Source organism: Galeopterus variegatus, unplaced genomic scaffold, assembly GCF_000696425.1.
Source record: "Galeopterus variegatus unplaced genomic scaffold, G_variegatus-3.0.2 Scaffold3836, whole genome shotgun sequence".
Taxonomy (NCBI): Eukaryota; Metazoa; Chordata; class Mammalia; order Dermoptera; family Cynocephalidae; genus Galeopterus; species Galeopterus variegatus.
This window is the reverse complement of record NW_007729947.1, coordinates 111,898-214,984: the sequence shown is the minus strand read 5'-3', so window position 1 is coordinate 214,984 and position 103,087 is coordinate 111,898. Positions and strand designations below refer to the sequence as shown.

Here is a 103,087-nt window from a genome sequence, read left to right as displayed (position 1 = left end):
CTCTTTGTCTTTGAGTTTTACCAATTTGACTATAACTTGTCTTGGAGAAGACATTGTTAGGTTGAATACGTTTGGGGATCTTTGAGGTCCTGAATCTGAAGATCTGTGTCTTTTCCAATAACTGAGAAGTTTTCTGTCACCATTTTGTTGAATATGTTTTCAATGCAATCTCCTTTTTCCTCCCTTTCTGGAATACGCATGACTCGGATATTTGAGTGCTTAAGGTTGTCTGATATCTCTCTTAGATTTTCTTCAATGCTTTTAATTCTTTTATTCTTTTTTTTTCTTTTCTTTTCTTTTTTGTCTGCCTCTGTTATTTCAAACAGCCCATCTTCAAGGTCAGAAATTCTCTCTTTTACTTCTGCAAGCCTGCTGGTTAAACTCTCTGTTGTGTTTTTTATTTCACTGAATGAATTCTTCAGCTCAGTAAGCTCTGCTACATTCTTTTTCAGGGCATTGATTTCCTTGTACATTTCTTCTTTCAGGTACTGTATACTTTTCCTCATTTCATCATGTTGTCTAGCTGAGTTTTCTTGTATCTCATTCAGTTTCCTTAGAATTATCACTTGAAATTCCTTTTCATACCTTTCAAGAGCTTCTTGTTCTATAGGATCTAGAGCTTGAGAGTTATTACCCTTTGGTGGTGTACTTTCTTGATTTTTCATATTTCTGGTATCTTTCCTTTGATGTTTAGTCATTGTGGCAGGGGGTGTCACAGTCTACTGGTTTGACACAATTGTCTGGCTAGGTTGTTGCAGGGGTTGCCAATTTGGTATGGCTACCTCAGTGTCTGCACGGTTGGCCACTAGTGCCTTATGTGCATGGTTGCCTTGGGTCTTGGGCCTCTCCAGGGAGCTGCCTTTCTGGTTAGCATGCACTCAGCTGGGCTGCTGGGACGCATGCCAGCACCACAGCGTGTGTGGTCTCTGCGGAGCTTCTGCCTCCCCTGCTGGTCATCTCCCTGCTCTGTGCACACTTGGCTGGGCCAGGGGTGGAGTTGAGTGGTGGATGTGAGGCCTACCTACTGGGTCACAGGCGGCAACACAGGGTGTGTGGTCTCTGTGGACCTTCTGCCTCCCCACTTGCTTTCCTGATACCAGTCACTTCAGACTTTCAATTTGATCATCTTAAGTTTGTTCACATTCATACATATTTTTGATAAGAACAGAGAATTTTATGGCATTTTAACATATACCAGTCTCATTCCCACTGTTCAACTAAGCAGTAGCTTTGAAAATCAGAGTCTGCATTCACAGAACCTAAGGGGAGAGAAAAGAGCTCATTCTTAGAAAATTGTAATCAGTAACTGAGTCATTAAGGTTTTTAAGGTGATAAGATTTAGTTTCTTTCTCTTTCTCATTTGCATTATTGTTCTACCAGTGGTTTTTGTTCCTTCTTGTGTATACATGGTAGTGATTATTGTTTTTAGGATTCCAGGTGCAGGACTTCCTTGAGGATTTCTTGTAGAGCTGGCTGTGTGGTGGTGAACTCCCGCAGTTTTTGTTTGTCTGGAGAATACACTATTTTCCACTCATTCTGAAAGTGAGCCTCTCTGGGTATAGTATTCTGGGATGGCAGTTTTTCTTTTAGTATTTTGAATATATCCTCCCATTTTCTTCTGGCCTGTAGAGTTTCCATTGAGAAGTCTGCTGTTAGTCTGGCAGGGGCTCCTTATAGGTGTCTTGATGCTTTGTTCTCTTAAGATTCTTTCTTTGTCTTTGAGCTTTGCCAGTTTGACCAAAATGTGTCTTGGAGAGGATCTTTTTGGGTTTAATCCATTTAGGGATCTTTGATACTCCCGGATCTGAAGGTCTATGTCTCTCCCTATATTTGGGAAGTTTTCCATTATTATTTCACTGAATAGGTTTTCCATGCCTTCTCCTTTCTCCTCTCCTTCTGGAACATCCATGATTCAAATGCTTTCACACTTGAGCTTGTGTGCTAGCTTTGTTAGATTTTCTTCATTTTTTAAAATTCTTTTTTCCTTTTTTTTTGTCTGCCTGGGTTATCTCAAAGGCTATCTTCAAGATCAGAAATTCTTTCATCTGCTTGTTCTGGCCTGCTGCTTAAGCTATTGGTTGTGTTTTTTATCTCACTGAGTGAATCTTTCAGTTCCATTCTTTTTTAAGGTATTAATCTCTGTGTAAATTTCTCCTTCATATTCTGGATTTTTTTCTCATTTCATTATGTTGTCTAACCTATCTCAGTGAGTTTTCTTAAGATTGTTGTTTGGAATTCCTTTTCAGTCATTTCAAGGGTTTTCTGCTCTATAGGATCTGGTGTTTGAGAATTACTGTATTCTTTTGGTGGTGTCATATTTTCTCAGGTTTTTGTATTTCTAGTACCTCTGTGTTGATGTCTAGTCATCTGGTAGAGCTGTTGCTTCTTCTATTCCTCTGTAGTGAGCGTAGAGGAGAGAAGCATTCTCTTCATTTTCTGGTCTCTGCTGGTGACTCTCACTGTGTTGATGCAGGAAAGTATCTGGCAGGCCACCTGCACAGTGGCTGTGGCTACTTCTGTGGCATTGAGCTGCTTTTTTGGCAGCCATCACTGTGGCAGTTCCTGTGGTGGGCCACCTGTCCAGAAGTAGTGTTTTCAGTGTGCTGGGACTACAGGGGATGCCCTCAGCTCATGCCTAGGACCCTGGGCATTGCTTACTTGTCTTCTTCTGGGCAGAGGAGGCTGCCCTCGGCTTCTGCCTAAGACCCTGGGTTTTGCTCTCTTGCCTGTAGAAGTTTTTAATTTTAATGAAGTCTAGCTTATCAATTTTATTTTCATGGATTGTGCCTTTGGTGCTGCATCTGAAAAGTCATCACCAAACTAATGGTCATCTAAATTTTCTCCAATTTTATCTTCTAGGAGTGTTACAGTTTTGTGTTTTACATTTAGGTCCGTGATTCACTTTGGGTTGATTTTTTTGAAGAGTATAAAGGCTGTGTCTAGATTCATTTTCTTTTCTTTGCATGTGCATGCCCAATTGTTCCAGTACCATTTCTTTCTCCCTTGTATTGCATGTGCTCTTTTGTCAAAGACTAAGGACAAAGTCAAACACTTCATGTTTATTTATGTGGGTCAGTTTCTGGGCTCTCTATTCTGTTCCTGTGATCTATTTGTTTATTCTTTTTCCAGTACCACACTGTCTTGATTATTTTGGCTTTATATCAAGTGCCGTGTTCGGGTATTGTAAATATTGCAACTTTGTTCTTCTCCTTTAATATATGTTGGCTATTCTGGGTCTTTTGTCTCTCCATATAAACTCTAAGTCAGTTTGTTGATATCTGCAAAATTATTTGCTGTGATTTTAATTGGATTAATTGACTCTATACATCAATTTGGGAAAAACCAACATCTTGATAATACTGAGTTTTCTATACATGAACATGAAATAGCTCTCCATTTAGTTCTTCTTTGATTTCTTTCACCGGAGTTTTATAGTTTTTTCGTATATATCTTATACATATTTTTGTTAGATTTCTACTTAAATACTTTATTGGGGGGCAGTGTTAATTTAAATGGTACTGTGACAATCTCGGTATTCTAATTGGTGCCTTTGGATCATTGACATTCAAAGTGGTGACAGATGTAATTGGATTAGTATCTACCATATTTGTTACTGTTTTCTATTTGTTGCTTTTCTTTCGGTCTCTCTTTTTGCCTTTTATTCTTTTTCTGCTCTTTGCGGTTTTAACTGAGCATTTTATGATTCTATATTCTCTCCTTTTCTGGTATATTCATTACATTTCTTCCCTTACTTTTATAGTGGTTGCCCTAGTGTTTGCAATATGTTTACAACTAATTCAAGTCCACTTTCAAATAACAGCATACCACGTCACAGATAGGGTGAGTCCCTTATAATAACAAAACATTCCTAAATCCTCTTTCTTATTCCTTGTATCATTGTTGTCATTTATTTCACTTATGTATAAACATACTTAAACACATAAGATATATACATGAGCATAATCAAGTACATTTTTTCTGATATTATTTTGAACAAACTGTTATTTCTTAAATCAATTAATAGGAAAAATAGTAGTTTTTATTTTACCTTCACTTACTCTTTCTTCAATACACTTCCTCTCTTTGGGTAGATCTAACTTTCTGACCTATATTATTTTCCCTCTCCCTAAATAACTTCTTTTAACATCTTGCAAGACAGGTCTACTAGCAACAAATTTTCTTAATTTTTGTTTGTCTGAGAAAGTCTTTATTTGTCCTTCACTCTAGACAAATAATTTCACAGGGTGCAGAATTCTAGGGTTTTGTTTTTTTTTTTCTGTCAATTCTTTACATATTTCATTCCACTCTCTTCTTGCTTGCACAGTTCCTGAGGAGTCAGATGTCATTCTTATTGTGTTTCTCATTAGGTAACGTATTTTTTTCCTCTGGATTCTTTTGAGATTTATTTCCCTTTGTCTTTGATTTTCTATTGTTTGAAAATGATAAGCCTAAGTGCAGGTTTTTGTTAGTTTGTTTTCAGTTTGGGGTTGTTCTTTGTTTGTTTGTTTTCGGCATTCCTCCTGGCTGGTATTCTCTAAGCTTTCAGGATCTGTGGTTTGCTGTCTGGCATTAATATGGGAAAATTCTCAGGCATTGTTGTTCCAAATATTTCTTCTGTTTCTTTCTCTCTCTCTTTTCCTTCTAATGTTCCCATCTGTGTATTTATATATTTACACTTTTTGTAATTGTCCAACAGTCCTTGGATAATCAGTTTTGATTTTTCAGCCTCTGTTCCTTTTGCTTTTTAGTTTTGTAGATTTCTATTGATATATCCTGAAACTCAGAGATTCTTTTCTCAGTCATGTGCAGTATGCTAATAATCACATCAAAGGCATTCTTCATTTCTGTTCCAGTGTTTTGATCTCTAGTATTTATTTTTGCTTCTTTCTTGGAATTTTCACCTCTTTGTTTAAAGTGCTCATCTGTTTTTGCATGCTGTCTATTTTACATTAGGGTCCTTAGCATACTGATCACAGATGTTTTAAATTTCCAACATTCCTGCCATATCTGAGTCTGGTCCTGATTCTTGCTCTGTTCTTTCAACTTGTGTTTATGCCTTTTAGGTGCCTTGTAACCTTTTCTTGATAGTTAGACATGATGTATTGGGTAAAAGAAACTGTTGTAGAAAGGTCTTTAATAATGCAGTGGTAAGTTGTGCGGGGAGAGGAAGCGTTCTATAGTTCTATGATTAGGTCTCAGTGTTTTAGAGGCTTTGCCCCTGGACTGTGAGCTCCACAAGTGTCTCTCACTTTTTTTCTCTCCCCTTAGGTGGGACAGATGGCTACAGTGAATTGGAGCTGGGTATTTTCCCTCAGGTCAGTTAGGCTCTGATTAACTAGTTTCTCCTGAGGGCAAGCCCTCTGAAGAACACAGTGCTCTGTCCTGTTTCAAAATGTTTTCTCCCCTTCACTTTGCTAGAAGCATGAGAGGATTTTTTCCAATATTTACTATGAGAACTTGGTCAAGCTCCTGAAGGGGAAATTTACAAAAGGATGGGGTTCTTGACTGGGTCCTCCTGCACTTTTTAATTCTGATTTGTGTACACTGAGCCTTCAACAATGCATCAGTTACAGTTGATGTTTTCTTGCTCAGGCATTGGTTCTGGTGTGGTTTGTGTTCATGAGTGTCTGCTCCAGTAAGCTGTGACTCCCTGTATGCACCTGTCTATCTAATTTGCCTTTTTGTCTGTACCTCTTATACAGATGAAAGAGGAGTTGTTGATTTTTCAGTTTGTTAAGCTTTTTTCTTGTTGTTAGGAAAAAATGAAAACTTCCAAGTTCCTTACATGCAGAATTGGGAATCAAAAGTCTTATTAGTTCTAGACTTTTACTTCCCAGTCTCCAGAACTGTAAGAAGTAAGTTTCTGGTGTTTATAAACTACTCAGTGTTGTTATGTAATATATTTTACTATATTTTATCATGTCAGCCCAAAAAGACCAAAATACATGTTTTCATGTTCTTTGATATGCCTCCTCACCTCTATACCACCTGATACTACTATCTGCATTTTAAATCTAAAATTTTAAATTGTCGATACTATGACTATTTTCTTTCCTTTCCTATATTTTTTTAGTTCATTAGTTAATTTTTTATCATTCTGGACTATTTTATTTAAATATTTCTTTCTTTATTTATGGAAACATAATTGATTGTACATATCTGTGCAGTACAACATTGAATGTCAATACCTGTATGCATTATGTGATGTTTAAATCAGGATAATGAAGATGCTCAACATTACACAATGTAATCATTTTTTGTGGCTGTTTACCAATTTCTTGCTAATCTACTCCTCCTCCCTTTTCCCCTTTCCCACCTCTGGTAGCCTCAGTTCTTTTCACTCCTTTTGAAAGTTCAATGAATTATTATGATTATTGTATCTTTCTTTCTTTCTTTTTTAATTTATTTGTTTATTCTTTAACTCCACTTATGAGTGAGGACACAGTGTTTCTCTTTCTGTGCCCAGCTCATTTCACTTAAAATAATTTTCTGTTAGTTTATCCATGCTGCTGCAAATGGCAAAATTGCATTCTTTTTTATGGCAGAACAGTATTCTATTGTGTATGTATACCACAGTTTCCATATCCAGTCATCCATCAATGGACATTTAGGTTCCAACTCTTGGCTATCGTAAATAGAGCTGCATTAAAAATGAGAGTGCAGATGTCCCTTGACACAATGATTTCAATTTATTTGGATATATATCTAGCAGTGGGATTGTTGGATCTTATGGCAGTTCTATCTGTAGTTGTTTGAGGCATCTACATACCATTTTCCATAATGGCTGCACCATTTTAAAGTCCCATCAACAGTGTAGGAGTATTTCCCTTTCTCCACATTTGTAGTTCTGTCTTTATGATAAGACAGAGAACTGTCTTGTCTAACTGGGATGAGATGATATTTCAATGTAGTTTTGATTTGCATTTTCCTGATGCTGAGTGATGGTCAGCATTTTTCATGTGTCTCTTGGCCATTTGCATATCTTCCTTTGAGAAATACCTATTCAGCTCCTTTGCCCATTTATTAATCAGGTTACGTGGTTGTTTTTACTGTTAATCATTTGATTTCCTTGTATATTCTGGATATTAATCCTCTGGCAGATGTGTAGTTTGCAAATATTTTCTTCCATTCTGTAGGTTGTCTTTTAGCTCTGTTAATTGTTTCTTCTGCTGTGCAGAAGCTTTTTAGTTTGATATAATCCCATTTATTTATTTTTTCTTTTGTTGCCTGTATTTTTGGGTCTTATTCATAAAGTCTTTGTCCAGTCCAGCTTCCTGAATTGTTTTCCCTATGTTTTCTTTTAGAAGTGTTATAGTTTCAGGTCTTATGTTTAGGTCTTTAATCCACTTTGAGTTAATTTTGGAATATGACAAGAGGTACGGGTCTAGTTTCATTCTTCTGCATATGGATGTCCACTTATCCCAGCACCATTATTAAAGAGGCAGTCTTTTCTCCAGTGTATGTTCTTGTTGCCTTTTTCAAAGGTCAGTTAGCTGTGAGTATGTGGGTTGATTTCTGGGTTCTCTATTCTCTTCCATTGGTCTGAATGTCTATTTTTAATGCCAGTACAATGCTGTTTTGGTTACTTTAGCTATGTAGTATAATTTGAAATCAGGTAGTGTTATACCTCCAGCTTTATTATATATATATATATATATATATCCCCCCCCCTCAGGATTGCTTTGTGTATTAGGGGTCTTTTGTTGTTCCCTATGAATGAAAATTTACTAAGTATTTTATCCACCTTGTTTTACAAATGTCATGCTACATCATTAGGATTTGATCCTACTTTATTTAAGTAATTATTCCAGAACTGTTTTCAATGTGACTCTTTATATGCCAAGTTTTTTGAGGCCCTATATGCTTGAAAATATATATCATTATAGTTGAATGAATATTTGGCTAAATATAAAATTCTAGGTTCAATGTTCTCTTGCTTCAATACTTAAAAAAATATTATTCTTTGTGTTTATACATCCAGTCTTTGTGTAAAATAGTTATATGCTCTAGCTCCTGGAAGACTTCGAAATGTTTTCTTTGTTTTTGATATTCTTAAATTCACTATACTGTTTCTCATTTTTTCATATATATATGGGCATGTGGATTTTTTTTTTTCTCTCTCTTGTTGAGTAGTTAATGGGCCCTTTCAACCTGAGGTTTTTTAATCTTTTTTGAATGTCAGGAAATTTTCATTTATTTTCTTTAAATATTTCTCCTCTTCAATTTATTTTTTCTTCTCTTAAGGCATCTAGTATTCAGTTACTTTTATTTTTTTTTTTCCTTTTTTTGTCTTTTTTCATGTCCGGCAACGGATCGCAACCCTTAGTGTCGCGCCCGTACCAGACCGGGACTGGCAACGGGATCGCAACCCTCGGTGCCACGCCCGCACCTCGCTCAGCCAGTGAGCGGGAACCGGTCTGTATGTGGGATCCAAACCCTCGGCGGGAGCCCCGCCGCACTCCCAAGCGGCGCACTGTAGCAGTGCGCCACCGGGCCAGCCCCTAGTATTCAGTTATTTTTAATTTTAATTAAAATCTTTGTATATCTTAACCTTTCATATATATTTATATACATACACATACAGTATGTGTATGTCCAATTTTTTTCTTGGTGAAATTTTCAGTTTGATTTTCCAACTCAACCTTTCTTGCTTTTATCCCATATATTATTTTAATATTACACATTTTATAATCCATATTTTCCACTTATTCTCTTTTTGTTATTTTATTTTGCCTTTATTTCATTTCACAGATATTTTTCCTTGCACATTTTGTGTATTTGTTATACTTACTTTAAACTCCTGATGTGTGTCTTTTAAAACATACACAGTTGGCCCTTTAACAATGTGAGGGTTAGCGTGCTGACACCTCCCACCCTTATGCCACCTCCCATTGTAGAAAATTCTAGTATCACTTTCTCCTGGATTGCAGGTGGGGAGTGAGTCTGTTACTCAGGTAACAGCCTCCTAATAGCCTACTGTTAGGCAGGCTGCTTAACTGTTTAGTTAGGTATGTCATGCCTGCCCCAAAATTTTTTTAAATATAATGATTGAAAAAAATCTGTATGTAAGTGGTCCTGGGCAGTTTAAACCTATGCTGTTCTAGGGTTTGTTGCACTTCTTCTGGAGTCTATATATCAATTTCATTTTCACACTCATTCTTTTGAAGGGATTTCTCTTCCTCAAGTATCTTGCTATTTTGTCCCGTGCGTTCACATTTCTCTGGTTTTGATGGTTACTTTTTCTGGTACTGGGCACATGGGAAGGACTAAAGAACAGATTCTTCTGAGCGTGAGCCCCAAGCGCTCAGGAAGAGAGAAGGGAGATGAGCCTGACATTGAAGAACACCAGTCACCAACAATCCACGTGTCACTCTGCACTTTCCCAAACATTCTTTTAGCTAGGTCTCCCTCAATCCCCTGATGAAAAAATTGCTTTGGGGAGATTGTAATCTAGTATTGCAGGGATATTGAGTGACTACCTGTGGAAAATAATTTCCAAAGCTGGTTAGTCCCACCTCCTTCCCTCAGCTACCCTGTTGGGCAGGACTTCTGAGCTACAATGATTTAACTCTGGAGGACACTTGCTACCAGTGTCTGAGCAGTCATCACCAATCCTTGCATTGAACTAAAAGACACTGACTGCCAGGGGCTATCCTGAACCATGCAACTGTATCAAAGGAAACCAAAAATAATATAACAACTGTGTGTTTTAATAGGGTGAGTAATATAATAGCTGAAGAGGGAAGCAAAGATCAGTACCACAAGTATTGGTCCAACGGCCAAAGAAAAAGTTAAAGGCAGATTTGTCAAGATTTCAGGGCAGGGACCTTTGAGTGCTATGAGCTTCCCCCATCCTTTAAAACACAGTACTGGTGAATGATTAAAAAATGTCCATCTGCTATTTTGAAACTCTATTACACTTTAAAACGATATGTTAAGATGTTTATATTAAGGAAACAATTTATAACAGAAGAAGTTCATCTTTTAAGTAAAACACTTTAAAATGTGTAAGCAACTAAAGCTAATGACATAGGCAACGGCTAGGGTATCACAAAAAGATAGGAATTACGACAGTGAATACCTAAAATTTCGCTGAAATGAATCAAATAAGAAAACGGAGAAATGCACAGAAGATAAAAATGGCAAACACCATAAAAATGTAAAAGGAATTAACCATAATAAGTTTATTTGGTCAAAGTGACTGTTGATAGGGATAGAATTGCCTGTAGTTAGTTTTTTTGTTTTTTGTTTTAAACAACAGAAATTTATTCCTCACAGCCTGGAGTCTGGGAGTCTGAATCACGGTGCCAGCCGGTTCGTGTTCTTGGTGAGGGCCTTTTCCTGCCGTGGTCAGGCTGCCTTCTCCTTTATCCTTGCAGGGTATTGAGAGAAAGAATGCTGTCATCTTCCAGCCTCTTCTTTATTTAAAAAAAAATTTTTTTTTAATTGACAAATAAAAACTGTATATATTTATGGTGTCAGCCTGTAATCAGTTAATAACAGAAAGAGAGAACTGACATCAAAAAATTAAAAAGTGGTTGTCTTAATGTATTAAAATGATATAAAGCAAAATTAAATATAATCTATGTAGATTTACAAAGACAAGAACTTTTTTTTAAAAAAGCATAAGATTGATATTTAATACACATTTAAATTGTTGGGCAGGGGGTACACCACCTAATCTATGCATCGGCTTTATAATCTTTTACTCTGTAATACACATTTCTAACTCAGCTGTAACATACCTTACAGAGGTAGTGGGAAGGGCCTTGGCACTCAACCCTTTTCCTTTTCTTCCCCTGGCACTGAAAACAGTTTGTGTAAATGAAGAGTCTGAATGGAGCAAAATTTCAGAAATAAGATTTATATTAATAAAAAGAGGGAAAAAACAATAAATCAATAGTGGCCTTCCAAATTCCGTACATATTCAAAGCATTGAAAAACATTCACAATCATGTGCATGAACTCAGAAACATAATTTCCTTTGAACCTGACCATGACCCTATCAAGTAAATAAGTTAAATATTCTATGTTATGCTCTTACAAATGAAGAAACTGCGGTTCGTGAATTGTGTAACATTTGTTAGGTTATTAAGCAAAAAAACAAAACAAAACAAAAAAACCCAACAGCAACTGGATCCAGACCTGCTGATTTCAAAGAACATTCTCTTTTCTTGCATCACATATGCACTTAGTCCATGAGTGGTTTTATAGTTTTGCCAAAAAGAAAATAGTGCAATGGGTAAGAGCATAAGGAAAAAGAAGGGGAAAATAAGAGATATAGAACCCATATATGAAATAAAAGCAGGTAAAAAGAAAAATAATGTATCTAGTACCTAGTTTTTCTGAAATGCACCAGTAAAGTGCATTCCAATCTTGTTTGTTTGGAAATAGTTTTAAACCTGTAAGAAGTTTTAAATCTGTAATACCTACATTTAATTCAAAATTAAAACTATGGAAGTTGAGGGCTAATAATAAGGACACACACTAATCGTTCTAACCAGAAATTCTAAACAACTATGCATTTGAAGAAGAGAAGAAAAATAATTTATTTTAGCAAAGCACGATAGAGTAATTTTAGATTACAAATATTCTGGAATTAAGATTAATTAAAAGACTGTATAATTTGTCCATGAAGAGCAGGGAAAATGTTAACAGTAATTTTCAAGAAGTATTTGAAAGAAAATTAAGGTCAAACAATTTGTATTCTTCAACCAAAATAGTTTCACATTTCAGTAAAACAAGAAAAAAAAAGGACCTATATCATCAAATTGATGTAAAAAAAAATGAGCAAATTTTAAAAGCTAAGACCTCCAAACATGATAATATGGAAACAATGAAGTATTGTTTAAATTCCAACAAACATTTAACAAGTGCATATACTCATGCTATGTGCCAGTTTTACTTGACTTCTTATCATTGTAAAGCACACTAGCTGAAGTGATAGCCAATGATGTGCTGATATCATTAGCAGAAAAATAACTTTGCAAACAATTAAGTGCTGAAAGTTTACATCAGTGTTATTAGATGTTACAAATAGAAAATCAATTAATTCAATAACAATTTGAGTTATTTTAAAAACTCAATTCATAGAATCTAAGTAAGGCTTTTGGAAGTTTATCCCTCAAAGATAAAATTCCTTTTTTTTTTTTGTCCTTTTTGAGACCGGCCGCACAGCGCTCAGCCAGTGAGCGCACTGGTCATCCCTACATAGGATCCGAACCCGCAGCGGAAGTGCGTCCTTTTTGAGACCGACCGCACGGCGCTCAGCCAGTGAGCGCACTGGTCATCCCTACATAGGATCCGAACCCGCAGCGGAAGTGCTGCTGTGCTCCCAGCGCTGCACTCTCCCGAGTGTGCCACGGGCTCCGCCCTCAAAGATAAAATTCCTAATATTATTGTAAACACTATTGTATATTTAACTTAAAAATTCAACATTGGTAATAAAATATGTTTTTTGTGGTGCTCATCAAATACAAATTTTACTGGATCGTGGGTGCTGTAGCAAAAAACAATTTGCTAAAACAAACAAGAAACCAATCAATTGTGCATCTTAAATATATAATTTGTCAATCACATCTCAATAAGCCTAAGGTAAAAATATATCCATGGCTTTAAAAACAAAAACCAAACAAACAAACAATAAAAAATCAATAGAGCAAAAATATCCTTAGAACTGGTTATAATGCACATATAATTGATAATTGTGCCTAATCTGTGATATTTTACCAACTAAATTGAAGCAGTAGTTGTCAACATTTACATGTGTATGAATAACTGAACTGTACACATTTTGAAGAGAAGTCATCTTGATCACAAAAAGAAACGTCCCTCAATGGTATTGAACATATTTGTAAATTATTTTTATAAATTTTCATTGTATTTTCCTCACAACAAATGAGAGTTCTTTAATTAAAGTATTTAATGGTTAGAGAGCCAAAAACTTCCATTTTTGAACATCTTAGCATGTTATTCTTATTGAAGACAAAACTTGCAAACAGAATGAAAGGAAAAAGCCAAACAAATTAATTGATTAGAGATCAAATAGCATACAAAATATAAGTTTAAAATTCTAAAATTGTATTTTAGGATATCTTGAAATACGGAAAAATTATTTTTATACAGGTCCTATTTGAATTAGATAAAGACATTCTGTATCTGATTAAAAAGTAATTGAAAATACCTATGACTTTGCAGCAATAAAAAATAGCAAATGTTAAAAAAACCCCTCGGTTTATTTGAACTTTTCTTACATAAATATTTTTAATGAAAAGTAATCTGAACAAAGCCAAAAAGGATTGTACTCTTGGTATCTAAAATAAAAAAGGTACATAGGTCAATATGAAAAAAAAGGAACCGAGAGTGTCTTCATTTAGCACAATTTGCTGTGAGCTTACCAAGAGAATATTTTCTTCTTTAAAGATATGATTTACAGAAAATAGTCAATCAAAAATATCAGCAACTTCAAATTTGATATTCATAAAATGCAACTTCGAAGGTTTCTTACGATTTTATAAATAAACTAAAAATTTTTTTTTTTCCTTTTTTTTGTCTTTTTTCGTGACTGGTAACGGGATCGCAACCCTCAGTGTCACGCCCATACCACGACCAGCAACAGGATCGCAACCCTCAGTGTTGCGCCCGCACCGCGCTCAACCAGTGAGCGGACCGGTCTCTATATGGGATCCGAACCCTCGGAGGGAGCGCCGCCGCACTCCCAAGCGCCGCACTCTACTGAGTGCGCCACCAGGCTGGCCCTAAACTAAAATGTTTAAGAGCAATTTGAAAAAGTCCTTCAGAAAAATAAAAGGAACATGAGAATGCAGATGCTCTTAGGAAATGAAGGAAGTATATGGATATACATGTATGCACGTTAATATGCATGAAAATATGCTGATGTATCTACCAAGAACACATACTCTATTCTTTTTAATATTAAAATAAGAAATACAAAGAAAAAATTTTCTAATATTTCCTTCAATTTATTCAGCTACATGTTTTTTATTTTGAAAACATTTATTTTTGAAAATATATTGTACTTTTAACTAGAACAATAACAAAAACCAATTCATTGAGGAACAAGTATGTTAGGAAATTTCTTAACTTAATTATTTTTTACCACTCATTTTGCCCTGAAAAGTGTTCCACTCTATACAATAAATTATGTGTTGACACTGGGTACAAGAGAGATACAAATCAAATTCCTACTAGTGGAATTCACTAAAGAGGTAGCATTGAGTCAGGCTTAAAAATTTATGCAGGATTCCCATTTCTGCAAATGGAGGAAAGCAGGCAGACGACCACAAATAAACCAAGTGCGAGGTAAGAGGGTCTGACTTAGGATAACAAGGAGATGAAGAAAAGGTGAGCTATTAACTTAAATCCAAGAACCATTTTGCTTTTTCATGGATAAAACACCTGTGTTCAAATTCCAGTTCTGCTTTATTTTTAGCTTTACTCCCCTAGTTAAATAACTTTTCACCTCTAAACTTCATTATTTGTATTTGCATTATGAAGAGAGTAATGCAGCCATTCAAGGATTTTATGAGCATTAGAAGTAATTTTCACAGAATACTTGGAACAGTTCCTAGAAAACAGTAGGATCCACATAACAACATGATTTATGCGACATATGAATTTAGCAGGAACACAAACATTTAGACCATAACAGATTGTAATAAAAACAACAGCAATGGTTGACGTTGTCCAGCAAGATCATGTTATAAAGAAATATGGTATAAAGAAAATATGGTCTAAAACAAAGCCCTGGGGAAAAATGGAGTAGCCAGAATAACATAAGCCTCTTAAGGATACTTGGGAGGAATCGTGCAAAAAAATGGGACTTGAGACATGCCAACATAGTCAACTCTTTCAGTTTTTACTGGAAAGGATAGAAGAGAGAGAAAGAGTTACAGGAAAGAGAGGCTCCAGTGGGGTAGGGGAATTTTTTTCTTTTTAATGAAATTACCTTGAATATAGATTAATTGTACAGCTCTTCCCTAGAAAGTCTGAAAACTACCTCCAGGCAAATCTATCTCCTAAGCACCAGACCTGCCTTAGTTGTGTCTAGTGGATACACGTTTATTTTAAGGCATTTCCCATTTGACTTGTGAAAAGATGATTTCATTGTCTTCAATGGCAAGACTTCTCCTTTTCCTATATTTCTCACCCCCCAAAACAGTATTACTACATACAGTTGTCCAAACTAGAAACTTAAAAAACAAACAGAATCTTCATTTTCTATTGTCCCCACATCCTGTTCGTTCTCCTCTTAAACTTCTCCCACGTGGGTCTGCAACCTTTTCTCCTCTGTCCGCCTCTACTCATCTTTTTCTTCCNCAAGAGAGATACAAATCAAATTCCTACTAGTGGAATTCACTAAAGAGGTAGCATTGAGTCAGGCTTAAAAATTTATGCAGGATTCCCATTTCTGCAAATGGAGGAAAGCAGGCAGACGACCACAAATAAACCAAGTGCGAGGTAAGAGGGTCTGACTTAGGATAACAAGGAGATGAAGAAAAGGTGAGCTATTAACTTAAATCCAAGAACCATTTTGCTTTTTCATGGATAAAACACCTGTGTTCAAATTCCAGTTCTGCTTTATTTTTAGCTTTACTCCCCTAGTTAAATAACTTTTCACCTCTAAACTTCATTATTTGTATTTGCATTATGAAGAGAGTAATGCAGCCATTCAAGGATTTTATGAGCATTAGAAGTAATTTTCACAGAATACTTGGAACAGTTCCTAGAAAACAGTAGGATCCACATAACAACATGATTTATGCTCACGCCCTTCCTATATTAACTGAAAAGAAAAACATAGAGGAAGGAGGTGTTAAGCTGTTTTCTGTGGAATGTCTGATACAATCCTTCTTTATCTATGCTCTCAAACATTTTTCAAAAGATATATTTTCCATTAATGCTTTCTGTGAGTTAATTTGTCAGGAACATTTGGAGAACTACTAAGATATACATCACAGAAAGGCATAGATTACAGAGAAAGTACACACACAATATCTGTTCAGAAGATGTGGTATAAGCTAAAATTTTGGTTATACAAATTTATTTCAGATATTGCAATTTTTTTCCATTTTATGGTTTCTTTTTATAGCTTTGTTTTTGGTGACGTTTCCTACCTTTTCATTCATTATGAGATTATTTTTCTTTATATCAAAAAGAATTGTTAGAATAGTTGTTTTAAAATTCTTGTCCAGTAATTCCAACATATGCATCATCTAAGAGTTGGTCTTGGTTGACTGTCATATCTCATAAGACTATGTCACATTTCCCTGGATCTTCATATGTGGATATTTTGAACACTGTTATTCTTCCAAAGAGTGTTCTTTTTTTGTTTGCTCCACTCTCATGACCTAATTTCCTCCCAAATGCCCCACCTCCCAATACCATCACATTTGGGATTGGGATTTCGACATATGAATTTAGCAGGAACACAAACATTTAGACCATAACAGATTGTAATAAAAACAACAGCAATGGTTGACGTTGTCCAGCAAGATCATGTTATAAAGAAATATGGTATAAAGAAAATATGGTCTAAAACAAAGCCCTGGGGAAAAATGGAGTAGCCAGAATAACATAAGCCTCTTAAGGATACTTGGGAGGAATCGTGCAAAAAAATGGGACTTGAGACATGCCAACATAGTCAACTCTTTCAGTTTTTACTGGAAAGGATAGAAGAGAGAGAAAGAGTTACAGGAAAGAGAGGCTCCAGTGGGGTAGGGGAATTTTTTTCTTTTTAATGAAATTACCTTGAATATAGATTAATTGTACAGCTCTTCCCTAGAAAGTCTGAAAACTACCTCCAGGCAAATCTATCTCCTAAGCACCAGACCTGCCTTAGTTGTGTCTAGTGGATACACGTTTATTTTAAGGCATTTCCCATTTGACTTGTGAAAAGATGATTTCATTGTCTTCAATGGCAAGACTTCTCCTTTTCCTATATTTCTCACCCCCCAAAACAGTATTACTACATACAGTTGTCCAAACTAGAAACTTAAAAAACAAACAGAATCTTCATTTTCTATTGTCCCCACATCCTGTTCGTTCTCCTCTTAAACTTCTCCCACGTGGGTCTGCAACCTTTTCTCCTCTGTCCGCCTCTACTCATCTTTTTCTTCCCTGAACTCAGCTTTCTAACAGATTTCTTTGGCAAAAGTTCATTTTCCTCCATGGCTGCCAGATAACTCCTTAAAAGTTCATCTCTTTATGTCATATTTAAAAATGCAGACTGACCTCCAAATGTTTGCCATATGCTCCACGTACGCAGATATTTTTTCTGTTTTTTAAATGATCTCTGTTCTTTCACTGCACAGGGGCTTTTATTTTGTGCATCTTATTTTGTTTTAAATGTTTTATTTCTTCTTCAATTTATAAACTTCTATTGTCCTCTAAAGACTTAGCTCAAATGTCATCACATCTATAAAAACTTTAACTTGTACAGACAGAATCAATCACTTTTTCCTGAGTACTCATAACATTATAAACTTATGGCAATTACAGTACTCAACACATATTATACTGTCATTATTTGTTTATTGCTTGTGGCCCTCAGGTTTTTTTAGTTTTTTTAGGAAATTTATTTCATCTTATTTCTTTTTACTGCCCTTGTTTTTCTGTACCTGTTTCAACTCCAAGGCTTAGTAGAATAACTTCCATATTGCAGTTGCTCAACAAATATTTGTTGAGTAAACCAGTTGAGGTTCAGATGAGGTAACTGAGTTAAACAAAGCTGTTCATGTGACAAAGTAGAAACATTGAACTGTCTTTGACTTTAATTCCAGAACTCTTGCCATAATAAATAAATGACCCTCCTGTCCTGATTGCAGGTAAATACAGATTTTACCTCTTTTCTCAATTCCAGTTGTCTTTGTCTGCAAGTGACACTTTAAAAGCTATCTGGTGATTGTGAACCATTTATTTTCATTTTTTTTATTTAGTAGGTGGCTGGCATGGGGATCTGAACTCATGACCTTGGGGTGATAAGGCTATAATCTAACCAACCAAGCTAACTGGCAAGCCCTGATTGTGAACCATTGTATCTCTGTTATGAAACCTGTCAGTCTTAAATTCTTCATTTTCATGGCATTGGTCTTCTAGCATTTTCCATAGGAGATTTAGCTTTCTTATTCCTTTGCCTTTTTTTAAGGTCTGACAACATCATCCCATCATGCTTTCTCGGAACTTCAGTCCTGCAATAGGTACAGGGTTAATAATGCCCATCTTACAGTGTTGTAGTGAAAATAAAAGAGCAGATCATCATCTGTCTATATTAATTCATTTCATATCTTCCTAAAATCCTAGCTCATTGGAGAGATCCTATTGTGGCTCTCAAGTTTACATCTATCTACCCCTTTCTACAGTTCAGGATGATACTGTAAGAATTTTGACATTTTCAGTCTCTCTTTTGTCTTGAGCCAGTCTTTCTTTTCAGATTGAAGACGTGAACTATTATAAAACTTTTCTCTGAACTTTTTGGAAGCTTCTCATATAAGACAGAATTTATATTTGGTATGCTTGCATCTACTTTAATTAGATGTCCTATTAATTTCTGAAATTCCTTTGTCTTTGATTTCACCGATCAGTGATTTTATGGTCAATATTTAGCTAAGAGTTCTCTCTGTTTCTTCAACAAGCAATGAATAATATTGTCAATATGCTCATCACTAATTCTGTAGGCACCTATCATAGTGCCTGGCATATGTTTTTATCCAAATGAACTTCAGCAGTAACTGAATGATGGTACCTCACAATGATGATAAAAATAGACATTTATTAAGCTAACTATGTAGGCAGCACTGTACCAAGAACTTTATGCATACTTTTTTACTTAATCCTCTTAACAACTCTGCTATAATTATCTCCACCTGAAAGCTGAGGAAACTGAGAAAACAGAGGTTAGCTTTGATATAGAGGTGTTAGAGTTGGTTGAAATACTACAAAATCACTATATCTTGACTGTGTACCAGATTTATAATCAGATTTATTAAGGGAATACCAATTTATACAACAGCCGAAAAACATTTATTAGGTTTAGACTCATTATTATTATTAGACTCATTATGTCTTAGGCATCTGAGATTTGATAGAGAGCATGATGGCATTTTCCAGAACCACCAATTATCACATTCCTCGAATGTATTCAATAGAGAAAGAAAGACAAAACTTGAAGCCATCCAGCTCAATACAACAGACTAAGTATAAGAAGGCAGAAGGCACCTCCTTCCCTCCAATTTTAATAAATAATTTAAAAGGTATTAAAAGCTTTGCTAGAACACTGCTTTCTAACTCCGCTGGAAAACAAGAGCAGATTCATTCTGCACATCAGAAACTACGAACATTTTATGAAAGGTAAGAAGTAAAAGAAATCAGGCTGAAGAAAGAAACCATTGTCCGAGACAAGTGCAGGGAAAGAAAACTGTTTTGCATCAAAGTAAAAACCACTGATAATGAGATCAGAAGGGGTCCCAGGAACAACTGACAAGTGATTAGTTAGGGAATCCTACTCAATAAGAGAAGACGTGCATCTTCCTTTGTTTAATATCTCTCCCCTGCCCATCAACATACCCCACGTAGTCTAGGCAGCAAACTACAGAGGCATCTACCTGGACAGGAGCAGTGGGTGCATGTCTGCCTGGGCATGTGGAGCAGGACCGTGCCTCAGACAACTGGCAACATTCAGGAAGAAGTGGAGCCCCTACATACAGATTAACCATTGGCTCATCCTGCTGATAGTGATCACTGCCTCTTATCCTCTAATAGGCTTTATAAACAGGCTGAATATTCAGAGACAAGGAAATAAGCACTTGCATATGTGAAACAGAGCAGCCAGTCAAGAAAAAACAGGTATTTAAAATTCACCAGCCAGAGAAGCAACAAACTCAGTAAATTAAAGAATTCACCTATGGCCTAATATAATATAAAAAAGAATAGGATTTTAAAATTACTGTAATTATTATCCTCAGCAAGATGCAGACGAAATTTACAAATAGTTGAGACATCAAAAAACTTAACTGTTGACAAAGAAAATCCATTTGCTAGGCAGACAAGCATAATGAAAAATTTGAGAAGTAAATCAATAAGCTGAAAATTCAAGCTGTGGTTTTCTTTCAGAAAATGCCACAAAGAATTAAGAGGTGGAACAAGTACAAATCTGTATGAGTAACAAGGCTACTTCAAAAATTTCATGGATAAATAGAATTACAAGATAATATGAAATTTTTCATGAACTTTTTGAAGACCACTCATATATACTTGATTAGGATTATATAAATATTGAGAAGAATGTGGAGAGAGTACTATGTTGTTAAACAAAGTAACGTGGGGCCATGGTAGTCAAGGAGAAATAGAGATAGTAAGAGGGAAGGAAGAAAAAGCAAAAAAGCAAAAACAAAAGTGGAAATTGTACTTCAAATTTATGGACTAGTGTAAAGGTATTTAAATCTGATGATATGCAAATAAAGATTTATTGAAAAAAAATGTTCTTCATTAATAGAATAAGAGTCCACTAAGCCTTTGGTAGGAGATATTTATTTTGTTATAAAATTTCAGCCAAACACATTTTAGAACACCAAAAATTAAGAGACAAACTAACAATTTTAAGGTGAAAAATAAACATCAAATAAACAAATTAACTCTATATTATCCACAAAGAAATAGAAGTCAGATGCACATCTGACTTCTCTTTTGTGCCTGGAGGCAAGAAGACAATACAGCTGTCTTCCAGAGAAAAGGACTTTCAGCCTAAATTTATGAACTCAACCAAATTCTGTTGCAAGTAGGACATCTCCAGATATGAAAGGATTATAAAATGTTATCACTGAGAGACCTTCTGTAAAAGAATTGTTAATTGATGTTCTCCATTAAGAACAGCAAATGATCCCAGAGGAGGAGGAAGCATACAAGAAACAATAGTAACCAAAATCCCAATTAAATTATTACTATCCCTAAAAGTTTGTGTCTTATAAAAAAAATGAGCTGGGATTAAAATCACAAATAATATTAGTATATGAGAGGTTGAGAAAGAAAAGGAACGAAGTACAAGGATTCTAAGTGATTTAATTAAAAGGTAATTTAGAATAGTGATTCTAGAGTAAAACTGCCAGAATTCAACTTTGGCTCTGCTGCTTACTAGCTATTAGGCCCTTGGCAACTTACAGCATTTCTGAGCTTTAATTTGCACCTTGATCAAAATGAGTGCAATGCAATTCACCTCATTGGGTTGCGAGGATTAAGTAAGTTTGCATATGAAAAGTACATGGCACAAAATACTGTGTAAGTATTGGATATCATCAGCATCATCATTATTACTCTGAATGAATAAAGACCTGGGAATGGAAAAGAGAAATAATAACACATAATAAATAAGAACTCATGAAATTGGAGAAATAATTCTGATCTTTCGGTCAGCACATAAATATGAATTTATTACATTTACTAATTAAAAGAAAAAGGAAAAAATAAAGACTCTCAAATTAAGAAAAAAAAAACATGCTAACTTAAAGGGGTACACTTAAAATGACACAGGAAGTTAAAAATTTTTAAAAAGAAAGAATTTGACATACAGTGTACCAGGTAAATATTAATACAAATAAAACAAGTGTAATAATACTAGTACAATATCATCCACATAGAATTCAAGATCAAAATTACTAATGGAGCAACATTATTTATTGAAGAGACTGTTCTTTCCCCATTGTGTAGTCTTGACCCCCTTGTTGAAAATCATTTGGCCGTATATGCAAGGATTTATTTCTGGGCTCTCTGTTCTGTTTCATTGGTCTACGTGTCTATCTATGTCAGTGCAACACTTTATTACTAGTTTGTCTTAATTACTATCGTCTTGTTATATATTCTGAAATCAGGAAACGTGGACAGTCAACTGTATTCTTTTTCTCCAAGATTGTTTTGGCTATTCAGGATGGCTTTGGATTCCATAAGAATTTTAGAGTTTTTGTTTTTTTTTTCATTTCTGTAAAAAAAAAATTCCAGTGGGATTTTGATAAGGGTTGCATTGAATCTATAGATGGCTTTGGATAGTATAGGCACTTTAACAAAATTAAGTCTTCTAATCCACAAGCATGGATGTTTTCCCATTTATGTGTGTCTTCTTTATTTCATTAATATTTTATAGTTTTTAGTATACAAATATTTTACATATTTGGTTAAGTTTATCTCTCAATATTTTATCCTTTTGATGCTGTAGTAAATAGGATTGTTTTTTTATTTTCCTTTTTGGATTGATCATTGTTAGTGTGTGGAAACACAACTGATTTTTAATAAAAAGAAAGTACTTGAAAGCAAAAAAGTTTTTTAAAAAGAAAAAGAAAAAAGAATCACAACTGATTTTTAAATGTTGATTTTTGTATTCTGCAACTTAGCTGAATTTGTTTATTAGTTCCAACAGTCTTTTGTGAAGTGTTTGCATATAAAATTATTTCATCTGTGAACAGAGATAATTTTACTTCTTCTCTAATTTGGATGGCTTTCATTTCTTTTTCTTGTCTAATTGCTCTGTTTAGAACTCCCAGCCCTGTGTTGAATATTAGTGGTGAGGGTGGGCATTCTTGCGTTGTTCCTGATCTTAGAAGAAAAGCCTTCAGTCTTTCTCCACTGAGTATAATGTTAGTTGTGAGCTTTCCATATGTATTAATCCATTTCTGTTGCTTATAACAAAAATACTCAGAACTAGGTAATTTATAAGAAAATGAAATCCATTGCCTACAGTTTCAGAGGCTAGGTAGTCCAAAGTCCAGGGAACACAACTGGTGACGGTCTTCTCTGGTTGTGGCTTTACAGCAATGCAGAGGTCTCACATGCCAAAAAATGGAGGAGCAGAGAGAGAGAGAGAGAGAGAGAGAGAGACTCTCCCTTCTTCTCCTTTTAAAGCCCTTAGAACCACACCCTTGACCACCATTATTAATCCATGCACTACAATATGTTCCTGCAACTTAATCATCTTTTCAGGGCCCCACCCTTTAGTTACCATAATAGGATTTCCCATCCTCGTAACACTGTCACAGAGGAGGTCAATTTTTTGGAGAATACTCAATCCACGGCACCATATATGGTTTTTACTATGTTGAGGTAACTACTTTAGTACTAGTTTGTTCAGTGTGTTTATCATGAAAGTGTGTTGGATTTTGTCAAATGCTTGTTCTGCATTAATTAACATGATAATGTAGGTTTTGTCCTTTATTTTGTTAATGTGATGTATTATGCTGATTGATTTTTCATATGTTGAACCATCTTTCCTTTCCAGGTATATATCCCACTTGGTCATGGTGTAGTAACAACTTACTCCCTTCTAGCCTACAAAGTTCCTGTTTAGAAATCTGCTCATAATCTAATAGGATCTCCCTTTTGCTTGATGAGTAGCTTTTCTATTGCTGCTTTTTAGATCCTCTCTTTGTCGGTGAATTTTGACATTTTGGTTATGATGTGTCTTGGTGCAGATCTCTTTAGATTTATCCTAGTTGGAGTTTTTTGAGCTTCTTGAATTTTTATGTCCATTTCTGTCCTCATATTTGGGAAATTTGGGGACACTATTTCTTCAAATATGTTCTCCTCCTCTTTCCCTTTTCTTCTTCTCTGGTACTCTCATAATGCATATACCATCCTGCTTGATAGTGATCCATAATTCCCTTCAGCTCTTCTTTATATTTTTTCTTTTTCTCCTCTGTTTCAGTAATTTTGAAAGATATGTCTTTGAGTTCACTGATTTTTTTTCTTCTGCCTGGTCAATTTTGCTGCTGGCTTTCTCTAGTGATTTTTCAATTTAGTTAATTATATCCTTTAGTTCCAGAATTTCAGTTTAGTTCTTTATACTTTTTATAGCTTTGTTGATATTCTCATTCTGTTTATACATCAGGTTTCTAATTTCATTTAGTTGTCTATCTGTGCTCTCTTTTAATTCATTGAGCATATTTAACAGTAATTTTTAATTTTTTGTCAGGCAATTCCTATATCTTTGCTTCATTTGGGTCACTTTCTTGAGATTTAATTTGTTCCTTTAAATGCATCACAGTACCCTGTTCCTTTATCTGTGTCTTGTTTTTTGTTTTTGTTGGGATTCAGCATTAGAAAAAAATTAGTTAACGCTTCCAGACTTTGTGACCTGTCTAGAGATTATGGAGCCCTCCCAAGCTTTTTCTGGGTATTCATTTCTTTCTGTTCTCTCTGGGCTTGTGTGTGTAATCTCCTATTTGAAGTGATTTGCTGGTTTCTATTGAGGATCATCCCCTGTTGTCTATCTGCACTATTATAGCATCGCTGATGCTGTAGTAAATTGTGGTACTGGAGATCCACCTAGTGTCTTTATGTGGTACTGCCAACTCTGGTGCACATCTGATTGTCTTTGTTCTGAGAGAACCCCAACCTGATGCCCCATTCCTGTCAGTACTCGGATACAGTCCTTGAGAAGCCCCCCCAAAAGTCAAAACATTGGGTATTGGAGATTTGGATGTTTCCTCTCAACTGTGCCACACAATGTGGGTTGAAAGGGGCTCTGGAAAGAGAGTAGAGAGAATCATGAATTTTCCTTCCAGGTTTCCATGTGGTTGTCTTCATGCTAGCCTAGGGTGCAGGAACATTTACATTGGTTTCTAGAGTTCTCACAGAGGCATTTGGGCTGTTTGTTGTTAAATCTGTGTGTTGTGGGGAAACAAGGGTCTACAGCTTCCTGGCTGATGTCTTTCTCTCCCACATTTGTTCATTTCTGGTGCCAATAACATAATGTTTTGAAATTTCTGGGACCTGAACAATTTTCATTACTGTTCAGTGACATAAAGATTGCAAAGATGCTTTTCAAAAACAATGAGGTTATATCTCAATAAACCCACTGTAAATTGAAAATATTAAGTTGAAAATTAATTTAATACACCTAACCTACTGAACATCATAGCTTAGCCTAGCATAACTTAAATGTGCTCAGAATACTTACATTAGCCTACAGTTGGGCAAATCATCTAATACAAAGCCTATTTTATAATAAAATGTTAAATATCTCATGAATATGTACAGAAAGTGAAAAACAGAATGGCTTGCTGACACTGCCCAACATCACAAGAGAGTGTTGTATTGCACATCACTAGCACAGTAAAAGATCAAAATTCAAAGTAAAGTTTCTACTGAGTGTGCTTTGCTTTTGCACCATCGTAAACTCAAAAATTTATAAGTTGAACCATCTTAAGTCAAGGACCATATCTATGTGCTTCTATAACATGTCATAATTGACTCTCCTTAAAGAAAATTTTCATAATTTTTGTCTAACTTCATTGCAAAAATTTAAAATATTTTCCCTATGAGACTTTTCTTCCGAGCACCAACTTAGCAAAACTAGTTTTGATACTCTTCCATCTTTTGTGTTTTATTCTTAGATGACTTCCTATATCTTATCTAAGAATTTTTAGTTGTCTCTAATAAATTATATTTGACAGTTCTTCTCAATTCCTCTCACCTTCATTGATAGGATATATTATATGGCCATTTCATATGCAAGAAAGAACATACACACATCTTGCCATTGGGCCTTTTATCTCTATCCCCCAAACATGACCTAGTGTAAGAACATAGAGTAGGTTCTGGTAGACAAAAGTTTAATGAGTATTTCTTGACTATCTCTGTGTCATGCACTGTTTTAAGCACTGGGAATGAATAAAACAGACCAAAACCCCAGCTCTGATAAAACTTACATTCAAGTGATGGCAATATACAATAAATATATAAAGAAATAAAATATGAGTGAAAAGTTGGAGGGATGCTGGTCATAACTCACTCCATCGTTGTGGTCTTCAGAGCTCTTCCTTCAGTAGATACGATTTTTCCCCTGCACTGGTAACTTAGCAACTGAAACAGGGAAAGGAATGAAATACTATGTTTGTGCATGATGGGGGAGGGGCTGAGGGTGACGCCAGCAATGCCTAGGATAAAACATAGGTGGTTGCAAGTTGCCTAGGAATCTTCCACTTCCATAGACTTTCTCTCTTTGGCATAGCTCCCCCTTTGTCTTTAAGTTTCCCATATGTTTCAACTCCTCCTCCTCCTTTCACACCCCCCTCCAGTTGTGGAGATAGCAGCTGTGCAGTGCCTGGATGGATACTCTACCCAATCCTTTCCTCTGTATGTAAGTCACTCAAATAAACTCCTTGTAAACCATAAGGATTTACTTGCTTTGTTCTTTGGTTTTAAGATACCTTCTCAGTTTGGTGGACATTATACTTTTAGCTTGCACTCAGACAAAAGTGGTGCAATTTTAAATAAAGTCTTCAAGGAAAGCCTCATTATGAAAGTCACATTGAGCAAAAATCCTCAATGATGTGAGGGGGCGGGTGACAAAAATTTGACTACAGGAAAGTGCATTCCCTGCAAAGAGAAAAGCAGGAAGGAAGAACCTAGAATAACTAGAATGCTCAAGGTACAGCAAGAAGATGAATGTACCTGGAGAGGAATGAGCAAAGTCAAAGTAACAGAAGATGAGATTAAAAAGGTAAAAAGGAGTATCAATAGGGGAGGAGATTCAGAGAAGAGGACAGATCATTCAGGGTCTTGTAGGTCATTGAAAAGACTAGATATTACTATGAGATGGAAACACACCAAGTGGCTACGTAACCTAATTTTCATTTTGAAAGAATTTCTCAAGCTACTGTGTTGAGAAGAGACTGTTAGAGGAACTAGAGCAGAAGCATAAAGATGGATCTGGAGGCTATTGCAATCATTGAGGCTAGAATGATGTTGGAGAGCTGGTACTGTAGGAGGTTATGAGAAGGGGTCTGTCTTAGTCAGTATGGGTTGATAGAATATCATAGACAGGGTGACTTAAACAACAGAAATTTATATCTCATTATATCTTCATGGGAAGTCTAAGATCAGTGTGCCAGTATGATTGGATTCTGGTGAGGAAACTCTTCCCGGTTTGTAGATGACCATCTTTTTGCTGTGTGCTCACGTGGCAGAGAGAAAGAGAGAAGCAAGCTCTCTTGTTTTTCTTCTTATAAGTGCAATAATTCCATCATGAGGTCTCTACCTCTCAAAGTCTCCATCTCCAAATACCATCATGTTGGGGATTAGGGTTTCAGCCTATGAATTTGGGGGGAACACAAACATGCAGTCCATAACAGGGTCAGATTTTAATGGTAGAGCCAAAAGGAATTTGCTTATGAATGTGGATATGAGCTGTGAGAGACAGGATGAATTAATAAATTATATGAAAATTTAAAAAACAAAAGAAATTGAAACTTAAAATATCTCCATAACCACTGCATCTTAGGTTGAATGTCAGTACTTTATGTTGGCCTTAGAATTTCCCTTTGCCTCCAGAAAGTTCCATTTTTCAGCTGGCTTCCTGAAAAGGCTACCTTTGAGAATGTCCTGCCACTCCCCTCACAGTTAACCTATGCTATTCACTTGGAAAATTCAAAATAGCTTAACAACTCGGCCATCTGAGAACGTTGTCTAGCTTCTTATAAGTCAGTTTAATGACATTAATTAAAAATAACAATCTTAACTGTACTTCTGTAATAAATCTGATGTCGTAACCAAGTTAGAAAATGACGCTTTATTCATACAGTGATAATTTTAAAAGGTAAGAAGTAACAATTGGTATAGAATAAACATGGGTAGGATTTTCATGATAAAAATACATTTTTAAGTAAAGAAGAAAAGTGATTTTGATTCAGTGCATGTATAAACATTACATAGTTCTTTGATTAACCATTTTTCCCTTTTCTTCTGCTTCTTCTTAGATGTTCTTGGCAGCCCTGTCATTCAGCTTCATTACTAAGGCACTAGGTGGAGTCATTATGAAAAGTTCCATCACTCAAATAGAAAGGAGATTTGACATATCCTCTTCTACTGCTGGTATAATTGATGGAGGCTTTGAAATTGGTAACTTTTATTTCTATTTTAATAACCAGACTTGTAGAGGTAAAAACAAACAAACAAACAAACAAAACAAAAATCTTGCTTATACATGCTCTATACCTCTGCTTCACAACCAGGGTAAATTTGTCTCTCAGGGGCAATTTTGCAATATCTGGAGACATTTTTGTTTGTCATTACAGCAGTGAAGGGGATGGATGCTTCTGGTACCTAGGGTAGAGAGGCCAGGATGCTGCTAAACATTCTACAGTTCACAGGACAGCGCACAGCAACAAAGAATTATACAACCCAAAATGCCAGTACTGAGGATGTTGAAAAACTCATTGCTTGTAAACCAACACCTCGTGGGGCTTTACTGTCTCAAGATGCCCCAATGTTTTAAAGAAAGGTTGAGAGAGGACCATGATTCTGATAATTTGAGGAGGTCAAAACAGCTTTGGAGCAATCTATATTAGATTTCTACTGTTTAACTGGGTGTAGAATTTGAGGTTAGAAGTCTTTTTTTTTAAACATTGAAGATTTTTTTTTTTGCCTATTTTAATTTGGATTTCTCCAATAATAGAAAGGGTTTATATAATTATTGAGTTATTTTTTCTTATTTTATGGGTTGGTAGCTCATTTCCTCTGGTCTTTTCTTTTTCTTTTCACTTTTTAATTATTTGGAGGGACCCCAAAATTATGTCTTTTGTATCAATCGCAAATATTTTCTACAAGTTTGCTGTTTATTTTTAATTTACAGTATGCTTAGCTAGTGTTTTTAAAGTAATAGTATAAAGGAAGACCTATCTTATGAACTCTGGATTTTGTGATTTACATCCTACATATTTTTTCACCCTTTCACCTCCCACGCTTAATAAAACCATCTAGAATTTTAGAATTAGAATATTATTAGCTTTAAAATTTAATTCACTATGTATGTCTTTTTATTGAGGAATTAATTTTAAATATTTTAGTTAAACTTTGCTGCTGTTTAACAGTAATTATATGAACAATGTTATTCGTAAGTTGGACTGGTTTCTTTTCTTACCTTTCTTTCTTAAATCCTGTGACTTCAAGTCTCATCTTTAGTTATTCTAGAGTATATCTTCAAGTGGTTATTTTTTTCCAGAAAGAATTGAACACATGGCATATTTTCTGAGCCCTTGCATGTTTATTTTTAAGATGTTTATTTTACTATCAAATTCTAGTGATACTTAGTCTGCATGTGGAATTAAAAATTAAATTTTTTTTCAGAACATTTAAAACATTTATCTACTGTTTTATAACACTCACTGTTGTATATGAGAAATCACTATCCTGAATCTCAGAATTTTTACCAGCATATCAGCATATATATGCCTGTCTCTTAGCTGAATATATATATGTATATATATGTATGTGTGTGTGTGTGTGTGTGTGTGTGTATATATATATATATATACATACATATATATATATATATATTTTTTTTTAGTTTGGCAGCTGGCCAGTATAGGGATCAAACCCTGAACCTTGGCGTTGTGGGCACCATGCTCTAACCAACCTGCCAGCCCAAAGACTGTCTCTTTTTACATTATTTCTGCTATAGAAATGTGGAGATTTTCATCTGAAGGCTTGAGTCTTCCTTTAGCTCAGGGAATTTATTTTCTGGTTACTTATTTGTTTCTTTCTCTTTATTTTCTTAATTCTTTCAATTCTAAAACATATGTACGATGAATATTACATTTTTTGGAAAATTTTTCCCTTAAAGTTTTTCTTTCTGAATTTCTGCCTTTTTTTTCTTTATGGTCCATCAATCTTCTCTGATGCTGTCTTCCATCTTATCAAGTCCAATTTGTATATTTTTATCTGTAACATTTTTTTTTTCCCTTTTTGTCTTTTTTCGTGACCGGCAACGGATCGCAACCCTCAGTGTTGCGCCCGTACCGGACCGGGACCGGCAACGGGATCGCAACCCTCGGTGTTGCGCCTGCACCTCGCTCAGCCAGTGAGTGGGAACCGGTCTGTATGTGGGATCCAAACCCTTGGCGGGAGCGCTGCCGCGCTTCCCAAGCGGCGCACTGTAGCAGTGCGCCACCGGGCCGGCCCATTTCTGTAACATTTTAAATTTAAAACAATACTTTATTGTTCTCTTATTATTTTTAGTCCACTAGCTCTGATTTTATAAATGCTAACATGTCCTCGTACGTTTAGAGATACTAATTGGAATTTTTCAAAGTTTTTCCTCTTTTTAGTTTACTCCTTATTTAACTATTTCTTCGTGTGTGACTTAATGTGCTGGTTCATTTTGGTGCTATTCTTTCATGCTATTTTTTTTTTCCATCAAATGCTCAGGAATTCTTAATTGCTGTCTGATCATTGTTACACAGGTAGCTCCATATGGATCAGAATTGATTATGACTCTCTCCATTTAGAATGCTCTTCTTCCCCTGTTTAATCTAAATACGTTATACCCAACAATAAATCTCGAGTGGCCTCTCTTCCAGAAAACTTTCCTGAAGCAACAAATTAGTTTAAGTTCTTCCTGTCTGTGGTCTAATAGCACCTCTGTCCATCGATCTGTTTTTATCATTAGTATGTAAGTTTCTTGAGGACAAGTACCATGGCTTATTCTTTCTTTTATATTTCTGCCTCTGAATACCATGGCAGGAACTTAATAGGAATTTAAGAAATTTCAGGGATAAATTAATAAATGCCTGAATAAATACCTTTTTTTTTTTTCTCAGTTCAGGAAATGTTTCCTCATGTTCCTCCGTTTTAATACAATCCAGTCAACTCCAAATTCTTCAACAAAATTTTGCTTCACAATAAAACAACAATCACAATAATATGTTGAACTTTTAGAAGGAGAGAAAAGAACTGTGGCTACTAGAGGTGGAAAAGAGGAGGGGAGGGGGAGTTAATAAGAAATTGGTTAATGGACACAAAGAATGATGACATATTATAATGATGAATAAGCTAACTATCCTGATCGAACCATCACACATTGTACACAACTATTGAAAATCAACTTTGTACCCCACATACATGTATAATAAACTATTTTTTTAAATGTTGCTCACTAACATTACCAAGTAATCCAAGTGCTTTCTTTTGCATTTTTGTATTTTTTTCTATTCTATTTATTATTACTACTGTACAACTTTAGAATGAGTGATGTAATATGGGTGAATTTTACCTTCTCAATTAAATTACATGGTCTTTGAGGGAAGGTACCATATCTTGTGCTCAATTTGTATCTATTCTGGGGCCTTTGATTAGACTCAATGATTGGTCAATGTTTATATCAACATAATTTTATTTTCTTTCTAGGAAATTTGTTTGTTATTGTATTTGTAAGTTACTATGGATCCAAATTACACAGACCCAAGATAATTGGAATTGGTTCTTTCATTATGGGAATTGGAAGTATTTTGACTGCTTTGCCACATTTCTTCATGGGATAGTAAGTATTAAAGAGCTCTGTGCCATTAACTATTATTAACTTGCAAATTAATAATAGGATGTCATTTATTTCCTTAGAAATAGGCAACTGTATCTTTTCAGAAGAATATCCACTAAGTATTTATAGAACTGGTGTGTGTTTTCTATGTAGTAATTAATTTATTGCTTTATTCACCATGGCTTTCATAGACTTTGAAATATGAATAGCACTAAATAAGGTATACAGTTTCATGTACAATAAACATTTTGTGGGCCCGCCCGGTGGCACACTCGGTAGAGTGCGGCGCATGGGAGCATGGCGGCGCTCCCGCCGAGGGTTCGGATCCCATATACAGACCAGTCCGCTCACTGGTGGAGCGCGGTGCGGGCGTGACACCGAGGGTTGCGATCCCATTGCCGGTCATGAAAAAAGACAAAAAGGAAAAAAAAAAACATTTTGTGACTTTTTAGTATAACATATATACTTCAGGTCTTTGCCTATAAGATTTGATTTTAGTCAATACGACCTCACCACTCAACCCGCTGCAGTATGGTTTTTCCACCACCATTCCACTGAGGCTATTCTTTCTAAGGTCACTGTGTAGTTGTGACTAGAGTCACATGCTCACGACAGAAAAACTAACAGTGTCTTAAATAAGATATAGAAGTTTATTATTCACACAAAATTTGATGTAGCCAATCCAAGGATCGTACGATACTGTTTCTTTTTATGCTATTGCTCTGCCTTGCAGGGCCTTGACCTCATGGTCCAAATTATGGCAATGTTGTCCCAGGCAACAGGATGTAAGAAGAGGAAAAGAACAATACGTAGAAACAAAGAGCACTTACAGGCTGAGGATTAAGAAATATTTTCAGAAGCACAACACTGCTACTAACTTCACATTGGCCGGGAGTTAGTTACATTTCACATACAGATATAAAGACATTGGAAAAAACAGACTTTATCAGGCTGCCATGTTCCCAGCTGAAAATCCCAACTTTGATTACTATGGACGTAATCAAAGAGAAGAATAGGTATTGAGACACAGTGAGTAGTTTCTGCAAAAGGCACCAATTACTTACTCCTTGCTAAATCTAACCATCATGCCTTTTGGTTACCATATTAATTCATTCTTTTCCAACCTTCAACCCTTATGAGAACTTTCTCCTTTATGATACTGCTTCTTTTTGTTTTCATCATATTATATTGTCTTGATTTATTTCCCATCTTTGTGGCCTCTTCATTATGCCCATCTTTTTCTTCTGCTGCTAAGACCATAATGTCAGTGTCCCCTAAACTCCCTTTTAGTCTTCTTAACTTCTCATTCTCCATGATTTGTATGGAGTATGCCTCAAATACAACTATCAGCTATATACAACTTTTTCTAACATTCAGGATCTATATAATCAACAACCTTATGGATATCTCTTCAACTTAACATCCAAGAAGAATTTCCCACCCATATTTACAAAACAATTCATCATTGTGCCAAGACCAGCCCAGGTTTTTCACATTCACTCTTTCAGTAATGGTTCCTTTAGCCACAAAGCAACTCAAACCAAACTCAAGAACCTTATCCTTGATTCTTTTTTTGCAAAGATAACCAGTAATCACCATATCTTGCTTATTACAATTGCTATCTGTCAAAGTTGGACATCCCCACTGTCCTTAACCTAGTTGAGGCTTTTATAATCTCTAGTCTGAACTTTTTGCATCCAGTTTCAACTCTGTTTAAACTCATATTCTATGCTGGAGTACACATTTTAAAAATACAAATATAACTATTTTACTCCTGCTTAATATTCCCAATTTCCTGTAGCAGTTTTTCAAACTTCGGATCTTGGACTACTGCTGGACAAATAAATTAATTCAGATTATTGAGAACAACAATTTTTTACATGATAGAATAGAATAGAATAATATACAATGTAAGCAAGGATTTATACTGTACCGTGAAACTTCTGCTTTGGTTGTACATATATTTGTGTGTGTGTGTGTGTGTGTGTGTGTATTATGGTTGTGATACAACTATGTATCTTACTGTTGGTTACAGTCAAAAATATTGAAAGCCTCTTATCTATGGGTTAATATCTACACTAATTTGCATATGCCTGTTGCTCATTAATTGGATTCTTGACTATCTTCCTAGCTTCCTTTTCCACTGCTCGCCACAATTAAAGATCACATGCTAGGCTTACAGTTCTCCAAATGTGCTGTAATATGTCATGCCCTTGCATATGGTCTTTCTACAGCCTTGAATACTTCTTTTCCTTTGTCTATCCGTTAAACTGCTTTCCATCTTCACTATCCATCTCCTATGTCATCCTCGTTGTAAAGTCTTCTCTAATCCAGCCCACCTCCAAGCAAAGCCAATCATCCCTTTTCCTTTGTGACAACTCAGGACCTTGTATATTAAGTTTATTATTTCTTTTATCATATATGTTTATCTTAGAGAGTGTGAAATCCCCTAAGTACAAACACTGAGTTTTATTTATAGTTCTTTAAAGTTTAGCTTAATGCTTTCCATACAGTAGGCTGCCCTTGGAGCTGCAGCACACCTCAGTATGTTTGGATATCAGCATTTGTCCATATTCTAGCTCCTACTATGTTATCCTTTATCAAGTTGAAGTATATTAGAATTTCCTTAAGTTTTTAAGAGCATTAGAATGTGCATATCTCTGTCTGTGTGTGTGTGTGTGTGTGTGTGTGTGTGTGTGTATGCCCATGAAAGAAAATCAGACATGTTGATTGAAAATGTCACTAACTGGCATGTATTATAGATTGATTTGGAAAACACTGCTCAAAAGTTTATTAAATATCATGATAAATTATCAGGAAATTTAGATTGTGACCATCTTTGAAGATAATGTAAAGGCATGAATAGACACAGTTAGCACTTAAAAATAAAAAAAGGTGAAATCAGGATATTTCATATCTTGATCAGAATATAAGCACCCCTAGGATTATAACAAGACATCATCCCACCTCGCCTGGGGAGTATTGAATGATCTTTCTTAGTGGACACTTCCATTTCATTTTCACCCATCACCTCTCCTAAAATACAGGCTGGGAAATTGACAAAAAAGGTTCTGGTAATTTGGAGAAGAGGGTGGTGCAAATAAAGGGGGAAAATTCCTCTGTATTTCTGGGAAAAGTGAAAATATTCAGTAGATAAGCAAAATTTTAAGTCCAGTGATGTTCTTACAGTTATAGGTATTCTAAAGAAACCTATATTAATCCATCAGAGAATTCAACATCAAGCTTACCAACCTGTCTAATTAGTCAAACTTTATCTCACAATAGAACATCACCTGAGATACTCGAAAAAGGTAAGAATTAAATTTGTGAAAGTAAAGACTATTCTAAAATTTAGGAATTTAATTACCTTTATAAAAAATAATTGTGATATTTATTAGAAAAATTATTTAAAAACAAATAGGAAAAACAGATATCATAGTGTTAACATATATATATATATAAAGAGATTTTAGAAGAAGGTAAGAAAAGAGGATTTCAGTGAAAAAATGGCAAAGAACATATGCATTTAAAATAAAGAAGTGGAAAGTGGAAAAATTTGTGAAAAATGTAACTTCAATCTTTATGAAAAATGCAAATTCTTACACCAATTAAAATTTTTTTCCTTATTTAACATAAAAAATTATAATTACAAATTATAACACTAAAGATTTTCCTACCTATTGGGTAGGAATAGATTAAAAATAAAAATTGAAGTGGAAGAAGGTAAAAGATTTTACATTTTATATATTGATGTAGTGTGTAAATTTGTAACTCTTTCTGGAGGTTAATTTTCAATATATATTAAAGAACAAAAATATACTTACCTACTTGACACAGCAATTCTACTTGAAATAGGAATGTGCACAAGGACTTATTTAAAATTATAGCCAAAGCATCCCTGTTTAACTTTAAAAGAGGAAAGGGTAAAGGGTCACGAAAATCAACTACTATGTATATCGAGAATTTAAAATAATAAAAAAAATTAATTAAAAAAATGAAAAATAAAAAATAAAAAAGAGCCTAACTGAACCAACATTATTTGCAACTAGTCTTTGGACTCTTTGCTATATAAGAAAAATAAATCTCTATGTGTTTCCAAAAATAAAAAAATAAGAAATTGATTAAATAAATTATGAAAGTGTTATGCAACACACTATTGTGTAGCCATTAAAATCGTGATATAAGAGAGATATTAACAACATGGGAAAATAAAATGTCAGGCACAGAAAAATAAATATAGCATGTTCTCACTCAGGTGGGAGCTAAAAAAAAATAACTTGACTTTTAAAAGATAGAAAGAACAAACGAATGAATGAATGAAAGAAAGAAAAAGAAAGAAAGAAAAGATCACAATAACACATCGAACTTGCAGAAGGAGAGAACAAACCTAAGAATACTAGAGATGGGGGAGGGAGGGAAGGTGGTTGCAGAGTGATTGGTTGGGTAAGGGGCATAAAGAAAAATTATGATTTGTAATAATGAATATGCTAATAGAAATAATAAAAAATGTAAAAAAAAAGTAGAGAGTATAATTGTGTTTACTAGAGGCTGGGGGAAGGATAGGGAGTGGTTGGATAATGGACACAAAATTAAAGCTAGTTAGGAAAAATAATTTCCAGTGGTGTACAGTGGTGCTAGGTACCTATAATTAACAATAATTTATTGTATATTTTCAAGTGGCTAGAATAGAGATCAACTGTCTTCATCACAAAGAAATGATTAAGTTTTGTGATGATAAATGTGCTAATTGTCCTGATTTGATCATCACACATTGTATACATGTACTGAAACATAACACTGTACCCCATAAATACATACAATCAATTCATGTCAATTAAATAAATAGATTCCTTTAAATAAATAAATAAATTCCTTTAAAAAAATACAAAATAGTCATAATATAGTGTTAACTGTAAAGGCAGTTATAATGTTATGTTATAAGATAGTATAATATGAACTGGGTATTTAAGTATATGATGTATATAAATAATATTTTCTATATTTCATGTGCACCAAATACCAGCCAGTTGCCAAAATAATAATAGTAATATGTGCACTAAAAATGTAGAAGATATGTAGCAACATTAGAAATGACTTTCTGTGTACAGTGGGATTACAGATATTTTTACTTGTTTTCTTGTGCTTTTCTGTATTTTCAAACTTTGCAAAATGAGTAATAAGAAAAAGCAAAAAAAATTAAATGGAGTAATTAAGAGTTCAAAATTGTTGAATTTCTAATAGGAATGCTAAAATTCATCTTTAAAATAAAAGTCTCTTGTCTACATAGGTTGTGAAAAGGAATCTGGGTCTTACATGTGGATATATGTCCTAATGGGTAATATGCTTCGTGGAATAGGAGAAACCCCCATAATGCCACTGGGGATTTCTTATATTGATGACTTTGCTAAAGAAGGACATTCTTCTTTTTATTTGGGTAATGTACAGAAAATACTAAGTTGCGTGATTACTCTCCCTGAGTCTACCCTTGAAATGATACTGTTACTAAATTCTTTTTTTTTCTTTTTTTTTTTACTTAATGGAAAAATCATTTGGAGAAATTTATTATATAATGTCACTTAAAAAAACATGTTGAATAGGAACCATGCATTCTTGTCATCTGATAAAATTATTTTATAATATTTTCAGGTACTTTGCATTCAGTAGCAATGATTGGTCCAATAATTGCCTTTGTATTGACATCTCAGTTTGCTAAAATGTACGTGGATATTGGATTTGTAGATCTGAGTAAGTACAATCAGAACAAGGTACCATGATATTGTCTTTCAACTACAGGACACCATTATTCCAAATAATTGAATTCGCTCTTTCAGTAGTTTTTTGTTTACTATTTTCAAAAGTTACAGGTAGAAAATAAATGCATTAATAATCAGAATGAAAATAAAATTTACTTCCTATTTATACCATGCTTTTACAACTAATTATAAAAATGAGAGAATCTTAACAAACTTATTTTAGATTACTTGATCCAAAACAACCAAACTTGAAATGTTCCTCTCCCAGTACTGACCCCCAAGTCAAGTAAATTTCATTTTTTGATTGATGGTGGTTTGGATGTTAAACTGCAGAATGTACCATGTGTCTTGCTAACAGCAGCTTCCTTGTGGCTGTTGGACTGACTTATGGCCGGAGTGGTTTGAGACTACGGTGTACACTTTGGTTTTGGTTACTTTTCTTGGTCCTAGCATAGGGCTTGGCATATGGTAACATTTAATAAGCACTTGTTGGAAAAATGAATGAAGGAGAGAATACATAAATGATATCTATGACTTTCTTCTTCACTCTCACAGCATACTTTTCTTTTTAATTCATAGAAGTAGAGACCATATTATAGAAACTGCCTCAACTTCAGGCCCTCATTCCTAAAACTACTCTTTTATCACACTGTACATCTTTATCTTCTTTTTCCCAACTCAGTGGAAAAGGTACACATCCTCAGCCAATGTTAATCAAGCCACCTGGAGGTTAGATTCCCTGTTCCTGCTTCTTCCAAGATCTGCTTCCATCAATCCTTTGCCTGATCCATCCTGCATCTTCAACCTCTCCATTCCCACCCTCTCTTTCTCCTCTGCAAACACACTCAAGTCTCTCCCATAATTTTTATATCCTCAAACAACTTTGGAGCTGATTTTCTTTAAAGACAAGAACCTAAAAGAAATAATATAAATTAGATGTCTCACCTCCCACCTCCCATCCACTTCTCAACCCACTATTATCTGTATTCTACCACTAATGAAACACAATCAATTTCTACTTAATTTGCTACTTCTAATGAATACTTTTCTATAACTTGTTTTAATTAATATTTATAGTACATTCTCTTTCTTTCCTTTTTCTTTTTAGATGTCTTACAAGCACCTATAACATATCAGAATCTGGCCTCAGCATCTTACCTACCCTCAAGCCCACTTTGTTCCCTATGTTCCTTCTCTTATTGAATATCTTTACCTTAATTCAATTATTGACTGAATTAATGCATAACTTTTCATCTGAACTCTCTGCCACCAGTCTCACCCATTCTCATTCATACTGCTTCCAGAATAAATTTTCTAAGCAAATCTCATTCATGTCATCCCATGTTTAAGATCCTCTAATGGCTCACATTGCACTTCAGGAGAACAGCCAAACTGCTTAGAATGGCATAATTGGTTCTTTATGATCTCTTTCACCTTTTTCACTTTTTACCTCTCTGCATTTTTTTCTTCTTCTCTTCTCTAATATATACCCTATGTGCTAACCATGCCACACTGATTGCAGGTCTTTCATTGTGCACTGTAATCTTACATTTTCATGCACTTACAGGTGGAAAATCTTTTCTCCTTTTTCCGTTTGCATAGTTTTTAGTCTCTTCCAATATGTGGCTCCTCTTCAAAGAAGTCTTACTTCACCACCTTCCATTGACCCAAAGTTAGGTGTCCCTATTAATCGACAAGAGTATGGCTTTATTTTAGCCCTTATGACAATGAGCTGTGAATATGTGTATACTTCCCTGTCATCTCTTTTAGAACATGGCAAAATGGTATCTGTCTTAACATATAATTAGTGATTAATATTTGTGAATAAACAAATCTGATTTTCTCTCTTACCACAACTTCAATGAATCACTCCAAGGAGATCAAAGAATTCATTTCCAAAATGGAGTAGACATCACAGTAGGCCAACAGGAGCCACAAACTTGAAAGTGTTTGCTAATATTAAACTAAAGCAAGCACCTGATGAAATGTTTTATATCTTCTATTTTAGACATGTGACTTACAGTAGGTTCACATTCTATATATTATTTCTACTCATTCATCTCCAAGATCATCATTATTTTTATCAGCAGGAGTACAGAAATAAGTGGTGAAGATCCTTAGGATGATAGTTTTATAAACTTTCTACTACATTCAGAAGTCATTATTCAAAGTATTGTATAATTTATGGTGATTCAATTCCTACCATTGAATGCTCAGACCTTATTATATCTTTCATTCAGTGATGGGTATGAACTGAAGTTATTATAAAGTATATGTGGGTTACTCCTATACCTAGAGGAGCCAAAGAGATAACACAAATGAGTAAAGAATGGCAGGAATAGAAAATTAGTGTGCGTTGGTTAGACAGGAAGAGTTGGTAGTGGTGAACTGCCCTCCGCAGGAACCCCAGGCACCCATGCACATGCGTTTCAATGGGTATAGTATTCTTGGTTAGAAGTATTTTACTTTCAGTACTTTGAATATATCATTCCACTTCCACAGGTCTGCAAGGTTTCTACTGAAAAAAAACCTGTAGTCTCATGGAAGTTCCTTCATACATGCCAAGTTGCTTTTCTCTTGTTGCTTTCAAATTCTTCTTCTTGGAGGTTTGACAATTTGATCATAATATGTCTTGGTGTGGATTTCTTTGGTTTCATCTTATTGGGGACCCTTTAAGCTTCCTGGATCTGGATGTCTATTTCTTTCCTCAGATTTTGGAAGTTTTCAGCCCTTATTTCTTTGAATAAGCTTCTTGGTCCTTCTCTTTTTCTTCTATTTCTGAAAATCCCATAATATGCATATTGGTCCTCTTGATGGTGTCCCATAAGTCCCTTAAGCCTTCTTCACTCTTTTTAACTCTTTTTTTATTTTTATTCCTTTGACCGGGTAATTTCAAATGACTTGTCTTCAGGTTTGCTGATTCTTTCTTCTGCTGCTTGTTCTAGTCTGTTATTAAATCCCCTCTACTGGATTTTTCAGTTCAGTTATTATGCAGTTATGTGTTCTTCAGCTCCAAGATTTATATTAGGTTCTGTTTAAATTTTTCTATCCCTTTGTTGAAATTCTCTTTGCTCACACATTGTTTTCCTGAGCTTATTGAACATTTTCATTATGGTTATTTTTAATTCTCTTAAAATTCATATATCTCCTTTTTATTAGAGGCAGTTTCTGGAGTTTTATCTTGTTTCTTTGTTTGGGTCTTGTTTCCCTGTTTCTCTATTTTTCTTGACTCTTTGTGTTGGTATCTATGCATCAGAAAAAAAATCACCTATCCAAGTGGCCTTGGATTGAGTCTTCAATGACTGGCCTTGTACAGCAGAAACCGTCATCAGTCAACCCAGTCAGAGCTTCTTTGGGCCTCTCAAACCTTCATGCTTTTCCAAACTGCCATCTTTATTTCTAGGGGCCCCCAGGTATCTAGAGTATTCAGGGTCTTATTACCACTCCAAGACAGATGAGACAGAAGCTAGTCCCTTGGTCAACCCCCAGAAAAGTTTGAGCATTTGGAATGTCATCCAACTCTTTATCTCCCTTGAAAGAATGTGGGAGCTGGGATTTTTCATTTTCTCGTTCTGCATAGATCTGAGGAGCGGGCATGGCAATCAATGCCTATATACTAGTTCAAACCACCATCTTTGTTCTTTGTAGCTTCCAGATGTCTAGCATATTACCAGCTCCAAGTCAGGTGAGACAAAAGCTAGTCCATTCACTAGGACTCAAAACTGATGAAACATTTGATGTGTGGTCCACTTTTTTTTTTTTTCTTTTTGCTTGCTGACTCTGCACTGAGCCAGAGGTAAAGAGCTGGGGTGAGTGCTCACATACTAGTTCAAACTGCCATCTTTGTACTCTGTAACCCCCAGAGGTCTAGCATATACTGGATCCTGTCAGAACTCCAAGATACCTGAGATAGAAGCCAGTCCTTTGGGTAACACCCAGAAAAGCTGAAACATTGAATGTGTGGTACAACGCTTTCCCTCCCAAGGGAGAAGCTGGGAACTGTTTTTTGGTTTTTTATCCCCCACCCACTCACTCTGCATTGGGCCAGAGTTAAGAGTTGTGGCAAGTGTCCACACACTAGTTCAAACTGCTAGTTCTTCCTGGTAATGTGGCACCATACTGAGGTGCAGATTATGGCAGGAGGTGTCCCCAGTTTTCCTACTAGTTTCAGTGTGGCCTGTTTTACACATGTCCAGGTTACAGGAGCCTCTCAACTTGCTTCTAGATTTCTTACAAATGTAATTGATCTGAATATTGCTGTTGAATCAGTGAATTCATAAGAAGAAGGAGAGTCCAGGGCTTTCTATTCTGCCATCTTGTTGATATCTTATGTACACTTTTAAAAATTAACTTAGAGTGTTTATTTCATACTTACTGAAATAGCTCATTTACACATGAGATATAACATTTACTTATCACTTTTATACATGCTTTACAGGAGAATATGGTTGAAATAAAATAGTTAAATTATCCCTGACATTTAGAGTCCAAATCCTCTGGGTTACTTTTAAACTCAGATTTTCATCATGTATATTTTTTTCACCAATATCACCCTCTGTGCATTCATAAGAGTTGGAAACATGGGTTTCTGGCTTGGGAGAAGTGAGCCCCCCCCCATTGGTTCTGAGAATTTTTTGCAAACAGCTTTAAATTTCATTGCTAGTCCTTCCTTGACATCAACAGGTGGTGCCAATAGATGTTTTCAGACAATGAGGATTCATATTCCTTCCATAAACAGTTCTTAAATGGTTTGTAGGATTATATATCCAGTGATGACATTTGCCCTTTTATGTCATCAGAAAAGCCACCAAGGTTACATAAGCTCAGGCAATGACAACAATGTCATGACTGATTCCCGGACAATAGCAATTATAATAAGATGTCTTCAATGTTAGACTTATCCTGGTTTTAGAGAAGAGAAAGTATGAAAAGAGAAAACATGGTGCCTTGGATTTGATAAAATATAGTTTACATTCTTCATTTATGGGAGAGCATCATTAATATTATTGCCCAGAACTGAATGTAATTATAATTATTAATTTATTTATAATGTATTATGTTAGCATTATTATTATTTCCTAGAACTTAATGTATTTTAAAATTATTTTTGACTGGCTTCTTCTAATTATTTATTCTAGGCAGTATCAAAATAACTCCTAAGGACTCTCGTTGGGTTGGTGCTTGGTGGCTTAGTTTTTTTGTGTCTGGACTATTATCTATTATTTCTTCCATACCATTCTTTTTCCTGCCCAAACATATAAATAAGCCACAGGAAAAACGGAAAGTTTCAATATCTTTGCCTGTGCTCAAAACAAATGAAGAAAAGAATCAAACAGCTAATTTGACCAATGATAGGCCAAATGTTACTAAAAATGTGACTGGTAAGTATTGCACATTCATAGTCAACTTGCAATTGTTAATCCCAATGAAAATGAGGAGTGGGTGTTTCAAACAATAAATCATACCCAAATCATCCGAAGTTAGCACTCTTCTGCACTAAATTTAGCTGAATTGTTTTTCTAAAACGCCTATTAAAATTAGTAAATATCTCCTGAGCACATAACCAACTGAAGATGATTAGGTTTGCAGAATTTAGTGGGGAGAAACCAACCAAAGGCTAAAAACATCTGTTCCTTATAAGTGAAAGAGTGTATATTTATTTCAAATTTTACAGTCTCAACTATTAGCGTTAAAAAGACTGTAGTATTTAATTCATTCATTCACTTGACAAAGGGTACGAAACACCATATTATGCCCTGGTGATAGAACATTGCCTCTATTGTCAATAATTTGCAATCTAGTGGATACTATTGAGAAGTATATAGACAATTGCAATAATGTACTTTAATTACTATTGGAAGGTTAAACTTAACTATTCCCCAGGTGGAGAGATGGGAGTAAGGAGAAGGAAGTCAGGAGAGGTTTTACTCTAGGTAATTAGAGTAAGTTTTTGTTTTTGTTTTTTGCAATTGTATATCAAAAAACATTGCTTACCTAACTATTCAAAAATGAAGTGAAAGCAACAGTAATAGTTAAGATACTTGGAATCAGTAATGTGAATTAGGATCCTTCACCATTTGATAACGCCTCTCTTTCAAATATAAGTCCTGGGGGCTAATGAAGAACCACTGAGAAGCGATAATTAGAAAAATGATCCAGCCAGAGCAAGAAAGATGAAACAATGGGGTGTTGACAGCAGTTTTCAGATTGGGGAGATATGGTGAAATAGTAAAAGCCAAAGCAGTGCATTGCCTAAACCCTTGGGAACCTTTCAAGTTGACATTGAAGTGGTATTACAAATTCTCAGGTGTAGCTCAAGTTATTCCTCTCATAAGTTCTTCCTCTTACCCATTTTATTGTATTTTCTCTTCCCCATCCTTCTAACCCAAAAGCAATGGTGTGCTGGAGTCGGCTTGTGTTGGCTCATGAGAGGGGATTGTTAACATTTTCAGATACATTGGTGGCTTGAAATTGGCCATGACTGAAGAATTTACCACTACCTATCACCACAGAAATTTGGAAATACTACAAATCAGGGCTTGCTTCACCAAGAGTTAGTTGTTAAACATTTATAAGCACACCATTGAGTTAGAAGTTTTTGAAATTTAACATGCACACTAGCAATAGCATACTAAAAATTTTTCATTTTGTGTACGCTATGTTTTTACTTTACCAAATTGAATCCATACAAATTAGTGGGTTGTCTAAACCTATCAGGACTAGGATTGACTGCAAGCCCCAAAACAATAGACAGGATAATGGAAAATGCAAAAACAAGACAATTATAAAAGTCATCTATATTATCAACTGTCTTTTTTAAGATAGTGACCTGAATAATAAAGGGGACCTTAATTATGTGCCTATTAGGAGTGGATAAGATAATTAAGAACATACAGTTAAAAGAAAAAATATTGGATTTATTCTATATCCTCTTGAGGAGAACTTAGATTAATTGGTTAGAAGGAAACAGGGATTTCAGTTCATTATGAAAATAATGTGTAAACAATGACAACTGCCCCAAAGTGGAGCAGATTGCTTTCTGAGGCCATCAGCTTAATGCCACCTGAATTGTTTATTGATCCATTTATTAATGATAATAAATAATGGATTGTGATTGTGTGGAAGTTCAGACTAAATAACATCCCAGTTTCTACCCACTTCAAAAATTCAATGATTTGGTGAATCTATAAGTTCCATTTCTTTCAATCAAAGGTTACAGCTCACTCAGAATGCCTCGTAAGTCAGTAGTAGTCCTTCCTGATTAGGGAGTCCTATGCAGAGAAGTTTAGCATTTTGGCTTAACAATTTTAAACATTGTTTATTCCTGTTATCAATTTCCTTAATGCCTCTTTTTTTCTTCTCTTTTCCCTTTGCCCTAACTCTCTTTCCTTCATATTATAAGCAAATAAAACTATTTCTTAGTTACCATTAGATGTAAGTCTTAATTCTGACTCTATCTAATGTATGTCTTTTAGAGATCTAAAGAACAAAATCTTTCAAGGCCATATTATCCATCTCTCAATAACCATATCTGGTTCTGTCTTGCTGAACTCTGATATTTCCTACTGTTTCTCTACAGTAGTTTCTTTCACTTTTAACTCCTATTATAATTGGTTGACCCAGTGATCACACACCCAGATCACATCATTTCTTCCATGGACATAAGTTATGCATTTGTTACAAAACCGTTTGTAGGCATAAGTTTTTCTACTATTACTGTCATGTCACATTGTTATATTAAGAAAGGTGACTTATAATATTCCCAGATTTATTGAGGCAGCATTTTATTGTAGAAAAGCTGTATACCAGGAATAAGAGATGTGAGTTCTTGTACTAAATTATCTTTAAGATTTTTGAACATTAGTGTTCTTATTTCTGAATTTTGGGTGATGCTATCGTTAATTTGAATTTCTAGTTAATAATTGTATTAATATAGTGATTATATTGTTAAGTGCTAATAAATAAGAGACATTGTATGTCTTACTCAATTTTGTTTCTTGAATACCTAGCAGATTGCCTAGTACTCAATTGAAAACCCAATATTTGTTGATTGAATGAATGAGTGAATGAACATGTATGCAATAGTATGGTAGAGTGCCAAGAATAACCAAATATTAAGTGAATAGAGCAAGTTACCAGACAGCATGTATGTATGATTTTATTTTGGGGTAAAATAAACTAAACAAATAAATATTAATATAAACATGGAAAATACTGAAGGAATACATAATAAACTATAACAGTAGGATTGCAAGGTACTTTCACTTTCTGTTATGTATTTATGTATTTTTAAAACTTATATAATGTATATTATTTACAAGATTAAGATATTAATATATACTTATGTTTCATTATAATATTTCTTTTATTTTTGTACTTTCATAGGTTTGTTCCAGTCCTTAAAAAGCATCCTTACCAATCCTCTATATGTTATATTCTTGATTTTGGCATTGCTACAGATAAGCAGCCATATTGGTTCTTTTACTTACATCTTCAAATATGTAGAGCAACAGTATGGTTATTCAGCATCCCAGGCTAACATGTTGTTGGGTAAGACATATTGTTTACCTGTTTGCTTGATAAGTGATATGCTACTGAATACTTGTGTTCCAAAAGATATTTTACCGTGAAAGCAATTTTACATTTTAGTGACTATAATTTCCATTTTTTTCTTTCTCAAATCACCAAATTTGTCAATCTCATGATATTATCATTGTTCTGCATTTGAAGAACAGTGATTGCATCTCATGTTAGATAAGTTCCAAAAGGAAAGGTTGTGTATGAATGAACCCCATAGACATGGTATCTGCATAACTGGATCTTATAACTTAGCGCCAAGACACTAAGACAAATCCATTTGTAATATAATTATTATAATCCTATAATTCATTGGCCTTGAAATCAGGACACAGCTAATTACCAAAAATAGAACATTGATGTTTTCAGAAAAAGAATCAATTTAAATACATCATCAAAATATGGATAATTCAAAACATAGATGAGCTTGAAGAAAATTATGTTAAGTGAAATAAGCCAAGCATAGAAAGAGAAATACCACATTTTCACTCATAAGTGGGAGCTAAGGAAGGAGAAAACTGACCTACAGTTAGGTGGGAAAAGGGAAGGGGCAGAAGGTTAAGGAGGTAATTGGGTAAAGGACACAGAGTAATTATGATCTGTGTTCATAATGATGAACATGCTAATAGTATTGATTTGATCATCCCATACTGTACACAAATACTGATAGTCAACTCTGTACCCCATAAACATATATAATCATTTTTCAATTAAAAAAACAAATTTAAAAAATTAATTAAAAAATTAAATATCATGGGCCGGCCCGGTGGCGCACTGGAGACTGCGCTGCTTGGGAGCGCGGTGGCACTCCCACCGAGGGTTCGGATCCCATGTGGAGACCGGTTCCTGCTCACGGGCTGAGCGCGGTGCGGGCGCAACGCCGAGGGTTGCGATCCCGTTGCTGGTCCCCGGTGTGGGCGTGACACCGAGGGTTGCGATCCTGTTACCGGTCAGTAAAAAAAGACAAAAAGGAAAAAAATAAAAAATAAATAAAAATTAAAAAAAAAATAAATATCATATTTTAGAGAATGTTTTTTGCTATAGTATCTATTTTCAATGGCATATTGGGACCTGCTTATGAGAAAAAATTTCCTTATCTTTCTTCCCACAACTCCAGTATTGTAGAAACATTGTAAAAACTCAATAAATGTTTGATGAATTAAACAACTTATCAAGTGGTATGTGGCCAGGTCATCAGTAAACAAGAAAAGGATAATATGAAAATAAGCACATGAAGCACTGGACCAGACTTCAGTAGATGCCCTTATTGAATTTAAGATAAAAGTTTTAACTGTAAATGTTAAGTTTGACTCCAAATAACCTGGCCTGAATTTTTTATTAGAGAAGTCTTCATCTTTAATAACTCTTACAGGACATTTATGTGGAAAAGTTATGAAAGGGATCAATCATTTTTAACACAGTACAAGGGTACTTCAAAAAGTTCATGGAATGATTCATATTGTTGTTTAATTCTATTTTTTCACAAACTTTTTGAAGTAGCCTCATATATAGACCTGTTTATCATTTTAAGGTATAAGTGTGCTTTGATAAATAAGGAAGACATTGTCTTAGTCTGTTTTCTATTGCGTATAAAAGAATACTTGAAACTGGGTAATTTACGAAGATACAAAATGTATTTCTGATGTGGAATCTGGGAAGTCTAAGGTCAAGGGTGCACATCTGATGAGAGCTGCCTTGCTTGTAGGAACTCTTGGTAGAGTTCTGAGGTGATATAGGGCATCACATGGGGAGAGGGTTGAACTGCAAGCTCAGGCCTCTTGTCCTCTTCTTATAAAGTCACCAGTTTCACTCCATGACAAGCCATTAATCCAATAACACATTAGTCTATTAGTTCATGAATGAATTAATCCATTCATTAATGGCTCTGCCCTCATGAACCAATCAGCTCTTAAAGACCCTACTTCTCAATACTGCCACACTGGAGATTAAGTTTCAACATGAGTTTTATAAAAGACAAACATTCAAACCATAGCATTCCTCCTCTGGACCCCAAAAACTCATGTTCTTCTTTCATACAAACATATTTATTCCATCCTCATAGCCTCAAAGTCTTAACTCATTCTAGCATCTACTCAACAGTCCAAAGTCTCATCAGTGAGCCTGTGAAATCAAAACAAGGAAACAGGCATAGGGTACACATTCTCATTGCAAAACAGAGAAATAGGAAAGAAGAAAGGGGGAACAGGCCTCAAGCAAGTGTGAAACACAGAGGGACAGACATTAAATGTTAAAGCTGGAGAATCTTCTCCCTTGACTTCATGTCTCACATCCTGTGCACACTGATGTGGGGGTCGAATCCCCAAGGCCTCAGGCAGCCCACCTCCATGGCTTTCCTGGGCTCAGCCCATGCTTCAGCTCTTCCAGACTGGCATTGCATGTTAGTACCTCTACAGTTCTGGGGTCCCATTTGCACAGCTCTACTACATATTGCCCTGGTGAGGACTCTCTGCAGCAGCTCCAATTCAAAATTTCCACTCAGCATGCCCTACTGGGGCTCTCTGCAGTGGCTCTGCCTCTGTGACAAGTCTTTGTCTGGGCCTGCAAGCTGTTCAATATATCCTTTGAGTTCTAGGTAAGAGCTGCTATGCCATCAAAGCTCTTGCATTCTTTGGGCTTGCAGAACACCACATGGATGCCTCCAGGGTTTATGGCTTGTGCTCCCCAGAGTGGTGGGTCAAGCCATACCTGCACCTGCTAGAACCACAGCTGGAGCAGCTGAGGAGTGCTGTCCTGGAATGCAGGGAACAGAAATCTGAGGGGGCCCAGGGCAGCAAGCCTGTGGAGGGTGCCCCAGGTTTGTCCCCCAAAGCCATTCTACCCTCTTAGGGCTTTCAGCCTGTGATGAAAGGGACAGCTTCAAAAATCTCTGAAATGCCTTCAGGTCTTTCTTCCATTCTCTTGATGATCCCTTCTCATACTAATCTCCTTAGCAGATGGTTGCTGGGCCACACCCTTGGTTTTCTTTTTCAATACTCATTACATGGCCAGGCTGAGAATTTTCCAAATCCTTCCACTTCGCTTCTCTTTTGATTTGAATTTCATCTTTAAGTCATTTTTCCCTTTCCCAGCTTAATGTAAGTGATTAAAAATAATCATGCAGCTGCCTAAATGCTCCGTTGCTTGGATATTTCTTCTGCCACGTGTCCTAATTCATTGCTCTTAAGTTGTGGATTCTGTAAAGCCCTCAGGCATGGATACAGTCCATCCAAGTTCATTACCATTTATAACAAGAATGGCCTTTACTCCAGTTTCTAATACCTTATTCCTCCTTTCTATCTAAAACCTCATCAGAATGGTCTTTACTGTCCATATTTCTATCAACATTCTGGTCACAACCACTTAAATAATCTCTAAGAGCTTCCAGACTTTCCCTTACAGCTCTTCTCTTCTGAGTGCTCACCAGAATTGCCCTTAATACTCTGTTTATAACAGTTTAGCCTTTTCCTAGCCTGCTTCTCCAAATTCTTTCAGCCTCTACCCATTACTTAGTTCCAAAGTTGCTTCCACGTTTTTAGGTATTTGTATAGCAGCAACTCCACTTCTCAGTACAGTTTTCTTAGTCCATATTCTGTTGCTTATAAAATAATAGCTGAAACTGGGTAATTATAAAGAAACAAAATTTATTTCTTACAGTTCTGGCATCACTGAGCATCACATGACAGGGGGCTGAGCATGTTAGCTCAGGTCTCTCTTCCTCTTCTTATAAAGCCACTAATTCCATTCTTGTGATAACCCATTAATCCATTAATCCATTCAAGAGGTCAGAGCCCTTGTGACTTAATCACCTCTTAAAGGTCCCACCTCTCAGAACTACCACATTGGGTATTAAGTTTCAGCATGAATTTTGGAGGAGACAAACATTCAAATCAAAGCATAGCAGGTATTAACTCAAGTACTCAATTCTAAAACAGTGGGCAAATTTGAAGTGAGTTCTTGAGGGCTGAAATTCTTCATTTTAAGAGATGTAACGGATTTCAGATAATAGGATAAAAATTTCATAGGCAGAAAAATGGTGTTTTGTTGTTTTTTCAAGGGAAGGGGGAAATATGCCTCATAGAAATCACCTGTATAGACACACAAATATGCTCCATCATTGCCTTTCGCTATTGTGGAAACCAAGCCCTCACCATTGGCAGGAAGAAATAATTTTTGTCTCTCCAATATGTTACACTGGTGTCCTACTTCCATTCTGGCGTGCCGTTGTTCTACTTAAGAAGTAATAAGATTAGATAAATTTGGTTCATGTACTTGTGTTTCATATGTAAAGACATATTAGAAAAATCATATTTATGTAATTATAGCTTTTTTCTCTTCGTTTTCTTTTAGGAATCATAACCATACCTACTGTTGCAAGTGGAATGTTTTTAGGAGGATATATCACTAAAAAATTCAAATTCACCATGATTGGAATTGCCAAATTATCATTTTTTACTACAGCAATATCCTTTCTATTTCAGCTATCATATTTTGCTGTAATATGTGAAAGCAAATCAGTTGCTGGCCTAACCTTGACCTATGATGGGTTTGTATATATCACTATATCAATTGCACAATGTGTTAACTATCCAATTAAAAGATTCTGTGTAAGTGAAATAAGGCAGAAAAATATTTAAACTTTCTTTTAATTGAGAGAAATTTCAATTTACAAATTCTTAAAATGTCCATTTCTTGAGACCTCAAAAATCTCTTCTTTTATTCCTTCCTTAAAGAAAAATTACATTGATTGTATTAATAATTATTTTTTATGAGGTACTTACAATGAGTGATGGTGCTTTTATCTCCATATTAGAGATGGGGAAAGAAAGGCTTAGTGAGATTCACAGATTACATGGTTAGCAACATTAATAGTCTGAATCAAATTTGGGCTTTTTAACTCCAAAATTCTTAGCCTTAAGCACTACAGCCTTGGATAGGTGGTGAGAATCATAAAAATGACACTCTCCAAAAAATGACTGAACAACCTTTATCTACAGTTTAGTTTGATGTTTAAAACTATTTTAATAAGAGAAGACTTCCTTAGACTGTACTGCATTTTCCTTTTCTGTAAGCTAATACTGTTTCTTCTGGTATCATTTCCATTGGAAGTATAATTATAAATGTCCTATATATAATTGCATATTAGATCTTGGAGAATCTCTATTTTTCCAGCATTATCACATAATGAAAAGTATCCCTAGTACTACAGTCTCTACCCCAAATCAAGGTGAGATTCCTATGCAAACTTTTTATCATCTCCTGAATATAACCAACAATTTAAGCTTAAGAAGGCTGACATTTAAGCAATATGCAAAGATCTTCCAATCACAGTTCAGTAAACATGTTCATTAGTGCTGCTTATTGTTGATGCTGAGCTTCAGACTCTGGATCCTATGAGGTGTCAACTTTAACTTGTCAAAACTTCTGGCATTTCCTTACCTAAACTAACTGTTATTCTTGTAGGCTTGCCAAGCTGACCTTGAATTATCTCCCTGCTTGCTCCTTATTCTGTTTTGATTGTCCCTATTCACCATCACCTACTCTAGTAAATCAAAACACAGTGTACATAGAATATCAAATGTTAGAGGTAAAAGAACTTTTGAGATTATGCAGCCCAATTATCTTATATCCCTTCCTTTATTCATTGGGATCCAGAGAAATCGTAATTTGCTTTAAGTGACACAATGACTCCAGACTGATCCTACATCACATCATTGGTTCCAAGAACTCCCTGGTCATCAGGGCAGACTTTGGCCTGAAGCCAGTTCCCTAAAAACAAGTATAGTAACTTGGATACCACCTAAAACAAGAATACCATCTATTCAAAAGATGGCAAGAGTTCTATGAGATTCTTTTCATTTAATAAAATTTTGTTAAATTTGTTAAAATTTAAATAAAATTTTGTTGAGTACCTCCTTAAAGTTCAATATATATAGGATACATCACTACCTTTGTGGAACGCATAGTGATAGCAAATAGAATCAATATACCCAGCATTTATAAAACACCAGTCCCTGGGGTAAGTTTTTAATGCATGAATTAGTGCAGAGGTCTCAGAATATGTTCTGAGGTCTCTAGGGATCCCTGAGACCTTATCAAAAGGCCTACCAATTCTAAACTATTTTTGTAATAATACTAAGACATTATTTGCCTTATTCATTCTCACTGTCACATGAGTATTTAGTGATATTTTCTAAGGCTACAAGATATGTGATGACATCATCAGTCTGACAGCCCATAATCTGTGTGCTTATGTATTCTTGTGTGTTCAAAGTTTCTTAGTATTAATTTTGAATAGAGTATGTATCAATAGTTTAAACAAAAAACCTTTGGGACCGTCAATACTTTTTAAGAGTGTAAAAGTCTCCTGATAACGAGCTTGAGAACAGGCTGGCCCGCTAGCTCAGTTGGTTAGAGCATGGTGTAAATAACACCCAGGTCAAAAGTTCAGGTCCCCATACTGCCCAGGCATCAAAAAAAGCTCAAGAACTGCCAAGTTAGTTTTTTTCCAAAAATATTGCTATGAGGTTGACTTGATTTTCTATGACTTACAAATGGCAAAACTGATTTTAGAAAGAGTAGGCACATTGCTAGGACGTGGCAGAGCTAATAAAAACACGGGAGCGTCTGAGTGTCATGTTTGGTCATTGTCTTAGTTCATTTGGGCTGCTATAAAAAAAAAAAAATACCATAGACTGGGTAGCTTATAAACACACAGAAATTTATTTCTCACAGTTCTGGAGGCTGGGACATCTAAGATCAGGCCCTGGCAGATTTGGTGTCTGGTGAGGGCCCATTTCCTGGTTCACAGATGGTGCCTTCTCACCCTGTCATCACATTGGGCAAGTGATCACTAATCCCATTCATGAGGGTTCCCACCTCCTGACCTAATCACCTTCCAAAGGCCTCACCTCATAACACCATCACATTGGAAATTAGGTATTAACCTATGAATTTTTGGAGGACACAAACTTTCAGACCATAGCAGTCAATTATTCTGCTTAACCTCAAGAAGAATTAGGTATTCGATTCTCGATTAGAGAATTAGAATTAGGTATTAGATGTCCTCAAGAAGAATTAAATATTAGATTATTTTTCATAAAATTAATAATCATGTAATTTATAAATCTACCTCTTTTCTTCATTTAAATTACTTGCTCATTCATAGATAATTCATCAATTCTCAATTATCAATATTTTTACAAAAACAAAAGAATGATTTTTAAAATCCATAAGTAGAAATTAATCATGTGAATTATATATTTTGTAATTTTAGCTATTATAAAATTATATTTTGTAGTTTATAACCATATAACAAAGTAAATCATTCTAAAGCCTACTGTATTTTTATTTTTAAAAATATTGTGTTCCTCTAGACCTTTTACTAATTCTATTACTCTTGTTTTTTCTGCTTTGACCGTGTCAAATACTTTTACTCTGTATTTAAAATACACATTTTAAAATTCAACCTAATTACATAACGTTCACACATTCACAGGACTTTACGGTGAGCTGGGAGGAAGCTTAGTCTAATGCCATTACCTTACCAAAGAGAAATCGAATCTTAGAAAAATGAAGTGACTTATCTACTGTAAAATTTCTTGATAGAGTCGCAAAGACATCTTGTCTAAGTCTTACTTATCCTCTCTGATTTCTTTTTAAAGTTTTACTTTTTCCAGGTCATAAGTCATGTCTTGATAAAGATGGGGGGTGAAAAAGTGGATAAGCATTTTTTTAAAAACTGCCATTTTGCCACCATCACATGAAGTATCTCTACCTAGTTAAAGCAACACCCTTTCTCTCATTTCTTTTCTCTTTTCCTCTTCTCTTGTCCTGTCTTCTTTCTCTACTCCCCCTCTTCTCCCTCCTCCTCTTCCTCTTCTTCTTCTTCTTCTCTCTCTCTCTTTTTGATATATGTCTACCATATATTTCCAGAAATAATCCAGTGACATCTCATATAGATGTACCACTTTCTAATTGCAACTCACACTGCAATTGTGATGAAAGTCAATGGGAACCAGTCTGTGGGAACAATGGAATAACTTACGTGTCACCTTGTCTAGCAGGATGCAAATCTTCAAGTGGCGATAAAAAGCCTATCGTGAGTATTAGTTTTTACTTTCTCTCCTCTCCCTGATCAAAATCACAGATTAGATTTAAAAGTTGCTTATCAAATCTTTCTATAACTAAGGACTCCAGTAAAAAAAGGAAAGAAATAGATTCTGATAGTATCTGTCATTGTGATTGCTGTGGTGTTGTGTATACAAAGCTTCATAAAAAATTCTTCTTGGGACACAATCAGGTTTTTCTGTTACTTGAATTTTAATTTGAGATTATCCTAGTTTTTCCTTTTGAGATTGTAAGAATACAATTTTTTGAAATGTGAATGCATTTAGGGTCTCTAGGAAGCACCTCATTTGACTGAACCATATGATTTCCATTAAGTTGGAATTCCTTTATCCTTCCAAAGTTATCGGAAGGTTCTGAGTCAGCTTGTTGTCAGCCCAACCTAACTTAGTAGGACAACAATCTGTATGTAATTTTGCACATAAATCCTGAAGAGCCTAGCTCACAACTTGCTACCTGTTTGACTTTCCAAGAAATTAATCAAAGCTTCATGCTCCCTTTACTGCCCAATTCTTGGCTTCTAATTTTGATTTCGTCAAAGCTGGCACTTCTCCTACCTAGAATAATTCAGTTTCCTGCTCACGTATTGCCAACATATCCCAAAGAAATGTCATTTCTTTTTTTACCCAAAACATTCCTTTCCATGTGAACTATGGGTTCTCCTTAATGCCCCAGATAACTCCCACAAGTTGGGGATGATGTATGGTGTTCTCCATTACCTCCAATCCACTCAACATCTCACAAAGTTGGGTGACCATTTCTTGGGCCCTTTTCCTATCACCAGCATTGGCACTATAACCACTATGATCAGCACTGTCTACCACACCCTTCTATGTTTGATTTTTAAATGTCTTCCATCTTTCCCTTGCCCATAGTTCTACCAATTGCATTACAGAAAGACATGGAGAACTTTGAAGAATAAAGCATTCTAGATTCTTTGAAGCTGGGCCATAACTTTAATAAACATGCACAAATATGGGTCAAAGAATGTACTTAAAAGCCCATGTTTCATATCCATGACAATAGTGCCTTTCACTTGGAGTGCCCCATTTAACCCATTGTCCTACTTTGCCAACTAGTGAAGGCCTGGAAGAGATGCGATATTAGAATTCTAAAGACAACTCTGTTTACCGTGGAGACATCATCTTCTTAATACCGGCAAGGACCATACCATTTGGGGCCCACTGCAAAGTTCTCTTACCAAATTCTTAGTAATAAACCATCTTTTCTTGAAGAAATGTTCTTTGTACCAATTCCTGAACAATTCCAGCTCCTGAACAATTCCTCCATATTTTTAGTGAAAAAAAAAGTTTAAAAGTTAAAAAAAAAAAAAAAAGTAAAGCTTGGTAGAATCATACAAGTATCTATTCAAACACTTCCTCAATTCCTCCATTAGTAATTAGTCTTTAGTACCAAAACATAGAGGTGAACTTTCCTTAAACCGCAGTTAAACCTAGAATCAGAACAAAATTTAATAAAGCCACCTACCTACATAAACTGATTAAATCTCTAAAATCATTTGTTTCCTAGTTTTCCCTTTCTGTACTCTAACCGTTAGTCTGTCATTATGCTCCTGGATGTTATTTTTGCCTGCCGACATAGAATTCCAGCACCCTTGCCCAGCTGGCTCCCTTTCCCCTGGACTCTTCTATTCTTATGCATGGCTCTAGTCCCAGATTTTGGCCCCTCCCAAACCACTATATTTTCTGGATTCTCTAGGTAATCCCTTCCCAGGATGTGTCCGTGACACTTAGTAGAGATTGTTAAAGAGAGTAAGTAGGTGTGTTATAGAAAGTAAAGGTGGGTGGAAGAAAAATATTAAAAATAATTTATATTAATAAGAAAATTACATTCAACATTTTAGACTCTATTTTCCTCAATTCTTTTCTAGTTTTAAATGAGGAATAAATTAAATTTTAATACTGAATTTCATCTTCTTGTCTACAAAGGAATCCAGGAAACTATTTTTGCCTTTCAACTACTAAGCAACTGTACTTTAAATTTTTTTTAAACTATGAATATTTCAGTTTGAACGAATGAGATTTCTATAAATATAATGGAATGTATTTGTAGCCCTGTTGTGTGTTGTAAATGTATTCTGTAATATTTCAAAACTTATTTTTTAGGTGTTTTATAACTGTAGTTGTGTGGAAGTAACTGGTTTCCAGAACAAAAATTACTCAGCTCACTTGGGTGAATGCCCAAGAGATGATACTTGTACAAAAAAATTTTATGGCTATGTAGCAGCACAAGTCTTGAATGTTTTTGCCTCTGCAGTAGGAAGCACCTCACATATCATGCTGATTGTCAAGTGAGTATTACTTTTTAAAGCATTTTCGTGTTTATTAAACTACAAACATACCTAATGATGCACATATTTTTCTATAATATATTTGGAACCCAAATCCATGTTTTGTTGCATTTAAATTTTCTAACAATCCCATTTCTTAGAATTATTGTAAAACTTCAATGCCATAATTAATAACTTTGCCTCTGATTCTTCTATAATGAAATGTAGATTCCATACTTTCTGCTCTTACTGAGAATCTTACGACACAGACTGACAATGGCCTCAATTGTAAAAGAGTCTGTGTATGATTCTAAAAGAATTTTTAATTTTGAGTTCCCTTGCATCCTGATGGGCCTGTCTGGGTGAATCATCTATTGATTTCATCGAAAGAAAACATGAGATATAAGTATAAACTTCAGTCTATAATAATATTCCAAAGTGTTTAATCAATGCACAGAATGGCTTTTGATCTAGTCTCTCATAATACCCTCATAGACAAAACTTGAAAATAATTCATTATTTTCATCACTATATTTAGTCAAGATATCATGCTTGATGAAGAATATTCTGTGGTGAATAAAACAGATAAGGTACCTGTTGACATATAGCTTACAGCAGGACAGGAAAGGCTGACATGGGACAACTAAATTAAAAAATAAAAATATAGTTACGAATTGTATTGTTCTTAGTACTAATAAGGAGAAAGACTGCTATTAAAAGGAATAAAAAGGGAAACCTAATTTTGGATTAATGGAGGGGTTGTGAGGGAAAGGACTCAGAGTACATATCAAAAGAAGTGACATTTGCCCTGAAGATCTAAAGAATAAGTTAAAGTTAGCCAGAAAAAGCTTTTCAGGGAGAAGGTCGAGGGATCTATGTCTTGAAGCACAAAAGCACTAGTGTGTCTGAGGAATGAAAAAATGCCGGTTGATTGGAACACACTGAGGGAGAGTGGAATGGCCCAAGATAAGTCGGGCAGCTTGGAAGTTAGTCCGTTTTTGTTGCTTATAACAAAATACCTGAAACTGGGTAATTAATAAAGAAAACATAATTTATCACTTACAGTTTCCGAGGCTGGGAAGTCCAAAGTCTGGGGAACACATCTGGTGAGGGTCTTGGTGGTGGTGACAGTGAAGGCAGGGTATCACATCGCAAAGTGGCAGAGCAGAGCGAGCAGAGAGAAAGACAGACAGACTCTCCTCTTCTTTTAAAGCCCTCACAACCACGCCCCTGACCACCATTTTTAATCTATTCACTACTGCAGGGTCCTACAGTCCAATCACCTCTTCAAGGCTCCACCTTTCAATTACCATAATAGGATTTCCCACCCTCTTTACAGTCACGGTGGGGGCTAAGTTTCTAATACATAATAGTTGGGGAACACAATTCAAGCTTCAGTGAGTTTGAGGGGGGACATAATTCAATCCACTGCAGGAAATGAGCAAGTAATACAAGCCCTATTGGTCACGTTATCATCCAGTCATATGAAACTGAAAACGTGCAAAGACTTGCATGCGGATTTTAAAAATATACATGTGTAAGTATGGTGACCTGGGTTAATGTCTAATTGTATTTTAAAACCTATGTAGTTGATTACAAGTTTGCTGTCAGCCAACAGCATGATGTGGAGGGGAAAAATGTGTTTTTAACTTTTGTTAAAATTAGTATAGATCTGTAACTTGAGTCTACAGTTGTTTAAATTGTACCCTGACCTCAAAATTTTTAATACTAATTTATCCCACAGATATAGCTTCACCTCAACATAAAATGTCATCTACTCAAAAGACAGAGCCTTATATTTGTAATGTAATTGCCAAATTATAGATTTATTAATTTACAGAAAATAACCTCAAAACCTCATACTAGTTTGCATCTTAGCAGGTTTTAGCTTCTTAATTTAAACTCTTTCATTCTGTGAGCTTGCAGACTTAATACCACGTGGAGGCCACCAAAGCTTTTGGCTTGTATTTTCCAAAGATGAAGGTCCAGCCACACCTGGGGCCAATTTAGCCACAGCTGGAACAGCTGAAGCAGCTGGAGTTCTGGTGTGGGGAGCAGCCTCCCAAGCTAGCCCTGGGCAGTGAGCCCATGGAGGGCGCCTCAGGCCTGTTCCCCAAGACCATTCAGCCTCCTTAGGCTTCTGGGTCCATAATGGGAGGGTTGGCCCCAGAGGCTTCTGCAGTACCTTCAGGGCCTTTTTCTCCTTCTCTTCATAATCCCTTTCTTCTGTACTAGTCTCCTTAGCAAATGGTTGCTGAGGTACACCATTGCATTTTCCTCCTGAAAATGCTCTCTGCTTCTTCTCTACCACATGACCAGGCTGAAAATTTTCTAAATCTTTACACTCTGCTTCCCTTTTAAATTCTGACTTTACGTCATGCCTTCACCCCCATAACTTAGCATAAGCTGTTGCAAGTAGCCATGCAGCTTCTGTAATGCTTTGCTGCTTAGAAATTTATCCCACCAAACACTAGATCAGCACCTTGAAATTCCATTTTACATAAAATTTGGGGGCATGAACAGAACGCAGCCAAGTTCCTTGCCAGTTCACAGCAAGGGTGATCTTTGCCCCAGTGTCCAATAAGTCCCTTCTCATTTACTACTGAGATCTTCCCAGAATGGCCTTTGCTGTCCATATTTCTATCAGCATTCCGATCACCACCACTTATCCAGTATCTGAGATGTTCCAAACTTTCTCTGGTTTTCTTGTCTTCTAAACTCCTACCAGCACGTAGTTGTCTTCTAAACTCCTAAAAGCACCACCCCACTTCTCTGGTACCAATTTTCTGTATTAGTTCATTTCTGTTGCTTATAACAAAATACATGGAACTGGGTAATTTGTAAGAAAATGAAATTTATTGATTACAGTTTCAGAAATGGGAAGTTCAAAGTCCAGGGAACATGTCTGGTGGTGGCAACAGTGACCCAGGGGTCTCACATAGCAGAAATGGTGGAGCAGAGAGAGAGACTCCTATGTGCTCTTTTTAAAAGCCCTCGGAGCCATGCCCCTAACCATCATTATTAACCCATTCACTATGGCATGGTCCAACGACCTAATCACCTGTTCAAGCCCCTACTTTTCAATTGCCATAATAGGATTTCTCACCCTCAACAGTTACTGTGGAGATTAAGCTTTAATGTACGGACTTTGGGGAACATGATTCAATCAATCCATAGCAACAGTTAAATGTTGTATATTACATGATAGCTAGAGGAGAGGCTTTTGAATGTTTTTGTCACAAAGAAATGGTAAATGCATGAGGTGATGGATATATTAACTACCTTGACCCAATTATCATACAACACACATAGATCAAAACCTCAGATTGTACCCCATAAATATGTACAATTACAATGTGTCAATTGAGGTAAATAAATTTTTTTAAAAAGAATATCAAGAAGAAGGAAGTGAGCTACTGTGTCAAGGGCTGCTAGGAGTTCACAGGAGTTAGCGACTAGGAAGTGACCATTGTGTTCCAACATGTGCTAGCTGCTGTTACCTTAACAAAAATAGTTCACAAAGACTGGAAGAAAAGAAGATATTTCGTTTTGTTTTGGCAGCTGGCAAGGGGAACTAACCCCTTGACCTTGGTGTTATAAGGCTGCATTCTAACCCACTGAGCTAACCAAACAGCCAGCCCCCTCAAAGATGCTGTTTTGAAAAGGATCAAGAGAAAATTCAAGAAGGGAAGTGCAGACAGCCAGTAGGAGAAATTCTTTTCAGGGGTACCGTATAGAAAGAAGCAGAGAAAAAGTGTGGTAGCTAGTAGGGTTAGGACACCAAGAGTTCTTTTTATGTTTAATGCTGGATGTAATAGCATGATTGCAGGCTGATGAGAATTATCAAGTAGAGATGAAGGAAGCTGGTAATGCAGAAAAGAGGAGGAACAATTACAGAAAGAGGTAAAAGAAAGGTGAACAAGAACAAAGAATTTTATTCTGTAATACAAGGGCAGGTTGTCGATGTGGGTTGAAGGCAGATAAATGTGTAGCTTTAGTGGTGCGAGAGTATTGGCAGGTAAATGTGTAGCTTTAGTGGTGCGAGAGGATTGGGATTCTACTTTCTCTGTTAGATAAAAAGCAAGGCAATCAGCTAACAGTGAGGAGGAAGAAAAGGAAGAGACTTGAGATGAAATCAATAAATGTGAATTAGTAATTTTGAAGAATTGGGGACTAAGCTGCCTGGGAAAAATGGACTAGTGAAATATAGTAGAATTGCACTAGAGACCCACTGAGGGTTTGTGCTTCTGTATTTAAAATGAGTCCAGTCAACACGTTCAAATGGTTTCCTCCAGCCAATGCAGCTCTTTGGGTACAGGTGCAGAGAAGACAGAGGGTTACATGAATGCATTTTTGTTTATCTAGTACAATAGAGGAGAAGGATGAAAAAGTTCAGGGTATGTGCAAAAGAGGGATTGTAATGAGAAATCATGGTGAGAAGGAAGGGAAGAGGAGAAAATGAACATGGCCTGTGAAAAGACTGGGGGAGTCAAGGGCCTTAAGAGCCCTTGGACTGAGGTTTGCTGGAGTTAGTGTATTAGAGGGAATGAATTTAAAAGTTAGGAGATGGTTATGAGGAGGCAGATTCTCAAAACTGAGAATTAGTTTGACTTCATCTTTTCCAGTCTGGATGCCCTTTATTTCCTTCTCTTCTCTGATTGCTCTGGCTAGTACTTCCAATACTATGTTAAATAGGAGTGGTGAGAGTGGGCATCCTTGTCTTGTTCCTGTTCTTAAAGGAAATGCTTTCACCTTTTCCTCATTCAAGATGATATTGGTGGTGAGTTTGTCATATACGGCTTTTATTGTGTTGAGATACTTTCCTTCTATACTTAATTTGCTAAGGAATTTGAACATGAAGGGATGTTGAATTTTGTCAGATGCTTTTTCTGCATCTATTGAGAATCTTATGGTGTTTGTCTTTGATTTTGTTGATGTGATATATCATATTTATTGACTTGCATATGTTGAAACATCCTAATCTCTGGTATGAATCCCATTGATCATGACATATAACTTTTTTTGATATTTCTGTAATCCGATTGCTAATATTTTGTTGAGGATTTTTGCATCTATGTTCATCAAAGACATTGGCCTGTAGTTTTCTTTTATTTGATGTAACTTTGTCTAGTTTTGGTATCAAGGAGATGCTAGCCTCATAGAAAGAGGGAGAATGGCTTCTGATTCAATTTTTTGGAATAGTTTGAAGAGAATTGGTATTAATTCCTATTTAAAGGTTTGGTAGAATTCGGCAGTAAAGCCATCTGGTCTGTGCTTTGCTTTGTTGGTAGACTGCTGATTACTGCTTCAATTCTGTTGCTTGTTATTGGGCTGTTCAGGTTTTCTATGTCTTCTTGGTACAGTCTTGGTAATTTGTATGTGTTGAGAAATTTATCCATTTCCTCTAGGTTTTCAAATTTGTTGGTATATAGTTGTTTGGGATAGTCTCTAGTGATTCTTTGTATTTCTGTGGTATCAGTTGTAATGTCTCCTCTTTCATTTATGATTTTTTTTTTGTTGTTAGTTGGGTCTTCTCTCTATTTTTTTTAGTTAGCCTTGCTTATGGTTTGTCTATTTTGTTTATCTTTTCAAAAAACTTTTTGTTCCATTGATCTTTTGTATCATTTGGGGGGGTTGTATTTCATTTAGTTCAGAAAGTGTGTACTGATTGGTATGACAGTGGGGTGGGGGAAATAAGGCTTTGGAGAGAAGAGGTCAAGAAACTGGAAGGTCAGAGCATTGGGAGGATGGTCTACATGGATAATAACCTAAGTAGAAAAAGTGGCCGAAATGGTTCTGGAAAAAATGACTAGTTCTGGAGCCTAGAACTAAAACTGTCAAGAAATCATGGTAATGAATACTAATGTCAATCTATAGATAACTTCAACAAGGAGGTTAGGGAATGATATGTTAGGATGGTATACTTCTTCATGGGAGCTGGAGGGCTTTCAGAGGTGGGACTCAGGTCTGGAAGTGGTAAAAGTGACAAGAAGGACATCTACATTTCAGGCCCAGTGATATGCAGGATGTGGGAGAAAAACAGCCTTCACTTGAGAGAGTTGCATGGAAAGAGTCAGTGGAAGACAGCCAGGCTTTGTTCAGAGCAAGAAGGTGGAAGGACTGCAAAAAATGTGGGATCTAAACATTTTGCTGCTAACAGACTGAGTTCCACTGGGCACAATGAAAGGGTTTGAGTGATGGAAAAAGAGTAAGAGACTGTCTGGGATTAAGAGATGTACTAAGCCATGCAGTGGGGAAAGACTTGGTATCCAGAGATGACCTTGAAATATTGGGATTCTGCTGGTGACTGGGGCATGCGAGGCATGATGTAGGCTTATACCAACAAAATAATTCTAATTCCAAGTGACTCCAATGAGAGCAGTGTTTTAGAACTTTTTAAACTTTCATTTCAATGATTTGAATCAGCTAGGAAATGAATTAGAGCTTCTCTTCAATCTTTTGCAAACAGGAAGACAAGCATTCCCTATCTAGCCTGTCTATTGATAGGATTTTATTAGGTCTAGCTGGTAATCATCTCAAGAAACAGTAGGTCCTGATGGCTGATTGTCATTAGGGAAAACAATAGAGAATCCATTTAAATTAAATGTGCTGTATTAAGAAGGTAATAAGTAAACGAAAATAACACATTTACTTTCTTGGAGTGATTTTTTGTGCTTAATTCATCCTGAGAGAGATCTATCAAAATACAGAGCTGCTCAACACCATATGTCAGGTAGGAGTCACACTGCACTGAAAAATATCTTACACGATAATGATGCGTGGGTGTGTGCATACGAGTGTGCATGTGAGTGTGAGCATGGGGGCGAGTGTGAGTGTGTGGCTAGCCATGAGTGTGCATACATGTGCATTTAGGAGTGTGTGTGTGATATTACATATGTATGTCACTATATCACACACATCTATCACTTCCAGAGTTGTTATTGAAGAGCACACATGTAGAAAAATATTAACTTTCTGCAAGTCTCCCAATTCTTCTGCACATTGACCCTCTCCCTGGGTGAAAATACAAGTTGATAACAAATATAGTTTGCCTCTTGTGTGTCTAGTATATAAACAAAGTGCACCCTTTGAAAATCAACAGAAGTGAAAAATAGCACTTCAGGCACTTGTCAGAGAATTCAACAAGGAATGAACTGCAATTTCTCCCTGCCCATAGTCTCCTTTTAGAAATCTGATATTTGAGAGACAGATCCGTGGACAAATTAACTTCCCATTCCTGCTGATTTCCTCATGACAGTCCTCTAATGGAAGAATCCACCTCCTTGAGTAACAGGCATGGCTTCATTGTCCTCGAGTATAGCCTTGTGCCCTCAGCTGGGCTAGCAGTGTCATTGGCCTTTGCAAAAGCAGAGCCAAAAAGACCGGCTGCTTATTTCCTCTCTTAATATATAACGATGCTGTGTTTAATTTTTATTATGCTGTGTTTAATTTAATTGTTGCCCTGTTTAATTTTATGCACTTGCTCAAATACTTTTTAGAACTTCAATGAATAGTAGTCCTCCCACAAGGTTTAACTGACAATTATGTGTAAAGAAAATTGAGGTTTAAAGTGCTAGCTCCTTGTACTGTATTCACACAGCATATGAGATAAGCATTACTGTCCTCACTTAGCAAATAAGGAAACTGAGCCCAAGAGAGGTTAAACGACTTACTTCTCCAAGTCACTTAGTCTGTATGAAGCATCATTTATCTCTTTATTCTCAAGAAAAGGAACTAGCGTGGTATTTCTTAGCAGGCAGTTAGTGTTTATTGAATGACTATATTTACTTAGCTCTCTGAACAAATACAGTCATCAAACAGTTCAAGAAAAAAATTTGTATCAATTAATTCAATATTTCAGTAAAAATGGGATTTTTGAGCCTCAGTCACCTTCCCTATCCCAGCCCACCTCCTCCACTGATTCCAGATAATTTCATTTCACTTGATGTGTACTAGGTTATCACAGATATGGTAGTGTCATCAGCTCACGGAACACAGAAAAATGGAATTGTGACAATAGCTTTCTAAATGCAACAGTGAGTGAATTTCTAAGTGATGATACAAATGTGCTCTTTACATTTAAGAAGACAGTTAAATACACTGGACACTAGAATACAGATAGCTTTTTTGACCCATCTGATTATACTATGTATCTCATGAATCATATTAATAAACTTTTCAGGTAACATCGATGACAGAAATAAGCTGATAAAAAGAGGTCTGCTAAGACCTACACCTACATAAAAGTATCTGCTTTTTTCATATGGGTTGTATTGACTGAATAGACCTCAGAAATCAGTTTCTTCACAGGCATAATAAAGTCTGTTTCAACCACTTTCTCATAGGATTTTCATAAGGATCAAGTGTGAAAATATTTGTGAAACTGTCTTGAAATCATAATGCATTGAATAAATAAGGGAATAATTATTATTGCTAAGATGTTTGCCTTTTTAAAACAACTGAAAATATAACTTGATACAATGTGGGCCATTCATTTGTGGGTTTCATTCCATCAAAGAAAAACGATACTGAGAAATGTTTTAATGTTGAACTCAGTTTGGTATCTTAAAGATGTTTAAAGTTTCTTTGCCTTTATCTTATTTCAGAAATGTTCAACCTGAACTGAAGTCACTTGCAATGGGTTTTCACACACTGATAATACGAGCACTAGGTATGACTAATATAGTGATTATAAATTCAAGATATAAATATTCAGGTCAAAGCATAAAGACTGAATGAAATTCATATCCAATCATAAGAACATTTTTAAAAAGTATAAGAATCATTTGTACTGTTGTGGTAAGTGAAAAATAATAAGAGTGAGAGGGAAAGGCAGAGAGAAGGGCCTTCCTTCTAAACTGAGGCATCATTTAGGTAATGCCTAAAGAAGCCTGGGAGGCCTGGGAATCTGGTCGGCCTGAGGTTGTGCCAAACAATAGAAGCTGGCGTTAAGTGTATCACTTCCCACTGCCCAGTTCTGCAGGCTGGGCCGCTAACCTTTATCAGAAGTTAAAAATGCAAAAGGGAATGAGAACTCAGATTCTAGGCATCTTGGATTAAGAGAGTGTACTGAATGAAAGCAACTCCAGGAAATTGTGGGTTTTGTTGGCAAAGAGTAGGACTGTACGCTCCAGAGGTTAAAGTCCTATTTATAAATGTTCAGATGAGGTGATTAGTAAAAGATTTAGGAAATTATCCTTTCTCCCTTATTGCCATTTCCATTTTTACCCCACAGATGACTGTTGTTGTTAGTTTAACAACTTCTAACCTAACTCCTGTGGGTGCCCCTTACAAGATCTATATTATATTCTCATTCCTGGGAAGTTGGAAAGGGCATCATTCATCTAGGCACTGGAGCAGGGGACTGACCGTGGCCTGGAGGCAACCATTGGTGGCAGAAGGAAGTGAGTGGGAGGGTCAATCCTTAGGACTGGAAAGAAGGAAAGGAAAGAAGTATAACTCTCCATGGCCACATTAAAATAGAGAAGTTATCCAAGAAGTGTATTTGGGGAGAATGTCACAAATCCTTAAAGGCAAAAAGAGGAAAAATATAAAGGGACTGCGAGAAAGGAGTAGAGGTGCTGCAGGATTCCATCACTGTTCTCTTCCTAGCATTCTCTTTTTTTAAAAATTATTTTAATTAATGCATTCTAATTGCATATGCTTATGGGGTGCAATCTGATGTTTTGATACACGTGTATGTGCCAGCATTCTCTTTTGCATGTCTGTAATCTTGCAGCCTCTATATATCCTGGCAGTTCCCTATCTCCAGATCCAGTAGAGATACTTCACTCCTATAACACAGGCCACACAAGGTGAAAATAGAATCTGGGTAGTTAGTGCTCCTCCTGATATGCTAAAATTAAATTCTGAGAATAGAAAAAAAATTTTTCTAGTAACATAAAATGGAAAAAAAAGAATGTTAAAATCCTAATTGTGGGCATCCTATTTCGATGTGTCCAACACATAGCACAATGGAAACTAAATGCTTCTATGGGAAAAACATGTACTGACTATCAAACTTCCAGTTTATATGTGAGAATTGTGGAAGGCTCGTAGAGTGTATTAAACTGAAAAAGTTATTTAGAAAATAGGTTATTAGAAGTTTTAAAATTCTGGTAATGATTAAGACCAACTTTGTTACTCCCCAAAATTTAAATTATTAAGTTTGTTCAAACCAGTGGCATTATGTAGAGAAAGAAAACTTATGGCATATATTTTTCATTTTTCAAAGGGTGGCTGTAATTTTTTGAAACCTGCAAATGTCTCACCCATTTTCTCAGTACCAGTTTTCCCCAGATACATTGGCCTCAGATACTAGTCCCTTATCATTACAAGACCTTTCACTCTCAGAAAACTGAGACTGATTAAACATACATAGAGTCAAAATTGTGATATATGAATTGCCATCATTTTTATGTGACAAAATAAAATCTGAATATCACTCTTCAAAATGCAAAAAATAAAATGAAATAAAATCATGAATACTTCAGGTCGTCCACCTGAAGGATACATCTCTCCTTCAAAATTTTGATCAAATTACCTGTGCTTAGAACTAGGAGTCATCTCAGAGTTTATTAAAATAGCAGTAAGAACAGATGGACATGTCTATAAACAACATACATACTCCTGAAAAGTGTCACGTTCCGCAAAATCATGCACTACAAATAAAAATTGTATTAAGGACAGACCACTGGAGACATGCATCATTGTGATCAGAATACTAACAGAAACAAAATTTGGCAGCATAGGCCCTAACATGGACAGCCTAGGCTGCTTCAAGAGGTATTTAAAAATGTACAAAATCAATGGAGAGAAAATGCTGAATTGTGGGCTCTAAAGAAACCAAAAAAGTGGAAGTGGAGCTTTAAGTCCAGAAAGAAGTTCAACCCACCGGGAGCCCAGCAGTCTATGACGCTGGGCCTGCACTTTCTGGGGAGGGAGTCCTTATGAAAGCATTGACTTTTTAATTTCTTAAAATGGAGTTGAAAAAACTCCTGCCTTTGCAGCAGTGGAGCTGAGAGCTTCGTCCTTTCCCTGTAAAGAGATAATTCTATTCCTACTATTCCAGCTCTCCTTGCCTAAGAAAAATTACATATGGACCAGCATATATCTTCCATGTTTACTAACAACATTCTCTTTTTTACTATCAGGCTTAGGCTAATTGGTATTATAAGTAGAACAGAGTGTACAGACATATAATTTTCCTTCTTTCATATGGGTGTTGGAGGGTGAAGGCAGATAAAAGATGTCTATGATATTACCATATGATTTGAGCCTCTGAAATTTCTAATAATCTTGAGGCTTGGGTAGATTTAAGCCAGAACAATGGAAGAGTCCTACAAAATATTCAATGTTTACTTAATCCAAATGTATCAATGTGGAATATGCAGTTACCTTTGAAACATGTTCCTTGGATTGACATCTTCTCACCTCATATTGCAGGAGGAATTCTAGCTCCAATATACTTTGGGGCTGTGATTGATAAAACATGTATGAAGTGGTCTGTCACAAGCTGTGGGAAACGAGGGTCTTGTAGAGTATATAATTCCAGATTATTTGGGTAAGTTATAATAAATATATTTTATTAATTTTTCCCTTTGATTATATTAATTCCTAAAAGATATCATTTTCAGTATGATAATAGTATTAATAATTATAGTCACAATTAAATGAACACTTATTTTGTATTTGGTATTGTATCAGGCAATCTGGTATCTCATTTCAATGCTCATACAAATATACTTTTTTTCCTTTTTCCTTAAATATGAAGAAACTAAGATTCAAAGATAATAAGTACCTTTTATGCAAAATCACACAGCTAACAGAAAAAGAGCTAAGATCTGTGCCCAAATCTTGTTTCCAAAAAGTTTCCTCATACTGAAAAAATATGTGTCTATATATTCAATGGCCTCTGGTTTCTCTAGGATGACACAGAATGACCAGCTGGGGCTCTGGTCACAAGTAAGGGAGAAAAAAGAGAGAAAAAAAGTTTCTATACTCTTCTATTCATAGGGAGAGATATTCTGTAAGTGGTATGAGGACAACTGAATGATCACCTGAGGGAAAAAAGTTGCAATGATACCTTATATCTTACATGAAAATTAATTGCAAATGTATGTACTCATCAAATATATAAATTAAAAATGTGAAACTGCAGGTATTTGAAGAACTCATGGTAAAATTTCTTTTAATTATCTAGGAAGCAGAAATATGTTTCTAAGTATGACCTAAACTCCCCAAACCATAATAGAATAAATGATTTTTAAAAAAAGTTTTTAAACTCTGCATTATGAAACTTATTTTAAGCAAAATTCAAAGAGTAAAGATAAATTGGAAGAATTTTGCAGCACAGACACAGGAAAATGTTCTAAATATATAAAGAGTTCCTAAAAAACAAGGAAAACAACATGAAATGCTGACAAAAATGTGAGGCAACAATAATTCTCTTATTGTTGGTGAGAATGTGAAATAGTACAGCTGTGTTAGAAGGCAGTCTAGTAAGTCTGATCATTTCTTACAAAGCAAAACAAAGTCTTATTATATGATCAAGAAATTGTGCTCCTATATATTTACCTAAATGAGTTGGAAAGTTTTGTACACACAAAAAACTGCACATGAATGTTTATAGCAGCTTTATTTATAATTGCAAAAATAATGGAAGCAACCAAGATGTCCTTCAGAAGGTGAATTGATAACCAAACTGGGATACCTTTGTACAATGGAATCTTAAATCAATAATAAAAAGAAATGAGCTGTCAAGCTACAAAAAGACAAGGAGGGGCTGGCCCCGTGGCGCACTGCTACAGTGCGCCGCTTGGGAGTGCGGCGGCGCTCCCGCCGAGGGTTCGGATCCCACATACAGACCGGCCGCTCACTGGCTGAGCGAGGTGCGGGAGCAGCACTGAGGGTTGCGATCCTGTTGCCAGTCCCGGTCCAGTACGGGCGCGACACTGAGGGTTGCGATCCGTTGCCGGTCACGAAAAAAGACAAAAAAGGAAAAAAAAAAAAAAAGACAAGGAGATAAACTTAAATGAATATTACTAAGTGAAAGAAAGCAGTCTGAAAAAGCTAGACTATATAATTCCAGGTATATGACCTTCTGGAAAAGGCAAAACTATAGACACAGTAAAAAGGTCAGAGGTGGCTTGGGCCTCGGGGGGGAGGAAGGGAGGGTTGAATACGTGGAGCACAGGGCATTTTTAGGGCAGTGTAACTATTCTGTATGATGTTATGATGGTGGATACGTGACATTATGCATTTGTCAAAACCTATAGAACTGTGCAACACAGGGTGAACTCTAATATAAAATATGGACTTGCTTCATCAGTTGTAACAAATGTACCGCACTAATTCAAAATGGTAATAATATGAGAAATTGTGTATGTGGGGGGCAGGAGATATATGGGAACCCACTGTACTTTCTGCACAGTTTTTTTGTAAACCTAAAACTGCTCTAAAAAAATAAGATTTAAAAAAGGAAATAGACATTTCCCAAAGAAAAAGAATCACAAATGACTATAAGACATATTTTAAAGTTCTCAAATTCATTAATAATTGTGAAAAATACTGATTATACACTGTGTTGTCAAAAGCACTTACCTTTAAGCCAGGAGCAGTACTTCTGAAAAATTATTTTCTTTTTCTTTCTTTCTTTCCTTCTTCCTTCCTTTCTTTCTTTCTTTGCTCCCACTTACGAGTGAGGTCATGGGGTAGAAAGAAGGACCACAACAAAATGCTGAACTTTCAGAAGAGAACAGACCTGTAGTTACTAGAGGTGGGAAGGGTTAGGGAGTAACTGGGTAAGGGACACAAAGAATAATTACTATTTGTAATGATGAACATGCTAATAATATTGATTTGATCATCACATACCACACACAAATACTGATAGTCAACTCTGTACCCCAGAAATATGTATAATCAATTATATTTCAATTAATTAATTAATTAATTAAAAAATAAAAAATAAAAATTTATCCTACAGATAGCTACACTCCCAAATATGTAAAATGACACATATAGAATATTATGTATGTGTGTATATACAGCATTGTTTATGATAGCAAAATATTGAAAATAATATTCTCTCAAGAAAGGACCAATTAAATAAATAAATAATGGCACATACAGGCAATTAATGGTACATACAGGCAAATTAATATTCTGAGGTCTTAAAGAAGGAAAAAAGCTGTTTGTTTACAAATATGGAAACTTCTTTAAGATATATACTTATGTGGGGAAAAAAAAGAAAACAGGTGGAATACACTATCATTTATGTAAAAATGGGAAAAGCCTCTTAGTTCAGGATAGACCCCTGGAGAACACTCCTTGGATCAAATTTACTGGAAAGACTTCTATTTTTGTGTAAATTCACTATCTAACATCCCCAATAGATAGCCATCAGCTGCTTCTGGAATTCTAGTGAAACAGCAACACAGACATTCCCATAACATTTTTTGAATCCCAATTATTAAATTTTCTCCCCAAATGGGAAAGATTTTCTAAAAGTATGGAATGAGATTACAAAGAAAAAATTAATAAATTCACCTTACTGACTTTATTTTACAGAAGTGTTTATTAATAATTGAAATTATCATTCATTTCCAGGACGCCTGGCAAGATACTCCTCAGAATTTTCCTAAAGCATTGACCACCAAGCACAAGTTTAAGATAACATTTTAATGTGATTGTTTTGGCTTCAGTAGAAATAGACCCTGAAACCATTTTTCTTTTTTTTACTAGTTTTGTATCTTTCAGTGAAGGTTTAGATACAACTAAAATGGAAAATTTTTTTGAAAAATTTTATTAAATTGATTTATTAACTAATTTCTGATGTTGAACAAGCATTATGGTATCCAAATTTTTATTATACCACAAAGACCCTAGTGATTCCCTTTATGTATATGTATTCGTATGTCTACATCTGTATATATATATCTTTCTATATATATGCTATTTTGTGTACTTTAAGTTATTCTCGACCCCTCAAGACATTATTATTAAGGTTTAAAAAGTTAGCCAGTGTATTTTCCCACATATTTACCACTTTCTTTGCTCCTCACTCCTTCCTGCATCTCAGATTCCATCTATGATCACTTCCCTTCTCATTGAAGTAGATCTTTTTAAACATTCTGTAATGATGTCTTTTAGTAGCAAATTGTCAGTTTTAATTTTTCTGGAAATATCTTTTTCTCAATCTTATACTTAAAATACATATTTACAAGGTATAGAATTCCAAATTGACAATTATTTTCTCTTGGTACTTTGAAGGCATCATTCTATTGACTTCTAATTTACAATTTTGCTGTTAATAAGTTAGTTGTTGTCTGTTTCTCTTGCTCTGTTAAGGTAATCTGTCTTCTCCACCTGGATTCTTTAAGTATATTCCCTTTCTGTTTGGTATTCGGCAGTTTCACTATGAAGTGTCTAGGTGTAGATTTCTTTTTATTTATCCTGTTTGAGAATCAGTGATCTTCTGACATCTGTAGATTGGTTACTGTGATTTGCAGAAAAATGGCTACCCAGAGATGTGCTATGCTAAGGTTTCAGATGAAGTAAAGTTGCTAATCAGCTGACCTCAAGATAGGAAGATTATCTGGTGGGGCCCAACATAATCACAAGGATCCTTAAAAATGGAAGAGGGAGGCAGAAGAGGAGGTCAGAGTGACCTGATGAGAGAAGGACTCAGTCCATTGTTGCTGGCTTTGAAGATGGAAGAAAGGGGTCAGGAACCAAGAAATGTAAGTGGCCTCTAGAAGTGGGAAAAGGCAAGGAAACAGATTCTTCCCTAGAACTTCCAGAAAGGAACGCAGCCCTGCCAGCACCTTGATTTCAGCCCATTGAGACAGGTATTAGGCTTTTGTCTTTCAGGACACGCTTTAGGCTCAGCTTGTTTACCCTTTTCTTTCATAAAGTGCATACCATTCCAGCCAGTTGGAAATAATCATCCTTCTCTAGAACTCTCTTAGCACACTATAGCACACTCATGGTCCTTATCACTTTCCTTTTAGTCACTTGTGTTTATTGCTGGATTGTCTAAAGTGAGATCTTTAAAACGAACAGTGCACTTATCAATAAATACACAAAAAGTTAAATGTTTATATTATGATTTATTTTTTAAAACAGTTTTAGATTCACAACAAAATTGAGTACACATATTTCCCATTTATCCCCTTCCCCAACACATGCAAAGCCTAACCCACCATCAACATCTCCCACCAGGGTGGTACATTTGTTATAATTGATGAACCTACCCTGACACATTGTTACCACCCAGAGTTCATAATTTACATTAGAGTTCACTGTTGTTGTTATACATTCTATGGGTTTGGACAAAGGTATAATGACAAGTATCCACCATTATAGTACTATATAGAGTAGTTTAACTGACTTAAAAATCCTCTGTGTTCTGCCTATTTACCTCTCCCTCCCCCTTAAACCTTGAAAACCACTGATCTTTTTACTGTTCCCACAGTTTTGCCTTTTCCAGATCATTGTATAGTTGGAAGTATACAGTATGTAACCTTTTCAGCTTGCTTTCCTTATTAGTATAATATTTAAGTTTCCTCCAGGTCATTTTGTTGCTTGATAACTCTTTTTTTTTTTTAGAACTGAATAATATTGCATTGTCTGGATATAACACAGTTTCTTTGTACATTTTTCTACTAAAGAACATTTTGATTGCTTCCAGGTTTTGGCAATTATAAATAAAACTACTATAAACATCTATGTGCAGGTTTTTGTGTAGGCATAAGTTTTCAACTCCTTTGGGGAAATACCAAAGAGCACAAATCACTAGATCATATGGTAAAAGTATGTTTAGTTTTGTAACAAACTGTCAAACTATCTTTCAAAGTGGCTGTATCATTTTGCATCCCACCAACAACGAATGAGAGTTCCTGTTGCTTTGCATCCTTTCCAACATTTGGAGTCATCAGTGTTCCAAGTTTTGTCCATTCTAATAGTCATGTAAGTGTGCCACCCACCTGCTCCAACCGGGGATGCTCAGGCAGAGAAAAAGCCCCCAAAGAGCCTACTCAATACCCACAAACAAGGCAGGACCCAGTGTGCCTCCCACCCACCATGACTGGGAGGACCTGCACCATTTCCAAGGAGGTGGTCCATATAAGCCATCCACAGCTTCTATTGCTGCAAGAATGACTGGTTACCACAGTAGCAGCCATGACCACTGTGCTAGTGGTTTGCCACATATTCAACTGCATTGGTACAAGGAGAGTCATCAGAGGAGCCTGGAAAAAGAGGAGAAAGTCTTTCTCCTCAAAATCCACTCCAGAGTAACAGAAGCAGTAACTGATCTACCAGATGACCAGAAATCAAAGTAGTGATAATAGTTGTATCACAGTAAAAGTGACAACAGTAGTAGAAAAAAAAAAACCAAGAAAATATGACACCACCAAAGGAATATAGTAATTCTAAAGTACCATACTCTATAGAACAGGAAACCCTTGAAATGAAAGAAATTCCAAGTAACAATCTTAAGGAAACTCAACGAGATAAGAGAAGACTCAGTTAGACAATACAATGAAACAAGAAAAAAAATATCCAGGACATGAAGGAGGAAATGTACAGAGATAATAGTACCTTAAAAAAGAATGTAGCAGAACTCCTGGAACTGAAAAATTCATTCAAAGAAATAAAATACATAATTGATAGCTTAAGCAGCAGATTAGAACTAGCATAAAAAAGAATCTCTGATCTCGAAGACTATCTTTATGAAATAACCAAGGAAAGACAGAAAAAAAAAAAGAAAAATATTTAAGAAATGAAGAAACTCTGAGAGACATCAGACCACCTTAAGTGCACAAACATCCAAATCATGGATGTTCCAGAAGGGGAAGAGAAAGGTAAAGGCATTGAAAATCTGTTCAATAAAATAATAATGGAAAACTTCCCAGATATAGGGAGACACACAGACCTTCAGATTCAGGAAACTCAAAGATCCCTAAACAGAGTCAATACAAAAAGATCCTCTCTAAGACATATTATAGTCAAACTGGCAAAGCTAAAAGACAATCAGAGAATCCTAAAAGTAGCAAAAGAAAAGCATCAAGTCACTTACAAGGGAACCATCATCAGACTAAAAGCAGACTTGTCAACTGAAACTCTACAGGCCAGAAGAAAATGGGATGATATATTCAAAATACTAAAAGAAAAAAACCTGCCAGCTAAAAGTGCTATATCCTTCAGAAATGAGGGAGAAATTGTGTATTTCCCAGATAAACAGAAACTGTGAGAGTTCATCAATACACAATCAGCCCTACAAGAAATTCTCTAGGGAGTCCTGAATCTAGAATCTGAAAGACAATAATCACTACCACAAACACATAGGGGGAAAAAAAGCCCACAGGTGAAACAAAAATGCAAATGAGAAAGAAAGAATAGCAAAATCTTATCACTTCAACGAACCAATGAACATCAAAGACAAATAATAAAAGGGGAAGAAAGGAACAAAAGATATTTAAATCATCTAAACAAAAGCAATAAAATGGCAGGAGTAAGAAAATACCTCTCAGTAAAAACCCTAAGTGTAAATGGATTAAACTCCCCACTCAAAAGACACAGACTGATGGACTCAATCAAAATGCTTGGCCCAACTATATGTTGTCTTCAGGAGACCAATCTTACCTGTAAAGATGCACACAGACTAATAGTGAAGGGATAGAAAAAGATATATGTTACAAATGGAAGCCAAAAGTGAGCAGGAGTACCTATTCTTATATCAGATAAAATAGACTTTAAACCAAAAACCATAAGAAGAGACAAAGAAGGCCACTATATAATGATAAAGGGGTCTATCCAGCAAGAAGACATAACAATCATAAATATATATGTACCCAACACTGGAGCACCCAGATATACAAAGCAAATGTTATTAGATCTAACGAAAGAGATTGACCCCAATATGATAATAGTGGGAGACCTGAACATGCCTCTCGCAGACCTGGACAGATTATCCAGGCAACAAATTGACAGAGAAACACAGGATTTAAACTACACTTTAGACACATTGGACCTGGCAGATATCTACAGAACATTTCATTCAACAACTACAGAATATACATTCTTCTCATGAGCACATGGAACATTCTCCAGGACAGACCACATGTTAAGTCACAAATCAAGTCTCAACAAATATTAAAAAATTGAAATTATCCCAAGGATCTTTTCAAACCACAATGGATTAAAACTAGAAATTAATAACAAGCAAAACTCAGGAAACTATTACAAGCTCTTGGAAATTAAACAACATGCTCCTGAAAGACCGATGGGCCCAAGAAGAAGTTAAACAGGAAATCAAAAAATTTCTTGAGACCAGCAAAAATAAAGAAACATCATATCAAAACCTGTGGGATACGGCAAAAGCAGTACTAAGAGGAAAGTTTATGGCGATTAATGCTTACATCCAAAAAAAAAAAAAAGAAAGAAATATTTTGAATAAATAACCTAACCCTGCAAAGAACTAAAAAAACAAGAACAATCCAATCCCAAAGCTAGTAGATGGAAAGAAAGAATTAAGATCAGTGTTAGAATTAAATAAAATAGAGACCTGAAAAATGTTCAGAAAACAAAAGGTTGGTTTTTTAAGAAGATAAACAAAACAGGCAAACCATTAGGTAGGTTAATTTAAAAAAGAAGAGAGAAGACCCAAATAACAAAAATTAGAAATGAAAAATGAGACATTACAACAGATACAACAGAAACACAAAGAATCATTAGAGACTATTACAAACAATCATATGCCAAAAAATTGAAAACCTGGAGGAAACATAAATTTCTGGACACTTACAAACTACCAAGACTGAACCAAGAAGAAATAGAAAACCTGAACAAACTAATAACAAGCAACAAAATTGAAGCAGTAATCAGCAGTCTCCCAACAAAGCAAAGCACAGGACCAGATGTCTCTACTGCTGAATTCTACCAGACCTTTTAATAGGAATTAATACCAATTCTTTACAAACTATTCCAAAAATTGAAACAGAGCCTATACTCCCAAACTCCTGCTAGACAGACAAAGATACAATAAAATAGAATACCATGGGCCAATATCTTTGATCAACATAGATGCAAAAATCATCAACAAAATACTAGCAATCAGAATAGAGAAATACATAAAAATAATTATACAACATGATCAAGTGGGATTCATCCCAGGGAGACAAGGATGGTTCCACATATGCAAGTCAATAAATGTGATACACTACATTAACAAAATCAAAGACAAAGACCATATGATTATCTCAGTAGAAGCAGAAAAAGCATTTTACAAAATTCAGTAAATTAGGTATAGAAGGAAAGTATCTCAACACAATAAAAGCCATATACAACAAGCCCACCACCAATATCATCCTGAATAGGGAAAAGCTTTCAGGAACAGGAACAAGACAAGGATGCTCACTATCACCATTCCTATTTAACATAGTGTTAGAAGTGCTAGCCAGAGCAATCAGGCAAGAGAAAGAAAGAAAGGGCATCCAGACTGGAAAAGATGAAATCAAACTATCCCTGTTTGCAGATGACATGATCTTACCTACAGAAGAACCTAAAGACTCTGCCAAAAAACTCTTAGAGCTGATTAACAATTTTAGTAATGCTTCAGGATACAAAATCAACATCCAAAAATCAGTAGTGTTTTTATTCTCCAATAACAAACTAGCAGAAAAAGAAATCAAGAAAGTAAGCCCATTTACAACAGTCAACAAAAAATAAAATACCCAGGAATTGATTTAAACAAGGAGGTGAAAGATCACTATAATGAGAACTACAAATCACTACTGAAAGAAATTAAAGGAGGCACAAAAAGGTGGATTAGAATAACTAACATTGTGAAAATGTCAATACTACCCAAAGTGAACTACCAATTCAATGCAATTCTCATCAAAATACCAATGATGCTCTTCACAGAAATGGAAGAAAAAATTCTAACATTCATATGGAATAGCAAAAGACCCTGAAGAGCCAAAGCAATCCTGAGTAAAAATAAATAAGTAAGTAAAGTCAGAGGTATAACACTACCTGACTTCAAGTTATACTACAAAGCTATAGTAACCCAAACAGCATGGTACTGGCATAGGAATAGACACTCTGACCAATGGAAGAAAACAGAGTACCCAGAAATCAACCCACAGACCTACAGCCAACTCTTCTTTGACAAAGAAACAAGAACATTCACTAGGGAAACACTGCATCTTTAATAAATGGTGCTGAGAGAATAGTACATCTTTATGTACTAGACACATACCTCTCACCATATAACAAAATCAACTCATAATGGATTAAAGGCTTAAATATAAGACCTGAAACTATAAAACTACTATAGTTAAAACATAGAAGAAACTCTTCAGGAAATAGATCTGGACAAAGAATTTTGAATCAAATCCCAATAGCACAAACAACAAAAGAAAAAATAGATAAATGAGATTGTATCAAAACAAACTGCTTCTTCACAGCAAAGGAAACAATCAACATGGTGAAAAGACAACCTACTGAGTGGGAGAAAATACTTGCAAGCTATACATCTGACAAGGGATTAATATCTAGCATATACAAGGAACTCAAACAACTACACAGTAAAAAAACCAAATAACCAAATTAGAAAATGGCCAAAGGAGACAAACAGACAGAAAAAATGTCCCACATCACTAATTGTCAAGGAAATGAAAATCAAAACCACATTGAGATAACATCTCACCCCAGTTAGACTGGCCAGTATCAAAAAGACAGAGAATAACAAATGCTGGCAAGGATGCAGAGAAATGGTAACTCTTCTACACTGCTGGTGGGACTGTAAGTTAGTACAGCAACTATGGAAAACAATATCAATGTTTCTAAAAGGTTTCTAAAACAACTACAGACAGATCTACCATACAATCCAGCTCTCTCACTTCTGGGTACATTCCTAAGGAATGGAAATCATCATGTTGAAGGGATACCTGCACTCCCCTGTTCACTGCAGCTCTGTTTACAGTAGCCAAAATATGGAACCAACCTAAGTGTCCACGTACAGATGACTGGATAAGGAAAATGTGGTACATATACACAACGGAATACTACTAAGCCATAAAAAGAATGAAATTCTGCCATTTGCAGCAACATGGATGAGTTTGGAGAAAATTATCTTATGTGAAATTAGCCTGGCACAGAGGGAAAATACCACATGTCTTCATTCACAAGTAGGAGCTAAGGAAGGAAAGAATGATGGCAGTGGTATGGTGCACTTGCAGAGGGACAGAATGGGGTTAGGGTTGACAGGGCAGGGGTGGGGGGATTGGAGAGATGTTGGGTGGGGAACATGGAGAATAATTGCAATTTGCAGTGATGGGCATGTTGATAGCATTGACTTGCTCACCACAACTTGGGCACAGGTGCTGGTAGTAAGCTCTTGCCCCATGAATATGTATAATCAATAAAAAATTTAAAAATTAAAATTAAATTATTGTGTAGTGGTATCTCATTGTAATTTTAATTTGCATTTCCCTGATGACATAGGAAATGAAGCATCTTTTCATATGCTCATTTGCCATCTATATATATCTTCTTTGGAGAGGAGTCTGTTAAGATCTTTGGCCCACTTTTCAATTGGGTTATTCATTTTCTTATCGTTGAATTTTTAAAGTTCCTTGAATATTTTGGAAAACAGTCCTTTATGAGATATGTCTTTTGCAAATATTTTCTGCCAGCCTGTGGCTTCTCTCTTTTTTTTTTTTTTCTTTTCATTTTTTTTTCTCTCTCTCTCTCTGTTCTGCAGGACAGCAGTTTTTAATTTTAATGAAAACATCCATTATTTCTTTTATGGATTGTGCATTTGGTGTTGCATATAAAAAGTCATCACCAAATCCTAGGTCATCTTGATCTTCTACTATATTATCTTCTAGGTGTTTTATAGTTTTGCATTTTATATTTTGGTCTGTGATTCATTTTGAGTTAATTTTGTAAAGGGTAGAATGTCTGTATCTAGATTCATTAGTTAACATATGGATGCCCAGTTGTTCTGGCATCAGTTGTTGAAAAGACTGTTGTTGCTCTATTTTAGTGCCTTTGTTCCTTTATCAAAGATCAGTTAACTGTATTTAATTGATTCTACTTGTGGACTCTATTCTGTTCCATAGATCTATATGTCTATTCTTTCATCAGTTTCACACTGTCTCGACTAATGCAGCTTTGTAGTTAGTCTCGAGGGCAGGTAATATCATTCTTCCAGCTTCATTCTTTTCCTTCAGTATTGTCTTGGCTATTCTGGGTCTTCTGCCTCTCCACATAATCTTTAGGATTAGTGTGTCAATATCCACAAAATAACTTACTGAGATTTTGATTGTGATTGCCTTGAATCTATAGATCAAGTTAAGAACTAACATCTTGACAATATTCAGTCGTCTTAGACATGAACATAGTATATCTCTCCATATGTTTAATTCTTCTTTGATTTCCTTTATCAGAGTTTTGTAGTTTTTCTTATACAGAATTTGTACATATTTTATTGGATTTATACCTAAGTATTTCATTTTGGGGGTGCTAATGTAAATGGCCACATATTTTAAATTTCAAATTCCACTTTTTCTTTGCTTATATATAGGAAAATGTTTGACTTTGGTATGTTAACCTTATATCCTGGAATCTTACTATAAATGCTTATTAGTTCTGGGAGTGTTTTTGTCTATTCTCTCACACTTATGTCATCTGCATACAAAGACAGTTTTATCTCTTTCTTCCCAATCTGTGTAGATTTCATTCCCTTTTCTTTCTTTACTGCATTAGCTAGGATGTCCAGCACAGTATTGAGAAGCAGTGGTGAAACATCCTTGCCTTGCTACTGGTCTTAGTGAGAAAGCTTTGAGTTCCTCACCATTAAGTATGGTGTTATCTGTAAGTTTTTGTAGATTTTTTAAAAATCAAGTTAAAGAAGTTCTCTTCGATTCCTTCTTTATTGAGAGTTTTTATCATAAATTAGGTGTTTGATTTTGTCAAATGCATTTTCTGTATCTATTAGTGTGATCATGAATTTTTTTCTTTTTTAGCCTGTTGATATAATGAATGATATTCATTGACTTTCGACTGTTGGACCAGCCTGGCATACTTGGGATAAATCCCACTTAGTCATGGTGTATAGTTTTTTAAACACATTGTTGAATTTAATTTGCTATCTTGTTGAGTATTTTTGCATTAGTGCTCATGAGAGATATTGTTCTGAAGTTTTATTTTCTTGTACTGTCTTTGGTTTTCATGTTGGGGCAATACTGGCCTCACAGAATGAAATAGGAAGTATTCTGCTGCTGCTTCTATATTCTGAAAGAGATTACAGGCAATTGGTACAATTACTTCCTTAAATATGTGATTGAATTCACCAGTGAACCTATCTGAGCCTAGTGCTTTCTGTTTTAGAAGGTTATTAATTATTGATTCAACTTTGTTAATAGATATAGGGCTATTCAGATTATCTATTTCTTCTCATGTGAGTTTGGATAGATTGAGACTTTCAAAGAATTGGTCCATCTTATCTATGTTATTAAAATTGTGGGCAGAGTATTGCTCATAGTGTTCGTTTATTATCCTTTTAATGTTCATGGGATCTGTAATGATGCCCCCTCTTTCATTTGTGATATTAGTAATTCACTTCCTCTCTTTTTTTTTCTTAGTTGGCCTGGCTAGATGCTTATCGATATTATTGATCATTTCAAAGAAACAGTTTTTGGTTTTGTTGATTTTCTCCATCAATCTCTTGTTTTCAATTTCATTGATTTCTCTTGTAATTTTTATGTTTTATTTTCTTCTGCTTTGGATTTAACTTGCTCTTCTTTTTCTAAGATGAAAGCCTAGATGATTGACTTCAAATCTTATCTAATATATGCATTCAATGCTATAAATTTCCCTCTAAGCACTTTTTTTGGTACCTCCCACAAATTTTGATAAGTTACGCTTCCATTTTTATTTAGTTCAATATATTTTAAATTATTCATGACATTTATTTTTTGACCCATGTGTTATTTAGAAGTCTAATCTCCACATATTTTGGAATTTTCCAGTTAACTTTCTGTTATTGCTTTCTAATTTAATTATATTGTGGTCTGAGTGCAGACATTGTATGATTTCTATTCATTTAGATTTGTTAAGGTATGTTTTGTGTACCAAAATGTGGTCTATCTTGGTGAATGTTCCATATGAGCCTGAGAAGAATTATGTTGTTGTATAATCTATAGGTATCCATTATATTCCATTGGTTTGATGGTATTAATGAGTTCAACTATGTCCTTACTAATTTTTGCCTGCTAGGTCTGTCCATTTCTGATATGTTGAAGTGTTCAAGCATAATAGTGGATTCATCTATTTCCACTTGCAATTCTATCATTTTTTTCTCATGCATTTTGGCACTCTGTTTTTTATTTTTACATGCTCACACATTAAAGATTGTTATGTCTTCTTAACAGATAAAAAGAGAATTGCCTCCTTTATCATTATGTAAGGCCCTTTTTTAATTCCTGATAATTTTCCTTTACTTAAAGTCTGCTCTATTTGAAATGAATAGCTAACCCCATTTTCTTTTGATTAGTGTTAGCATGGTATATCTTTTTCAATTCAATTACTTTTCATCTAAATGTGTTTTTATATTTAAAGTGGATTTCTTGTAGACTACATATATTTGGGTCTTGTTTATTCATTCTCTGACAATTTCAGTCTTTTAATTGGTGCATTTTAATCATTGACACTCAAAGTGATTGCTGATGTAGTTGAATAAGTATCATATTTGTTACCGTTTTATATTTGTTGCCCTTGTTCTTTGCTCCTATTTTTGTCTTCCACTCTTTTTCTGCCTGTTGTGGTTTTAATTGAGCACTTTATATGATTTCATTTCCTCTGTTTTCTAAGAATATTAGTCATACTTCTTTTTAAAAAAATTTCAGTGGTTTCCCTAGAGGTTGCAATAAACATTTACAAGTAATCTAACTTTCATACAACACTATATCAGTTCACAGATAGCATGAATTTCTTACAAGAGCAAAATAACCCTAATTCTTACTTTCTGTCCCTTGTATCATTGCTGTCATTTATTTCATTTATACGTAAGTGTACATAAGCATAGGTATACATTGTTGAAATCATTATTTTGAACAATTATTCATTAGATAAGTTAAGAATAAGAAAAATAAAAGTCTTTTTTTCCTTCACTTATTTCTTCTCTGATGCTCTTTATTTCTTTGTGTATATCCAAGTTTCTGACCTATGTTATTTTTCTTCTCTCTAAAGAATTTTTGTGGGTTTTTTTTTTTTTTTTTGCAAATCAGATCTTCTCGCAAAACATTCCTTCAATTTTTGTCTGAGAATGTCTTTATTTCTACTTCACTTTTGAAGGGTAATTTCACAGGGTTCAGAATTTTATGTTTCTCTCTCTCTCTCTCTCTCTCTCTCTCTCAACACTTTGAAAATTTTACTCCAGCCTCTTCTTGTTTGTGAGGTTTGTGAAGAAAAGTCAAACATAATTATTTGCTCTTTTCATAAGTAAGAGTTTTTCCCCTCTGGTTTCTTCCTGGATTTTTTATCTTTGATTTTCTGTAGTTTGAAAATGTTGTGCCTAGCTATGGTTTTTCTGGCATTTATCCTGATTGGTGTTCTTTGAGCTTCCTAGATCTGTGGTTTAGCCTCTGACATTAATTTAGGAAACATTCTCAATCATTATTGTTTCAAATACTTCTTTTGTTCCTTTCTTTCTTCTCTTTCTGGCATTCCAATTGTACACACTTTTGTAGTTTTCCCAAAGTTCCTGGAAACTTTGTTCTTTTTCTTTTTTTTTTTCCAGTCATTTTTTTCTTTGCTTTTCAGTTTTGGATGTTTCTATTTAGGTATCTTCAAACTAAGAGATTCTTTTCTTAGCTGTGTTCTGTCTACTAATAAGCCCATCAAAGTCATCTTTCGGGCTGAGACCATGGCGCACTCAGGAGAGTGTGGCACTGGGAGCGCAGCAGTGCTCCCACTGCAGGTTCAGATCCTATATAGGGATGGCTGGTGCGCTCACTGGCTGAGTGCGGTGTAGCCGGTCACAAAAAAGAACAACAACAACAAAAAAAGACATCTTTCATTTCTGTTACACTTCTGTTGATCTCTAGCATTTCTCTTTGATTCTTAGAATTTCCATTTCTCCACTTACATTGCTGCTCTGTTCTTGCATAGTGTTGACTTTATCCATGACAGACCTTAGTATATTAGTCATAGTTGTTTTAAATTCCATTCTGATCATTTCAACATCCCTGACATACCTGACTCTGGCTTTGAAGCTTGCCCATTCTCTTCAAACTGTGTTCTTTGCCTTTTAGTATGACATGATTTTGTTCTTGACAGGCAGACTGCTGTAAATAAGTCTTTAGTAATGTAGTATAAAATGCTAGAGGAAGAATAGTGTTCTATAGTCGCATGATTAAGTCTCAGTCTTTAAGCAAGCCTATAACTGTCAATTGTGATCTTCACATATGCTTCAGTTTCTTCTCCCTCTTTAGGTGAAACAGAATGACTTGAGGAGTTTGGACTTGTGTATATTTTTTCTTCATGGGGATGGCTAGATCTGCCTGGAGTTAGGTTTCTGTGGCTTCACAATTCTTTTAAAATAATCAAAAACTTCTTAAGCCTCAATGAAAAGAATCACTAGAATTGCTTCCTTAATATTTTTATGTATAATTTCAACTTTATTTCCATTAAGGTCCACATTCTAGAAAGAAATATTATAAGTTCTTTCACACTATTTAAAATGATAATCTACTTTTTTTTTTCTTTTCACAGAATGTACTTTCTGGGCTTGTGTACAGGCTTAAAAATCCCACCACTTCTTTTATATATTGTGTTAATTTTTGCCATGAAGAAAAAATATGAAGGGAAAGATACCAAGGCATCAGAAAATGAAAGAAAAGCCGTGGATGAAACAAACTTAGAACCCTTAAATAATAATGGACTGCTTGTAGTTTCTGATGGAGCAGACAGTAAAATGCATATTTAAGGGGAGAAAAAAACGCTTCTGCTACTGGGTTTTTCAACCAATATTGTATTCATTCAGTAAGATGTTATCTTTGAGCACGTCCTGGTCCTTTTACTGAAAATTCCCGAACTCTTTACTTATGATGGTACAATTAATAAGCCTATGAGTTTATAATGAAACAAACTATAAATAAAAAGGAATGGGAATATTCATTGTTAGGGTATAGTTATGCATTAGTGGTTAAGATTAGAATACACGATCATACAAATTTAAAGTGAAAGGCATAATTAGTATTTAATAAAGAAAAAGTATTTGCTTAGGTAATTGTAACTCAATAAAACCTGTGACTAGAAAATGGGCAGAGGTGAAAAAGGAGGACAGAGATTAGTAGCTTATATAAGGAGAAAAGCTTTATGTCTGAAAAAAAAAAAAACAGTTTGGACCATGGTACTCAAGACTGAAATCTAGTCTAATAGAGGATTTATGCTATCATAACATCTGTTCTTCATGCTAAGTCATATGTTTCACAGATTATTATTAATTTATAATTTTAAATTGTTTGACTAGCAACCCTGATGCATCTTCTTCCAACCTCCCATTAAAATTCTGCTGAAGAAATTGAGATATTCAAAATTTTGCAAGTATGATTGTCAGACAACATATTACAGAATGTGTTGCTTCTATCAGACCCATGGAAGTGGATTAAGATAAACTATCTTTGACTTGAGAATACAAAGCCCATTTAAAAGATGTGTCTTCATTCCATCTGTCTATTCTTTGGGAGAAATGAAGTCTGGACCAGATAATACATCAGCTGTCACTCTATTGCATGATTTTGTTTGTTTCTTTATTTTTGGCACATAAAAAAGATATCTTTTACATCTCTACACATGAGACAAGAAGTAGAGCTGTTGAGAACAAATATTTGAATAGTGGATTTTCTAGTGGCAGCAGCTAGCTCTATTACAATGAATGCCAGAGACTGTAGTTTTTTATTCTCAAATGGTTAAAAGATTTTTTTGCATCAGAATCACCTGTGAATTTTTATTGAAAGTACAATCAAGTCAGAGATTCTGATCCAAAACATCTGTGATGAAGCCTACACATCTCCTTTAAAAAAAAAAAAATTCACATACGACACTAGGAGACCTTAATAGCCAGAAAACATCACCATGGGGGAAGGTACACCTGAATGCCAGTTATACAACATTAATACTTGCAAGATGTTAGGAATTAGCCTGGAAGGTATACATATTAACCTGTCCTCAGGCTGTAGACTTAAGGAAAGATTCATTAATCACACAAGCAGAAATATGGGGGGAAAACCCACCCATGTATTAGGTTAGTAGAAAAAAGTAATGGAGTTATTTTCTTAAAATACTACAAAGAAAATAAAGGCAACATTTTGAGTATTTATCTACTTAACAATTATTGAGTGGCAACTATCTGTCAGGAAAAAATGAAATATGAGAGTAAGCAAAAACAAAAAAGCACACTCCTTTATGTGGCTTAGACTTTAAAGGAGAAGAACATTGACAGAACTAAATTATAACATTTTATAAATTGTAAGAAGAAACTTACATTTATAAATGTGATATATGTGGTGAAGGAAAGAGGAACATTAAAAATAAACCTTAGATTATTTGATCTACTGCAGAATCCAAGACCCCAGAATAAATGTTAATCCTTAATCCAATGACACTTATTAAACAGGAACATAAATCCTAGGGGGGGAAGAGCATAACTTTAATAGAGAAATAAGTAGGTTTTCAAGGAAGTAAAATAATGTTAAGAGTATAATTAAAATGTACATTGGACAAAGTTAAAAGGAGACAATGGCCAAAAAATCATACCAGTGATGAAGACGTTAACTTTGAAAATCTCTGAAAATATGGAAGAAAAGGACTGAGGCAAATTTGGAAAGAAGGGTTTAGAAGAGACACTAAAGCATCAGCCTAAAGACTCTGGATATTTTTAGAAAGAAATCAGAATTGGAAAGGAAACATCAATCAAAGACACAATGAAAAAATGTCTTCTTGCTATGAAAAATGAAAAACACAGAGACTAGATTTTCTTTATTGTCTTTACATCCCTATCCATTTTCACACAATGGAGGCTTTGATGTTTTTTCCCCTAAAATGCTCCTTTTTCCACTTAACTCCTGCTCAGTGTTCAGATATATGTTCAATCACCATTCTTTCAACATCTCCAATTTCTTGACTGGTTGTAATCTTCCAATCATATCCATAGCAACACAGCATTTATCAAAATGGCAATTTTAAATTTATTTATGATAATTTGCAAACTATCTTTCCTACCAGTCATAAGCTCCAGTAAGATAGGAATTGAATTCATTTTTACCCATTGTATTAGTTTTGGTTCTCCAGAGAGACAGAATCAATAGAATAGATAGATGATAGATAGATAGATAGATAGATAGATAGATAAATAGATAGATAGATAAGGGGGAATTTATCAGGAAAATTGGCTCATAAGATTATGGAGGCTGAGAAGTCCCATGACAGGCCATCTGCAAGTTGGAGACCCAGGGAGGCTGGTAGCATGGCTTGGTCCAAATCTGAAGGTTTCAGAACCAGAGAAGCTGATGGTGTAACTGTCAGTGTGAGGCCAAAAACCTGAGAACCCAGGGTCGGCTTGTGTAAGTCCCAGAGTGCAGAGCCAGAAAGCATGGAGTTCTGATGTCCAAGAGCAGGAGAGGTAGGGTGTCTCAGCTCCAGGAAAAAGAGAGTGTTCACCTTTCTTCTTCCTTTTTTGTTCTATTCAGGCCCCCAGCCAACTAGATGGTTCCTATCCACATTGAGGGCACATCTTCCCCACTCAGTTCATTGACTCACATACCAATTTCCTCTGGAAACACACTCAGAAATAATGCATTAGCAGCTCTCTAGGTAATCCTTTATCCAATTAAGTTGACACCTAAAATTAACCATCACACCCATCTATTTTATTCTCAGCACATAGCTTGGTGCCTGACACATAGCAGGTACTTTATTAATTATTTTGGAATGAATGAATGAGTAAATGAGCAGGCAAATTCCAAGGATGCCAGTCATATAAAATATGAATTTTATAAATAAGAATTAAAAACAACATGCAAAAATATAAATAGCTGCATTAAAGTCATGAGGTCAGGAAAAATAAAATCTTCTGATTCTTCACCAGTTTGTTTAGTACTGATCTTACCACTATAATTCTTATGTTTAAACTCTACAAGAAAAAAAATTTTTTTTGAGTCACATGCATTTAAAAAGTCTTCATTTGTCTGGTAATCCAGCATCTGTGTCATATCTGAAGTTTGGTTCTAATGATTGTTTTGTCTATTCAGACTGTCTTTGTTACCAGGCACACAGGTTCAGCTGCCTACCCCCTTTCAAAAACAAACCATTCACAGTCAAATGTTGGTGAAAATGGAAGTCAGCTTTTATTCAGGAACACGAATGACCTGAGAAGAGATGTTGGGCTAACCCATCACTCTGGTAAATCCGAAGGAGAGTGGCCAGACTAAAACCATCTCAAAGATTCAAATTTACTGAGTGGTTTTTAGAGAGGACCCAGGAGAATGGAACGTGGGAAAATGGAAAGCAGGAAGGAGGGAGCTGAGCAGTGAGGGCTTCATGCAAGGCCTCAGGAAGAAATTTTCGCCAAGACTCTATCAGATTTCTGTTCCCATCTTTATCTCAAGGTCCTGCTGGATAGTACATGCCTTGTTGTGAGTCTGCAGCTTCAGGCTGGATGGAAAACAACTTTACATTTATGGAAATAATGTCATCTTGCCCCATAGCCAAGGTTCAAAATATCAAATAACCATGGGAAAAGAGGGAACTCAGAGAAGTTTATGCCAACGAAGAAACTGTGTCCTTTTAAAATCTTTGAGAGCCGGTTTTAGATCCCAGCATGGTGTCAGTCCTGCTCACTCCAACAACTTCCCCACTGTCAATAGTTCCTTCCATTTCTGTGGAACAGGACAGACAATTCATCTTACTGCTTCAGGCTGGGTCAAGGTGATGAAAGGGTTAAGTTGGAGTGGAGCTATTTGACATGATAAGAGGACATAGCTTTTGGTACCCAGCTAGAGTGACAGGAGTGATCAAAGGTATCTCTTTATCTATTGTCTTAGCAATTGATTGGCAGCAGGTGGCTTACCCAGAGTTAGCAGATTATACATTGATTGGTACATCAACAATTTTAAGAACTTACATGAATCCTCTGTTTAAGAATAGGATGCCTACTCCAGATCATGAGCCCTACCCCTCTTCAAGGCTATGAATACTTTTAGAGAGGTGCTTATGGAGACAAAACATCATTTTCCCGTTTTTGATCAAAACATTCCTCATGAAAGCATTGATGATACATTTCCCAGTTGAAAAGGTCTTACTTCTATTTGTATTGAACCCTTAGCACTGGGAAGGCTCATTCCCATGTAGACTGACCCCTAAGTGCTGGAAAGGTTATTCCCAAGTACATTGTCACACCTTAGAGGGAAAGATGAAACTTAAAGATTACTCACAAACAGTTCTCAAATTTTGGAAGACTCAAACAGAGGGAAAAAAAGCAAACGCTTCTCTTTTTTCATAAAACTATATTTTACCAAATTGTTTTGGTTATAGATAGCTTAAGAGGGAAAATTTTCTTAAATCTGAAAAACAAAACATTTAAGTAAAGAACCGATGAAAGTTACTAAACATTATCTTTATCAGCTATCTAACTTCGTGTAATTAATTTTTCCTTTGCTTGATCTTAATTAGCAGTTTTATAAACCCATCAGATTTCTTATTAGAGTTATGAAAAACTTTCATTCTGTCCATTGATCTTAAAGCTATTTAAAACTTGTGTTGAAAAGTACTTGTTAGAGTCTTTTCTATGAATCTGATTGTGTATGCCTTTAGAGAAAAATCAAAACTTCTTGCAATTTTATTAAGAGCAGATCAATACCTCAAGAAAAACCTTGTTCTAATATGGGGGACATTTTGTTGTATATCAGTGTCTTTTTGAAATCAAAGTTCAATCTTTAGAAGGACTTATCTAATTCCCTTCTAATTATAGCCAACTTAATCACACACAATATTCTTTCATAAATTTTTCCTTCACAAACCATTATTACAACTTACTCAGACATTTGATGACATGCTTTAGACTTTCTTTTCTGTCCTATACCTCCTCTTTCCTAAGTAACCAATCATTTTGTTCTATGACAAAAATTCATTACACAAGATGCTCTCTCATACAAAAATATTCCTTTTTCTTTTTAACCTTCCTAACCAGAACTACGTCTCCATATCCATAGTTTTCTTCAAATCTCTACTCTTCTCCTACATACTTGTTCCTTTCTATCAACAACACTAAATTAGCCTGATTTATCTAAAAATTGCATAATCAAAGATCATTTTGTTTTAGTCTGTGTTCATGACCTTAACTTTGAAAACCTCTAGCAGAGCAAAAACCCTTTTTACAACCCCCCATCCTTTTTTTTCTTCAGTTTCAGTTTCAAATGAGATTTGGGTTAAATTCTCAATGTTGACATTTAGCTGGGACTGGCTGAATTGTGTAAGAAAAACAAAATCCCCAAGTGGCCTTGACTCTTGCCCTAACAGGCTTTTGTTTTAAAACTTGCTAAACTCTGCACAGATAGATGAATTTTGTCCAGAGACTTAGCCAATTGTAATTTTCAGGATTAATTTCTGTTTCTCGAGCTTACTAGGAGAAACAGAAAAAAAGATTTCCTTTTTGGTCACTGGGTCTTTAATGACCAAAAGGCACAAAATTAATTACTCAAATCCAAAGAGACAGAGTTCTCCCAAACAAACAAAATGTTGGCTTTTATGTTCTTGAGTCATTTTGCACACACAAAATGGTACCTTTTAACAAACAAATGGCATTTCTCACACCCAATTAGTCTTTTTTAACAAGCAAACGTTATAGAAAGAGGACCCCCTAGAAAGATACTCCCAGGGAAACTTACCAGCAGGCTTATCAAAGCCCTCCCTGGTGCTGCTTCCTTTACCAACCAAAGGACAGGGAATAGGTGGTTACACCGCCTCTGAAAATCAGGGAAAGTCCCCAAACTCCCAGCCATAGGGATGGCCTACTACAGGCAGCTCACACCCACCAGCAGGCCCAGCCTTGCTCCCACGGCATGATGGCCAATTGCTCTGTTCATTGGAAGTGGAGAGGCTAGGCCACCCAGGACACTCATCTCCTGGCTTGGCTTGTCAAACTTTGTTACCAGGCACACAGCTCCAGCTGCCAATCCCCTTTCAAAAACAAACCACCCAAAAGCCAAGTGTTGGTGAAGATGGAAGTCAGCTGTTATTCAAGAATCCTGGTGACCTGAGGAGAGAGGTTGGGCTGACCCTTCTCTCCAGTAAACCTGAAGGAGAGTGGCCAGAATAAGCCATCTCAAAGACTCAGATTTACCGGGGCTCTTTAAAGATGGGGCTGAGGGAACGGAACATGGAAATGTGAAAAGCAGGAAGGAGGGGGACATGAGCAAGGTCTCAGAGGTAAAGTCTCACCAAGACTCCGTTTTCTGCTCTCGTCCTTATGTCAGGGTCCTGCTGGATAGTACGTATCTCATTGTGAGTCTGCAGCTTCAGGCTGGCTGGAAAACAACTTTACATTTATGTAAATAATGTCATCTTGCCCCATAACCAAAGTTCAAAATATCGAGTAACCGTGGGAAAAGAGGGAACTGAGAAAAATGCATGCCAAGAAAAAACTGTGTCCTTTTAAAAATCTTTGAGAGCCCATGCAGTTTTAGGTCCCAGCATGGCTTCAGTCCTGCTCACTCCAACATTTCCATTGCCTTTTTATGTCTCAGACATGTTTGTAGAAGGCCATAAATGTAGTAATAGGATACTGAAGTAAATATCTTTTATATGTACAGATGAGCACATGTTTCCTTCTGCTGGGCCTGTAGTGTAGGGGTTTGTGTCAGGAACTGGGCTGGATTTGAAGTTTGTTGTTGCTATGGTTACCCCGGTTGCATTAAGTCCTTCAAATTCCTCTAGAGAAAACTGTGTTTAGGGCCAATTCTCTGAGGAGATTTGGTTCTCCCCTTTGCGCAGTTACCCAGAAACAATTTGTTTCTTACAGCTCTCCCTGCTATAGTCCATTGTTGGGTTTGTTTTGGTTTTTTGTGTTGTTTTGTTTTGTTTTTTTAACTGGAGTCTTGTTAGCACGTGATGGGGTGTGAAAGAGGGAGGTATTTTCCGACATCCTGTTTAAGCTCAGTCTTAGGCACGCTTTGTGAACCTGGGTCTGGGGGCTGAACTGGCCCACCTCCAGCAGTGGAGCTTTGCTTTCTTTCTTCTCTTCCCAGCTACAGGTGTTTTCACCAGGACACTCAAGCTTCAGTTTTTGTTGCCTTTCCCCACTGGAGATAAGGACTTTTGTTCCCTTAGGGGAGAAAGGAGAAATTGATCTTGAGTAGAGCCTGAGAAGTAGTTGCTGTTCTAGTCCAGCCAGCACCAATGCGGCTCTCATGAGATTCTCTCTAATCTTCTCTAAGAATGCCTGGTGAGGCTTCCGGAGGAATCAAATGTGAGAGATGTACACCTCCTCCGTCTGCAGCCTTCAGGGGCTCTACTTTCTCAGGCCAACCCACACTTGGTCTTTAGCAACTCATTAAAAATTTCTAGCCAAATCATTTTAATGATTTATGTGGCATTGGGTTGCTTCTGCTTTAAGTAAGTAAATGTGCAAATCCTGTTTTTCCTCGCAGGAGACTCTCTCCAGATTCGCACTTAGCTGCTTGACCATCAGTTTGCTGATGGGGTCAAGATATTACTAGGAGAACACTACCAGAACACTGAATGCACAGGTGCTATGATAAATCTTTGGATAAAGTTATAGTTTGCATTTTATCTAGCTTTTTTTCTAATTGTAAAGATGTGGGTGAGACACTTTTTCCTGCTGTCCGCATCAGACTGAAACTGGACGTCTCACTTTTATTCCTTTGCTGTACAGGAAAATAAATGTTTCAATTATCTTTATGAATTTTCAAGACCAATTTGAATTATTTCAGAGTATTTCTCTCCCTTTTTCTCACCTGATTGTAGTCAGTTGACTCTCTAATAATTAATAAACTATCTATACAGTAAATAATTCTTAGCACAACTATCATTGTGAAATCTGTCCTAAAGAAACTTGTTCCATAGACCCAAGCAATTAGTCAAGAAGGTTTTAATTTTGTTTCTGTTGAGTTTCTTCTACATTCTCAATTAATTTTTTTAGGACTGAAAATTTTAAAAATTATATGCTTGGTTTTAATAACTCTGATAGCCTTGCTGAATATAGAATTTTTAGCTGGCAATTTTTTTTCAGCTCTTTGAATATATCATCCCATTCTTTCCTAGACTGTCAGGTTTTCCCTGAGAAATCTTTTGTTGTTCTAATGGAAATACGTGACCTGACACTTTTCTCTTGCTAGTTTTAGAATTCTTTGTCTTTGACTATTGACATTTTGACTATAAAATGCCCTGAAGAGGTACTTTTTTGGGTTGAATCTATTTGGGGAACTTTGAGCTCCCTGGATCTGTATGTCATCTCTCTCTCTCTAGACTTGGGAAGTTTTTAGCTATTATTTCATTAAACAGGTTTTCAATGCTTTTTTCCTTTCTCTTCTCCTTCAAGAATGCCCATTATTTGAATATTTGAGTATTTTCTTTTTTCTTTGTTTTTACTGTGTAATTTCAAATGACCTATCTTTGAGTTTAGAAGTTCTTTCTTCTGCTTGCTCTAGGCTGCTATTGAAGCTCTCTGTTGTATTTTTTATTTCACTCATTGAGTTATTTAACTGCAGAATTTCTGTTTGGTTCTTTATTATGATACCTATCTCTTTGTTAAATTTCTCGTTTATATCATAATTTTTCCCCTGATTTTATTGAATTTTCTATCTGTATTCTCTGTATCTTGTTAAATTTTCTGAAGATCATTACTTTGAATTCCTTTTCTGGCAATTCAGAGATTTTCTTTTCCTTAAGGTCAATCACTGGTGTGTTTTTTTGTTTGTTTGTTTAATTTTTATTGAATCATAATTGATTATACATATTTTGGGGGTTCAACACTGACATGTTGATCAAATCAATATTACTAGCATATCTATTGTTACAAATCATACTTATTCTTTATGCCCCTTGTCCAATCTCTCCCCTTCCCCATCTTCCTCCCCCCTCCCTCCTCTAATTACCCTAGATTTCTTCTCTCCTTCTGAAAGAGTAATGGTTATCCTGTTGATTTGTTGCCTAGACGATCTGTTCAATGCTGAGAGGTATGCTCAGGTCCCACAGTATTATGGTAGAGCAGATGCTTCTTCTGTCACTGTGTAATGGACTTTGTGGTGAGAGACATCCTCTTCTTTTCTTTGGTCTCTGCTGGTGACTCTCCTTATGTCAATGCACTCCAGTCACTGGGGGACCATCTGTGTGGTGGTAGTGGCATCTAGCCACTTTCATGGAAGCTGTGGTTATTGTGGTGGCTATGGTGGGCCACGCACATGGAGCTGATGTTTTTGGCATGCTCCTTGGTGCTGACAGTGTACCTAGTTGTGGGAGGGGTTCTGGTCCCCAGCTCTATGTCTTAAGTCTCCAGGTGAGCCCCAAGGTGCTGGTGTTGTGCCTGGGCTGAAACTAATTTTTTGTCCTTTGCTTACTTCTAAAATGGCGGAAATTTGTGTGGGGACCAGTACTTGAGCTGTGTGGTTGAGTTAAATTGCTGCTTTGCTGCTGATTCCCTAGGGAAGACTTTTTGTGCAGCTCAGGTTTTAATGGTTGACGTTTTAGGTACTTCTGGCTCTCCTGAGACCTGTTGCACCTGGGTTGTGTAGAAACTCTGGTCTGGGCCTGAGTCTTTTCATCAAACTGCACCCCATGCAATTCTATATTCCTGACCAGTCTCCTCTGGGTGGTCCTACACTGATTGGGGTTCCAGTCAGCTGTTCTTACTTTGTCCCCTGGGGGGCCTGTCTCCCCCACCTCCCATGCTGCAAACACTTCCCATGAGGTGGGCCATGTGCTGGTCCCTTGTGATGACCCACCAGACTCTGAGTGGCTCCTGTTTTTCAGCTCTTCTGGCTCCTCGCTCCTGTGTGAGTCCATGGGAATCCTGTCAGTGGTCTTGCTGTCCTGGGGACCACCAAGGCCCTCTTCTCCCCTGCCACCTCCAAGCAACTTCATCTGAAGGGCACAGCTGTGGCTTTTGCCATCTCCTACCCCATGTGCTCAGCAGCTACAGACTTAAAGCAGCAGTTTTTTCTTTCTCTCATCGTGGCTTCTCCCACCTTCATACACTCCATAGGTCCCTCCTACTCTTCCCCTGAGCTCTAGTGGCCCCGGCTTGGCTGTTGCTGTTTTTTTATAGTTGTAAATTGGTTGATTTGTAGGAGAGAGTGATGCTGGGGACTGTCTATTCTGCCATCTTGACCACACAACCACTGGTGTGTTATTGTGTTCCTTTGGTGGTGTTATATTTCCTTACTTTTCATGTTTCTTATGTCCCTGCACTCATGTCTGTGCATTGAGTGGAACAATTGCTTCTTTCAAACTTTACAGAGTAAGTTTCATAGAGAAAGTATTTTGAGTTCCAAGATGGTGTAGCACAGTAGTAGCCTCAAGTGCCACAGAGGGTTGGGCACAATGTTGACTCCTCTCAGGGAAGCAAAACAATGTGGACTCCTGGCCGCTTTCTCATTGCTTGTGAGGACTGATGGAGTGCCCAACAGTGAAGACTATAGGTGTCCAAGGTGTTGGCGAGAGCTGCTGGGGTCCTCTCACTTATCTTTTCCCCACAGGGAGAAGTTCCTCCTGGTTCCCAGCTGACACTGGCTGGGGAATGGGGTGATGGCGGCTGGTGCTCCCCTCTGTTCTCTACGTGGCTATCCTGAGTTTCTGTGTTCACCAGGGTCTCTTTTGACATTACGTTACTCTTTTGACATATTCAAACTCTCTCTTTCAATCATTTTTACCCAAATGTAGTTGTTTATTTATTGTTTTGTCTGTGTTTGTGGGAGTGATGAGTGGTATGGTCTTCTAGTCCGCCAGTTTCTGTCTCTGAATAATGTTTTACGGTTTAGGGGTAGAGATTTTGTACATCTGTTATAAGGTTTATTCCTTTAATTTCAATGTGGGGTTTTTTTGATACTACACTAATATTTTCTAGTTATTACTGATATATAAAAAAACTACATTTGATTTTGTATGTTGCCCTTGAATCCAGTTGACTTATTAAAATTAACTGATTGATTTTAATAGTTTATCTGCAGTAACTTATGGATTTTCTACATACACGACATATCATTGACATTTTATTTTTTCTTTTCTTATTCTAACAAATTTTAACTCTTTTTCTTCCCCTCTTTCCCTGGTGGGGACATCCAGTAATATATCAAATAGAAATGATGATAATAGACATTATCTTCTAACTCTTGACATTGTCAACAGGAAAGTTTTTAATATTTTCCATTTAACTTATAATGTTTGCTGTAGAGTTTTGTTGTTGTTGTTGTTGTTAATCATAATTGTATCCTGAAGCATATCACATAGAATTTGTTGTCATTTTTTCTCATCCTAAGTAAATAATTGCTTTAAAACCTCATTTTAACACCGAGGGTTGCGATCCCGTTGCCAGTCCCAGTCCGGTACGGGTGCAACACTGAGGGTTGTGATCCGTTGCCGGACACGAAAAAAGACAAAAAGAAAAATAAATAAATAAATAAATAAATAAAACCTCATTTTATATTTATAATTTTGAACTTTTGTCTTATATAGGCCTTCCTTCAAATTTTGTAAGCTTAAAACTCCACAAAACTTAGCCCTGCCCCTGCTGGTGCTTGTGTCCAGCCCTTCATCAGGTAGCCAGCCTCCAGCTGTCTCCCAGATCCCCCATCATTCCTGCGTTGTCTCTCATCCCTACCCTAGTCCTCCTCGTTGCAAGATGGCTGCGGCTCCTGGAGACCTAATATCCACTGTTTAGTAAGGAAGAAGGAAAAAGGGCAAAATGTCTTCTCAGAAAAATGCGTCTTTTTATTTCAGAAATAAATCCCTTCCTAATTAGCAAGCATCTGCCACTACCTCATTGGCCTAAACTGTAACAGTAGCCAGCAACAAAGGAAAGATTCTTACATTTGCTTTTATTATTCCCTCAATAAGGACTGTTTCTGTTTTGTTTTGTTTTTTTTTGTCTTCATGAATCTGGAGTCATCATTTCCCACCAAGACCTGCATTGCAAACTTATGCAAAAAACTGTGATTACTTAGTGACTCACCACATATCCACAGTGTTTAAAATTACCTGGTACTTTTATTTGTTGTTCTGTAATTGTTTTCTGCACATGTTTACTTACCATAGTAAAATGACACCACCTTGAATTCTACTTGAGTTCTATGGCCTACAACTTAGTTAGTTACCAACCCCTTCACATACCAACACACATATCCTCTAGAACTAACTACAGAAATGAGAGAACAATTGCTCCATAAACATCCATTGGAGATTCTCTACAATTCTTACAGTTTGGGGACTCAGTTCCTTCTCCTGCTGTAAAATGCATTACCTTATTTATTTTATTATTGTTGTTGCTTTTACCAATGTGTAATTTTTTATAAAACATTATTATTATTATTATTATTTTTCCTTTTTGTCTCTTTTTTCGTGACCGCCAACGGATCGCAACCCTCAGTGTTGCGCCCGCACCGGACCGGGACCGGCAACGGGATCGCAACCCTCGGTGTTGCACCCGCACCTCACTCAGCCAGTGAGCGGCCGGTCTGTATGTGGGATCCGAACCCTCGGCGGGAGCGCCACCGCACTTCCCAAGTGGCGCACTGTAGCAGTGTGCCACCGGGCCGGCCCTAAAACATTATTTTTAATTATGTTTTATCTGTATGAGGCAAAAATTAAATAAATAAATAAATAAGGAACTCAAATGAAAGACAAATGTGTTGTTCTTTGATCCTCCCCAGAGGCAACCACTTTCAAGCAATTTTGTTTTTAGTTCTTCTGGTAGTAAATTCCATAATGCTAATATATGTATACCATTAAATCTTCATTTATTAAGTTTTAAACACACTTTAACTACATGCTATAAAATATGAGCAATAGTTACTCCCTCTCCTTCCTTCTACATTTCTTTTCTTGATTTTGGTGTTTTTAAAAGCTAATTTTTAATGTTCCTGTAAATATTGGCTATATTTAGAATTACAAATAATATATTAAACCACTATTTCTAATTTCATTAACTTTAGACTCCCCACGGTATTAAATCAGAAAATTAGCCTTCTTGCTACCTGTTCTCTCATTGCTCTTCTCCACGTCTGCCTGTTATGCCACCATCTGTACTCTCATGACAGTAGTGCGAGTGCTGAAAATAACAACTGACCTCCTCAGGCCTCATGGGTGCCAGTGACAGAGGTCATGAGGGATCCCAAAGCACTCCAGTATTCACTTTCTCTGACCTGATTTCCCCCACCAAGAAGTGTCAGGAGAGAACCCTGTGCTCTCACAGTAAAATGCCAATTTTCCCCATGAGGGGATAAGAGTGAACCCAAGGCACTGACTCCACAACCATTTCTCTCTGGCCTGTGATACTCCACTGAGGGATTTAGGTGGGTGAATTGTGCACAGAGCAAGACTCAGCTTTCTCTGATCCCCTCAAACTCATCAGTAGAGGTCAAGAAGGGGCCACGTGTGCACAAATAACTTTCTACTTCTCCAGTTTGCCTTCATGACAAGGGGCTGCAAGGGAGCCTAGTTACCACTCTTCCCAATTTTTACATTCCCAGTGTCACCAACACTATCTGCCTTGAACCCATCAGAACTATCTTAGTATGTCCTTTGCTCTTGTTTATGTCAACTAAAAAGCCCCAGAGTTCTGTGTTATCTCTCTTTCTCCTTCTAGTTTCTGTAAGTCTAGTCTCCATATACCTCCTCTTCTCTACTTTTCCTCCCAGACTCTGGTGCCTGAAATCTCTCCACTTTCACTTCGTCCTTTGGAGCTTGCACTCCATCATCACCAAAGCCCTCTATATCTTCAAATTCATAAATGAGCATTGTCCTCACCAATGCACACTAGGCAAAATCTGCTTCCCATGAAACCTTCTCATGCAGTGGCTATTTACTTTTACTCTCAAGTCTCTGGATATAGGGTAAGTCCTTGCTCTCATTTTAGCTCCCACATCATCCCCCAACAAAATAGCAGCTCCAAATTTCATGTCATCAGACTGTAATACTTGGTATACCTCATAGTTGCAGTCATACCTACTCCAAAGTTACACTCCTCTTTTCCACGTTTCAACACTACCTCTGTCTTGAATCTTGGTTATTTTTAATACACCCAGAGATGAAGTTTCAAATTTCAAGAGCCTAAAACTTAACTCTTAATCCTTCCCCCAAACATGTTTTACCCAGTCTTTCTCAACTCAGTTGCTTTCTTTTTATGACACATCCAATCATTCAGGAAATTATACTGGCCTGTATCTGTATGTATAGAAAGTCCTTTGATAAACTGGCCTGTTTTCTGTCTAGCTACCAACTTATGCTCTCTGAACCTTCAACTCAGGGTCTGCCACCTACATTTCACACTTCTTCTAAGTGAATTCTGGATTATAGCTTTCCCCACTCTGTTCTATTTCTGCACATACCTTCATTCCCTTTATATTACACAAAAATGACCATAGTATATCGACACCCTCTTCTCCCACATTCTCTTTACCATTAGGGATTTATTTCATTTTTGTATATTGACTGTAATTTCCATGGGAGAGAGAATAAGGAATAGACAAACAGAAATACGTCTGTCTATTCTACTCTCTTGAAGCAGAAGTCCTATATTATCAGTACGGCCTATTATACATCTAAAATCCTTTCATTCTTTGATTGTATCCATAAGTTACAAAATAATAATAAGCGTAGATTTAATTTTTTATATGTGTCTTGAATTTATTAACTTCAGTTTCATAACAGAAGCTACTTTTTAAAAGTTTCATTCTCTAAGATGACTTCTGGACGATTAGTGCTTATATTCTGAGGACACAATGGGTGGCATAAACATTAGTCTAAAGAGGCCTCCTGAATCTGGGAAAGTGGTCCTTTGACAATATTTGCCACTTCAAACAGCCTGCAAGGACTGGAGTTCTGCGGATATTGTTCTTTTGTCCTTTGACTCACACACTTGTTTTCAAGAAAGAGTTTATTAGCCAAAATTGAATTGCTGGAGAAAAAAAAAATCCAACAATCTTTGCTACATGATTAATAAGCCGATTCAATTTGTCAGTACTCTGAACAAAATGAGCAAATATATGACCTGAGTAATAAAGGAGAGAAAGAATTGAAAGCAAGAGATGACATATGAATGAGTAATCGATTTTAAAATAGTCATGTCTGGGATGAATAGGAGGAGTTAAATAACAATTTCTAAATAGAATAAAATGTGGGCTTCTTTCACATAAGAGTGATAAATATGAATAAAATATGTCAATGTTCCCATAAGCAGAATGACAATTTCAGGCTCTGAATGATGCCAGTATCAAAGCACAAGTTCAGTGGAATTAAGTAGGCTTTCTCGACAGGAAAATTTTAGAACTATTTGGAAAAAGAGATGTGGGAAATACACCCTTATTTTACATGAGTTAAAAAAGAAATTGCTGTTTTAACATAATAATAAAGCTGGCTCTAACATCTTAGTTAGAGAGTTGTTATAAACGTCCCTCCTGGGAAAATCATGAGTGCTATTGATTCCATCAGTGAACATTTTTACTTTCAGTAAAAAAAATACATTTTTGAAGTTCTAAAAGATAAGAAAAAAGTTACCTGCAGTACCTCTACTGATTTTTAAAACAATTAAGTCATATAGTGTGTTCTCCACCTCCGGAAAGGACCATGTAATAGACGTCACAGTTTAATTTTCAATTCACCATCATTCAAAAGCTTGGAATTCTGATGTATATCTTTGCACTCATTTTCCTTCCCTGTAACCTTTGTCTCTGCAAACTCAGTTTCTGAAGAGGCATTTTCACCAGGTAGATGATGCTTCCTCAAAAGAATTAGGATCACTAGGGCTGGAATAAAGCTTGATCCTCTGAGTGCTGCTGGCAATCCAAGGTAGATGTATCTATATTTTTAAAAAGTTAGAACATATTAAATCTTACATAGTGTGGTTAGCACAGACTATTTTGTTTATCTTCATTGGCATTTTATTCCTATAAGGACATAAGCAGCAGTTTTGCATGTTGATCTTCTATAAGCAACTTTGCTGAATTATCTTATTAATTCCAATGTTTGTTAAAACACCTTTTTTTGGATTCTCCATCCAGAAAACCCAAATTTATTTTCATCTTTTCTAATCTTTTGTTATTGCCTTTGTTATTCGTTTTTTTTGCATTGAATAGAACCTCTGACTTAAATTTAATACTGATCGTGATATCAGTTTTATTCCAGTATTTTATACGAATGCTTACAAAGAATCATCATTGATTATGATACATACTCTTGTGGCTTTTTTTAGATGAACTTTATCAGGTTAAGGAAGCTCTCCTCTTTTCTGAGTTTGGTCAAAGTTTTAATTATTTATTTTTTAGTTTTTAATCAAGCTTTTAATTAAAAGATCATAAAGTAACAGTGTCTCGTCTCCGTACGTTAAGACTGCACGCTTCTGGAGTCATTGGTGAATTGCTTTTCTGTGAAACTGGAGAGCTGCGTACCTGCAGCTCTGACCTGAATTTATCCAAACTCTTGAGGAAGTGAACGCGATGCGATGAGTGACAGCAGCGGTGGCCAGGACAGGAGTGTGATCCTGGTTTCCCTACCCCTTTCTGGGAAGGGAATAAAGTAGGACATGATCCCTCTTCCACTTCCAATTAAACAATTAAACAGCTGTAACCCCATCCTTCACCTGGCCCTTTAGTTATTTGCAAATGGGCCAGCACCCAACTTGAGGCCTGGGGGGTGGGGCAGGGAGGAAGCAAGTGATAGGTGGGACACAGAGGAGCTCCCCTCAGCACCTTGGTCAAAGTTTAAATCATAAATGTGTAAAGCATCACCAAATCACTTCTCTGCATGTAGCAGGGAAACATCCAAGGTTTTTCCCCTTTATTGTGTTAGTAGGGTGTATTACAGCAATAGATTTTTCTGATGATGAACCATTCTTGCATGCCTAAAATAAATCTTATTGGTCATTTTTATACATAATTAGATTCAATATGTTACTTTTTATATAGGGTTTTTGCATGTATAGTTATAAGATCAGCCTATAAATTTTTTCTTGTACTGGACTTGTCTAGTGTGAATATTGAGATTGTACTGGCTTTGTAAAATAAATGGGAAATTTCACCTTTTTCTGTTTCCTGGAATAACTTGTACAATGTAGGAATCATCAGTTCATTGGAGGTTTTATAAAACTTGCCTTAAAAGCATCTGGACTTGGTGCCTTTGGGAGATGGGCATTTTTGATGGATTCACATTTTTAAGTAGCTATGAAATATTCATGTTTGCTATATATTTATAGTAAAATTTGTTAACATATATTTGCCTAGGAAATTCTCTATTTAATATGTTTTCAAGTTGTTATATCTAAAATCCCTTTATAGGTATAATATAAATATTATGAGTATCTGTATTTATACACCCTTTTTAATCCTTAATATCCTTTTTTATTCTTTATCTTTTTGCTTCTTCTCTTTCTTTATTTGCCTTTCCAGACTATTGTTATTATTATATTTTTGTCTTTTCAAAAACATAGCTTTTTATTGTTTTGGTTACCTCTATGGTATATTGTCTATTTGTTAATTTCTGCTTCTTAATCTCATCTTTCTATATCTAAATTTTTTTTATTATGAAACACTTCAAGAATACAGAAAAAAAGAACACTATTGATTGGATTTAAGACCCACCATAATTCGGTATGACCTCATTTTAACTTAACTAATTACATTGCAAAGACTCTATTTCCAAATCAGGTCCTATTCTGACGTTCTGGGTAGACATGATATTTTGAGGGACACTACTCAACCCAGTACAAGGAGTTCTAGTTGGTTTTCCTTACCTCTCAAGTCCCAAAGGGGTGACAAAGAGGAAGATTCAGGTGGATGTTGTGCACACAGTGACCTTGGGTCACAGCAAAAAAATCCTGAGCTTAGAAAATTTCAATGTTTTGAATGGGCTGCAAGAAAATCTACCCTACCTTTGCCCCAGATAGAGACATTATTTTGTTATCCTGGACGGCAAACTAGCTGCTCTCTGCTTCAGAGGGAGACACTATCTATACCTTCCAAAGTTATTTACTGTTTAAAAATCCTTGAAAAAATAGTCCAGAACAAAAGTTGTCAGGGCCTCTGTTAACAAGATATGCAGAAATGTGAGGGACCCATGGAGAATCATCTACCAACAACAGCTACCCCTCCTTTCTACCCTATCTCATCTTCCAGTAAATTTTATTATGAATATACCACTTTTTTGGCCACTCTAATGAATCTGACTGACAGAGGATGGTAGCAAATCTATTTCCTGTGTCTCAAGCGGTATTTAATTAAGGCTGCTATCAACAAAAATTCAAGCAGCAAGATGAGGCCAGCTTGCAATAGTGACCCTTGGTGTTCCTCGACTATGGTACAGACCCACTGCATGTACAGCATGTACCTGGGTCTGCCTCCACATTACCGCAGTGGAACTTTGGAGGAAAGAAGAATATATACAAAGATGAATCTCACTCTGTCTGCTCTCCTCACAGTTCTTCCCATATATCCTTTTACTAATCAAAATAAAGATCTTAGAATGCGTTAAACCATGCTAAATTGTGTTTTAGTAAATTAAATTTTTAAATTTTTCTTAGTGCATCATCAGGAGAAGCTAATACAGATTTAAACAAAACTTAAATCTCTAAATGAAAAAGAACATGAGAATAGAAAAAGCAACATGAAAGAGTTTTGTTCAAAATAAGATCTGTATTAACCAAAAATAAGGCATTAGGAGACATGAAAAATATTGTTTAAGCATGATTTAATGGGAAAGAACAAATATTTTGTAGATCAGAGGTTGGTGTGA

At 35.8% G+C, this 103,087-nt stretch overlaps 2 protein-coding genes across 2 annotated transcripts in view; one reads left to right on the top strand and one right to left on the bottom strand.

Moving 5' to 3' along the window:
- The first annotated feature begins 27,758 nt into the window (after positions 1 to 27,758).
- Positions 27,759 to 84,059, top strand: LOC103601704 (solute carrier organic anion transporter family member 1B3-like). Its single transcript, XM_008586128.1, has 13 exons — positions 27,759 to 27,900; positions 31,186 to 31,318; positions 34,505 to 34,626; positions 36,603 to 36,749; positions 36,962 to 37,060; positions 42,207 to 42,449; positions 45,454 to 45,618; positions 49,993 to 50,188; positions 53,578 to 53,743; positions 55,896 to 56,080; positions 64,666 to 64,730; positions 67,505 to 67,622; positions 83,846 to 84,059. Exons 1-13 carry the CDS (start codon positions 27,759 to 27,761, stop codon positions 84,057 to 84,059), a joined length of 1,995 nt encoding a protein of 664 aa, XP_008584350.1.
- Positions 84,060 to 99,221: 15,162 nt separating this feature from the next.
- The window catches only part of SLCO1A2 (solute carrier organic anion transporter family, member 1A2), a 44,358-nt gene continuing 40,492 nt past the window's right edge, over positions 99,222 to 103,087 (bottom strand). The window contains exon 13 of the mRNA XM_008586127.1: positions 99,222 to 100,160. Coding sequence (XP_008584349.1) covers positions 99,941 to 100,160 — 220 coding nt within the window. The 3' untranslated portion in view covers positions 99,222 to 99,940. The remainder of the gene's footprint in view (positions 100,161 to 103,087) is intronic.

Coding starts and splice junctions, on each gene's coding strand:
- LOC103601704 (XM_008586128.1), top strand. CDS start 27,759: ATGTTCTTGGCAGCCCTGTCATTCAGCTTCATTACTAAGGCACTAGGT. Junction 50,189..53,577: donor CTAACCTTGACCTATGATGG/GTTTGTATATAT, acceptor ATATATTTCCAG/AAATAATCCAGTGACATCTC. Junction 64,731..67,504: donor ACTGATAATACGAGCACTAG/GTATGACTAATA, acceptor CTCATATTGCAG/GAGGAATTCTAGCTCCAATA.